Source organism: Amphiprion ocellaris, chromosome 3 (genome assembly GCF_022539595.1).
Source record: "Amphiprion ocellaris isolate individual 3 ecotype Okinawa chromosome 3, ASM2253959v1, whole genome shotgun sequence".
In the NCBI taxonomy this organism is placed as follows: Eukaryota; Metazoa; Chordata; class Actinopteri; family Pomacentridae; genus Amphiprion; species Amphiprion ocellaris.
Genome location: NC_072768.1, coordinates 35,506,555 through 35,607,513, shown reverse-complemented (window position 1 = coordinate 35,607,513; position 100,959 = coordinate 35,506,555). Strand labels below are relative to the sequence as shown.

The 100,959-nt window shown below is 35.6% G+C and overlaps 2 protein-coding genes and 1 long non-coding RNA gene across 4 annotated transcripts; all 3 read right to left on the bottom strand.

The window, feature by feature from the left end:
* Positions 1 to 4,769: 4,769 nt before the first annotated feature.
* Positions 4,770 to 6,819, bottom strand: LOC129348588 (uncharacterized). The gene is made up of 2 exons (XR_008601180.1): positions 6,552 to 6,819; positions 4,770 to 5,436 (listed from the first exon to the last, which is right to left on the bottom strand). It is a non-coding gene; the product is annotated as an uncharacterized LOC129348588 (long non-coding RNA).
* Positions 6,820 to 11,061: 4,242 nt separating this feature from the next.
* Positions 11,062 to 29,893, bottom strand: ano10b (anoctamin 10b). 2 transcript variants are annotated; one of them, XM_055009259.1, is made up of 16 exons: positions 29,786 to 29,893; positions 29,652 to 29,714; positions 27,567 to 27,802; positions 25,505 to 25,678; positions 24,671 to 24,808; positions 22,589 to 22,705; positions 22,276 to 22,392; positions 20,588 to 20,914; positions 19,709 to 19,891; positions 17,762 to 17,817; positions 17,595 to 17,669; positions 16,283 to 16,447; positions 15,069 to 15,260; positions 14,842 to 14,979; positions 12,441 to 12,557; positions 11,062 to 12,356 (listed from the first exon to the last, which is right to left on the bottom strand). In XM_055009259.1, the coding sequence occupies exons 3-16, from the start codon at positions 27,793 to 27,795 to the stop codon at positions 12,333 to 12,335; spliced, it is 2,052 nt and encodes a 683-aa protein (XP_054865234.1). In that variant the 5' UTR covers positions 27,796 to 27,802; positions 29,652 to 29,714; positions 29,786 to 29,893; the 3' UTR covers positions 11,062 to 12,332. The 2 variants fall into 2 exon arrangements, with proteins under 2 accessions (XP_054865234.1, XP_054865235.1); XM_055009260.1 differs by having other exon boundaries at positions 29,652 to 29,711; positions 29,786 to 29,882.
* Positions 29,894 to 32,057: 2,164 nt separating this feature from the next.
* fa2h (fatty acid 2-hydroxylase) lies at positions 32,058 to 91,584 on the bottom strand. The gene is made up of 7 exons (XM_023291818.3): positions 91,210 to 91,584; positions 49,340 to 49,465; positions 40,901 to 41,043; positions 39,119 to 39,219; positions 37,487 to 37,659; positions 35,188 to 35,440; positions 32,058 to 33,908 (listed from the first exon to the last, which is right to left on the bottom strand). Exons 1-7 carry the CDS (start codon positions 91,489 to 91,491, stop codon positions 33,841 to 33,843), a joined length of 1,146 nt encoding a protein of 381 aa, XP_023147586.2. The 5' UTR covers positions 91,492 to 91,584; the 3' UTR covers positions 32,058 to 33,840.
* Between the last annotated feature and the right edge of the window lie 9,375 nt (positions 91,585 to 100,959).

Here is a 100,959-nt window from a genome sequence, read left to right as displayed (position 1 = left end):
ACATTCTTCTTGTTTAATTGTATTTTTTAAATGTTTAATTCTGGAAAATATTTTATCTGTAATTTTGAATATTTGTATTTTAAAAATTTTGTTTCATTTCATAATGACATGTATTGTATATTGCTGAATTATCTCATTCCATATTTTGTCTGTTTAATATAATTTAATGTAATTTAATGTTTAACTCTATTAAACAGACAAAATATGGAATGAGATAATTCAGCAATATACAATACATGTCATTATGAAATGAAACAAAATTTTTAAAATACAAATATTCAAAATTACAGATAAAATATTTTCCAGAATTAAACATTTAAAAAATACAATTAAACAAGAAGAATGTTAAACATTTTAAAAAATGCAAAACATTTAATTGAATCATTAAACCATTAAAAAGACAAAACATTTAATTAGATTATTAAACCTTTAAAAAGACAAAACATTTAATGACAAAATTAAATGTTTAATTAGAAAATTACATCATAAAGGCAATAAAACTTCAAATAGGAATTAAACAGAAAATACAATGAAGCATTTAAAAAGAAAACTAAACATTAAAAGGTGGTATATGTATATATAATTTAATTGTATTTAATGTTTCACTCTATTAAACAGACAAAATATTGAATTAGATAATTCAACAAGATACAATACATGTCATTATGAAATGAAACAAAATTTTTAAAATACAAATATTCAAAATTACAGATAAAATATTTTCCAGAATTAAACATTTAAAAAATACAATTAAACAAGAAGAATGTTAAACATTTTAAAAAATGCAAAACATTTAATTGAATCATTAAACCATTAAAAAGACAAAACATTTAATTAGATTATTAAACCTTTAAAAAGACAAAACATTTAATGACAAAATTAAATGTTTAATTAGAAAATTACATCATAAAGGCAATAAAACTTCAAATAGGAATTAAACAGAAAATACAATGAAGCATTTAAAAAGAAAACTAAACATTAAAAGGTGGTATATGTATATATAATTTAATTGTATTTAATGTTTCACTCTATTAAACAGACAAAATATTGAATTAGATAATTCAACAAGATACAATACATGTCATTATGAAATTAAACAAAATTTTTAAAATACAAATATTCAAAATTACAGATAAAATATTTTCCAGAATTAAACATTTAAAAAATACAATTAAACAAGAAGAATGTTAAACATTTTAAAAAATGCAAAACATTTAATTGAATCATTAAACCATTAAAAAGACAAAACATTTAATTAGATTATTAAACCTTTAAAAAGACAAAACATTTAATTAAAAAATGAAATGTTTAATTAGAAATGAAATCTTAAATTTCTTAAATCTTTTTAATAATAAAACTTTTTAAAAGTTCTACTGTATTATTTTTTTCCTTTGATTTAATTGCTTTTTGTTATGTAGTTTATTTTTTTAATCTTCTTTTTCTGTCAAGATTTTAACCCCAACCTTAAAAATGAAATAAACCCTTAAATCACAATGAAAATACTTCTGTTGCCACAATCATGAGTTAGTCAATTATTCAGTTTATCAATTCAACTTTATTTGTTTAGCACCTTTTACACAGATGACAAAACTAAACAAGCAAAGAGAAAAAACTATGATAAAACTATGATTAAAACTCAAAAACATATTTTTAAAAAAAAGATTTAACTTGGTAATAAAATATGTTGTGTTCAGGGGATGGAGGGAGTTTATTGAAGTCTTCTTGGGTTCACATGGGAAATCATTTAACATATAAACTTGATATTCAGTCTAAGGAAACTGCAGAGCAACAGAAGAACCAACAATATCTCCTGTTTTCTCCTTTAATGAGTCGACTCTTCTTGTGCTTTCAGACCAAAGAACTACAGACTCTTCACAACCTGCTCAAACTCTTGGTACAGGACCTCACCACACGGGTCAAGAAGGTTTCTGTCTCATTTCTACTCTGAAGCTCACCTTCTCCTGCTCAAACTGCTGACAAATGTTTCTGCTGCTCTAAAGTCTGGTCTCCAGAACTTCCTAAAAACTCTCTAAGTCTCTTCTGCTGCAGGTTGCTTTGTAGAACTGTTCCAGAAAACCTCACTAAACCACATGGAGGGGCCTCAAGATAGTCGTCCAGATGAAACCATACAAAAACCAAACTAGCACAACCCAAACGCTAAAGTCTCCTGCAGCCTACCAGAGAACCTCTGAGAACAGAGAATCAGGACAGGAACTCTTACCTTCTGGACAACCAACCTTGGTTCTCAAACAAGAATACAGAATGTGTCTGACCAAAAACCTCTGAAGACTCACTACAGCCAAGATAAAGACACAACTCAGCTGCACTAAATCCACTAATCACTGCACACATCAGCACCATGTGCTAACTGTGGGTAAAGAACCACATTTACCAAGACAACTATCCAGTACAAAGCCCTAAAACACACCAAGAAACACATTAAAGATGATTTTACTGCTGGAAGCTGCAAGTCAACGCCTAAAGAACAAACTAAAGCAAGGGAGCCAAACCCAGTTCTGTGGTGAAGAGAAACAGAGGAAATGTTTGTCTGCAGCTAAATAAAGCAGGAAGACACTGAGCTGCTCAGGTGTTCCTGATAACACCAAGCTGCTCAGGTGTTCCTGATAACACCAAGCAGCCACCTGGACAGCCAATAGGAACACAGCTTACTGGAAGTCCAGAGGGCTGGGTTAGTGAAGGAAATTTCATTTAAAGTTGAAGCAGAAAGTTAACAAAGAAAGTTGAAAACCACCTTCTGATACCTGAAATCTCTGAGTTTTCACACAAAGAACACCTGAACATGTCAAACTGGCTTCATAGTAGAACCATCATTGTAAAAACGTCATAGTATGGTGTGTTGCTCAAAAAACATTATGACCTGGCTGTCAGGGGACAAACATGTAAGAAACATGAGAACAGAGAGAACCCAACCAGTAGGTCACAGTTTATCATCCCCCAGTCATCTCCTGAAGTCCATATGGTGAGAGACATCAGTATCTGGTTGTTAATTTACCAGAGGATGCTTATAATCATGCTGATGTGGTCTGTACTCTACAGTATTTTAGTGACTCAATAAATGCCTAAGTTGTTTTTTTTAAATGCTTTTCAGTTTTTAATAAACATTTAACAGCCTATATGTAATCAATAAATGGCCTTTGTCTATCTTAAGAAAAATTCACTCAGAACTCTGATATGTTAACAGCACTAAATAAATCAATAAATACATGCATACACACATAAATAAGTTAATACATTAACTGTGTTAAGATAAGATTTAGATTTTAAAAAAAGTTGTTTATGTTTTTGCAGAATCCAGTATTACTCACTGGTTGGTCGTTACATTTTATTAGTTTGATTTCACTGTTTAAAATGATGCCACCTCTTTTCAGACAGAACCTGTGATCATAAAACAATACAAAATTTTTAGTTCTGTGTTAATAAAGCACTTAAAGCTTTAAGTATGGCTAAATGCTTTTTTCAAAATTAAATATATCACTCCTTAGGTGGTAGTGGCCCCAAGTTCAGTAAAGTTGGAAAGATATTCACAGATTCGGACTTCCAGCATCAATAACTCATTAGATATAGGTTGTCAAAACATAAACGGTGCCTCTTTCCCATTGTTGCAAGGCAGACAATGTGCTACAAGCCCAGTTTTATCAAAAGTAGCTGTCTTTCAAGCTACAGGAATAACATTGGTGTCTATGGAGTGAACAGGGTCCGTCTGCAGTTTACAAAACCGCTGCAACAGTAAAGAGAGACAAATATTCAATAACTTCACTCTTATACATTGTAGTGTCACTAAAATCACTGCAGCCTTCAACTGGCTCCTGTTGACAAAGTGTTTTACAGAAATGTAAATGCTGTAATTTGATTCTTTTAATGAACCATGTAACTTGAATGGATGTGATGCTGGTGTGACCACAGTGCACACGTCTGATGTTGCTCACAGTGGTCCAAGGGACGCTCAGGGAGTTTGTGTGTTTGCTCACACTCAGGAAAAATTACAGGGAACATTGCTCTCCAGCATTGAGAGTGTTTTAGGAATTCATTCATTGTGTTGTGAACTTTGAAGGAGCAGAAACTTTACAGCTGCCAAAGATATGAGCTCCAATTCTGTGTGTTTTAGGAAATGAAGTTCATCAAATGAACACTTGATTTTTGCTGATAACTCTCATTAAATTACTGAAGAAATCTAACATAAAAACCTGTAAACTCTCAGGCAGCTTTTGTTAAAGTTTGTCTATAATTCTATCATCATGTTCTGGAACCAGGACTCTGCAGAAGTTCCTTCAATCAGATACTTGTGTGTTTCTATTTAAGGCCTCAGGTTTGAACGTACAGCAGAGGATTAGAAAGGAGTGATTTTAATATTTAAATCAGTGCAGTAAATGTTTGGAGTAAAAATGATTAAAATTTTGATTTAGATAGATTTGTGTCAAATAATATTGTAGAGTTTCACTTAAATATATCCAAATGAGTTCAGTGTACTTACATTTTATAGAATATTTGATTTCTTAATCTTAATACTATAGAGTCTGACCCTAAATATTATAATAATGATGTAAATCTAAATAATAAATAATATTGTAGTGCAGAGTCCTAAACTTTAATCAGCTAAACTTACATAATAAATATCACTGTACAATCTTAACCTGAACATTCATATTATTGAGGTAAATTTACATAAATCATGATATTCTAGAGTCTTAACTGGAATATTTCTAACATGAATCTTTTTGTATTGTGCTGATAAACAACAATAACCCGACTTTCAGATAATATTTATTCACTGTGTATTGGGTAGTACAGAAGTATTAGTACAGAATATTATTTCTTGTTTTATGTATGATAATTGGCAGTAAACATTCTAAGAAGTGGAAATTGTCAGGGTTGTAATAGTGCTGTTCTTGCACAATATTTGTCACTTAATTGCCCTCAGGATGCTGTCGTTGAGCTACCAGTTTTACAGAACAGGCAGATGTTGCAGCTAATGATGTTGTAATTCACAGAAACAAGGAAACAAGTCCATCATAATTTGAATGTTAACAGTCCAAAATAAAAAGGTCATATACAGCTTTCCTATTGGGTTAAAGAGCCAAAAAAAAAAACCATGAAAAAACACTTTGTAAAAGCGAGAGGTCGGTAGCAGCTTTCATTTTTTCTTACAACCCCCCCTCGCAAAATATCTGTTGTACCCCCTGTGCCCCCCGCCCCCCACTAAAATTAATCTAGATCCGCCCCTGTCTGACATGAAAGCTGGGATCGTTCTGCAGTTGCTGTCCTCAACGAGCAGCAGGTGGCGCTGTGAGCTCCTCCCCTTCACAAAGCACAGGAGGTCAGTCTAGTGACCTGCAGCATCCCACTGTCTGATTGGAGGAGACCCACATCACTCCATGTCCAGACGGCAGATGAATCAAAGTCTCTGCAGATCCCGTCCTGCTTACAGAGTGGGATGGAAATGAAAATGTTTCTTCACTGTCACACTAAAATAAATCACTGCATTTAGCCTCTAGTTCAGAAACATATTTTGGGTATTTTAAACTCACTTTTTGTCTCTCCCACAATGTTGATTACAATTACATGCAAACAGGAAATTATGCAAATTAGGCGATGACATCATTTAGCGACTTCTAGTGACTTTTAGGACAGCCAATAGCTACTTTCCTTACTGAGGAGTTGGCAACACTGGTCAAAACATAAACGATGCCTCTTTCCCACCGTTGTAAGGTAGACAATGTGCTACAAGCCCAGTTTTATCAACAGTAGCTGTCTTTCAAGCTGCACGAAAAACATTGATGTCTATGGAGTGAACAGGGACGGTGTGCAAATTGCAAAACTGCTGCAACAGCAAAGAGAGACACAAATATTCAATAGCTTCTCTCTGATACACTGTAGTGTCACCAAAATCACTGCAGCCTTCAACTGGCTCCTGTTGACACCAATGTTATTTCTGCAGCTTGAAAGACAGCTACTGTTGATAAAACTAGGCTTGTAGCACATTGTCTACCTTACAACGATGGAAAAGAGGCATCGTTTATAATGAGTTATTGATGGTGGAATTCTGAATCTGTGAATATCTTTCCGATTTTACTGAACTGTGGCCCCAAGGAGCCGTGGTGGGCGTCCTTTATTTTCATTTCTGAAAGGTGGCAACCCTACTGCTCTGTGACTTACTGCATTTTTGGGCGCATAAATCACACTTCCACCCATCTGTGCGTTTATAAAATTGTTACTCAACTACCCAGCTGCAGAACGTGCTGTCTGTATGACCTCATTACTGTGCTAGCGCGGCTAACACTGTATTAGCGCGGCTAGCGCTGTATTCGTGCGGCTAGCGCGGCTAACGCTGTGATAGCGCTGTGCTAGCGTTGTATTAGCGCGGCTAACGCTGTGATAGCGCCGTGCTAGCGTTGTATTAGCGCGGCTAGCGCTGTCTAGCGCTGTATTAGCGCTGCTAACGCTGTGCTAGCGCAGCTAACGGCATGCATTACAGCTAACTGACTCTCACAAAAACAAACCACATACAGGACAAAAAGGATTAATACACTCACTGAAGCGCCGTCGTTCATGCTAGTAGCCGTGGTTGACAACGGTGTTGTGAGGTGAACCGTCTACGTCACATGACCGGAGGAGCGTCACGTGATTGGCTGGGCATTGGTTCGATTTTGGCCAGGATCGATTGTTTACGCCTGAGTCCCCCAGATGTGAACAGCGAATTTTTTTACAGCGAATTTTTTAACATTGAATTTTTTGATGGCGAATTTTGAACGCTGAATTTTTTGATGGCGAATTTTGAACATCGAATTTTTTTGATGGCGAATTTTGAAGACATTGAATTTTTAACTGTTTTTTAGAATTCTGATGAGCTAAATTCAGGCATAAAAAATTCACATACGAAATTTTGATGCAAAAAAATTCAAAGTAAGAAATTCAGCAGCTTTTAAAATTCAGAATCTGATGAGTCTGATTTGCTTCCATATCCATAGACTCAACGTTTCTGATTTTAGAGCTCAGACATAATGGGAGTCAGTGAGAGTTTTGTTCGACACACTCTGAGCTCTGAGGTGATTTATGAAAAAACTATAAATCCTACAGCAATCAGACTCACATTGGCTGAAAGAGCACAGAAAAACCTACATTTTTATGTATAAATTGTTCATGTAGAGGAGAAATTGTGAGAAGAACATGACATTAATTGCACTTAAAAAAAATAGAATTTAAAGTGGGCGACATCACACTCTAGTCAAAGAAAACTCATGATTTTCAAAAAATTCACAAAACTTAAACTGCAAGTGCACTCCATTAAAGTACAGATGTACATATCAATGAACCTGCAAAATTCCAGGACTCTAGTTACATTATTTCTCAAGTTATGGCACTTTAAACATTGATCCACAGCATGATACTGCCACCACCATGCTCCAGAAAAGTCAACATGATTTTTCTTTAAGAATTTTTACCTCAAAAACTGTTACCTATGTGCCCAGATTTGACACATGATCAACTCAATCAATATTGATCTTTTTTTTTTTGAATTGTCAGATTGAAGATGGCCAGGCGTGGGGCATTTGTTGAATTAAGGCAGAACGACCCAACAATTTTTAAATCTATATGTTACTGTTTACTGTTATGCACTAAAATACCAACTTAGATTCCTTGTATGTGAAACCTACTTGGCTATTGAAGACCAGATGTACATATCAATGATCCAACAAAATTTCAGGATTCTAGCTGCATTATTTCTCAAGTTATGGCACTTCTTTAAGATATTTAACTCAAAAAATAATGTTACCTATGAGCCTAGATTTTACACATAGTCAACTCAATCAATATTCACCACTTTAGATAAAAATCTGTTAAAGATATTGAGGCGTGAACTTTTTGGTGAATTGAGCTGGTTACTTTTCTCCATTTAATACTGCACTGGATTTGAAATGTTGATTCCTTTCACCCACTAAAATTTCTGACAAAAACAACCGACCAGTTTCCTTCTGTGAGTTTATTCTGAGACAACAAACATCGTCGTGACCTGAAATCCTCAACCTTGGACCAGATATTCCACAAGTTTATCTTCATTAACACCACACAGCCTCTTTCACACTCTCAGCTCTATGATTAGCTGAGGAAGTCTCACCATCCACCTGCACATTTGCTGAATCAGTGCTTCTGCAGCTGCATGAGGAATAAAATATAACCGTGTCTGGTGCCTCCTGGTGGCCGGAAAGACGACTAACTCCATAAAAAAAACAATAACTTACATAAGAAACAATAAAACGCTGTTCAGCAAATGTGGAAGAAATGGTGAAGTTCCTCGTTTGCATCAATAATTCTATTAAATCAGGCAGCAGTGGAGAGCAAACGGTGCAATAAACACTCGTGTTACACTTACATTTTGCAAATAAAACCCACACAATACAAAAATAGCATATTTATAGTAGCAAAGCACATCGGTTCTTTGGTTGCTCCTCATTGCAAATCAAAACTTGGCACACTGTGTTTATCTCATGCTCCAAATGTCTTAAGTTCCTTAAAAAGCATATTATAGAAGAAGACAGCATCATCAGGAGATGAAATAAAGCACTTAAGCTCTTCCTATAATTTCTTTTTTGCAAGAAATTGAATTAGGCACCATAAATTTAACGCTGTGTAGATAATTTATACATAAATGTGTAAAGTACTCTGAGCTCTAAACTCACCTGGCACCACATTTCAAAATACAAACAGCAGGTTCAAGTGTCAGGATTCTAATACAAGCGGTTGTTCGCCATCAGTTGGAGAAAATTCATGACTTTTATGATATTAAAGCTGCAATAATCTCATTTTTATCCACTTGGGGGCAGCACAACATGCTGAAACACAACATTAAGACTCTGATTTACAAGCATGTAGCTAAAATAGCGTTGATCTTGGGTTGTATTTCTGGCAACTACATTTCAATTTCAAACTCCTTTTGTGTCTGTTTTAGCCTCCAAAGGAAATATTAGCTTCATGAGATTGGTAAAAGTGAACCAAACAGTAAAGTTACACACTGTAAAACCAAAACAATGACATAAAAGACACCAAAACAAGCCAAAAACACCAAAAACCATCACTTTTCCAACACATCTGTCTAAAAAAACTGTATTGTTTACTGTTTTTTCTGCTCTTTCACAAAAAAAATGGATTAACAGGCTTTTCTCAGGTGAATCAACATCTGATCCTCTGTAAACTGTACAATTAATCATCAAATTACAACAAACAAAGACAGACAATTAGCCAAAACACAATCCAAAATACTCAACAAACACTTAAAGGCAGGCGCTTTTCATTGATCGATTGCTTTGGTCTGGCTTTGCTCTTCATTAACTGGTGCAGCATAAACGAGGCATTTTTGATTACGTGAAAAGGAGCATCTTAACAGCTTTAATGAGTTAATTAGTCTTAAAATAATTTAATAAAGTGAGTTTTAATCTGATAACTCCCCAAAAAAGAGTGTATTTCTGGCTTTTGTTGGCATAAAAGCAGCGTTTTACCACATCTCACTAAAGTATTATAAAGAAAAGCAACATTTCCAACAGCCTAAAAAGCGCCATTTTACTCTGTCAGTGTCAGTGCATGTCTTGAAAGTTTTAGATTTTAATTAAAAAAAAAAACAGAAAATTTCCAGAAAACACCATTTTTATGGTGTTGTCTGGCTTGTGGTGGTGTTACAGGCCTGAAAATATCACTTTTTATGATGCTTTCACTGAAACGTCGCTCTAAAACTTCCAAAACGCCAGTACTCTGGTGACTTACAGCAATATTTGAATCCATGTCACTGGATTGTCGCCAGAAAGTGTAATTTTTGGCAGGATAAATAGCGTCATATCACTGCAGGTCTCATGTTTTGGTGGGTTTGATGAGCTAAAAAGTGCTGATTTTAATTAGATCACGATAAAAAGCGGCGCTTTACTGTAAATCACCATAACACTGGAGTTTTAGTGGCGTTGGAGAATGTAAAAAGCAGCATTTTAATCAGAGAACTATGAAAAGCAGCATTTTCTCCAGCTTTAGGCAACGGAAAAGGCGACATTTTAATACGGAGCACAAGAGTGGCGTAAACAGACTTTTTTTTGACAGCGTAAAAAGCATTGTTTTAGTGTAAGTCAATGGTGACGCTATTAAAAGCACTGCTACTAAAAAAAAACTACTATAAAAGTGAGATTTTTCCACATTTGACAGCATAAAAAGTAGCGTTTTATAGTCATTTGCGTAGTTTTTCCATCCAATGAATCTGTAATCAGTGAAGAAGAAGGGCAGGCCAGACTAATCAAGCACTGATGATCTATTTTGCATTTCTGGCAGCCTAGAAAAAAAATCACAATTTTGCACTTGGGTGTTATTCTGTTATCTATAGTACAATAAATATACTTATTGTACTATATTAATAGTATGTATATATATATATATATATATATATATATATATATATATATATATATATATATATATATATATATATATATATATATATATACTCGATGCTTTGGCAATACTGTTAACCTGATACCAATCAATAAAGCATATTGGACTGAACGTAACTGAATACAAGCAAGATATTGAGTTATTTAAAAATAAATTATAATAACGTTATAGTTTAAGGTTTTCTTTTTAGGGTTTTATTTTAAAAACTGCGTCCAAGGCCCATAAATTTCAAAATAATGGGCAATAATCATTCTGTATGTGTTATCGAACATTTATGATGCAGTTAAAGTCGGAGAAATGACAAAATTTTAAACCTGAGTGCTAAATAAATCCTCCCCCTTTAGGATTTTACATTAAGTTGGAGTCTGTGAGGATTTATTCACTGTCTTGCATACATATATATAAATACAGGGGGTCCTCGACTGAAGTAGGAGTTCTGTTCCTACGTATCGACACTAGTTGATATTTATCATAAGTCGGAACAAAGTAAACAACAAATGTAAACAAAGCCGTTACGTGCATCATGATGTCGATCAGTTCTTCGGAAAAGTCCTGAATACCAATGACTTTCATGGATCACTTTACAAGAACATAACAGAATATTGTAACAGACTGATGTTGTTGTTGATGTTGAGGTTTCAATGTTTATTGTTCAGTTCCAGATTTACCTAATTGTGAACGTGCCATCTTTAGGTAGCTCACCTCTGATTGGCTAAGAGTCAGCAGTAGTGTGTGGAGTGAGAGAGAACTATTAATGGTGGTTAATTCTGAAGCTAAGTTATGGGGTTTTTCTAGTCATTCTGGCGTTGGCTACGGCCCACAGTAGCCTGTGTGAAGGTTCAATAAACCAGCAGAGAACCAGATAAAGTCTCATTCATCACAATATATTAAACTGTTTTTATGGCTTGACTGATGTTCGTCGGTGCTTCGCCCTGCTCTGAGTGTTTTATTCTATCTAATTTCACTTCCATGGAGACGGCTTTCCTTTTTTTTTCAGCATCACAAGAATCTGAATTAGGCTTGGAGCCATAATGAAGGACAAAAAGTTAGTGAATGTAGCACAATCCAAGGTGGCGTACAACTGAAGAGTGGAAATAAAGCCGTCTTATGATGACGTAGCTGTCTGCGCCACTCGACAACTAGTTCCACGTAACCAGTTCCGACATAACGACGAAACGCCGTAAGTCGAGGACGTCGTAAACCGAGGACCTCTTCTATATATACAGTTTATATGTTGATTTTCTCAACATATATATTTTAAAGCAAAACTTAACATGGATGTCTTACCCCAGTTTACTCTATAGATATAAATGTCTATATAATTGTCCATACCTTCTGTATTTCTGTATTCTTCAGTTTTTTCTTGTTGTTTTTCTCCTGGTTATTTATTTTAATGCAACCATTCTGTCTCCTGTTCTGCTTACCGCTAAATTAACTCCACGATGATACTGTCTTCAATAATTATGAATCCTGAACATTAACTGCAGCTTATCAGAAACATTTGACCCTCCCAGTAGCAACACATACTTAATCCTGACTGTTCCTCGCTAATTACTGATTGTACATACTGTCAAAGAGCCTCCTTTATCATAAAACTGTCTTTTTAAAGGGTGTCTGTGCACCGACACATTCCCTTCGCTAATAGTGGAAAATAAAAACACTTTTGAAGCTGCTGTTTCACTTGGGCTCACAGTGTACGACAATAAAGTCGCTTCGTCTCTAAGTGTGTATATCGCTGAAGCGCCGTGCCAATTAGTGAGAGCAGCAGAAACACTTTCAAAGTATACAGCAGTAAATGTGCATCCTGGACCCTGCTGGAGATCCCACACTTTTATCCTTTCGGGTTTCTCGATTGCGATAAAGCACCACCTCAACGACTTGAAACTGAATTAGGACTCTTCAGACTGCAGCTTCTGGAAAAAAATAAAAAACAGAAAGTGTCACACAGATGAAGGAACATGAAAAACTGCTAATGAATGAAGTGAGATGAGTTTAACCTGCTGTCTCAGGGCCTGCATGGACGAGTACTCAATGTGCTCTCGCTTTTTTCGGATCCAGTCCGGTTCGTCTGGGATCAGAACCGCCATGATGACTTTGATTAAGATCAGCACGTGCTGCAAACACACAAGTAATTATTTTACAGGTACAGTTGCTGTAAAGAATTTACCCTCCTTGGAAATTTCCCTATTTTATTGCTTTTCAAAATTGAAAAGCAATAATTAGGCTTTTTCTTTTACAAAAACTTACAACATAAAGACTCTTTAATGTCAAAGTGAGAACAGATTTCTACAAACTAATGTTAATTAATTTTAAACATAAAATGTACAAATAGCACAATTAGTGAAATAAAGATGATCTGAGTGCAGTGAATGTGTCTCAGTGATTGTAGTATAAAGACTCCTGTATCTGGAAGGTCCAGTCACTGGTGAAACCTGGATAGAACTACACCATGAAGACACAAAACTTCCAGTAACTCTGTAGAAAAGGTTACTGAAAAGCAAAAAGTACGGGATGGATACAAAAAAAACATCAGGGTCACTGAATATCCCTTTAAGTAAAGTAAAATCCATCATTAAGACATGGAAGGAATATGACACGTAAATCTGCACAAGTCATCCCTGTGCAAGAGGGAAACTAGTAATGTAGTAGTGATGGAGGCCACCAAGACACATATGATTCCCTCTGTGGGAGTTACAAGCTTCAGCGGCTGAGATGGGAGAAACTGTTGTCTGTTCTTCACCAGTCAAAGCTTTATAGGAGACAAAGAGGAAGACACTGCTGAAAAAAAACTCCCATTAAATCTTGACTAGTGTTCACCAGAAGTCATGTAGGAGAATCTGAAGTCAACTGGAAGAAAATTCTTCTAGACTAGAAGCTATGGTTGGCGGACACCAAACATTTCAAGGCACATCATCACAAACACACCATCCTCACTGTGAAGCATGGTGGTGGCAGCATCATGATGTGAAGCATGGTGGTGGTAGCATCATGATGTTAAGCATGGTGGTGGCAGCATCATGATGTGAAGCATGGAGGTGATAGCATCATGATGTGAAGCATGGAGGTGATAGCATCATGATGTGAAGCATGGAGGTGATAGCATCATGATGTGAAGCATGGAGGTGGTAGCATCATGATGTGAAGCATGGAGGTGGTAGCATCATGATGTGAAGCATGGAGGTGGTAGCATCATGATGTGAAGCATGGTGGTGGCAGCATCATGATGTGAAGCATGGAGGTGATAGCATCATGATGTGAAGCATGGAGGTGGTAGCATCATGATGTGAAGCATGGAGGTGGTAGCATCATGATGTGAAGCATGGTGGTGGTAGCATCATGATGTTAAGCATGGTGGTGGCAGCATCATGATGTGAAGCATGGTGGTGGCAGCATCATGATGTGAAGAATGGTGGTGGTAGCATCATGATGTGAAGCATGGAGGTGATAGCATCATGATGTGAAGCATGGAGGTGATAGCATCATGATGTGAAGCATGGAGGTGATAGCATCATGATGTGAAGCATGGAGGTGATAGCATCATGATGTGAAGCATGGAGGTGATAGCATCATGATGTGAAGCATGGAGGTGGTAGCATCATGATTTGAAGCATGGTGGTGGTAGCATCATGATGTTAAGCATGGTGGTGGCAGCATCATGATGTGAAGCATGGTGGTGGCAGCATCATGATGTGAAGCATGGTGGTGGCAGCATCATGATGTGAAGCATGGAGGTGATAGCATCATGATGTGAAGCATGGAGGTGGTAGCATCATGATGTTAAGCATGGTGGTGGCAGCATCATGATGTGAAGCATGGTGGTGGCAGCATCATGATGTGGGAATGCCTTTTGGCAGCAGGCCCTGCAAAGCTTGTAAAGGTAGAGGGTAAAATGAACACAGGAAAGTTTAGAGAAATCCTGAAGAACAACCAGATGCAGTCCAAAAGAGAACTGAGACTTGGGAGAAGATCTGTTTTCGAGCAATATAATGAACCAAAAATTGTTTAAAGACAACAAAGGGATTATTCTGGAGGCCAAGTCAGAGTCCAGACCTCAATCCAACTGAGAATTTGTGGCTGGACTTGAAAAGGGCTGTTTGCTCATGATCCCAGTGGAACCTGCCAGAGTTTGAACAGATTTACAAAGAAAAATGAGGTGAAATTGAAGCAGCCAGATGTTCAGGCTGATTGAGGCCTAACTACACAGGTTCAGTGCTGTAACTGCAGCCAAGGTTGCACCTTCTAAATACTCCACATTAAGAGTCTTTTACAATAAATTAGCAAAAACAGCAAAATAAATTGACCATGATTCAACATTGAAAGGCAATGATGGGAAAACCTCCAAGGGGGGACGAACACTTTTTAAAGGCTGTGTAATTAGTTGTCCACTCTCCCTCGTACCTCCACCAGAACAGCCAACAGTAGAACGTTTGTGCTGCTCATCCCCCCCTCCTGAAACATCTCTTGTAACCGCGGCGACAGCAGCAGCAGCCAGCAGTTGGACACAACGGAGACAAAACTCAGGACCTCGAATGCAATCTGAAACACAATGACATGAACTGTTGGCTCTTAACCGGCTGAGTGTGACATGTTGTGTGCGTCTTATTTGCATTGTGTTTCCTGTTGACCTGCCAAACGCCCATGTTAGCCGCAGGCGGCGAGAAAGGTTTGCGGAAGAGTTTGCAGATCTTATAGGCGTCCGATCGGATCTCGGTCAGGTTGTTGAGGAGCAGCAGCACGGCGGTCAGAGGAAACACACAGGAGAAGAGACTCAAATACCCAAACTGCACCAGGAGCTCGATGTACTCCGCAAACAGGCCCTGAAGAAGAAACAGGAAGTTGTCATACATCCACACAGTGTGTCCGAGCCATCAGTAAGCTACAGCACACTATGTTTGTTTTTTTAAATGGTGAGCACTGATTGAGCTGACAATGTGTAAAATCTGGGCTCACAGGTAACATTAGTTTTTGAGTTAAATATTCTTAAAGAAGGTCAGGTTATGTTGGTTTTTGTAGAGCATGGTGGTAGCAGTATCATGCTGTGGATTAATGTTTGAAGTTGTATAACTTGAGAAATAACGTAGCTAGAGTCCTGAAATTTTGCAGGTCCATTGATATGTACATCTGGTCTTCAATGGGTCAACTCAGCTTTTATAGAGTAATACAAACAAGTTATATGATGGTGCAACTTTGGTCAAAAAATGTTCATGTTTATGTCTACTCCGATATTCCACCGACCATAAAACCTTTATTTTTGTCCCTAAGTAGAAGATTTTTTTTTATCCTATTGTTCTCAACAATAGGAGGTTTAAAAATGTAGAGTATGGTTCCAGTGAGAGATGTACTTCATGAGAAAAACATATTAAAAGTACATTTTTGCCTGTTCTACCAAAGCAGGGTTGTATCATTGAAGACGAGATGTGCATATCAGTGAACCTACAACATTTCAGGATTCTAGCTACATTATTTCACAAGGTATGGCACTTCAAACATTGCTCCACAGCATAATACTGCCACCACCATGCTCTGCAAAAACCAACATGAAGCCACCATCCTTAAGAATATTTACCTCAATAACAAATGTTTCCTATGAGCCCAGATTTTTACACGTTTTACTTCCTAATATTCATGTGTACATAAAAAAACCTGACAAATATGAGCTGGTCAGACACTTTTTACATTTTTAAGGAATATTTTCCTCATGTCTTGTTATTGCACAGCTTTGTGGAACAGTCACTTTGCATTTTACTGGCCATTCTGTATGTGACAATTAAAACTCTAAAATCTTGACTCTTTAATTGAATTAAACCCAGTTTTGGAGTGTATTTTTCTGGAAACTCACAGGGAAAGGAGGCAGGGTGCCCTGGTTCCTGAACTTTTCCTCCTGTGGGTCATCTTTGCTCTCGGTCCTGTGGGGGGCGCTGATGAACCGGTCCACCAGGAACGGTATGACCACTTCTGTCACCTGGTTTATCAGCTGGGTCACGATCAGCAGAGATGCCAGACGCTTCAGACAGACGGAGAAGGAAAAGAAACTCCTGATTTTTGGTCACATTTCAGGTTTACATTCACTCCAAATTACAGGAGGATTTCTACAAAGAACTGACACTCATTACGGCTAGTAGATAGTTGTTGAGTAGGACCTGGACGATAATTTACTCGGCCGATTATGGTAGCAGATATTTAGCATTTACCCACTACCAATATATTACATTAATTAAACAATGTGCTACTTTGTCTGTCTGATTGGTCACACATCAGGAGTAACAGCCAATAAACACTGGAAGCTACTGTTTACAGACAGGGACAGATTCCCGATTCCTGTCACCTTTATTACCAATAACTCAATATTGGCCTTGAAAAGACTTATCAGTCGACCTCTACCATCTAACTACATCCTCACACCACCATACAAGTTGTTTTGAGGTAAATTACTAAAATAAAATCTGCAAAATTGACACATGAAACTTCTATGCTTGCTGTAAAATCTCTCCTTCTAGAAACAACAGCAAAAAAAACTCCAAAAATACTTTCCTTAACTTCCTAAAAAAGCATTAAAATGGCCGAAAATTCAAGTTCGAGATGTTTAAAGCTTTATACATCTATCAAGTCTATGTCCTGCAGGTTCCCTAAGTTTAAAATGTAATTTGACTCACCAGATTTAAAGACTGCAGGTATAAGCCTTATACTGACATCTTTCACCTTCACGTCTGCTGTCTAAATGTTACTGTTCTCAAATTCCCTTCACTAACGGAAAAAACATCAACAACAACCTCCGGGAAGTCTTACTAAGGGTTTTGATGGTGCAGTCACGCAGCTGTTCTAGTTTTTGGGTAAGTTTTTCGTTTTAATGACAGTTTTTACACAAACACTGCTCAAAAATAGATCAAAAACATATAAAAAAGACTTTTCTTTACTGTTATATATGTGCTCACCAATGCTTGGTTTACCTCTGCCCAATACAACTGTGATTGGTTCAAAGAAATACAAACAGGTTACAGAGTTTGTTCCCTATCAGTTGAATGATAATGTGGTGCAATCGGCTCATGATGCTAACTCTCATTACCATTCTGTGCAGGACTAATACAAGTACAATGGTAAATCTTTGGAGCACCCCTTCAAAAACACAACACCTTTCAGAAACAGGACATTACCTTGCGAAGCAGAGGAACATCCTGCTTGAAGAAGGCAATGTGGAAGAGAACTGCGAAGTAGTTGAAGAAGGTGAACTGAAGGACGAGAGAGAAGAAGCTGGTAAAACAGAATGTTTTTAAGTTAAGACGATGAGTTAATGGTTCAAGAGGAGAGAAAAGGAACTAACCACCAAGACTTTGGCTGTCAGATGGTTCTGGAAGGCCGACTCCTCTCTGTGGTTCTCTATGAGGACACAAGATCATTTCATTTCCAGAAGTTTTGCAAACATCAGAAAACCATCCATCATCATCTAAGATAAGATAAGATAAAGTTCTTTATTTCTCCCCACGCCAGAGGAAATTTACATTGTTACAGCAGCTTATGTAACAGTAGACGTAGTGATAAGAATAAAATAATAATAGAACAATAGTAATAATATTGACAATATATACAAGGGTGAGAGATGAGGATAAAGTGGCTTAACAGAAAAAATACAAATAAAGTTTAAAAGTGCAAAGATGTGCAAATCTATACACCACTTAATCCTCACTAGGGTCATGGGAGGGCTGGAGTCTATCCCAGCTGACTCAGGTGAAGGCAGGGGACACCCTAGACAGGTCACCAGTCTGTCACAGGGCTACATACAGAGACAAACAATCACTCTCACATTCACACCTACAGGCAATTTAGAATGATCAATTAACCTCAGCATATTTTTGGACTGTGGGAGGAAGCCGGAGTACCCGGAGAAAACCCACGCATGCACAGGGAGAACATGCAAACTCCATGCAGAAAGATCCCGGGAAAGCCGGGACGCGAACCAGGGATCTTCTGGCTGCAAGGCGAAAGTGCTAACCACTACACCACTGTGCAGCCCACATCAGAAAACCTCTGTGAAATATCACTTGAATGTCAATTGATTTAAAACTGTACCACCTCTCTAATCAAATTACCTCCTAGTTGAACGGGAGGGTATTTGCACAAACTATTCAGATTTACTATTTAAATAACACAGACCCTGTAGTATATAGTCAGTTCATTAAAAGTAACTACACTACACATTTTATTTAGTTCTTTTTTAGGAACTGTTGAGTTTTTTCATATCATCTTGCTAACACCTTTTGTATTCATGCAGTCCCATATCAACACATTATCACCTCAGTTCTTCACTGTCAGGACTATGCATTCACTGTAGTCCTGATCAGGTTTACAGCAAACATACTGGACTCCATCTGAGCTACACAGATTTATCTTCATCTGACCAAAGAATGTGCTCCGAACATTCATTAGGCTTCCTTTCGTGTTCTTTAGTATAGTTTCATCTTGCAGTTTTGCCAATGAGAAAGCCAAAGTGTTTTCTTTTCTTTGGACGCCAACCATAGAGGTTGATGTCTTTCAAACTGTATAAGCCTCACAGAAACACTGATTACATTAATAACTTCTGTGCCAAGTCTAAAAGTCTTTTTAGAGCTAGATTGAGAAAGCAGTTCACTGTCTGTGAAGTCATTTTAGGAGGACAACCACTGTGGCCATGTTCAGTGGTACTCTGGCTCCGTCTAGACCTCCTGATTACTGCTGCAACTGTTTCCACTGATTTTTAGTTGGTCACTGATCTTTTTGAATGCTTACTTATCCATCAAGGTGAAGCCTAACAATCAGATTTTTAGGGGTTGTGTCGATTCTTTTCCGTGTGGAGCCATGATGAAAACATGCAGAGAGACACAATCAATAGGTCCAAAACTGAAAAGTTCTGCTGTCAACAGCTCAATTTAGAATTATGTTCAATCAGTTGGACTAGTCGGAAATCACCAATGAACTAAGTTTAGTTTAAATGATGACAAGTTTTCTAACTTGGGTATCAGTGATCACTGGGGTATTCACTTTTATTAGATGTAGTATCTGCTTTTAGTTTAATGTAGTCTTCTTGTTTTAGTTTTTCATTGTTAATAAGCTAAAATAATCTATTTGCCAACTTGGAAATAATGCGATTATTTAGTGGTGATACAAAGACATTTAAGTGATTTTGCACAGGGTTCAACTCATTTAGTTTTACCATGCACATACAATCCCAAATGACAGATATCTCCACTGGATTAGTTAATGACGTATACATCATCAGCCCCGTCTCACTCACCGTATTCAGTCAGAGATTGCGCCACCGTCTTGTAAACAGTTGCGAGTACGTTAGTATAGATGATGTGAAGCACTGAGGGCATGTAGAGTAAAGTCTGAGACAGCAGGGAGTCCCAGTCGTTGTGTAGATGTTGAACTTGAGCCTCCGCCCAGTAGAAACACATCATGCCCAGTACCACCAGTCCTGCAGGAGGACAATGAACTCTTTAGTCTTTATTTACTGCATCAGAAAAGCAACCAATCACTGCTGTATTATCTGTATTTTTACTCCGCCAAGGAACGCAGCAGAGTTATGTGATGATCGGCGTATGTTTGTCTGTCTGTCTGTCTGTCTGTCTGTCTGTCTGTCTGTCTGTCTGTCTGTCTGTCTGTCTGTGTGCAATATTACTCAAAAACGGACTAATGGATTTGGTGGAAATTTTCAGAGAAGGTCAGAAATGACACAAGGACCAAGTGATTCGATTTTGGCAGTGATGCAGCTTTTAGTCTGGATCCGAGGATTTGTTAAAATTTCTGTATCATTGCCAGATAGTGGCATGGCATCACTGTAACCATGACAACAAGTGAACACTACATCGGCTGCCTGCTGATGATCACATGATTGTGATCCTACTATAAATCCGCCACTGCGGACTTATTGGGACTATACAAGGAACAACTGATTAAATTGTGGGGGTGTTTCTGAGTCCCATCAATTCTTGCCACCAGCTACATATTTAGGTCACACAATTCGGTATAATGTACACTTGCAGAACACATGCCTGTGGTCACTACAAGGTCATTTTGTTAAAGATTTTATCCGTCGGAAATGATACAAGGACTGAGCAGCCTTGGCGGAGTACTGATTTCTCTGAGTGTTTTTCTTGTTAGTAGAGTTTACCTAGAAACAGGCCGACCACCGGCACCGACACCAGCGCCATCCGGAGGTCCCGCTGCCATTCAGGGAACAGCGGCTCCACCCGACCCGTCACGGGGTTGACTCCGAGGTCACCATGGAAACCAGGCCGGGGCTCGGCGAAGCGCTCGGCGAGATGCAGCGTCCCCCAGCGGTACGACAGCGAGGAGCTCCGGCGTTTCCACAGCTCCATCACCACCGTGGACCAGAGCATGCTGAAGACGGCCTGCAGCATGTGACCGCTCACCGGCGGCTCCGAGTCGCCTTCATGAGGGCCCGACACCGACTCCACCATCTCCTTCTGGACCTCACCTGTCATGGGAAGGAAGAACTTCAATTACACTGTAAAAATACTGCAAAAAAATAAAAATCTGTCACCAAAGTGCCAGAAAAAAACCTGGATGTTCCAACACTAGTGAGTGGAACACCACTGAATTAAACCCAGACTCTTCAATCCAGACAGAAAACATTCTGGACAATAGAAATTAATAAAAACGGCCTTGATAACATCTGGAAAACAAAAGGACGTTGCTTAATGAGTCCCTTCTACAACATCCTCAAAATGCCCCCAAAAATGAACATTGCAGCTACAATGTTCCACGTTTGTGAATTTATCTGTAACCGAAATTTTGTGGAACAAGTTTCATGGATTCTAAACTGTGTTCCCTCAACAAACTGTCCAAAACATCCTCGGAACATTGCAGCCAAATTGTTCCACTTTTGTTAGTCTGTTCCATCACAGGAACAGTTTATGGAGAACGTTCTGTCATCTGACGTCTCGACAAAATCTGGAAAACATTTTTTGAATGTTCTTCCTTTTTCTTCCTCGAATGTTCTTCCTCGAAATATTTTTCGAGAACATTCTTTCTTTATTATCATGGAACGTTGTGGGAATATTTTACAAAAAGAGCATTCCTTAATGTGTTCCCTCAGCAACATTCCCAAAATGTCCCCAGAACATTGCAGCCAGAATGTTCCACCTTTCTTAATATATCACATTACAGGAACATTTTATAAAGAATGTTCTGTCATCTGAGGACTCAACAGCATCTAGGAAACATTTTCTGAATGTTGAATTAAGATCATCGTTCCTTCCTGTGTGACCATTTTAAACAGAAATGAAGTTTTATCTCTGATCCACAGTCTCAATATCCACTTTTAGTTCACGTACAAGACATTACATTAATTTCAGTGTCGTATAAAGACAACAAAATGTCTAAATCCTTAAAAAATAGTTCATAAGAATGCCAAATATGAGCAATGTTTTGTTAAATTTTGAACATTAAACTTTTTTTTTAAAAGATTTACATACAGACATGGCAGAGAAATCAGAAAGCATTAAGGAACAGACTAATAGATTGTTGGTTTTTGGTCTGTTCACTGGATTTGTTGATGATAAATAAAAACTACAATAACACCAGTCTTATCCTAAAAACATCCTCATAACAGTGAAGCCACAACATTCCATCTTTCTTCATATATTGTCCTACAAAGAACATTGTGTCATCTGAAGTCTCGATAACATCTAAAGCTCTGTAAATCATCACAAATAAGACTAAGACAGCCATACAGACATCCTCAGACATCATCCTGATCATCAAAAGGTAGAAATGTGGAGAAGAGGACAGTAGTATAATATATATAAATAAAATGAAGTAAATCCACACACCTACCTGAGAAGTAAGTGATGGTCAGACCCAGCAGCGCCGGTGGGAGCAGAGACCAGGTGTAGAAATCCAGGAAGCTGAAGTAAAATGCCACGGAGCTTCCAAAATACTCGTTGACTGAATCTGAATAGATAAACACAAAGAGACGTCTGGTGTAAGAGATTTAAAGATGAGTTTTTCTGCCATTTTTGAGGACTTAGAGCCTCTGTAGCGTCAACCAGGTGAGCTACTTGCATCTCCCCATAAGGGATAAACGCATTAAAAACTCCTATAGTGACTTCTATCTGGGTGCATGTGTGTGTTTTGTGTTTCCACCGACCCAGAGGCTGAGCCAGCTGGTTCCCAGAGTACCAGGCTTCGCTCAGGTTCTTCAGTTTGTCCGGGTTGTGGAGAGGAAACGTGTCCACAATCACACCGAACGACCTGAGCTTCTGCCCTGCAACAACAACAACAACAACAACAACAACAACAGCATCCAGCGTTATCCAAGCAGCACTTAAACCGACTGAGCCATAAATAATCGATATACAGCTACTGAGGCTGATGCTGAGTCAAGAAAATTCACAGGAGGAACCGCTGAGCTCAGCAGGAATGTGGGGATGGAAATAAAACAAACCAGCAGAGAGACACACTGTTGAATTAGGATCAGTTCATTCCAAACCTCTGTCCTGCTGCTGGAAATACTCCATAGAAAACCAAATGTGTATCAATCCGCAGCTGAAAATAGTTCCTCACAAATGCAACATTTACCCCAGCTGGAATTTTTTGTTCACAAATGTTCTGAGAAAGTTCTAGTAATGTTTTTAGTGTGAAGAATGTTCTTCTTAAAGGCAGGATAACTAAAGACGTTCTACAAAGGTTTGGTGATAACCATTATGTCCTAATGTTCTCAAAACTGATCGCTACACTGAAAACGTTCTTAATTTGTTATCATGTAATGCTATGAAACATTTGGGGAATGTTTAATAGATTCTATAATGAGTTCTCTCAACAACATCCCCAAAACATCCTCAGAACATTGCAGCCAGAATGTTCCACCTTTGTAAATATATCACAGAACATCCAAGGTCTTGATAACATCTTGAAAACATTATTTTTTTTAATGTTGTATTGAGAACAACTTTACTTTGTTATCACTATGGAAGCATCTTATAGAAGAACATTCTATGATGTGTTCTCTCAAGAAAAACACAAATTGTTCTACCTTTAATATATCACATTACAGGAACATTAAAAACATTCTGGATAAAAAAAACTCTTCCTTTGTTCTCATGAACCATTGTGAGAATGTTTTAGAGAAGAACATTCAACTGCATGTTTCCTCAACAACATCCCCAAAACATCTTTAAAACCCTGCAGCTACAATGTTGCACTTTTGTTCATATATCGCAGAATGTCTCAAAAAGAACATTCTGTCATGTGAGGCCTCGATGACCTCTTGAAAACATTTTCTGATTGTTGCATTGAAAACACTTTTCCTTTAGTATCACTGCAGAAACGTCTGAAAAAAAGTTCTATAATATGTTCCCTTGAGAAAAAAGCAAAATGTTCCACCTTTAGTATGTCACATTACAGGAATATTATAAAACGTTCTGTATAAAAAACCTTCAGTCATCTGAGGCCTCTATAACATCTGGAAAACCTTTTATAATGTTAGTTTGAGAACGTTCTTGCTTTGTTATGATGGAGCATTGTGAGAATGTTTTATAGAAGAGTGTTCTACAGCATGTTCCCTCAACAATATCCCCAAAACATCCTCAAAACAGTGCGACCATAATGTTCTGTCTTTGTTAATATATCACAGGACATCTTATAAAGAACATTCTGTCATCTGAGGGGATCTTGACAATGTCTGAGAAACATTTGCTGAATGATGCATTGAGAACATCCTTCATTTGTTATCACTGTGGAAACCTCTTATAGAAGAACGATCTATATCTACTTTCAGGTCACATATAAACAGTAATATCACTTCATTGTCTTATAAAGGCTATATTGTCTTATAAAGGCTATGACGTGTATTAATTCACAGCTGAAAATAGTCCCAAATGCTAAATAATGACTAATGTCTGCAATAAATGCAGTTTTTGGAAGTTCTGAAAATGAAGATTTTCACACAGTCAGAGCAGGGCGTCAGAGAGCATTAAGAAACAGACCAGTACATTGTTGGTTTTTGGTCTTTTCCTGGGATCTGTTGATGATAAATCAAAGCTAGAATAAAACCAGCCTCATCCTTTAAAGTGTGATCTTCAGCTGCTGTGTCCATCTTTGTCCCGAGGCGTTTCAATCAAAGTAAACACTGTTGGATTGTTGCTCCAAAACTAAATGATTCACCAACACGTGTTCATGTCGTTTCTCTGAACTGATATGAGGTCTGTTATTCAGTGATTTTTATACTCACAGATGTTGTCTCGGTTATGCAGCGTGCAGCTGTCGGGGAGGCCAGGAATCCTCAGATCCCTCTGAGCCCGAAGACCGTCCAGCTCGTACTTCACCATGTACTGACGCTCAGCCAGCGTCAGAAACTCTTCCATGTTGTCTGTCATGAGACACACAGACACATAAACATGCAGAAACACTGATGGATCAATACAAATAAGAATAAACTATGTTTTTCTCAACAGAGCACCTGTTAAAATGTGGAGCTTGAAGATCAAATATGAAACAAAGTCACAGAAACATTAGTTATCGAATGTTCTGACATTTTTTTCTTGCATTAAAAACTATTATCTTGCCACAATGTGTTTAATATTGTGGGAAAACCAACACAAACATTTCAAAAGAGCTAGAAAACAGCATGCTAAAGCTGCAGCGATGCAATAAAGGCTAGCTGTTAGCCTTTTTAGCTTCTAAAACACCAGAATTTAATTTGCGCTCCCTCATAAAAAATAGACAAATTAGTACTGCTAATGCACTTTAATACCTGAAATTCCGCGTTTATTTCATGCAATGAAAATGTATATTATTTCTATGGCAACAGAGCTAACTGATCCCTTAGCTATAGATATTCCATTAAAAATCAGCCATTTCCAGCTAGAATAGTCATTTACCACATTAACAATGTCTAGACTGGATTTCTGATTAATTTAATGCTATTTTCAATGAAAAAAAATGTTTGTTTTTTTTCAAAAATAAGGACATTTCTAAGTGACCCCAAACTTTTGAACAGTAGTGTATACTAGTACACCATACACCAGTATATCAAAGTGTGTTTGTGAAAGCTCCACCACTGTACCTGAATCTTTAAAGTTGTCTCTGTCGCTGTAGGAAAAGGCCTCCATGTCCCCGTTGCGGTAAAGTTTACAAAGACCCAACTCCTCAGTGGCTCGGAGTAACGTACAGCGAGGAGCCGAGACCACGATGATGTCACCGCTGGCGTCTTCACCTGGGTGGGCCAATAATGCAGCCCCTGGGTGGAAAATGGAAGTTTTAAGAAGGCTTCATAGCATTGGTTTTGTTCAAAACGGTTAAAGTTACGTCAAAATTAGTGAAAATGGCCAAAGGTGTCCAACAAGGCTCAATCCTGGGGCCTAAATATTATTGTCTTCTTTGTAATGTACGTCTTTACGCAGATGACACCCTTTTTATTGCTTTCCACCTTTGAATCCTGATCAATTTAATTTGGCTTTATTGACAAGAAATGACCAAAAAAAGACCCTCTCAGGTCAAAGTGAAAACAATTTTCTCCAACTTAATGCCAAGTAATAAAAAAATACAAAATGTAAAATCAGGATTACATAAGAATTCCCTCTCTTTACTTTGTACAGGGACTGGAAATTACTCCACTGTTGTCTTTTAATGTTTAATGCTGCTATTGGATTACACTGCAGATGTCAGCTGTTTTTAATGAACTTGGAAAATCCAGTTTTACTCCCCGTGTAACCTAGAATATCCTGCAAAACAATGTAAAGCTCGACTAACTGTTCTTCTCAGGGCAACTGCAGTGTAAACGAGACCTTCATACCTGAACATTTAAATAGGTTGGATGAGTGATGTGAAAAATATGAATATATTCTTTAGCCTTCAGCATTTTTTCAGCAGCTGACATCCAGACAATAAGTGAGACTTTGTTTGTATGATTTATAAGTTAAAATGAGGAGTTTCATTTTATTAAATAATGTTAGGTGTCATCAGCAAAGAAATATTATTACTGTATGTCATTTAAACTCAAACTTTAACATTTAAACATTTAACATTTAAACTCATCTTTGCACTTTTAAACTTTATTTTTATTTTTTCTGTTAAGCCACTTTACCCTCATCTCTCACCCTTGTATATATTGTAAATAAAGCTGCTGTAACAATGTAAATTTCCCCTGGAGTGGGGAGAAATAAAGAACTTTATCTTATCTTTATCTTATCTTAAACGTCTGCTTTAGCTGAATTAAAACTAAGTTCAGTTGAGATAACTTAATGACTTGATAATTTAATTTTTATTCATGCTGAGATCAGGATGTATTGATATGTGTTTTTAAAGTACATATTCATAAAGTAGTTTGAATATTTGAAAGAGGTTAATCTACAAAGGCAGACATGAGGATACAGCTGCAGAAAACAAATATGTTTTTCTTTTTGACACAAGTTTTCTGTCCAAGTTAAATGTAAATTTACTTTAGAATCATTTCACTAAATTTGTTTGCTGTGTGGCGCAAAAATGCAAATGCAATCAAATGTTTAAGTGACATTTCCTGGCAGTGACTGATGTCTGAGCTCTCACCTCCATCTTTTGATTAGTCTGAAGATAAATAACATCTAGATGTTTATTAAAAAGACGGATTGTTCCATTAGACATTATCTGTAGAGTACAGCTGGTGTTAAATTAAAGCTTACAGGTGGATGGAAAACCAAAAAATCTGTGGATTTTTCTTAATTTAATCAGGAAGTGTTTCCAATAAACATTTGAAACTGATTTCCATTACATTTTTGTGGTATTTTGCAGTATTTGTTTGATGTCCATTGGATTTTTGTAGAATTTCTCAGTATTGGGTCTGATTTCTGGCAAATTTTAAAATATTTGTTTTGACATCTGTGGTATTTTGTTTTTCCATTGGATTTCCGTGGTATTTTTGCAATATTTTCTTGGATTTCCTTTGGATTTTTGTGATATTTTGCAGTATTTTGTTTGATTTCCATTGGCTTTTTGTAGAATTTTGCAGTATTCGGTCTGATTTCCAGCAAATTTTTAAATATTTGTTTTGATTTCTGTGGTATTTTGTTGGATTTCCATTGGATTTTTGTGGTATTTTGCAATCAAATGCTTTAATGACATTTCCAGGCAGTGACTCCTGTTTTTTTTACCTCCATCTTTCTGCGAAGCTCCGATCAGTCTGATGATCCATCTCTTCGTCTCCGGACCGACCTTCTCGCCGAGCTTCACCAACACCAGCGGCTCGACTCGATCGGAGACGCAGCAGGGACACCGGACTTTGGTCCAGTCCGGTCCGATGGAGGCGGCGCTCAGTTTGCTCGGAACCTTTTCTCTTCCTGCCGAGTCTCCAGCAGCTTCATCACCGCTGGCCTCACTCATGGTGAGACTGGAAACAAAAAGCAGCAGAACAGAACTTTAACTGGACGTCCATCAACCTCAAAGAACTGGACATGATTTGGTGAAAAATATTAAGAGAAATGTGAGTTTTCTTTTGTTTTAGAGCAGTTTCTCAGTCATCCCTTAGTTTAAACTGACATATTTCAACAACTGCTTTGTACAGCTTTGGAATGTTTTATTTCTCTGAACTTTCACAGAAATATTCTACAGATTTTGTTATATTTAGTGGATGGATTAGCAGGAAATGTGGTGCAGGAATTCAGAGTCCTCAGAATATGAATCGTGTTGACTTCACACCTGGTCTCAGCATCAGGCAGAAAAAAAAAAGTAATATTCCAGAATTATATTAACAAGTAGAATTATTTAACCAAAGAATGTGGATTTTTCTTAATTCAATCAGGAAGCGTCTCCAATTAAACATTTGAAAATGATTTCCATTGGATCTTTGTGACATTTTGTTGGATGACCTTTGGATATTTGCAGTATTTTTAAGAATTCGGTTTGATTTCCAGCAAATTTTAAATGATTTGTTTTCATTTCAGTGGTATTTTGTTAGATTTCCATTGGATTTTCATGGTATTTTGCAATATTTTGTTGGATTTCCATTAGATTTCTGCGGTATTTTGCAGTATTTTGTTTGATTTCCATTGGATCTCTGTGGTATTTTGCAATATTTTGTTCACATTATCGTTTTATTATCATGAAACATCTTCTAAATGTTAACATTAAAAATTATATTAACTTTGTATGAACATTACTAGAAATAAAAATATTCTTAAAATGTTATTTGAACATTTGATTAAAACAAGTTCTGTAGAGATTTATTAGAACTTGTCCGTAAAATTGCTGAAACGTTCCCTTCAGCCTCCAACATTAGCATGCTAACGCGCTAAGCTAAAAGGAACAAGTTAAACATTGTGCCTGCTTATCTGCAAGCTGTTAGCATGTTGACATTAATATTTACTGTAGATTAAAGCAGCTCTGGGCCTGAAGACAAACTCCTTTTATTTACTTTGTCTTTGCGCTGCAGAATCAAACTACAGTTTAATCTTTTACAGTCGATATGAAGCTTCAGTTTAAGTTTTAGCTTCACAATCAGAGCATCAGGTCAAAGGTTAATGATGCTAATAAAGCTAAACCCAGATAAAAACATGGAATTCAGCCTCTCTAAAGCCCTCACTTTCACTGATACACTCCTCTGATCAGACAGAATGGCCATAACTATCAAAATAAACAACAAAAAACCTGTCATTTTAGTGCTGATTTGCAGATGTAAAGATGCAAACATGTCACACTAAGGTGAAAGCTGTAAATATTTCAGCTGTTTAACGTCACAAGACTCTTATTTTTAAGCTTGTTTCTACTTGACAGTGGCGGTTAAAAGCAAACCACAGAGCAGCTACACTATCCTACCTCCTAAAAAACTGAAGAAATGCTTCCAATATGATCCTAAATTTGGTCACAAACACTCAGTTTGGTGTCGTAACTTCGCTATCAGCATTTTACAGCTTGATTAATGAGCAACCCTTTGAGAGGAACTCATTTCCCTGTTTAAAGTCGTGCAGTAGAGCCTTTATAATGCATCTCTTACATGTGTTCCTGCAGCCATTTCCATCTTTTATTCTGCATTTGCATCTTTTATTACAGTATAATGACAGTAGATTGTGTGAGTCTGAACTTCTTGCTGCAGCTTTCACACATTAAACTACACCAAACGTTTCAGTTTCACAGGAAGCTGTGTTTGTAAGCAGAAACAGAGAGGTCAGTAGAGGTCAGAGTGAAGCGTGGTCCTGTGGAGATAAAGTTGTTGAAGCAGGATGAGTCAGGAAATACAGCACCTGGCAGGGCGTAGAGGATGACGAGCTTCTCTGGTCCTACAGCTGGGCCCGGCACAACTCCTGCTGGAACACACAGAGGAACGTCAACATCTGGATCTGGAGGAACAAACCAGGAAGTAGTCGGTGACACTCACCAGCCTCAGTGGGCTTCCTCCAGCCTTCTGTCAGTTTGTGTTGAGGGTTGCAGGAATGCGGAGGAACTTCCAGACTGCAGGGTGTGGAGGCTGTTTGCTTCTGATCAGGCTCCTCCTACTGAAAACTGCCTGCTTGTCTGAGCTGCAGGGTCCTAATGCACCAACACCCATAGGAAACACCAACACTCATAGAAAACACCAAAATAAAACACCAACATCCATAGAAAACACCAACACCCATAGGAAACACCAACACTCATAGAAAACACCAAAATAAAACACCAACATCCATAGGAAACACCAACACTCATAGAAAACACCAACACTCATAGAAAACACCAAAATAAACACCAACATCGATAGAAAACACCAACATTCATAGAAAACACCAAAATAAAACACCAACATTAATATAAAACAACAAAACACCAACATTAATATAAAACACCAATATTAATATAACACACCAACACTAAAATAAAACTAACACCAATAGAAAACAATAATATAAAAGCTTATAGAGCTCCTTAATTGTGCCACTGTATAATCATTGAAGCTCACTTATTACTATTCGTTTTACTTGTTATTATCATAGATTGTTCTTTCATAATTTTTTGCTCCTAACTCGTCCTGCAGCTTTGAGAAAATCCATATAAGGAAAATATCAGAACATGTAGCTCAACTGGGAATGCTGTGCTATGACTTTTGGTAGCAATTCATCGTACGGTTTTTACGAATTTAGCAAAAAACTATAGTTAAAATCCCCATTGAAAAGAATGAGAAGTCCTCTGGACAAATACCAAAAACAGCCATCTGTGGAACCCTGTAGCTCTGGAATATTTTACTGTAGAAACTTAATTTTAGCTTCATCTAAATCTGTGATTTGATATCTTCTACAGTTTTTATGCAGTTAGTTTAGTTATACAAAAAATAATTTTTAATCCTGAATTTTTCTTCTGCTAGGGTTACTGACTTCACATGCGATGATGGTAAAAACTATAGAACTAACTGTGAATATCGGCAAAATAATGATCAGTTTAGCTGAATTAAATACAGTAAAACTGTATAATTTTATGGTCATGAATCATAAAAAAAAAAAAGAAAAAGTAAAAATTTTTTGGCCTTTTTTTAACAGTCAGCATAGCGGTTTATGGACAACGTGAATTAATACTCCTTATAGTAAATGTTATTATCCATAATAAAAAAACACAGGGGAAATCTATAAATTGTTTAAAAAAATTATGGTTGAAATCTGAAAAATGCTTTTTTCTTTTTTTTCCAGGGTCAACAGCAACAGTATTCCAAGTTGTATGAATTGATAAAGAGAAGATGTTTTCCACATTTTAGCTTCAATTTTCTTCCATAAAGTTTATTAAAAACGTGCAGCTGCAGAATCTACATGAGAATCTTTAAAGCAGTTTTCAGTCTGACATTAAAGAGTCTTTTTTGGTAAATTCTTGTCAAAAAAGTAAAGTCAAATTATACTGATCACGATTCAGTTCTTAAAAAAACCCAAATCTTCCACTACTTTTTTCACTAATTTTACTAGTTATCTATTAATTTAAAGTAAAGTAGTTTTCATTTTGACATGAAAGAGTCTTCTTTGGATAAATTCTTGTCAAAAAAGCCAAATTAAAGTGACCATGATTCAGTTCTGGACAAAAAAAAACTTCCAGTATTCTGAGTTGTATGAACTGATAACGAGAAGATGGTTTTTCCACATTTCAGCATCAATATTCTTCTATAAAGTTTATTAAAAACCTGCAGGAGCAGAATCCACATGAGTCTATTTTACAGGGTAGACACACAAGCAACTGAGTTGTATGAAGCATTAAAGAGAATATTTTTTTCCACATTTTAGTGCCGATATTCTTCAAAAAAAAAACTTAATACCTGCAGCAGCAGAATCCACATGAAAGTCTCTAAAGTGGTTTTCACTTTGACATTGAAGAGGTTTTTTGGTGGTAAATTGTCAAAAGAGCCAAATAAATTTAATGCTAAAAAGCAATAAAGGAGAAAACTTTCAAGGGGGGGGGGGGGGGGGGGTCAACACTTTTCTTAGGTTTTATATTTCAAAAAAAAGTAGCATAATTTAAAAGGAAAATTCAGTAATTTAACGCTGCATCTCCAAAGAGTTGTGGATCCTACATTTCCCATGATGCACTTTGTTGCCCCCTGGTGGCTGGAGGTTGTTCAAACTCCACATTGTTTCTGTAAAATCTAAAATCCTCCAGGTATCGCACACAAAAAACCACACAGGAGGAACCAAACATCAGAAATATACAGACATTTATTTACAAATACGTTTGCATTTGCATAGACATTTAAAATTCCAAAATATAGTTATTAGATATTTAAGTAAACAGATTTAGGAAACATTATTTTATTTCTTTATGTCATTTAGCACAAAGGAAAGTCGTCTCGTGTCGGAATCAAAGCTCACAAGCTGCTGTTTTTTTCATCTTTCATCACATAAATACACATAAATAAGATCGAAATATTCCAACAGCTGGAATCATTTTAGCCATGCAGCCGTCAACAATCACTTTATCACCTCGTCATCGTTAGTTTGGTCTCTGACATCATTACAAGCATCAAAAATATAGATTTTATTTGGTTCTTTCTGGAAAAAACATCTTTTATAATCAATGTATCAAAGTGTTGTTTTTATATCTGTAGACAAAATGACACATTTGGAATTTCACTCAACCCAGCAGCCCTGTTGGAACCTTTTTATATTAGAAATTTCATTATTATTTCTGAAAATGGAGTTTCCTCGTCTTCAAAACATAGATTTTTGCACATTATTTCAAACAGATGCGTGAGATTATATATACATGTTTATACGATGATGTAAATCTTAATTCAAGCTAGAAAATATAAAAGATTTCTCGCAGTAGGAATAGATTTTTCCTCTCTGTGCTCTAGTTAATCGTGTAAAAAGTAAGTTTTGTTCTGCTTTCGGGTGTTTTTCGAGGAGACGTTTTGTTTTTGAGGATCCGCCCGTCGCCGTGGAGACCTCCTGCTGTTGAGTCAGATGGTGAATCTTCATCCCGCGAGGATCTACGGAGGCCGAAAACAGCAACCGAGGATGGAGTGAAGCAGAGCAGAGGCTAAAATAAGCAAAATTTAGACGATGTTTTCCAGATTTTTGGGGCTTCCGAGATCCTCACAGCAGGAGGTCCGACGGTCCGGCTTCATACCTCTAACTCCGTCCCCTCCGTCACCATGACAACGCATCACTCTTTAAATCTAAATCCATCCTCGCACACCATCTCTCTACATAATCTGATCTCTTTCTGTACAAAGCATCTTTTACAAAATGATTTTTTTTTTTTTTTTTTTTACATTTTTGTTGTATGATTAAAGAGGGAAAAAAAAAAGAACAAATACAACAGCAGACTTTGCAAAAATATATCTCCACAGTGGGTTTGGTTTCTGGACAGTACATCAAACTACAAACTACAGTGTAATCTTGCCTCTGCAGCTTCTGAGGATAATTAATAAATTAAAAACTGAGAGAAACCGAAAGATTGAGTCGGTTGACAGCAGCAGCGTGGCAAAAAAACCCAAAACATAAGCTGTGATGTACAGATAAAGAGTTTTCCTGAGTTTTTCACACACAAACATCACTCTCACATCACTTTTTTCAACTTTCACTCTACTTTCCATCACTTGCTTTTCCATCTCGGACAGATTTTTGCATGCGTGTACAATTAAAATGTTATTTTTTAATCATTAAATGTGAGTTTTAATGATCTCAACAGGCTTCGTTGTCGGTTTCTTCCTCTGAGTGGCGAAATCTTGGCAGGTGAAGAGTGCAGCGGTAGTTTGCTGATTAAAAATGGCACAGAGAGGCCTTTTGGAGACGATCACAGTGAGCGGATAGTGCAGCAGACTGAGCCGGAAGGATTATTGCGCCGCTGGTTAACGTGTGATTAGCTGCAGCGGCCCAGGAGAGTCGTCCTGGTTTGGTCGGGAGGCGAACAGAGCGTGTGGGTTTCTAAGGAGGAGGTTGAAAAGTCCTACAGCCCTTCAGCAGAGCCGTTCGTACGTTAGAACTTCTCATCGGGAATCACTGTGTCGAAGGGGTGGTCCCAGAATGTGGTGGTGATTCCAAAACCTGCATGGAAAAACAGGAAAGTTAGACCAAAAACACTAAAAAAAAAAAGGGCTCCAGAAGGATGCTTTGGTGTTGCTCTAACTGGGGCTGCAAACCACAGTTTTTAAGTTTTATTTCCATCTACTGTTCTTCTCTATTATCTTAATATTTGACTGTTTTATCACGTTCATCATCCACTAAGGTCCAGATCTTAAAGCATAATTAATTATTGTTTTCCAGACTCAGGTTAATCTGTGGCTGCCTTCTATTTTAGCTGCTAGCAGATAGCTTAGCCTCAGCCACTGTGACAGAAGATAATTTCCTGGTTTGTTGTTCGGTTTTTGCTGCTTGAGAGACGTTTCTGAGACCACAGAGCAACGACAGACAGAGAGAGGAGGCTGCATTCAAGTTAGCAACAAGAAAAGCAGTCAGAGAGAGCAGTACTCCTCCAAGGCTGCTCAGTCGTTTTGTTTTGACAGATGAAATCTTGAAAAAGTTCATGGCAGAAATCACGGCAACATAGAATGTGGTCATTTAATAAAGATGTACCCACAAACAAAATGACCTTGTGCTGAGCACAGGCGTGTGTTCTGCATGTGTATGTTATGTACGGATACTGAATCATTCGATCTTAATATGTAGCATGCAGCAGGAATTGATGGGACTCAGAAACACCCCCACAATTTAATCAGTTGTTCCTTGTATCATTTCTGACAGATAAGTCCTGATAAGTCTTCAAGGGTTGATTTGTAGTAGGATCGAAATCATGTGATCGTAGTGTTCACTTGTTGTCATGGTTACAGTGACGCCATTCCGCTATCTGGCAACGACACAGAAATCTTTAATAAATCCATGGATCCAGACTATAAGCTGCATCACTGATAAAATCTAATCACTTGGTCCTTGTATCATTTCTGACCTTCCCTGAACATTTCAACCAAATCCATAAGTCTGTTTTTGTGTAATGTTGCTAACAGACAGATGGAAGGACAAACGTACACCGATCAGTCACATAACTCCACTGTTCCTTAATAATCAGTTAATAAAAATACCGATACCGATAATGGAGAGGGAGGTCCAACTCAAAAACACCTGAAGATATTGACTGCATTGCTCAAGGATGAAAAGCATAGCATTCAGTTACAGTAGCTAATGTAGTAGCTTCTGTCTGAGCAGCCAGCACGGTTAGGCGTTTAAGGAACATGGGTAAATTCTATTGTCGACATGTTCCGCGCCTGTGCTAGCAGTGAGAAAGTTAGCGTGGATTCCTGGATATGTTGTCACGTCTCTGAGTTCTAACCTGCTCTCTGGTGCTCAAAGTGGTGTTTGACGTGGTAGGCCTTCAGGCCGTACATGTACGATCCTCTCTTTGGCGATCCATAGTGCAGGTAGTAGTGGATCATGTCGTAGACCACGTAGCCGCAGAGGCCTCCGACGAACACCGAGACGCCGAGGATCTCCGGCAGCGTCTTGCAGAGGATCATGTAGAAACTTCCCACCACGATGGAGGCGATTCCGGGAGGGAAGACCAGCCGGGAGCCGTCAAATGGAGACTGGGGGGAAAAATGGCAAAAAGGACAAGTTTTTAACACTAAAAATCGGTGTCCTGTCCCATTTTTACTCACTGCGGCATAGTTTTCACTGCAATATAAAGTCCTGAACCTCTATGGAAACAGAACAACCATAAATTCACAACTCAGAAATGTCTTCAGTGCTGTAGGACAGTTTTACTGCCATAAATCATAAAAAAAAAGTAGAATTTCTTCTATTAATAATTTAAAAAACTGGAACCAGCATGTGTAACAAGTGTCCATAGGTGTTACCATTACTGGAAAAATAAACTACATACTACACATATTTTTACTACTTTCATTTTTAACTTCTTTCTGTGCTTAACTTCTGTACGCAACCTGCAGTTCAGCCGAAAAGTTTTTGTTTTGTTTTTTTGTTTTGTTTTTTTACAGAATCTGGTACAAATTCGACAGCTTTTTGATGGAACGGCAGATTACACACAATTTGTTCAAGACTGTTGGAAAGTTGAAAATACAAAGACTCTTTCCGTTTTTATGGTTTCCTCCTCAAATAAATGGTTTAATTTGGGAAATTTTCTTAAAGATAACACGTCTTTTCAAAATTTCTAAAGGTTTTAGGGTTCAGAAAGTTAAAGAGAAAGTTTTTCTACACTTCAAGTTTCAGTCATCAGTTAACGACAAGTCCATGTTGTGTTGGGGACAAATGAATGCCGGAATTTGAGGAATCTGAGTCAAATTGGGGATCTTCGATTGATTCTTCGAGGCTACAATTCTAATTTCAAAAGCCTTGAAGGAATCCACACGTTCCATTTTATCTGAAAATGAAGGCATTAAGACTCTGAACCCTCAAAAAACCACTAGTGTGTTTGGAAGGGATACATGCATGAAACTCGTTCGTATTCATGACTTTTCCGAAGAACTGATCGATATTGTGATGCATAGAATGTCGTTTAGATTTTTGACGGAGTTCTGACTTACAGCGAATATTGACTTATGTTGGAGTTCTGCTCCTACAGATCAACCCCCTGTATGTAGAGCCAGCCACCATTTTTTATTTTCCCCGTGTTTGTAACATCTGTCAAAATGCTTTACATGTTTGTTCCAGGTTTTCTCATTTTTTGCAAAATAAATAATCCAATAAATTCCACGTTCATATTCCTTTTTTAAATGATTTATTGTATTATAACTGTGTAATACTGTGCATACGACATTCTCTGAGTTCTCTCTACTTCTAGTCATGGTTGTTCTGTTTCCATTTTACATTACAGTGAAAAATTAGCCCACAGTGAAGTAAAAACATGATGGGAGTGAAAGAAAAAATACCCAGAAACCGCTTGGAGTTGAGAGGATTAATCAAACACAATGCATTTTTGTCATTTCTTCTGCCTCATATTTAACATGAAGAGCCCTCAGAGAGAACAGTACTCCACCAAGGCCGCTCAGTCCTTGGATCATTTCTGACGGATGAAATCTTTAATATAAAATGACCTGAGCACAGGCGTGTGTTCTGCATGTGTACGTTATGTATGGATACTGAATCACGTGACCTGAATATGTAGCGGACGGCAGGAATTGATGGGACTCAGAAACACCCCCACAATTTAATCAGTTGTTCCTTGTATCATTTCTGCTGGATAAGTCCTGATAAGTCCTCAGTGGTGGATTTGTAGTAGGATCACAATCATGTGATCGTCAGCAGGCAGCTGATGTAGTGTTCACTTGTTGTCATGGTTACAGTGACGCCGTGCCGCTATCTGGCAATGATACAGAAATCTTTAACAAATCCGTGGATCCAGACTATAAGCTGCACCACAAAATCTAATCCCTTGGTCCTTGTGTGATCGTCACGTAACTCCGCCGCTAACTAAAAATTCTCCATTAATCTTGCAGTTGCAACAGTTTTTCTCCGCTGTAGGTTTAATTTCACTCTGGGACACGAGTGCAGATAAAACTCCATGTATTCGATAACATCTGACTAAAACTAAAAAAAGACGTTTATTACGAGTCATATAAAATTATTGCTGGCGTGTGGGGCCATAAAGCAGCAACATAAAACTCCTCTCCTACCTTGTGGTGTTGTCCGTGCAGCAGGAAGTGCAGCATGATGAGGTAGTAGTTATGGGCCGGCGGCTTCATGTGGAAGACGAAGCGATGGATGCAGTATTCAATGAAGGACCACAGGAACCATCCCAACAGGAAGAGAGGCACGAACATGTACTTATGGACCGGGATGGACACGTCTGAGGACACAAACACAACATGCAATAACTACAGATATAACTACACTACTATTTATTTATTTTCCTAGTGCAATGCACATTTATATATTTTAAGCTCGTAATTTTCTACTTATGTTTATAGTTTTGGGATGTATTTTTCTGCTAATGTTTATGTCGATGTTTTATCCTTTTCCTCAGGGATCAATAAAGTACTTCAGATATCAACACGATGACAACAAACATGCTGCAGGATCACGTGTATGAAAAAGAGGATCAAGAAAAAGATGAAGCATGAATTCAGCTTCCATAAAACGTGTTTGTCTTAAATTTCACTTCTAAAAGGTCGTTCTTCCTTTGTCATCAGTTCAAATCTCAAAACGCAATAGTCTACATTTTAGTAGCTGAAAGAATTATATTTACAAAAAAATGTATTCATTAATGATTAATAAATTCTAAATTATAAAATTGTATATTAAATATTTAAAATATTCATATAAAATTATATTAAGCTATATAAAACTAATCTATAATTCAAAAAATAATATGAAATTAATTTAATAAAGAAAATTAATTAATTTTCTATCAAAAGTAAACGAATCAGCTAATTATTGCAGCCGTTTTATTTTATTTCTTTTTTTACATATAATAACTGTATTTGATTTTATAACTTATCTATATTAAATTACATTTAATTACATAAAATAAATACAAAATAAAATAAAATAATGATCTGTGAATTTATTTTCCATCAAAAGTAAATGAATCAACTAATTTTTGCAGCTGTTTAAAAAAAGGCAAACATAATTTACATATAATAACTGTACTTTATTTTCCATTTGTATTTTATTGATATGACATTATATTAAACAACAACAATAAACTATATTAAATTACATTTAACGATATAAAATAAATAAAATCTATCTGTAGTAATAATAATAATAATAATGATAATAATAATAATAATGCTTTTAATTGGTTAATCTGTTGATTTTCTTCTGAATCAGGTTCCAGCTCACATTATTAATATTTAACACGGCTACTTTATTTTGTAACCGCTTGTTTTCCACTTACATTAAATTACATTAAATACATATGAATTAATTATCAGTTATATTGAAGAAGTCTATTAAATTACATTAAATAACTGTATTAAATTATATTTAATGATATAACTACCCAATTGTTGCAACTGTTAAAATAAATCACTTATAATCTACATTTTTATGTGGATTTTGAACAAAACTGAAACATCAACACATTTTATATGGTTTGTTTTAAACAGTTTTAATGCAAATTTCAACCAAACAAAGCACAGAAAATTAAAATTAAATTAAAATCCTGCCTTAATGCAACTGTAAACTACTGGGAGGAAATTTTACCTTCTACATATGATAAATCTGATAAATCTGATTTGTTCTGCATGCAGTGGGCTGTGTTTTTATTGTGTTTTTATTGTGTTTTTGAACAGGTGTTTTACCTGAGGTCAGATCTATCCTGGTGGTGCCTTTTGCCAGTGTGGTGAAGCAATACCAGCTGAGATAAAACACGACAGGAAGCCAAACCACCGGGACCCAGTACCTGCACAGAAAAAACACACTCACTCCCTGTTCATGACAATAAACGAGATTTATGTCACATTTTGCTGCTATTTTCCGCTGCATCATGTTCAACAGGATGCAGCTCAGAGATAAGAGCAGAAGAGAAAAAAAAACACGTTCTCTGTTGTTGAAATCAATCTAAACCCAGCAGCTGCTCCAGTTACTCGACCTCCATAGCTGCTTCAAGGTGAATTTATAATGAAACAATATTTATTATTTAACCCTCTGACCCTAACATCTGTCTGCAGGTTTGAAAGACAATAAAAATTGCCAAAATGACATCATTTATCAGCCAGAAACTGTAAAAACACAAAGAATAGTCTGATTTTTTAGCCTGATCTCAGCTGAAACTTGCAATATTTCATTATTATTTATTTTCACTTTCAAACGCAAAAAAAGAAATGACAAATATTAAAGGATTTGTCAGTTGAACTGCAGGCAGTGTTTACATAGACTAGATATCTTGTCTTTAAACAAAAACAACAACAAAAAAAAACCACTCACCAAAATCCACCATTTATCAGCTAGAAAAAGTCATGTGTTTATTTTTCCGGTGGTCCTTGAACTACTCATCAGTGATGCGGGTCAGAAAACCAAATCTAAGACTAAAATCTTGATATTTTTGGCTAAACTCGGCTGAACTGCAGGCAGTGTTTACACAGATTAGATATCTTGTCTTTAAACAAACAAAAAAAACCACCAATTTGTTGTAGCTGTGTTATACTGCACAAAAGACATTCTCAATCCGTAATTTGACATAATCTGTCCTTAAAATCATGATATTTCATCAAAATCATTTTATTCTATATGTCTCATTTAAATATTTGCCAAAAATAAAGCATTTGGTCTGTCTGGATTCTGCAAAAAACTAAAAATTCTGCGTTCCCTGATTCAACTGGGAAGCTATTATGGATTCAGCTGTGTTCAATGGTTACGTGGCAAAAATTCAGAAACTTTTATGCTAAACTCGGTTGAACTGCAGGCAGTATACAAATATGGAAACAAACTAAATGTAAGTAATAAAATATCTATCTACATGTTAATTCCTTTTTTTTTTTGTATAAAATAAATTATCAAAGAATTCTACTTGCTACCAAAAGTCACGTGACAAAAATTCTGTGACTATTCGGCTGAACTGCAGGCAGTGTTTACACAGAGCAGAAAGGCGACAAGCATGAAAACTATTTAAAATATCTAGAATCACCATGTTTTCCCTCAGTATTAGCAACATTTGTGTTCACTTGGAAAAACATTTACAACATTGTACATCTTGATTCCATTTTTTTTCCAATGAAAATAAAATAAATAATCAAAGAAATTCAACTTTTTTTAAATGATTTATGACATTCTAGTTGTGGTTGTTCTGTTTCCTTAGAGGTGCAGGACTTTAAATTGCTGTAAAAATGAGCCGACAGCGAGAAAAAATGTACAAACTACTTGGAGTTCATAGGGTTAATTGTGCAACACTGTGTTTAGATTAAATGTGTGAGTCTTAATTTTTCACTTCAACCGCCTCGATAAAGTTGCAGTTACATGCTTTGTTTTGTTGAAGCTGCAGGAATACACAAAGATATCAAATGCAACATACTCAAATATTACACAAATATATCCTAGTTTAATATTTGAATCCTAAGAGAGAGACGAAGCGCCTCCTGTCCTACCAGGAGGTTTTGGTGCTGGCCTCCATGAAGGGGTTCCCAAACAGCCGGATGGGTCTGTCCACCGGCTGGTGAACCCAGGCGTCGTACTTCTCTCCCAGGTGACCCACCTGCCAGGCCAGCGGCTTCCTCCAGTCCACCAAATCCTGCAGATTACAACAACAGATTCAGTGAAACGCATCCTGGAGAAAACCTGGAGTGTTGGTTCAGTCCAGCAGGTGGCAGCAAAGAGTTAAAAACAGCCAGCTGGAAGCAGGAAGTGTCTGGATGTGGAGTTTATTTGTGAGTGCGTGAGCTTCTGCAGGTTCTCTCGCTGAGTTATTGCCACAGTTAAAGGTTTCCATCGAGCTCAAAGGCCAGAAGCTGCTTTTATAGGCTCTTTACAGACTCGTCATGGCCACAGCAGCACATGAGGCAGTCATGACTGATCTGGGGTCAGTTTTATAACATTAGCTGGACTGTTTCTGGGTAGGAAGCTGATCTCCAGTCAGATGATAGAAAACACGAGTTATACTGTTGTACTTCTCATGATTCGTATAATCTAACCCAGCTCTAAAAGATGCTCCTCGTCCATGTGACTGTTTTGTTTCTGAGGACTTTGGTTTCTGGCACAGACTGACACACTCACCTGATTTACAGGTGATCACAGGTGTGTCGATCACACCAAGGTTTGTTTAGGCTCAGAGAAATCCAGAGATGAGTCAGATTATCTTCACTTTCACGGCAAGAATCACCTAAAAAACTCTTATTGACAGTTTATCATGTGACGGTTATCAAACCCAGAGCTTTTATCATCTCTTTTTAGTCATTTCAAAGTTATAAATGCAGCTTAATCTGTTGTAGAAATATTATAAATACTCCTAGAGAGCAGTCAAGTGATTTAGCAGCAGCTGTGGTGTCGATTTGTCACGTTCAAGGTGGTTATTTTAGAAAAAGAGGATGCAAATCATTGAACCAGATATAAATAATCTGCCTATTTTCCCCCGTGCTTTCATTTTCTGCTCTCAAAACCGACATTATTCATGATTTTGGCTGGAAAGTTAATGGATTTCTAACTTTTCTAATTATTTAAACTGTAATTCTGCAAATTCAAGCCGCCCTCCTTGTGCTAAAGCGACACTTTTGACGATATTTATTGTGCTATTGCTCTGACACATGGTTTAAATCTAGTACACTGCGGATAATCACCAAAAACTGGCTTTGAAAATGATTTTATTGCAGATTAAATTACAATATCTGTGAGGAAAAACTTTGCAATATGATATTTAAACCTGCCTCAGTCAGAGATGAATGAGTGTTATGCTAGTGGTTGCTAACGTAAATGCTAGCTTGACTTTTTCTCCATCTTCAAACTCTTTCGGTTCAACTGAGACTCGGGAAATTCACGGACTTCTCACATTGAACACACGGCGAGAAAGTGAAACTAACAACATTTCTATTTAACACATAAGCTGACAAACCGTAGGAAATTCTGTCATGAAAACTTTCATGAGGAGAAAAGCTCAACATCAGCAGCTTTTTGAGTTTCAACCATTATTTTTGGTGGCACAAGAAAGTACTGCATTCACATTATTTGTGATTTTGGCTGAAAATGAATCAATCTGCAACTTTGCAAAAGTTTCGTATTCGGCAACACGTCTGGCTCTGAATTGAAACTGTGGTTTTGCAAATTCAAGCCACCCTCCTCGTGCTAAAGTGACACTTTTGACGGTATCTAATGTGCTAATGCTCCGTCACATGGTTTAAATCTAGTACACTGTGGATAATCAACCAAAACCTGACTTTAAAAATGATTATATTGCAGATTAAATGGCAAGGAAACGTCACATCTGGATATTTGGAACTACCTCAGTCGGTAGATGACGGTGTGTTATGCTAATGGTGGCTAATGTAGGTGCTAGCTAACAGCTGATTGGTCAGAGAGCAAACAGCGACAGTCTCTGCAGCTCACTGAATGCAGTTTCTTTTTTAGTTGGTCGATACTCTCTCGACTGACCAAATGTTCATTCGTCTAGCAGTCTCCGGTGTTACTTTCATGATGAGAAAAGCTCGACATCAGCAGCTGTCTGCATTTAAACCATTATTTTTAGCGGCACGAGGAAGAAACTATGTTGAACACAGTAATGGAGACTACAGGTTTAACCAATTTAATGATGCTTTCCTTGAAATCGACACCAAACCCAGCAAAACCATGTCAAAAAAGTCATGTGTGATGCTGCAGTTTGTTCAAAAAGTCAACAACCAACATCTAAAAACAGCAGCTCAAGTGTTCTTGTTGATATATTTTCTGAAATCATATGAATATGTGCAGCTGGTCTGCTCTCAGTCTGTTCAGTATAAAATAACCAGGTTTAAATGATTGATTCTGCAGCAAATAGTAGCTTTTTGTGTTGATTTATCAGTAATTTAGGCTAATAAGGCTACAGGTAGAATGAACTCTGCACTGGGGTCAGTTAAGTTAATCTAGAGATCTTAATTTTCAAAAAAACCCAACCGAATGGCTCAAGAGAAGGCACCTTTCCAAGTTTTCTTTGGTTGATTACAGCCCCAAATGTAGGCGTAGTTATGGCAGTATAATCTCCCATAATCACAGTCATATTTACATTGTAAAAACCAGTAGAACTGCACAGTAAAATACAGCAAAAACTGCATTCAGATCAGCTGCCGCCTCCTTAGAGATTCATTCTGACGCCAAACTTTCCATAATCGGTCGAGCAGGAAATTAGCTGCAGCTGCTTTTCAGTAAACCTGAACTCTGTCTGTTTTCAGACCCAAGAGAAACCTTTTCATCTTCACGAGGTCTTGTGAAAGAAAGAAAGAAAAAAAAAAGAAGTGAAATCATCTTGGTCACATGGCGAGATCAGCGCAGGAAAACATGTGATGGTATCTAGACATAAGGTGGAAGATGACACTGAAGTGCTATCATCAGCTACACAACAGATAAAGCTGAGAGAATTAGATTATAGTGTAACTTACTGATATCGAACAACGAGGAGTTCCAGATTAGATCTCAAAGATTGGATCTGAATGAACCCAGGCCCAATACTTTGCTCGCTTTGGTTCAATTTTGGGTAATTTTCCAGCATTTTCAATCAATAATTGTCAAATTATTTCTATGAAAATTTACAAAAAACTGAACAAACTTGGAATCAACATGTACAACACTTCTGAAAATGGTGACCCTACATATTAGATATATTTTACTACCTATGTTTTTAATTAGTATTTACATTTCTCTGTGTAAACACTGCCTGCAGTTGAGCTGAGTTTGGCATCAAAGTTCCTGATTTTTTTTGTCACGTGATCGTTGGACAACGATGAGTCACGAGAGACTTCTCAGTTGCACAGAGAAATGATGAATTTTGTGTTATTAGCAATTTTGATATACCCAATGTGCTATTTTTGAATAGACAAGAGAATTAGACTCTAGTGTAACTTACTGACACTGAACAATAAGGAGATCCCGATTAGATCTCAAAGATTGGATGTTCACAGATCCAGGCCCGATGCTTCGCTCGCTTCGATGCAAATTTTGAGTAATTTTCGAGCATTTTCAATCAATAATTGTCAAACTAATAACAAAATCTGAGCACAGTGGACATTTCTCCTGTGCTGTAAATGCTGTTTTAGTCAATGGAAGCACAATTTTCACTGCATAACTAGCTCCTAGCTTGATCCCAATGTGTTTTAAACACTTGAACTCTGGTTGGAGGTCAATAAGCACCACAGAAGTCTTTGTCATGGTGCCCCTTTAATAACTAAACTCCCACAATGCTCTCTGCTTGCCAAGAAGAACTGCCCATAGCCTGCTTGACCGAATCCTCCAGTTTCTACAGTACAGTAAGAGCTTAACAACAAGGTGCTACAGCTAATTTACAACAGACACGACTGTTCAAATGTTTGGGGTCACCCAGACAAATTAATGTTTTCCATGAAAACTCACACTTTTATTCATGTGCTAACATAACTGCACAAGGGTTTTCTAATCATCAATGAGCCTTTCAACACCATTAGCTAACACAATGTAGCATTAGAACACAGGAGTGATGGTTGCTGGAAATGTTCCTCTGTACCTCTATGGAGATATTCCATTAAAAAACAGCCGTTTCCAGCTAGAATAGTCATTTACCACATTAACAATGTCTACACTGGATTTATGATTCATTTAATGTTATATTCATTGAAAGGAAAACTGATTTTCTTTCAAAAATAAGGACATTGGGTTTATTTTCATAACTTTAATGTTCTTGTAAGTGTGAATTTTATCCAGGAAAATGGAGAAAATGATCCAGATTGAGACACGTTCGTTCGTGCAACCAATTTAGAATCGCCAGTTAACCCACCATGCATGGAAAACCATAGACAATCCACAGAGGAACAGCGAGAACATGCAGACCCCAGAGGAAAACCCCACGTTCAGACCTCAAAAGTACAAACCGCAGTACCAACTGCTTTTAGCTCACCACTAATATCCTGTTTATCTTGTATTGTTCTAGCACTTTCCATGACGTGTCTCAATAAACATGATTGTGATTTGTGATGAATTATCATCAGTTTTTTGGGTTATTTCATGTGTTAATTTCAAGGGAACGTTTGGTATAACAGAATCAGTCACATATGTTGTTAAAGTTCAACATGAAGACAACATGAAAGCAGTTTGTAACTTTACATATATAATAAGAATAAATAGACCTTGACGTACACAGTTTTTGTGCTCCTACCAATGAATCACATCACCATTTTGGCATGTCAAAATAGCAAAAATATTGAATCTTGGCTTGCCACATCAAATTCTACTGAAGCTAGAGGCCTTAAAAGTTGGTGAAATGTCGACAAAAGGCTGTATTTTCAGCAGGAAATACGTTGACATCCATATATACACAATTACAGGAAGTTTCTGGGGCCGTAATACCAACTTTGATTGACAATTTTGCACTTTTCCCCCATTTTCAAGAGTCAGTAATGAAAAATTTGGCTAATGCTGGAGCCATTTAATAATTTAGATCAGCTGGAAACTATTTTGTCTGTGTCCTCACCAAGTTTCATGGCTGTGGAAGTTTTATTTCTGGAGATATTGGACATTTAAAATGGCTTCACAGGTCGGAAACGTGTGAAATTCTCAAAATTTCTCACACTTACCACAAAAGTTGCTGAATTTTTACCACGTGAGCGTTGGATCTAGCTGAGTCAATAAGGGCTTCCCAGTTACACCGAGGACTGTCGAATTTTTTCTTTTTTGTAGAATTTTTTTTAGAGCAAAAGCTTTATTTTTGGCAAATTTTTAAATGAGGTGTAGAAAAAAATGTATATATACACACTAACAGGAACTTTCTGTGCCCCCATTACCAACTTCATTTGAGTATTTTGTACTTTTTCCCCCACATTTTCAAGACCCAATAATGAAAATTTTGGCCACTGCAGGAGCTATTTAATAATTTGCATGAAATTCTGTCAAATTTCATGGCTGTAGGTGGTTTAGTTCTGGACATATTGGACACTTAAAATGGCTTCCAAGGTTAGAAAATGTGTGAAATTCTCAAAATTTCAGCCACTTAGCACAAAAGTTGCTAAATTTTTACCACGTGGCTGTTGGACTCAGCTGAGGCAATGATGGCTTCCCAGTTGCATGGAGGATTGTAGAATTTTTTGCTTTTTGCAGAATTTGTATAGAGCTAAAGTTTTATTTTTGGCAAATTTTTAAACAAGACACATAGAAAAAAATATTTTAATAAAATATATGCTTAGATTTGGTTAATTTAAGCATGTCACAGTTTCAGCCACACAAAATTCAGCCACTTAAGCTATGCAAAATAATTCCTGATAAATGTTAATAACAGTAATTCAAAGTCAATATTTTCCCTGAAAATGTATCTGGCTGAACTCTGCTCACACAGGAAGACAGATAAAGATGCCAGTTTCAGTTGTTTTTTAATTACCAGGTGACAAAAGACAAAAGAAAGTCGACCACGTGCTCTTGTGAAGGCATACCTGGCATACCTGAGTGTGACACAACCCAGGTGAGATGTAGTGAAACGCAAACACACAAGGTGAATACAGGGGAGGAAAATACGAGCCTGCTTTACCAGTTCGTCTCTTGTTTTTAAATCAGCCCGAGTTACTCAAGCGCCTTGTGGATTTGAAATCAAACCACAGTGTGAAGGGAGTGTCCGAGGTGAAGGATTTATGTTACCTCGACAACCGGTCATACAAAAACAGAGCTGGAAATCGATTTTATAGCTGCGGAGGCTTTGTGGAGGTTAACAGGGTGCAGAAAAGGTGTGGTGTGAAAAGCTAACGGCATCTCATTGAGCCAGACGGACGGGTCGAATCTGTCATCAGCACGTTGTTGCCGTGCAAAGAGCTGGTATGTGGCCTGATGGTGGAAAAACACAGGAAGGATTTAAATTAATGAATGAGTCACTGTGCATGTGTGAGATTTCTACACTTACAGGAACGTATAAACACCTAAACCTACACTGAAGAATGGATGAGTCACAGGGACAAAATGACAAAACTAGAAGATTACTGAAGAAGTGTTTGTGCTTCGAAACATTTTTATTCACTGTAATATAAACATGTAATTGTTCTTTTTCTTAGTTTTTTTTCTTTTCTGCTGATTTTTATTGAATTCTCTTCCCCTGTATTTAACAATTTGTCTTAGAAGTTGTGTGCATACTAAAACTAGCACTGGTGAAGACTATTAACTGGGCATTTTTTGCTCCTGTCATTTTTACTCATTGTTGGATTGTTTTTCACCACAATATAAACATGCAATTGTTCTATTTCTTACTTTTTTGTCTTTTCTGCTGCCTTTTATCTAATTTTCATCCCCTTATAATTAACAATTTGTCCAAAAAATTGTGTACATTCAAATTTATACTAAGACTAGCATTGGTGAAGACTATTAACTGGGCGTTTTCTTTTGCTCCTGTCACATTTTAACTCACTGTGAGCTCATTTTTCACTGCGATATAAAGTCCTGCACCTCTGTGCAAACAGCACAACCATGGCTAGAAGTAGAGTGAAATTCATATCATATTCCATGCAATTTGACACACTTTCAATGCCATAAAACATAAAAGAATGGATGCATTACATATATTTTATTATTTATGTTTTAAATTAGTCTTTATATTTGTCTGCTCTGTGTAAACACTGCCTGCAGTTCAACCGAGTTTAGCAAACAGTTCCTGAATTTTTTCCATGTAACAGTTTGACACAGTTGAGTTAATAATGGCTTCTCATTTGCAGAAATGCAAAATTGTGTGTTTTTTGCAGAATCTGAATCAGACAAACGCTTCAGATATTAAAAATATTTTACTATTTGAATTTTCAATTTGTTTTTATATTTGTGCCCTCTGTGTCAACACTGCCTGCAGTTCAACTGAGTTTAGCAAAAGTTCCTGAATTTTTGTCACGTGACTGTTGAACACACCTGAGTCAATAAAGGCTTTCCAGTTGCACTAGAAAATGGAGAATTTTGTGTTTTTTTGCAGAATGTAGTTGGAGCAAATGCTTTATTTTGGCAAAATTTTAAATGAGACATGTAGAATAAATCAATTTTGATGAAATAAAACGATTTTAAGCTTTTCACAATCAATCTACATAAATGAGTAGTTCAGCGACTGCTGGGAATTTTACAATCTAGATTTAGTTGCACGGTTCAATCTGAGAGCACCACTGTGGGCGCTTTTTGGTTTTAAGCCAATTAAAAAAGTAGAGTTGCATAACTCTGAGAGGAATATTTGTTGGATTTGCAGCCAAATGGTGGAATTAAAGGTCACTAATATGTCCAACAGAGGTGTAATAGGAACAGAAAGAGACATTTAAATTAATAATAATTATTAAGTTATTGTTTTCATGATCGTGATAGGTCCAATGGCTACTCAGAATTTTGTGTTTTTTGCAGAATTTGGATCAACCACAAAGCAAATTTTTAAATGAGACGTGGAATAAATCAATTTTGATGAAATATGCTGATTTTAAGCTTGGATTTGGTCAATTTTCACAGTCGAACATCATGTTACAGATGAGTAGGATTGCCAGAAAGTTCAAAATCTAACAATTCTTTCAGTTTTACAGCTTCTAGCTCCGATAAATGTGTAATTTTGTCGATTCTTTAACAGAAAACACACCTGCCCTAATGGAATTCGGAGGTTCAGAGGTTTAAGGGGACAGTTTAGGATTTGGTTTAGATTAAACTTCCCAGAAACACTATTGTTGTTTTGTCTTCTTTCGTGTGTTTTTGCTGGTTTGCTCTGCCGGGTGAGAACCTCAGATTCTGCAAACAAACGTGGACGGTTTTGGATGGAGGCGGGTGAATAACCGCTCGGTCGACGGCTCTTCTTTAATCACCCAAACACGCTGGCATGTTTGCTGTCATTCCCGTCCACCGCACAGCGTAATCCAGTTTCAGCAGCTGGATGTGGAAACACAACACACCTTGTCCAGATCCACGGAGCTGCAGCGGCTGTATGGGGAGTTTTCGTCCTCGTCCTCGTCCAGCTTCATCTTTTCTGCCGTCTTTCCGTCCGTCTGGTCGCTGGTTTGCCTCCTCTCTCTCAGAGTCTGCAGGAAAAACAAGAAAAAACATGAGGATTGTGTTGATTGTGTAAGACAATAAAGCTGCAGTCATTCTGGTTTGCAAAAGTGAAACATAGATACACAATGTGTTCATATATTGCTCAACAAATAAGCATTAAGAAGCACAAACACAGAACAATTAGTGTTTATTTTCCAGCTGCTGAAAGAAACAAGTTATTCTAGTTATAGTGACACATTTTGCACCTCAATGTGGCTAAAAAAACACAAGGACCGCTCTCCCTGCCACCAATTATTCACCTTATTTATCACTAATCCATGTTTAGTTTGTAAACCTGCTGCACCAGATCATCTTTTCAGCGGTTAATGTCATGTTTTCTTGGTGAGAAATGGCACGAAAGTCAAGACCAGATTTTTTAACACCCTTAAACAACAGATCCACATGATCCACGTTAAAAACCACTCGGTGTACAAACGGTAACGAGTACCAGAGCATGACGGTGCAAAAAAACGGACTGTTTTCATGAATTAAACCAACAAAAGGATCCTCTGTCCGGCTGTAGATTCATTAGAGGACAATAAGGCATTTTGTATGGAGCTTTCTGTATAGATATATAGGAAATCAGTCAGTTAAACTCAAGAAAATCTATATTTTTTAAAGCATTTTTTATTAAGATATATGACAGAAATGTATAATTTATTTTTCTACCTACAAAATGCTGTAATTAAATGCTATAATTTGTATTTGTTTGTTGGTTTTTGTAATAGTTAAGGATGCAAAATGTGAAAAAATGACATAAACCTACTTTTACAAGCTGAATGTATTCATTAGGGATGCACAATATTTAATATTTACTGATATTTTCATTTTCATGTCATTTTTCTGCTGCAATATGTCACTTATTACCTCATATTATTGCCAGTTTTACGTTTAATGTTCCATTTTTGTCTTATTTTAGCAGTTTTTTTTATTTGAGTAACAAATCGTACTTAAATCTTTAATTAACTTTTTTAACTTTAAATCATTTTTTGACATTTTAATCATTACATTTCTTATGTTAAGTCATTTTGTTTATTCTGAGCAACAAGAACTGATTTCAGGACTAATAAAGTTGTATCATATCTTTTTATTTGGATATTTTCCAACTGATTTTTGGTCAGTGCTGACATATGCACATGTTTTTTCCATCATACTAAGAAGGGAGAACTTCAAGTGTCTCCTAAATATTATTATACCGACTCTTATTGTGAAAGTCCACGGACAGATGGTCTTCAAATGTACACATTAACTGGGCTAAATAAGGGTGAAAACCTTAATTTTATTTAACATTTTCAAACCAAACTCCTAACTTTTAGCCTGAGAGACATTATCTGTCTACAAATGTTAATTTTGGGTTGACATTTGAGATATTTCATCTTAAAACCTTTCCTGAAGATGCAGATGTTATTGTGCAGCCTTAATATTAATGCAAAAATAAACAAGAGAAGAGAAAATACATGATATAAGATGCAAAATTTGATGGTTTTGTCATGCAAATGAGGCTGAAGTTGGTCTGAGACAAAATATACAAAGCCTTAATGAATAAAAACGAGTTCAAGAGGCACAAACTGTGATGAACGGATGCAGATCTGCAGTGAAAGACTGAAAACGTATCAGTTAAAGGTAACACCACAACTGCAAAGTGAGGATTGATGCATTTTTTTTTGCAATAAAACCACAAACTACAGTAAAATACTTCCATATTTGACCTTTAGTTTGTGATAAACACACAATATACAAAGGCTTGTCACAATTATTTCAGCAACCTCGAAACTTTTTCATAAAAATGGATGAAACCATCAGAGAAATCAGATTTAAATCACTTTTTCCACATTTTCCATCATTTTTGCTCAGTTTATCTCGATGCAATTACACTTTAAAATCCAACCAACTGCATTTAGATGAGCATTTACTGGTGTTAATGTCGTAAAATTTAGTTGCAAAGTCGAACCCCAGAGCTCCATTTTTTTTAAGCCAAATTAAAGAGTAGAGCTGCACAACTTGAAGCCAAAAAGTTGCATTCAAAGACTCTAATACATCCAATAGTGGCATAAAGTGAACAGAAATTGTCAACTAAAGGGAAAGCTGCAATTGCAAAGTGAGTACTGATGCACTTTTTTTGCAACAAAACTACAAACTACAGTGAAATACTTCCCTATTTGACCTTCTGTTTGTGACTAAACACACATTAGACACAATTATTTGAGCAGAATTTGATCATTTTTAATAAAAATGCATAAAAATAGTTGGCTGGCATCTTAGGAAAAGTCAGAATTAAATCACTTTTTCCACATTTTCCATCATTTTTGCTCCAATTTAACTGTTTATCTCAATGCAATTAAGCTCTAAAATCTGACCGACTGTGTTTAAATGAGCATTTCCTGGCGTTAATGTCGAACCTCAGAGCTCTGTTTTGGTTTTAAGCCAAATCAAAGAGTATATCTGCACAACCTGAAGCCAAAAAGTTGCGCTCAAAGACTCTAATACGTCCGATAGTGGAATAAAGTGAACAGAAAGACGCATTTAAATCATTAATCACGATTTCTTCCATGATAATTATCATTTTAATGATGGTGAGAGCTTCTAAGTATCTAAATATAATTCACCGAGGCGTCTCTGAGGTACAGTTGGCTGCTGCTGCACATCCTACGAGTTCCGCAATGAAATATTTATCAGCTGGTCGGTTTCAGACGCGACGTCTCCTATGGTTTGTTGCTAACATCACGGCAGCAATCCAACACCTGCAGAGGCAACGTTACACCCCCCATTATCACATTGTACTACAACAAAAACAAAGGCGCCGTTAAAAGTGTCTCGTCCGTCCTGGAACAATAGAGCTGATGCTGTAACTGACGTCTGGTAATACGAGATCAATATTTCTTTAATCCCATTTTATTAATTTTTTTTTTTTTTTTACAGGAGCGATCTTACGTTACCTGTTAACATCTTAAATGTCACCAGAAAGAACACCATGCCATAATAATGCTAATATTAATGTGAATATTGCTCAGAATAGTTTTATTTATCAATTCATTTCATACACTGTGACCACTTGTTACCTTAAAATAGCCCTATTTCTCCTACTGTATGTAAAATTATGCACATTTTTCAATCTATTTTGGATGGAGTTTGTTCCGGTCATTTAAAAGAGCTTCTCTTCTATAAGTTCAGGTGGACTCGGTGTCGTCCGTCTCGCCATTTAATCCCACAGACACTTGATTAATTTGACATTAAGTCTCCGTGGAATCCGTTTATGACTGCAGCTGTATGTTTGAGGTTGTTAGAGCTGATTATATAATATTATATTACAATTATAAACACAGAGGCTATAAAACGGTGATGCTGGTAACAATCTTTGGAGGCTTGTTTATATATAGTTATTTTAAGTTTTTGAACAGGAAGCTACAGTCTTTATTAACATTTTGAAATCCAAAGAGCCATGTTACCTTTAAAAACAAACAAAAACGTTAAAAATTACACCAAAAATCCAAGGCAGAAACTGCAAAAATCATCAGATGATCAGTTTTCCAACCGTCCTTGAACTACTCATCTGTTGTAGAAAATGTAACCAAAACTTGGCTAAAAATTTCAATATTTCATCAAAATCTATTTATAAAATATTTATCTTTGTGTCTCATCTGAAAAAAATGCAAAAAATAATAACTTCTTTTATCTATACAGCAGAAAAGACCATCAGAGTTCCCACTTTCTGACTGTCTTTGAACTAATGTGTGATGTGCAAATTAACCGTCTGAAAAAATATTTTTTTAAAAATCGCCAAAAATAAACCAGCTTCTCTATTCAGATTCTGTAAGAAACAAAAACTTCTGCACTTTTGACTCAACTGATAAATCATGAGTGACTCCGTGGCCACCAACAGTCACATGACAAATGGAACCACAATCCAAATCTCGGCTAAAAATTTCACTGTTTCATTCAAATCAATTTATAAAATGTACATGTCTCATCTAAAAAAAATGAAAACTTTTTTATCTATTAAGCAGAAAATGCCAACATTTTGACATAGAATTTATTTTAAACAATTTTTATCTCATTTTATTTTTATTTTATTCTATTTTTCTTTTCTTTTAATTTCTTTTCTTTTCTTTTATTTCTCATTACTCGGGGTAACCACTGTGTTTCTGCTGTGTATATGACAATAAAGTTCTTGAATCTTAAATTTTTAAAAAATACCACCAGATTTCTAACTTTCTGTCTTTGAACTAACCGTGTGTGATGTGCAGTCGCGAAAATTCACCAAATCTGAGCTTAAAATCTAATTTCTTCAAAATGTGTTCTACATATCCCATTTTTAAAAAATCACCAAAAATAAACCGTCTGCTGTATTCAGATTCTGTAAAAGACAAAAAAATTCTGCTTTTTTTGACTCAACTGAAAAACCAAGAGTGACTCATTTGCCACCAACAGTCATATTACAAAAATTCTGTGACTACTCGGCTGAACTGCAGGCTGTGTATGCTTCATTTAAAAATTCCACAAAAATAAACCATTTGTAGTAAAAAAAAAAAAATGTAGAAAACAAAAAAATCTGCACTCATTGGCGCAACTGTTAAGCTATAAGTGACTCAGCTATGACCAACAGTCGTGTCACAAAAATTCTGGGACTATTCGGCTGAACTGCAGGCAGTGTTTACACGAAACAGATAGGCAACATGTATGAAAAGCGTAAATATTAAAATATCTATAATATGTAGAGCCAACACTCCCCCCCCAGATTACACCTGTGGGCACTTGGAAAAAACGTTGGATGTGTTGATTCCATTTTTTTTTTTCAATTAAAATAAAATAAAAATCAACAAATTTCAACTTTCTCATTTCTACTTTTATATGATAAAATGCCCTGAAACTGTCTGGGGTTCGAAGCCTTTCTCAAGTTTTAGATTTAGTATACATCTGAATGTTCACAATTTATCTTCATTAAATACTAGAGAAGAAAAATGGACAAAAAGCAACATAAAAGACAGAAAACTAAGAAAAAGATCAGCCACTCTTAGCAACACAAACCAGCAGTGAAAAATCTACTATCACCCACTTCTATTGAATTCTTTTTCTGGGCACACACACCAAAACAAGCAGCGATAGAGCTTTATAGTGGCGAACACACCCTCTGTATCAGCAGCAGCCATGGCCTACGTGAGTCAACGATATGTTTAATGAGTTCCACCTCGACACACTTTATACATATGACATCACAAAGGGGACACTCGAGGTCCACGGCATCAATGAACTTTGTAGGTGTGGTCCGTATTGGGAGAGTAAATATAATCCCAATATCGTCAGATTGGGAGGAGCGACCTGTATTTTTTATTTTTTTAAATTTAGCAATGCATAGCGGAGACGAGTGCAATGATCCTGAATACTGTTTGGAAGCAGCTCTGGTGGCCTGGATGAGGCAGAAAATACACCGACTGACCGGGAATAAAATAAATAAATAAATCAGCCACGTGGGATTACAAAGAAGCCCAACCACAAAGTAAAACCTCAAAATGCTCCAAATAAATGAGGCAAAATACAAACTACTGAGGCAGTACAACAAAAAAAAGGCATTTAAGATGACGTAATACTGCACTTCGATGGACTTAAATGACATTTGCTTGAATATTAATTCAGGTAAAACATCAATTGTTGTGCTGCTGATACCAGTTTGGACCAAAAAAATGTGTTTTTTTTTTGGCATTTGGTGGCATCTGTAAGAGGTTTTAGTCCGTGACAAATGAAAATAATGACTATTGAGAATTAAAACAGCATTTTCATTTTTTTAACCAGTTTTGTCAACTAGCATTTCATTTACCCAACCATAACAGACACTTTATGAAATGGTCAGAAATAACAGCAAAATGCATGGATTTCTGTCAAAAAACTGCATTTACCTGACAGATCATGCTTACTGTCCTGCATAGTGTCCAATAAAAGACCCATTTTAAAGCAGAAACAAATGGTAGGATTATTTTTTTCAGTCCTCAGTTGGTTTAAATCATATTTTTAATCTAGTAGTTTTCAGTGAAGATTATTAATCTAAACAGACAACTGTGACATGTGTAGGATTATCTTCTCCTCAGTTGGTTCAAATCTAATTTTTAACCTGATTTTATCCTACTCACAGTGTCAACCACATGTCACGGCAATATATTTAGATTTACAGAGTCCCACAAGGTGTGATTCTGGGCCCACTTATTTTAACCTGAACATCCTCCCCTAAAAGAGGAGTTAGCCAGCAACAAAGAGACAAATATTGAAAATTAAAACAGCATTTCAATATTTTTAACCTGTTTGGTCAGTTGAGGTTTTATTTACTCAATCATTATCGACATTCTAGATTATAAATTGGTCAGAAAAAACAGAAAAAATGCATAGATTACTGTCAAATAAATACCTTTGCCTTTACTGTCCTGCATGGTCACTCCTAAAATGCTTATTTTGAACCAGAAAAAAATGTGTAGGATTTTCTTTTCCAGTCCTCAGTTGGTTCAAATCTAATTTTAAATCAGATTTTATCTTGTTCACAGTGGTGATCACACGTCAATGGCAACATATTTAGATTTATGGAGTCCCACAAGGTTTGATTCTTGGCCCACTTATATTCAACCTGCACATGCTTCCTGGAAGTCATATCATAATAAAAATAAATGCATCCTCAACAGCTACAGTCCCACAAACTCACATTATCAGTGTTTAGGGAGAGTAAACAGCTGGATGCAAGCAGCAAGAAGGGAGTTATTGCTCTCTTTGATTATAAAGCTATGAGGCTAAAGTACAAATCCTGGTGTCAGATCATCGATAACTGAATCAATATTTTACAATCTCAAACCAGCAGCAAGAATTAGAAGTAAGAGGAATTCAGCATTATTAAATGGATTTTAAACTACTTTATTTCTGATCTCAAAGAACAACAAGAAACTTAATTTATAAATAAAAAACTTCCTAATATTTGCAAAGAGAAACCAACTTAGCCACTTTCACATCTAAACTAAACAAAAAAACAGCAAAAATGACAGCAAAAATCCTCAAATTTTCAATTTTCCAACAGTTCATGAACTACTCATCAAATCAAATCAAATCAAATCAAATCAAATCAAATCAAACTTTATTTATAGAGCACTTTTCATACAGTTAAAAATGCAACGCAAAGTGCTTTAAAACATTAAAAACAAGAAAACCCGTCCCTCCCTCCCTCCCTCCATATATACATATATACACACAACTGCAGAAGCACGCACACGTACACACGTCCACACACACATACATACACACACCCATACATACACAGACACACACGCCCACAGACACACACTCCCACCACTGACAGTAGGGAGACATGGCACTGACGATTGTGGAAAACGCCTCCAATTGGGGTCGTCCACACTGGGAGGAGTCGCAGGCCATGACCACTGGGGGCGCTGGCACCCTAACCCACAGACCCCCTGACCCCGACAGACAGGGGGACCCCCACACCGAGGTGGGGAGCCCCCCCAACCAGCTGGGCCGAGGGGACTCACCCCCAGTGGGAGACCACATACAACCCCCAGTGTGGAGGACCCCCCTGAGGAAACACTGGAGTTAAATAACTAAAAATTTAAAACTACAAGATAGAATAAAAGACCTATAACATAAGTAAAAAGGTGAAAGGTTAAAAAAAAAAAGTAAAACTACATACGAAAATAAATACAAAATGATAAGAACATAAAGATTTAAAAGGTTAGTTAAAAGCCTGATTAAAAAGGTGAGTCTTTAACCTTCTTTTAAAAATATCGACAGTCTCTGCAGTCCTGAGGTTCTCCGGCAGGCTGTTCCACAGGCGGGGGCCATCAATTACATGCTGTTCAGTTAGAAATTTTAACAAAATCTCAGCTTAAAAAAAGCTGTGATATTTCTTAAAATATGTATTTCATAGTGTTAAGATGTATTTTATGGTGTAAAGATGTACTTTCTAATAGTTTTAAGATGCATTTTATAGTATTAATACATATTTCATAGTGTTAAGACATATTTTATAGTGTTAAGATGTATTTATTATAGTATTAAGATGTATTTTATATAGTGGTGGGACGCGATTCATTTTTTAAAAATCTAATTAATTACAGGCTTTGTAATTAATTAATCGCAATTTAATTGCAGTTTTGTCAAATAGCAATATTTGACACAATAAGTAAAGTTTTTCAATTCAAATAAAATTGTGGTTGACAGTTGAATCAATGAATAGACATATACATGTTTATAATTTAAAATTTATTTAAAAAAAGGAAAATGGGACATATAGAAATAAGTGATTTTGATGACTTAAAGCCTGAATTTAGTTGTTTTTTTCCACTGTATGGCACATAAAATCAGCATAAGTAGTTCAAGGAGCTTCAGAAAGTTGAAAATCCAGAGATTCATTCTGTTTTCATCTTTTCTGGGTCTGATAAATGGTGTAATTTTGATGGTTCTTTTTATAGGAATATTAATCTTTATTTATGTAATTTTTTTTATAAACAAAAAGTTTATAATTAAGTTATTAAAAGAGATATTTTTGTTGTTTAGGTTATTCCTCCTTCAAGGAGGCAGAGGAGGAAGATTTTTAAAAGAAAAATTTCTGTCCAACAAGCTCAATCTGGTCTTCCTTCACTGTTCACCAGTGCCTGACTTCACTCAGTGCTTCCTGTGCTTCTTCTTCATGGCTACAAACAGACTTCAGGTTCATTACCGCCACCTACTGGGCTGGAGTGTTCATCAGAGTTACCGGTGTGCCAGAAATGAGGGAACTGAGGAGGGTGCAAATAATTGCGTTATTATTTTTAACCCGTTATTTTCGTGGCATTTAATTAATCGAAATTAACGCGTTAAAGTCCCAGCCCTAATTTTATAGTATCAAGACAGAATATATCGTATCAATACATATTTTATCGTATATGAAGATGCATTTTTTATAGTATTAACATCCATTTTATATTATTAAGACATATGTTTTATAGTATTAAGACAGATTTCATCTTATCAATACATATTTTATAGTGTTAAGATGTAATTTTATAGTGTTAATATGTATTCTATAGTGTTAAGACATTTTTTGAGTATTAAGACAGATTTTATAGTCATAATACATATTTCATAGTGTTAAGATGTATTTTTTTTATAGTGTTAAGACAGATTTTATCGTATTAAATGTCTCTCCAGTGCCTGATATTAACTTTGCCGTTGCACTTTTATCTCCTCTGGTACATTTTGTGGAGCTTATTTCTGCACTATAAATGTCCTACATTTGTATTTTTGGTCTATTACTGTTTAAAATTATTTTATTCTGTTTTTTATTGTGTGTTTTTAAAGGTCATTCTTGTATGTTTCTTTGCCAGTGTTTTGCATTAACCCCATGCACCGGACAAACCAGCTTAAAAGCCGCCTTTGGAAACAATAAATACTTTGCAGGTGACCATCTACAACAAACTGCTTCATGCCTCCAACACGCCTGTAGCTGCCACTAGTTCCTGAACTAGCTGCGGTTCAACCACAAGTGCTGCCTCGCCTACATATCAGATAAAGAACTTGTCTTTTCTACAAAGCACCGGACACTTTTTTGTGTTTTATGTCTGACTAAACTCAACTAGGATTCACTGTGATGCTGGTTTTAGTGGCTAATATGTAAAAAACTAACAAAAAAAACCACTAAATCCAGAATGAAACAGCTGCTGCCTGCTTAGTTTTTACACCATCAGATTAATAAACTGATTTAAATGATAAATATTCTCACTTATTTCCTGAAGCTGCGGTCGGAGCAACACAAATATGTGGGATTGTTAAATACAGACGAATGTGTTGCGCAACGGCCTGACGGAGCTCATCGAACCCGCTGCACAACTCCCAGGTTTATTCTCCAAGGAGCTGACAGTGGAAACAAACAAGTAAATAGGGACTGCATGGTTTGCATCAACTCATCACAACAGCAGAGGACGAGAACATTAGTTATGCTGCTTTAAACGAGCTTCAGACCACATATGTGAGCAGAAAACGTGCTAGATGTCATTCTACGTGTGTTAATACGCATTTTATCTAGTATTAAAATGTATTTTATAGTATTTAGATGTATTTTATGGTGTTAAGTAGACAGATATCATCAGTTATACTGCTTTAAATGAGCTTCAAACCACATATGTGAGCAGAAAACATGCTAGAGTTGTTCATTCTACGTGTGTTAATACGCATTTTATCTAGTATTAAGATGTACTTTACAGTGTTAAGATGTACGGTGTAATAGTTTTAAGATGTATTTTATAGTATTAATGCGTATTTTATAGTATTAAGATTTTTTTTTATAGAATTAAGATATATTTTATAGTGTTAATATATATTCAACAGTCTTAAAATGTATTTTTTAAATAGTATTAAGATGTATTTTATGGTGCTAAGAGATGCGTTTTAATAGTCTCAAGATGTATTTTGTATTATTAATACGTATTTTATAGTATTAATACGCATTTTATAGTCTTACAATGTATTTTTTTATAGTAAGATGTATTTTAAAGTGTTAAGATATATTTTATGGTGTTAAAATGTATGTTGTAATAGTTTTAAGATGTATTTTATAGTATTAATGCGTATTTTATAGTATTAATACGTATTTTATAGCGTTAAGATATATTCTTATAGTATTAAGGTGTATTTTATAGTGTTAAGACATATTTTTTATAGAATTAAGACAGATTTTATACTATTAATACGTATTTTATAATGTTAACATATTTTTTTATAGTATTAAGATGAATTCTTTATAGTATTAAGATGCATTTTATAGTACTAAAACAGATTTTATAGTATTAATACGTATTTTATAGTGTTAAGATGTATTTTTTATAGCCTTAAGATGTATTTTATAGTGTTAAGACAGATTTTATAGTATTAATACATACTATATAATGTTAATATGTATTTTATATAGCATTAAGGTGTATTTTCTAGTGTTAAGATGTATTTTATGGTGTTAAGTAGACAGATATCATTAGTTATGCTGCTTTAAATAAGCTTTAGACCACATATGTGAGCAGAAAACATGCTAGAGTTGTTCATTCTATGCTTCATAACAGCAGCTGTGGATTAGTTTCAGTGATAAAAATGGTAGAAAAGTGCAGTTTACATGCTATAGATGCATAACTGATGCATGTTAAGGCTCATAGTTTCTAGACACGACACTCCAAAACCCAACTTTTATTTAAAAGCTGCTTGCTTCTCTAGTCTTTAATGAGTAAAACTACAGATATTCGCCTGTGCATCCTGTGTGTTGATGCTGCGTGACTCTGCAAAAGAGAACGGAGCGTCGACAGGTTCTGGGAAGAGGAACATGAAGTTCAAAAGGCAACAGAACAGATGATCTTCTGCTCCTGAGGACAATCACAACGTTTGTTTGTCCTTTAAAACCGAGGTTTAATGACTTCATACTCCTTTAAAGTGTAAGAGTAAAAGCAGAAGTTTGAAAATCATCTGTTTGCCCATTTAATCTGCTGATTCTGGGAGGCTTTTATTTTAATTTGGTCTCCAAATGTTAGGAAAACGAGATAAAAATGAATATTGTGCATCATTCTGTTCTGCAGTGAATCCAGAGCGACTATTACTCCTTATTCCATCCACCAAGCAGGAAAAGCTAATAACTGTACAATTTTAAGTTGTATTTTATAGTATTAAGATGTATTTTTTATAGTATTAAGCCAGATTTTATAGTGTAAATATGCATTTAATAGTATGAAGATGTATTTTTTATGTATTAAGATGTATTTTATGGTGTTAAGATGTATTTTTAAATAGTTTTAAGATGTATTTTACAGCATTAATACGTGTTTTACAGTCTTAAGATGTATTTTTTATGGTAGTAAGAAGTATTTTATGGTGTTAAGATGTACTTTTCAATAGTTTTAAGACGTACTTTATAGTATTAATATGTATTTTATAGTGTTAAGACAGATTTTATTGTATTAAAATCTGTTTTATAGTGTTAAGATTTCATAGCTTAAATACATACTTTTTAAAGATGCATTTTTTATAGTATTGAGATGTATTTATCAGTATTAAGATGTATTTTTGAGAGTATTAGGACAGATTTTATAGTGCTAATACATATTTTACAGTCTTAAGATGTATTTCTAATAGTTTTAAGACGTATTTCATAGTATTGTTACATATTGTATAGTGTTAAGATGTATTTTTCATAGTATTAAGACATATTTTATAGTTTTAAGTGTTAACAGACAGATATCTGCATGCAGCTCTAGTAAATTAAATCATATTTTATTATTTGTATCCATATATGAAGACATTTATCAAATAAAACCTCCAAAACAAAAGAACTCTGATAGTTTAATGGATAAAAAACTGCTAAATTCTCCTGCCTGACGTTTAGTTTAGAGGTTTGAACACTTTTTGTAGCTGGAGTTGCCATTTTTAGACGACCCTTTGTCAGTTTATTTCCTATCTGCAGAGAAAACCTGGTTATTTGTCTGTTTTAAAGGCTCAAATGAGGATATATCTCAACCAATAATGACGTTTTTAAGGCGGGCTTTGTATGAAACACGTCCTCTTGTTATATCAACAACGAGATGAGCTGCAGGTGAACTTTTCCGCGTCGGCTTTTGCATTTGCATTGATTATTTTTAAACTGGAAATAGAGCATGCAAAGGTGATAAAAAAGCTCATTAGGGAAATCCAAAGCCGCGGTACAAGGTGTTCCTCATCAAACCACAACGCCAGAGTTCGGCTGAACTTGAGTGACCGGGAAGATTTAGGAAAACTTTCATTTAGAGTTATACAGCTTCACCTTTGACCAAAAGATCAGAAGATAAAAGTCCTGGCAGAAAACCAAAGCGAGATGCTGGGTTTGGGTGACAATAAAGAGTGAATATTGCACCGTTTGGCTTCTTTAAACAGTAAAAACACACATATTTAGTGCCGAGAGCCTTAAAAATGCTTCATAAAGTCCCTATATAAAGACTGCAGGTTATAATTTCCACTCTCTCATGTCGAATCGATCTTTAACTAGGATTTATTGGCGCAGATCTCAGTTTTATTTCCTAAACGTGATGAAGCTGGTCACGGGTTCAGAGGTTAATAAAGTCTCCAGGAGCCACGTATCTGCAACAAACAAACAAACGTGTTCCTCGACCTACTTCAAAGCACCACAGCCAGTTTCTGATTTGAATGTGCTGCAACACGAAGCGTGGATGTGGTGTTCTCTGTGGGTTTCCATGTTTACGCTGAGGAAATAAAATGTAGAGCATCACAGACGTCAAACACACAGAAAGACCACAGAACAGAGTCTAATAACACACTTTTTTAACTCTCCTCACACTGAAAAGTCACTCTGTCCAACATTATTCCATCCACCAAGGCAGGAAAAGCTAATAAATGCACAATTTTAAGATGTATTTTATGGTTTAATATACATTTTAAAGTGTTATGACATATTTTATAGTGGTAAAATGTATTTTTTGTAGTTTTAAGATGTATTTTACAGTATTAATACATATTTTATAGTGTTAAGACGTACTTTTTTAAAGTTTTAAGACAAAATTTATAGTTTTTAGATGCATTTTACAGTATTAATACGTATTTTATAGTGTTAAGACGCATTTTTATAGTATGAATACATATTCTATAGTACTAAGATGTACTTTTTTACAGTTCTAAGATGCACTTTATAGTATTGTATGTATTTGATAGTATTAAGACATATTTTACAGTTAAGACATACTACTTTATAATTTGAAGACATATTTATAGTTTTAAGATGTATTTTATAGCATTAATACATATTTTATAGAGTTAAGATGTACTTTTTTTTCAGTTTTAGGATGTATTTTATAGTTTTAAGATGTATTCTACAATTTTAAGACATTTTATAGCATTAATATACATTTTATAGTGTTAAGACATATGTTTTTATAGTTGTAAAATAATAGAAAGAATGCTCATTTATACAATTTTTTTCACTGCAACCTCAACTTAGTGCAAAGCAAATGCATAAAAATATTATTCATGTGAACGATCATTTGTAAATCAATGAAAATTTGTGAAATTTAGATTTCTTTGCTCTTAGAATTAACCACATTTCACTGAAACAACAGCCTACATGCGGCTTTTAACGGATTTACTTCACAGAGCCCAAAATAAGCAAAATAAGCAAAATAAATAACAAATATTCTCTATAACTGAGTTTATTTTGCGGAAGCAGTTGCATTAATAAAGCGTTAAAAACTCTTCTGTAACCTTTAAATAAGGAACATGTATGTTGTTTTCTCCTTTATCAATAAAATCTGGAAACCATCACGGTGACGTTGGCTAAATATGACAAACTGGAGCAGCAAAGAGGAACATGTGGACGGTGAGAGTTCCTCTTTACTTATCAACACCATCGGAGACAAAAGCTGTTAAAAAAACTGTTAAAAATGAACATAAAGCATGCTGGAGGTGGAAACGTGTGTTAATAATGTGAATTCAGTTAGTTAAATACATCATAAATAAGAACATCTCACTGTTGTGGTGCATAAATGTAGATATTTGTCTTAATACTGGCATTGAAATCCAAACTCAGAGGGTTGTTAGAGGGAATATTTATTAATTAACGATCAATTAAGTGTCTGAAATGGTATCGAGGACAACAAAAACCTGAGAAGTAGAATTGTAAAGATTAAACCTATAGTTTAACTGTTAAATTAATCAGTTTGAGTCATTTTCTAAGAGAAAAAAGTGAAAATTCTCTGATCGCAGCGACTTAAATTTGAGCATTCATTTCAGAATTCAGTATCTGAAATCAGAAAATTCTGACTTTTTTTATTTGAAAATTTCTCCAAATGAAGGAAAAGCAGAAATTATTTGAATTTATGGAGCTGGAATGAGAGAATTTCGACTTTTCTTTAAAAATGACTCAGATTGAATCAGTGTTTTGACTGTTTTTTCTCCTAAAACTTAGTCAAAAAGAAAGAAAACCATAAAGTATTTACATTTAAGAGTCTGGAATCCCAGAATTTGTACTTTTATTCTTTCTATTAATCTTTACAGATCTACTTCTCAAGTTTATTTGGTCCTAATTTGGACACTTAACAGATAATAATGAGTGTAAATGTGTTAAATCGGTCGTCATTTCTCTGATGGTCTCTCTGTGGTCTCAGTGTTTGGTACCAGGACTCTCAGCATCGCCTTTGTTTTCTGTCTCTCTCCTCTTTTTTCTGCTCCTCGTTTCTCTGAAATAAGACGATTCAGTCGCTCTGATGTTTTTGTCAACAGGCGTCTTTGAATTCTCAGTTTGAAGTGTTTCCATTCGATTGTAAGAAGCAGTTCTAAAACAACTATCTAAATAAACACTAGAGTTTTGATGAATTTCCAGCTAGGAAATTCATCTGCAACTAGTGAAATAGTTGTTTTGAGTAATTTTCAAAGAAAAGAAAGTGTAAATTCTCTGATTGCAGCTTCATAAATGTGAATACTTTCTGGTTTCTGTCCTGCTCTGTGACAATAAACTGAATATCTTTGTGCTGCATGAAATTGTTAATTTTTATTCAGTGTAAAAAGTACATTTTAGTGTCCAAATTGTAATCAAGAAAACCTTAAAAAGGACTGAGAAGTGAAATTGCAATGACTGATGGGATAGTTGTCTACCGGTGAATTAATCACAGAGTATTTTAATGATTGGTTTGAGTCATTTTTAAGAGAAAAGGGGCAAAGTTCTCAGATTATTGCAGCTTTAATTGGAATATTATCTGTTTATTTTTTAATTTTAAGTCATTTTCTAAGGAAAAGGTCCAAATCCTCTAATTCCAGCTTCTTAAATGTGAATATTATCAGATTTTTTTTACTCCTAAGTGACAATAAGTAACTCTAACTCTAAACCCTTTCATCTATAAATGAACAATTTATAGATAAAAATGTAGATATATTATTATATCCTCTTTTACCCAGTGTGAGTCTCATCGCTGTAGGATTTATAGTTTTTTCATAAATCACCTCAGAGCTCAGAGTGTCGACCAAAACTCTCATTGACTCCCATTATATCTGAGCTCTAAAATCATAAACGATGAGTCTCTTTAACCTGCCACCAAATCTGTATAAAACACAGTACAGACATGAAAATACATCAGAATGTTCAGAATAAGATTGTGCTTCACACGGTGAAAGAGTTTTTTCGATATGACTTGTAATTTTTGAGCTGTGAGCGTTTGTTTGAGGGTCTAATCCTCAGTCTGCCTGCTCTGCTCACTGCAACCAACCGGTGACTCACAGCTGATTGGCTGATTAATGTACTTTCAAAGTAAAAGCTCAAAGATCTTAAAAGGAACTTATGAAACATGCTGGCTCTTAGTCGTTCTAATATTTCATATTTCTATGCATTTTAGAAATTGATCTTACAAGTTGCCATCGTGTTTGGAGCACAAATCTTTGAATGTTGTTCCTCTGAATCCACGTTCTGAGATCTTTTACATTTTTTTTTTTTTTTTGCAGTTTAAGTTTTACGATTTTAGTTAAAAAACAACAATTTCCCTGTAGTTAGGGTGGGAGATGTCACTTTCTGGTTGTATTTATTTTTGATGTTCCCGACTTTGTCTTGCTGTCGACTCCAGACAAAGTTAATAAGAGTTAAATCCAGTTGAACAACATAAATCGCTAAAAACACATTAATCCTCCTAATTATTACACGTTTAAACATGGAAACTTTCTGCATCTTCAATCGAAAAACAGACTAAATTTAAACCTAAATTTCTTCTCAGAGCTTCACTTTCTCCTTCATGTGATTTGTTTTCTTGTCGTTCGCTTCCATTTCGTGCTCCGAGCTGCAATAAAAACCCAAATTGGTCTCATCCTGCCATAAAAAGCGCCTGTTTTCCGTTGAAGCTGCGTCTACGTGCTTCCATCGCCGCATTTTATTACTGTGTGTTTACGATCGCTGGCAGATTGTGGGGACTAAAGGTGGATGGATTGAGTGCAGGACGAAGGTCGAGCCTCCAGGTAGCTGCTACGTAAGCAGGCCAGCTCATGCTCGCTTGTCATTTTGTGATCAAAGGAGGGCGGTGGTTTCACCTTTTCCTCAAAAATCAAACAACGTCTCTGCCTGTAATGTGGGTTTTGGCTCGGATACAAACTCCGCTCCTGGATTTTGGTCTTAAATTGGCGCCAAAACCTGCCAAACCTGCATTTCTGTGTGACAATCGGTGACGAAGCAGCTTCCCTCCTGGATTTGGAGGCAGCAGGTGACCTTAGAGCAGGAAAAAGAAAAAACGCTTTCATAACCCTCCGGTCTCCAGTTACAGATGAGGGTCGACTGAGTCAACTTTTATTACGTCCATAAAGATACGATGCTTTTGTAAGAGTGACGAGGCTGCAGCATCCGCCACGTTTAGTCTCAAACACTTCATTCACTCGGGATCTTCGTGATTTTATGTTCAGGGGCTTCGAACCCAGAAAGCGGCTTCAGTTTCACTTGTTTCAAGTTTCTTATTCGCTGCTCTTGTTTCATGTCGGGTGTGTCCGAGCGCAGCGAGACTAAAGTATCCACGTGTTGTCGACAATAACAAGACGCAGCTCTGCTTAACACATCCCAACATCTAATGTGGTTTAGGTTATAAGAGCAACATGGGTTTCTTTCATTCTGAGTCATTTTTAGGAGAAAAATGTCCAAATTCTTTGATTACAGCTTCTTAAATGTAAACATTTTCTGGTTTTCTTTCATTTTGAGTCATTTTTAGGAGAAAAAAAGTCTAAATTTTTTGATTACAGCTCCTTAAATATGAATATTTTCTGGTTCTCTTTTATTTTGAGACATCTTTAGTAGAAAAAAAGTTCATATTCTCTGGATTGCAGGTCTTTAAATATGAATATTGTCTAGTTTTCTTTAATTTTGAGTAATTTTTAAGAGAAAAAAAGTCTGATTACAGCTTCTTAATTATGAATATTTTCTGGTTTTCTTTCTTTTCTGATAATTTTTAGGAGAAAGAAAAGTCTAAACTCTCTGATTCCAGCTCCTTAAATAGGAATATTTTCTGCTTTTCCTTCATTTTGAGTCATTTTTACAAGAAAAAAAAGTCAGAATTCTTTGACTACAGCTCCTTAAATATGAATGTTATCTGTTTTTCTTTCAGTTTGACTCATTTATAGGAGGAAAAAAGTACCAATTCTGTGATTCCAGCTCCTTAAATATGAATATTTTCCGGTTCTCTTTCATTTTGAGTCATTTTCAAAGAAAAAAAGTCCATATTCTCTGACTACAGCTCCTTAAATATGAGCATTTTCTGGGTTTTTTTTTTCCATTTTGAGTCATTTTTAGGAGAAAAAAAGTCCAAATTCTCTGATTACAGCTCCTTAAATATGAACTTTTTATACCTGCTAGTGGCTTTGGAGGTTCAGAGGGTTAACAGATGCTTTTATTTTTGGCTGTTTGTTTTAAATAAGACAAGTACATTTAAGTTATATGATTAAATCTAATTTAGATTTGGTTATTTTTCCCAACAGAACAGCACATTACGGATGAGTAGTTCAAGGACAGTTGGAAAGGAGTGCAGAATTGTTTTGTTTTTGACAAAACTGGTGTAAACTGCTTATTTGTGGCAAACTTTTAAACAAGACATGTAGAATAATAGTAATTTTAATTAAATATAGTGATTTTAAGAATAGATTTTGTTATTTTAACAAACAGAATGACACGTCATGGATGAGTAGTTCAAGGACTGTCAGAAAGTTGGAAATTTAAATTATTTTCTGTGTTTTTCCAGTTTCTAGCTCTGATAAATGGTGGAACTTTTTTATACCTACCAGTGGCTTTTGGGGCTGGGATCACATGCCTTTTGACCAAAACCAGTGGGTTTTGAGATTGAATGCAAAATAGTTTTAACTAAATATGGCATTTTAAAGGTTTTAATTTGGCTATTTTTCCCAGCAGAACGGCACATCATGAATGCATCATTCAAGGACTGTTGTAAAGATAAAAATCCACTGATTTTTTTTTTTGGTTTTGATCAGTTTCCGACTTAAATGGTGGAATTTTGGTTATTTTTCCCCGACAGAACGGCACATTATGGATGAGTAGTTCAAGAAATTTCAGAAAGTTGAAAATTCGGCAATTCTTTATGTGTTACAGTTTTAGAATCTTATAAATGGTGAAATTTTGGCAATTTTTAAAGGACACCGTGCCTTTTAAACCCACCAGTTGGTTTCGAGGTTCACAGGGTTAAAGCAACCTATATTCTAATAAATATAAAGCATATACACTACGTTCAAAAGTTATTATATTGCCTTTAAAAATCAGCTGTTTCCAGTTAGAATAGTCATTTACCCCAATAACAATGTCTAGACTGTATTTGTGATTCATTTAATGTTATCTGCATTGAAAAAAAAAAGCTTTTCTTTCAAAAATAAGGACATTTCTAACTGACCCCAAACTTTTGAACGGTGGTGTATATCTTTAAAGTTCATAAAATATAGTTTAAATACAGGCAAATACACTTAATTATAGTGCTATGAATCTATGGACGGACATAGCACAAGATATCTGGAGAATTTAGAGACTTTATACTGTGTTTGATTGCCAATAATGGAAAATATTCCCAAACCCAAACATCTCCAAAGTCCAGCAGCAGCTACTTCTATTACAGCTCCTTTAATAACGAGTTATAAAGCTGTAGATGATGCAGACGATGAGTCTCAGGATCCTCATCGACATGGCAACCATGAATCAGCCTTTATCTCCAGTGTTTCTTTATCTAAAATTACACTCGCACACAAAAACTGGGCTCTGTGACAGCTGCGAGTGTGGAATTGTGTGTTTGTGAGGGTGTGTCGCTGGTAGGAAATGTGGAAACAGCAGGTTGAAGTTCAACGGCGAGTTCGATGACACTGGAAACGCTAAAAACTGCTGCTGGCTCGCACACGTCACGCTTTCAGCACACATTTTACAGAAAATGTATGTTTTTCTAACCAAAAAGCGAGTTTATTTAGGTTTACAGATGTATTTAACACACACTGAAATCATTTACAGCAGGACTGGGTACAATAAGGAAGCCTGTTTATCTCATCAGGCTCAGAGTACAGCCTGTAACCAGCATCTACACCTGTCAATGTTTAGTCTTATCTGCACTAAAACAGCGATGGCAGCGCCGATAGACAAATACAGCCGGAAGCAGCAGGTTTAGTTCATTAAACAGCTCCGTTTTTAGCCAATAACCTCCGAAAAAAGCTCAATTTTGCTCATGACAAGCACTAAAAATCCAATCACGTTGCTGATTTCTTAGTTTCTGCTGTTCAGATTGGATAACGGTGACATCAGGAAGATCCTCACTGTGAGTAAAGGTTGAATTCTGTCACAGTAGATGAGGCACAGATTACTCCATCACACCGCCTGGGTTTAACCACCGACGCAATCTCACCTGCACCCACCTGTGATCCGTCTTATTACACAACGAAATGTTCCACCGCTCCCAAAGTAGCCACAGCAGTATTAGGAGGAATGTGGACAAACCCAGGAAACAGATGGAAAAAAGCCAAAGGGCTGCGTCCCTGCCTGGTTTTTAGTCATTTTAATTATCAATTAACAATTAAATCCTATTTATAGAGCACCAAATCATAACATAAGTCACCTGAGTGCACTTTATAGAGTAATGTCAAGAGCAAATGATGCAAAAAATAAAATAATTCCAACAATTTCCCCATTAGAGCAGAACTCCTGTAGCCATTTTGAGCCCATCTGGGGTCATTTTTTGTGTATAAATAATCATTGTATGTCTCTTTGTAGTCATTTTGCATCTGCTTGTTGTGATTATGTGTCGGTTTGTGGTCAATTTTGGTGTTTTTGTGTCAGTTTGCAGTAATTTTGTGGTCAATGTTGTGTTTTTGTAGTCTTTTTGTGTCAGTTTGTAGTGATTTTGTGTCAGTTTGTAGGTATTTTGTGTCCATTTGTGGTCAATTTTTGTGTCCATTTGTAGTCATTTTATGGTCAATTTTGTGTTTCTGTAATTGTTTTGTGTCAGTTTGTAGTCATTTTGTGGTGATTTTGTGTCAATTTTGGTGTTTTGTAGTTGTTTTGCGTCAGTTTGGAGTAATTTTGTGTCAGTTTGTGGTTAATTTTGGTGTTTTTGTGTCAGTTTGTAGTCATTTTATGGTCAATGTTGTGTTTTTGTAGTCCTTTTGTGTCAGTTTGTAGTGATTTTGTGTCACTTTGTGGTCGATTTTCGTGTTTTTGTGTCAGTTTGTAGGCATTTTGTGTCCATTTGTCATCAATTTTGGTAGTTTTGTGTTCGTTTCTAGTCATTTTATGGTCAATTTTGTGTTTCTGTAATTGTTTTGTGTCAGTTTGTAGACATTTTGTGTCAGTTTGTGGTTAATTTTGGTGTTTTTGTGTCATTTTGTAGTCATTTTATGGTCAATTTTCTGTTTTTGTAGTCGTTTGTAGTCATTTCATGGTCAATTTTTGTGTTTTTGTAGTCTTGTTGTGTCAGTTTGTAGCCATGTTGCATCTATTTGTGGTTATTACGTTCTTAATTGATACCAACTACGTAGTCACAAGATTGATTAGTCGATCGATACGCTCTCATTCAACCAAATTCTCGTTGCTCTGACAATTTCAGATGGTAATTTTGAGGAGAAAGTGCTAAAACGCTCTAATCTACATCTCATTTAAAAATTGCCAAAAATAAACCATTTACTCTAACACAATTGTGTAAAAAAAATTAAAATTCTGCGCTCCGTGACGCAACTGTGAAGTCATCAGTGACTCTTCTATGACCAATGGTCATGTGACAAAAATTCATGGAATTTCGGCTGAACTGCAGACAGTGTTTCAAAAATATAAGCAGTAAAATATCTATAATATGAGGAGTCACCATTGATTTGCATTATTGGTAGCACCTGTGAACACTTTTACATGTTGTACATGTTTTTATAGTTTTCCAGCATTAATCAACCATTTCTGGCAACGTAACGAACAAAACTACTTGTAAACGGTAGTCCAAACCCCTTACAGACTGTTATTTGTAACTTATTTAACTGATTCTTGACTCAAAATTGGCTCCAAACTGATAAATATCATCTCTGGCAAAATTTTAAATGAGACACATGAGCAATTTTGATTAAATATAACATTTCAAACTTTAGATTTGGTTAATTTCTTTGACAGAATGGCACGAGCAGTTCAAGGACCACCAGGAAGTTGAAAATCCAAAGATTTTCTCAGTTTTTTTTTCAGTTTCTGCTTCTGACAAATAATAATAATTTTGGAGTTTTTTTAAAAAGTCACCATGCCTCACAACTCCACTGACAGATTTTGAGGTTCAGACAGCTAAAGTAAAGTACATTCTGATTAATAAAAGGTATCTATACAGCTTATAAAATTGTAAATGCTCTGTTTGCATTCATTTTTTTCTACTAAACCTGTCCGTGATCATGCAGCTCAAAGTAAAATTATCTCCAGACAAGTTGCATCACGTTTCCTGACTTCTGGCATCAACTTATGTTTCAGTTGCTGTGACACCCTTAATTACAACATGAATTTACATGTTCTGAGCCTCATTAAACAACTAAACATCTTCGAGATCAGAGTGTACAGAGATATTAAGTGAAGATTTGACAATTTGTTTGGTAAAAATCTCTATTATGCTTCAGCAAATAAACCAAAATCAACCCTATGAAGCAGAAAAACCACCAGCAGGTCTGAAAGGCATGTTAACTTTCAAAATAAAAGACCAAAATTACATTTATCATAGCCAGAAACTGCAGAAACAGAAAAGATCAGCACATTTCCAACTTTCCAACTGTCCTTTAACTAATCATGCAGAAAAATGAACCAAATCTGAGCTTAAAATCATAATATTGCTTCAAAATTACTTTTTTCTTTTATTCGACATGAGACGTCGAATAAAAGAAAATAAGTCTTTTGTTGTAACCAGATTCTGTTAAAAAAAAATAATAATTCACTCCTTGGTGCAACTGTGAAGCTATTAATGATTCAGCTGTGACCAACAGTCATGTGACAAAAATTCTGGGATTTTCAGATTAACTGCAGGCAGTGTTAATACAAAAAGTATAGAAATATAGTAGATTATGTAGCGTCATCACTTTTTCCAGTGTTTAAAAAATGTTTACGCTTTTTTCAACCGTTGTAAAAATACATAATCAAAGAAATTTTACTTTTTTAAAATTTTTTGTGCGATTTGTGGCATTTTGTTTATGTTTTGCTGGAGAAAATAAAATTTTGAGTTTTCTCTACTTCTAGTCGTGGTTGTTCTGTTTCCACAGAGGTGCAGGACTTTATATTGCAGTGAAAATTGAGCTAACAATGAAGAAAATGTGACAGGTTTACAGTTATTTAAAAACAACATTTGCTTATTTTTTAAATTCTTTTGATTTTGGTGCGGGCTGCACAGTGGCGTAGTGGTTAGCACTTTCGCCTTGCAGCTAGAAGATCCCTGGTTCACGTCCCGGCTTTCCCGGGATCTTTCTGCATGGAGTTTGCATGTTCTCCCTGTGCATGCGTGGGTTTTCTCCGGGTACTCCGGCTTCCTCCCACAGTCCAAAAATATGCTGAGGTTAATTGATTACTCTAAATTGCCCGTAGGTGTGAATGTGAGAGTGATTGTTTGTCTTTGTATGTAGCCCTGTGACAGACTGGTGACCTGTCTAGGGTGTCCCCTGCCTTCACCTGAGTCAGCTGGGATAGGCTCCACCCCCCATGACCCTAGTGAGGATTAAGCGGTGTATAGATAATGGATGGATGGATGGATGATTTTGGTGCTGGTAATTTTCCTTTTGGCGCTGTCTAAAATGTCAATAAGTTTCTTTTTTGCAGGAAAAACCTTGGACTAATGTCTTACGTCTCAGGAATGTGTCACAAATTCATCTTCTGCTCTGAGAAAAAATATTTTCCTGACAAATTATCTCAAGGAAAACAGTGAATAACAGAAAGTAAACACAGGGTTTTGTAGCTCAGCGATCATTTTTCTCCCTCTAAAGCCTGACAAATGCAGATTTGACGATCTGACGTGCAAACTCCCTGAACAAACCCTTCTGCCATCACCGTCTTTCCTAACGACAGACTGTAAACAACTCCTCGGCTGTATGGTGAGAACATTACACAAGGTTTAACTGTATGTATCTGTGTTTTTAACGCTGAGGAAGCTTCTGCACGTGGAGAAACTTAATTCAACATGGAAGGGGGGGTGATTAGAGGCTGCAGCAGGCGGATGAAGGCGATGACGTGAATGTGTGCAGAAAAAACAGCTCAGAGAACCAGTCGGACAGGAATGACCAAGATTCCTCCTTCTGTCTGGCTGTTGTGGGTTTCTGAGTGTGCCAGAATCAGAGGCAGTGTGTAGCCAGTTTGTGCACCAGTGTCGTGTTACTTCAACACACTGACTGGCGACCTGAGTGCCGTGTAAACACACCGCTCTGCAACATATGCTGCAGAGAAAGGCTCTTTAATCTGATCTAAAAGACTCAATCAAGCCCGAGCGTAAAGGTGCATTTACTAATTAATTAATCGTATTTAAGGAGCTCTGGCCAGTAGGAGTCAAATGCAGATAAACTGTGCAATTCCCAGGTTTCTCAGGCAAAAAGTGGATCACAATGAGGCAGATTACAAGGGAGGAGTTCCGTTCCTACGGATCAACGTAAGTCGATTGTAAGTCGGAACTCCAGCGAAAATGTAAACAAAACCGTTCCGTGCATCATGATATCAATCAGTTCTTCAGAAAAGTCATGAATACCAACGACTTTCATGCATGTATGAATCATTTTACAAGAAGATAACAGGATATGTTGCACTTTTTTTACAACTTGATTTAAAATTCTGATGTTCGTCAGTGTTTCGCCCTGTTCCGAGCATTTTATGTTATCTAATTTCACCTCCATGGAGATGTCTTTCCTTTTCTTTGAAGCTTTGCCATCAGAAGAGTCTGACTTAGGCTTGGGAGCCATAATGACAGCAAAAAGTTAGCGAATGTAGCACAATCCAAGGTGGCGCACAACCGGTGAATGTAAACAAAGCCGTCGTACAGCGCCACATGACAACGTATACGTCCGTTCCGCTCACCAACTAGTTCCACGTAACCAGTTCCAACGTAACGACGAAACGCCATAAACCGAGGACCCTCTGTATTTAGTGATTAAACCAAAAAAGTAGAGATTTAGACACTGAAGACAGAAAATATCAACTTTCAGCAGTGCTGGTGGGTGTAGCTTGAAAATTCATCATGATAAAATGCTTCTTTTCAATCAATATGATAATTACGGATCATTTCTAACTGCATAGTTTTTTAAAAAGACCATAAGAAGAAAGATTCACTTCAGATTTCACCATTATTGCCCATTTATTAAGGTTCACGGGTAATAATTTTAATGTAATTACGTCAAATTCAAGCTTTATTTGCAGTATTCGCTGTCCGTATTAGGGATAGACTGATTACTAGCATAGCTGATTATCGTGGCTAATATTTTGCATTTTTCCGATTATCGTTATTGGTATTTATATTGGCAGATTATTGATCAATTAAATGCTCTACTTCAGGTCTGATGCAGCCTCCGCTCTCTGTCTGTTTCACTCTGTGGTCTCAGAAATGTCTCTCAGGCAGAAACTGTAAAAACTGAAGCTTGAACTAACTAACGTTATCACTACGAGGTTTGTTGTGCCTTTCAGCTTGCAGCTAACGCTATCCGGAGCACCGTAACATCTTTCCAAAGTCAAATTAGTTTCTCTCACAGTGGCTAATGCTATGCTAGCGGATAGCGGCTAAGTTAGAAGGCAGCCACAGATTAAATGCAAACAGAGTCTGGAAAACACTAATTAATAATGATTTAAGATATAGACCTTAGGGCTGTCACATGCTGTTAAAACATTACATTTGATGTATAACAGCTCCAAACAGTGATTATCAGTTTATCTTGATGATCAATAATCGGCATATTTAAGTGAAACTATTCAATATTCTAACAGTTTCTTGGGTCTACTGCTGGCACAAATCCAGCTAAAAGCAGTAGCTGTGATGTGAATTGCCGATATATTTTAGAGGGAAGCAAAAGAAAGTCCTGCTTTGCTCTGTACAGAGAGAGTTTTCTTCCTGAAGGGGGCGGGACTAATAGCAACACTGAAAGCCCATTTAGAAAAGAGACAAAACCAGGAATAATACAGTCAAAATCAGGATTGAATTTGAGACAAGGACCGAAATAAATCGGGGACAAGCTGTTGCCTAGAAAGTGCATATAGTTTTTATTATATCATTATTTTAGCCTTATTGTACTTTTGTAATTCTTGTCTCGTTTCTTCAAGCCTCTTCTGTATTTAACTGATGTAACGTGTAATTTGACCCAATGAGGGATCAATAAATTCTTGTCTTATCTTTACGACTTGGTCAGTCAGTGGTGTCCAGAGTTCAGACCAGACGAAGTGAAATGGTGTTTAGTCTTGATGCTGCTGCAACCAGTTGTTCCCAGTGTTCATATTTTCAAGAAGTAAGCTTATTTTTTCACTGCTTGTAAGTATTCAGTGTTATTATAAAGTCTGGTCTGAACTGCCTTTACATTTAATAAACTTGTCTGCACTTTTATTTAGTTTATTTAAGGTAATTTAGAGCATTTTTCCTCATCTGTTGTCGTTTTTTTTTAGCTGTTTTTGTCAATTAGTTTCAATTACTCAATAAATCTGTGTTCACTTTATTTAACTTGTTTGCATAATTTATGATTTATTAATTAAATTCTTATTTTATGTTTGATTTAACTTAGTTTTTTTTGGTTTAAATAACCCCTGTGTATGATAAGGTGCCATATAAATAAACTTGCTAGCTTGAAATGAACTATACTTGCAGTATTTTGAGGTGAAAAAAAACTGAAAAATAAGCTTAATTTGGTCAGAAAAAAAGGGTCAAAATATAGGAACTTTAATAAAGATTGCTTCTTGTTATTAACCTTACGCGTTTTAACTCAAAAATACCAAAACAGAAGAACAAATCCAACCTTCTGTGGTGCTAAAAGCTGCAGCAAGAGAAACCATTTTTCATAAACTATCTAATTCTTATTCATATTTGTAGGAATTATGATGAAAAAAAGCTAAATTTAGTGTTTTTATCTGAATGTTTTGACCATAAAAAGGTGAAAAAAGTGAGCTCAGTTGCACAGATTTTGCTAACTTTAGCCTAATTGCATGTTTGAAATGTTAATCTTCTCAGTCTGTAGCTTTAATTGCATGTACAAGCTGATACTTTGCTGGGTAACATAATACGACGGGGTTGTTATGGCAACACGCCGGGCCAATGGGGGGTTAATGCAGGAACTATCTCCCCTGGTATCCACATGCTGATTTATTTCTTCCCCCTGAGCTCCTATGTCAGCTGAGGCTTTCCTCCAGACTTGAGTGAAGACGCTAAGCGGTGGTTCCACATCTGTGACAGACGGCTGCTGAACCTCCTCCAGGCGGTCCGTCTTTTCTTTAGGTGTGTCTTTTCTGTTTCTTCCACACCTTCCAACTGTTTGTTTTCCTGCAACAGCACACCTGAGTGTGTGTCGGCATCTTCCCCCCTCGAGCTACGATCCAACCCGTCGCATCCACCGAGTCTGAATGCAAACAGCCACACCAAGAAAAAGTCGCTGTGAAAGCAGTTTTTCAGACAAACACGCATCAACGAACCCCCAAAACCTGTTAGAGTTGTTAAAAAATGCCAATATGACACTATTTATCAGAGCCAGAAGCTGTAAAGACACAAAAATATGTTGTATTTTTAACTTTCAGACAGTCCTTGAATTAATCAGTTTGAAAAAACATTCAAACCTATGTGCAAAATCATAATATCCACAATTTTACGCTTGTCTTGTTAAAAAAATCATTAAAAATATACAGTTTCCTTTATTCAAATTCTGTAAAAAAAACTAAAAAAATTGTGCTCCTTGTTGCAACTGTGAAGTCATGAATGACTCAGCTGAAGCAGTCACATAAAAATTTTGTAAATTTTCATGTAGATATTTTACTACTTGAAGAAATATTTCACTCTGAGACTAAAATCATGATATCCACAATATTCTACGTCTTGTTTAAAAAAATCGTTAAAAATATACAATTTCCTTGATTCAAATTCTGTAAAAAACCTAAAAATTTTGTGCTCCTTGTTGCAACTGTGAAGCCATGAATGACTCAGCTGCAACCAACGGTTGCATAGTAAAAATTTAGCAAAAGTTCACCTGAACTCGGCTGAACTGCAAGCTGTGCTGACATTGTGCAGATTGGAGACAAGAATGGAAACCAATCACAAATACTAGTAAAATATCTGTAGTATGTAGAGTAACCATGATTTTTTTCTAGTATTGGTAACACCATTTATCAGAGTCAGAAACTGTAAAAACTGAAAAAAAATTGTGGGTTTTTAACTTTCAGACAGTCCTTGAATGCATCATATGTGACATAATGTTCAGTCAGAAAATATAACTCAGATGTTAAAATCCTGATATTTACAATATTCTTCATGTCTCATTCAAAAAAAATATAAAAATAATGGTTTGCTTTATTCAAAGCCTGAAAAAAATTTGTGTTCCTTGTTGCAATTATGAAGTCATTACTGACTCAGCTGCAACTCATAATGACACGACAAAAATTCAGAAACTATTCAGCTGAACTCGGCTGAACTGCAGGCTGTGTTTACTCAGAACACAAGTATTTGGAAACAAATTACTAATATAAATAGTAAATTATCTATATGAGATGGATATAGAGTCACTATTATTTTTTTCTAGTATTGTTAACACCATTTATCACAGCCATAAACTGGAAAAACACAAAAATATATTGGACTTTTCAATTTCGGCCGGAAGAATTATTCAGATCTAAGCTTAACATCATAAAATCCACAATATTCTACGTGTCCCGTTTAAAAATTTTTTAAAAATATACAGCTTCCTTTATTCAAATTCTGCAAAAAAATAAAAATTCTGCACTCCTTGGTGCAATTGTGAAGTCATGAGTGACTGACCTGCAACAAACAGTCACGTGATAAAAATTCAGGAAATATTCAGCTGAACTGCAGGCTGAGTTTACACAGAGTAGAGGTATGGAAACAAATTACAAATATAAGTAGTAAAATGTGTGTAGTATGTAAAGTCACCCTGTATGTTTTTCAATAATTGAACATATGTAGGCACTTCCAGAAAATGTTAGACATGTTGATTACTGGAATTTTCCATTTTTGCAATAAATAATTAAAGAAATTCAACTTTTTAACAAAAATTCTGGCTTTATAATTGTGTTGACTGCAGAAAAGACATTTCTGAGTTCTCTCTAGTTATTCATGGTTGTTCTGGTTCTATAGAGGTGCAAAAAAAGCAAAGAAACTGCTTGGGATATTCACATTAATAACACTGTATTGTTTGCTTTTCCATTTTGTTGTAAAAACTAATTATCTCCTTTGTTTATTCACTGAAAGCACATTTAAATTGAAAATCAATGGTAAAAAGAACAGTTTAGCTCTTGCTAAGACATTGTAAACACAAATTAGCAGAAGTTTAATGAAGTGTTACTTAATGTTTTGGCTTCTGGGAAACATCCTAAACCCCCAACAGACCAGCAGGTGTGAAAAAAACACAGCGGCGAAATGAATCCTGGGTAAGGATGACTAAACAAGCAGTCGCCTCTGGGTTTATCTCCATACAAACAATGACAGAAACTATTAATGACACTTTATCGCTCCTCCACAATCAGCTCCGTCCTCTCCGACCGTCCGGCCAGTTCCCCTCCACCTCGCCCTCCCTCTCTTTCCCAGGTGTTACCGTGGCGATGAGCGGAGCCACCTGTGGCCTGCACCTTAGCGCTAATTGCCTTGTCTGCAGTTGCCACGGCAGCGAGGGTAAACAGTGCGCCGGGTAATGTGTCACCACGGCGACAAACCGAGAGTAGCGCTTAAAGAGTCATAAAAGCGGCGGTTCACCTGAACGGGACAAACTGGTGACGCAGAGTTCAGAGAGCCGGAGACGCTCCGATACGTGTTCGCTCTGATGGAGCTTCTCGTTAGCGCCGAGTCCAAGTCTGTAATTAGCTGCAGGGGCAAAAACTTCAACTCTCTGACCCCAGAAACCCACCAGAGGGCTTCAAAGGCATGCTATCTTTAAATAAAATCACCTAAATTACACCATTTATCAGAGATAGAAACTGTACAGACAGGAACAATCTGTGGATTTTCAACTTTCCAACAGTCCTTGAACTACTCATGCTGTGATGGAAACTGAAATTCACAATATTTCTCTCTTTAAAACTAAAAATCACCAAAAATAAACCATTTATACTAACAAAATTCTGTAAAAACTAAAAAAAATCTGCACTTTTCAGCACAACCAAGAACCCACAGTGACTCAACTGTGAGCAACAGTAATGAGAAAAAAAATCCGTGTTTTTCAGCTGAACTGCAGGCAGTGTTTACACAGAGCACAGCAGAGATGGGTATGGAAATAAATATAAAAATGTAAGTTGTTAAATATCTGTTGTATCTAGTGTCACCATTTTTTCCAATGTTAAAAAAATGTAGAATATTTAATTTTATTTATTTTCTTATTTTGTTTGTTTTGTCCTATTTTTAATTCTTTTATCCTTTATGAAAATGTATTTATCTGTTTTTTCTTATTTATTCATTCATTTATTTATTCAAATAAATGTATTCATTTTTCTTTCTACATTTATTTATTTTTAAATGTATTTATTTTTTTAAATATATTTATTTAATTTATTTAAATGTACTTAAATTTAAACTTTATTCATTTAAAGTTATTTATTAAAAATATATGTATATTTATATACTAAAATGTATATATTAAATTAATTAATGTATATATTTAATCACTTAAATGTACTTATTTTATTTATATATATATATATATATATATATATATATATATATATATATATATATATATATATATATATATATATACACACACACATTTATTTATTTCTGAAATGCATTTATTTTTTAAATGTATTTGTGTCTTGTCTTTAAACATACGTATTTATTCATTTAAATTTAATTATTTAAATTTACTTGTTTAAATTTACATATGTATTTATTTAAATTTACTGATGTAAATGTACGTTGTTTTTTCCCCAACTTTGTAAAATAAATAATGGCAGAAATTCAACTTTTATTTTTTTTATTTTTGTGTGATTTGTGGCATTATGGTTTTGTTTTGCTGCACAAATTTACTACTACTTCTAGCCCTGATTGTTCTGTTTCCACAGAGCTGCTGGACTTTCTGCTGCAGAGAAAATGAAAATATGACAGAAGCAATAAAAAGAAAAAATGCCCAGAAACTGCTTAGGGGTTCAGACGGTTAATAAACAACCTCATTTTACTGCTTTATGGCAGTTAGCTAGTGTTAATATTGAACTTGACGCTGCACTAAAAGTCTGTTCTTCTTCTTCTTCTACCCTCTAAATTCAGGACAATCCGATCATTGAGCACAGAAAGATCCACGCTGATGAAAGTCTGCATTCCTGAGCTGCAGCCGTCCGACCGGCTGGCCCTCCAGCATTCCATCCTCAGAAACTATCAGCGCCAACATCACGGCCTCCGTCCTGCTCTCTGCTCCACTCTCTGCCTTCATTCTGCACATTTCCTCGCTGTCTGCTGCGCTAAACGTTCCATACGTTTAAATCCAGCTGAGCCTCCGTTGTTCATTCATTCGCTCATTTGTGACTCAACAATACGTCCACTATCTCCTGCGCTTCATGACCGCTCTTCCTGTGCCTTAATGCGGCCGAAGCTGCTGAATTCGTTTACATTTTAAGTCGGAGACGAGGCAAAGAATGCGACAGAGTGTTGCTGCATCCCAGACATGCAGCGTCGGTTCGATTCCTTCAGGACAAAGAGGCTCGAATGCAGAGCAAACAAAGGTGCACCTACAGTGACACTGATTAGGAGGATAAGCAGGTTTCTCTTTACTTAACCTACAAAACCACAACGTGCCTTCAACACTCCGACCCACGGAAGATAACGTCTACAGGGAGATCACACATGATGACTTCTTTTACTTTTCAGGTCAATTTTGACTAAACAGAATTTATCACTGTGGTGCTTCCAAGAACCCAGTATGTTCATCTATTTTATTTCTTATATTGTTTATTTATTTTGTTTGTCTTATTCTCTTTTACTCTTGATTTAACTATATCTCTTTATTTAAATATATTTTTAATGTATTTATTTTTTAAAAATGTATTTATTTATTTGTATTTATTTATTCAAATGTATTTCTAATGTATTTATTTAATTTTTAAATTTATTTATTTATTTATTTACTTATTTAGCTGTATTTATTTATTTAAATTTATTTTATTGTATTCATTTATTCATGAAATTCCTTAATTTATTTACTTATTTAACTGTAATTATTTGTCCATTTATTTATTTTTAAAATGTACTTATTTGATTTATTTCCAATAGATTTATGTATTTATTTATTTACATGCATTTGTTTAAATGTATTTTTAAATGCATCTATTTAATTAAAAATTTATTTGATTTATTTCAATGTATTTTTTTATATGTATTTATTTAAGTGTATTTTTTAAATGTATTTACTTATTTTTTAAAACGTATTTTTACTATTTGTTTGAATTCATTTATTTATTGACAGTACTTATTTGTTCATTTAATGGACCTATTTATTATAAAATGTACTTATTTGATTTATTTCAATGTATTTACCTATTTACTTTCAATGTACTTATGCATTTATTTATTTACATGTATTTACTTAAATGTATTTTTAAAATTTATTGATTTATTTTTTAATATGTATTAATATTATCTATTTGAATTTATTTAAAAATATGGATTTATTTATTTAACTGTATTTATTTGTTCATTTAAATGTATTCATTTATTTTTTAAAATGCATTTATTTTATTTTTTCAAATTTACTTATTTGAATGTAATTATTTATTTATTGCCTATTTAAATGTGGTTATTTAAATGTTCTTATTTATTTATTTATTTATTTACATGTATCTATTTAAACGTTTTTTTTATTATTTACTATTTATTTTCTATTGTAATAGAACAATAATTGTATATTTAGTTCAAATATGTGCATATAGTGTGTTTTCAGTCTAAAATAATCTGGTTTGAATGACGTAAAATGCTGAAAATACTCACTTTTTAAGGTGATTGAGACGAAATTTATCAGTTAAAGTTAGTTTACCTGGAGATAACATGCAGATTTTTCCCAACACAACCAATTGATTGGCTAAAAAATTTCAGTAAACCAAGACTTTCTTTGGTTTACTCCAGAAATAACTGCACAGGATATTAAAACAGTTGAATTATGTGGCACCAGATCTGAGAAAATAACTCAAAATGCTTTAAATTTTTGGAGCAGCAAACATCAGAGAAAATAAAAAGAGAACAAAGATGTGAAATAAAACAGAAACTAGCAAATTAAAGTGTAGAAAGAGAGAAATGAATATACAATTTGTTATACACGCTGTCATTTCTAAAAAAGTCTCACTAAAACCCACTGAGTTTAGCGAAATATAACATGATATGTACTAAAATAAAGTGTATGGCACTTTTTTCTGTTTGTCATCACACTGAATACTGATTGAATGTTTATTTAAAGGACAAACTGCAGCAGATCTCGGCTTCATTTTCACTGTTTTTAAACTCTGGTGCTAAATGGGAGACAATCAGCATCGAATACGAACCAGTTGGATTGTTGACGGTGTAAACAGCAGCTCTGTTTGATTGTAAACTGCCCTCCAACACACATTACAAGCTGCAGCCTTTTCTTAAATTCAGCTCTGCTAGATTCTCCTCTTCTGCAGCAGATCAGGCTTTTCCTGCATAAAGGAGATTTTATTGGACCCTAAAGGGCTTTGAGAGGAAAAACATCCGCGGCAAAATGCTAAAAAGTGAGAAAAAGTCAATGTTTTGTTGATTTTGGAGCCATTTACTCAAAAACAATAGACATTTTTGCTCACAAATAGTCTAAAATGACCAGAAAATTGTATTTTTAGCATAAAGAGCCACTAAATAACCAATATGAGCTGAAGAATCTCAGAAACTACAAACCTCTGATTTGCAATAATAACATCAATCTGATGACGATTCACCACAATGCAGAGATTTAACAACTGATGACATTTTAAATCTGGACTGAAACTCGAGAACCACTGAACTATTATGTGCTGTAACTCTAGATATCTGATGCAAAACAGGTTCATTTCTACAACATTTAACATTAAAATAAAAGCCCTATAGTTGACCTTTCTGCTAGATGAAAACCAAGAACAAACAGAGAGTGACTCAAACTCACATCCTGTTTCTGCAAACTCTATTTAAAGACATCAGGCCAATGATTAAAGAGCAAAACGAGGAGCCGGTTTAATGTTTGCAGGGAGGTCAAGGTGTTGGAGACTGAAAATTAGAAAAAGAAAGACAAAGCTGGAGGAGGAATTCCATGAAGCTGATGTTTCACTAACAGCCAGAACGTCCCGGTGACTCAGAAATGTGCCTCATGACCTCCATCGTCACATTTAGTTTCACACTCGGCATCAGTCAACACGACGTTTATCGCCTTTTAGATTAAATAAAATCATCAGAACATGATCCCAGTGACACATTTTCATCATGTTTTCTGATAAAAAAAACACCAAATGACCTCAGCGCTGACTCATTTATAACAAGGTTTGGTGAAAAGGAGGAAATATTGACGCTCAAAGACAAAAACCACCAACGGCTCAAACTGTGACCAGAAAGAACCTGAGAAATTTAACATCCTCCCACAACATGCAAACACTCACACTAATAAATACAAATCTAACAGCTGACAGACAGAAAAATAGAGTCTAAGGTGCTTTATTAGCAGCTTGAAGCTTTGCACTTACAAAAAACTAAATTGCAATTTAAAAAAAGTGAAAATCTGGCAGGAAAGGTGTCGGAAACGTTCAAAAACTGTGAAAATAACTAAAAAAGGATGTTGTAAGTTTATTTACATACAGGAAAACTGAGTCATTTTATGGTCACGCGTTGTAAAAGAACAAATATGTTTTTGTAAAAGACGGAAATTTTTAATGTAAACATTATTTACAATTTTGGCCTTTTCCATTTTTTTTTTACATTTAAAGCGTAAATTATTACTTTTTCACTGCGATTTGACTAGTAATTGACCTGTAATTGAACAAAAGAAGGAAAATTTGTCAAATTACAATCTCAAAATAAAATACATAAAATAATCAAATAATATATTTCATATAACCGAATAAAATATTGTGTTATAAATATTGTGTAATATTCTACAGTCACACATTGAATAAAGACAGATTATCATTTATACAAATTACAGATTTTTTTTTACCTGTGGCCTGTTTCTTTAGTTTTTTTTAACAGCAAATATCTGTAAAATGACAGATTCTTTTGCTGATTTAAATACAGTAAAAATTATGCTTGGATTAAATAAGATAATTAATTGTGGACATTATTTACATGTGGCCAGTTTTTTTTTCCAGTTAACATGCAAATTAATACTTTTTTTTCTCTGGATTTACAAAACTTTTTCTTTCTTTTGCTAATTTAAATACTGAAAAATAAAATAAAAAAATGTTTTAATTAAACAAAATAATTAATTATGGATATTATTTAAAATCTTTGGCCTCTTTTTGTATTTTGTTTTTATATTTAACATGTAAATTATTGCTCTTTCTGCAATTTAATTACTTCTTACCTGAAAAGCTGTAAAAAAAAAAAACTAAAAAAAAGCAACATTTGTTTGTCTGCAGTGCAGGGTGGGTGAGGGTTTTGTTTCTGCAGTGAGTTAAACTTTCTGAGATGCAACCAGCAGCATAAAGAAGAGGACAGAAAGTGGGCAGTTATGGAAATATCAACTATGTCGGGAACAGATTTATGCAAAAGCCGCTCCTGCAGCCAGGAGAGCTGAAGCTGGGCGTGGATTCATTCAGGAGTTTCCCACAGATTCTCCTGTTTGCCGTCCTGCTGAGGTGACAACAACCAGTTTCTGCTTCTATTCTGATCTCACACACACCTCCTGAATCATTTATTAACACGTCAGACCTCCAAACACACACCTGGTCCACTGGATCACCTGCTCTGCTGCTTCACCTCCTCCACGCTGGAAACCCTCCCTCCAGTAATCAACACGAGTCATTCAGCTTCTCAGTAAAGAGATTAAACCTCCCGTTAGACCCGATCTACGTCTGGAATAAACTCATCAAACCCAGATCCTGTCACGGCTGACAGATAATAAGCCGACAGGAGCAGCTTCATCTCCTCAGGGCGACCCTTTAAAACCCAAACACAGCGAGACGAGAGACGTTTCCAGCACGCTGCAGACGTCTAGCAGCAACTTAAAGACGTCAATGTATACGTGCAATACTGGTATAGTGTTTAGCAGCACAGAATGGGGAAATATTTCACATTTTTAGCACATTTTCCATATATACTGAGCCTGGAAACATGTTTCTGCAACTGCATCTTGCAGATCTGCACATTTTGCAAAAATATGAGTCATTATATTTTCATAAATGTTCAGCAACATCAGTTAAACCACTGTTTTTTCAAGCTATCTCACTGTTTTCATAGGTTTTATACCTGAATATAATATATTTTTAAAAATATTTTTATAATTGCACATTTCTTTCTGCACTTTTTTGAATAGAAAAAGTGTCGTCTGTTTTATTGCAATGTACTAGCTTTTAGATTGAGAAGAATCTGGAAATATTTGACATTTTTAGCAACTTTTCTTTACATATTGAGGCTGGAAACATACTTACACAACTGCAGCCTGTAAATCTGCCCATTTTTCACCATTATGAGTCACTATATTTCTGTAAATGTTCAGCAACATCTGTTAAACTACTGTTTTTAAACTGTTCTTAATATACTAAATAAGCTGTAATCTCACTCTTTTCATAGGTTTTACATGTGTACATAATATTGTTTAATATATTTTTATAGTTGCACAATTTTGTCTGCACTTTTTTAAATAAAAACTGTCATCTGATTGTTTTGTTGCAATTTACTGGCTTTTAGATTGAACAGAATCTGGAAATATTTCACATTTTTAGCTACTTTTCTTTATATATTGAGCCTGGAAACACGTTTATACAACTGCAGCCTGTAAATCTGCACATTTTTTCACCACTATGAGTCATCATATTTTCATAAATGTTAAACAACATCAGTTAACTTTATTTGTCCCCAGGGGGCAATTAGTGTTCTTAATACACCAAATAAGCTGTAACCTCACTGTTTTTATAGGTTTTACACCTGTACATACTTTTTAAAATTATATTTATATAATTACACATTTCTTTCTGCACCTTTTTGGATAAAAAAACTGTTGTCTGATTATTTTAATGCAGTTTACCAGCTGTTAGATTGAACAGAATCTGGAAATATCTGCATGTTTTTGCATCGTCTTCTTATATACTGAGCCTCCACCGTCTGTTTACGCAACTGCAGCTCATAATTATGCACATTTTGCACCACTATGAGTCATTATATTTCTGTAAATGTTCAACATCAGTTAAACTGCTGTTTTTATAGTTTTCTTTAAGATATCTCACTGTTTTCATAGGTTCCACATTTGCAAATACAGTTATAACTACACTTTTCTATTCAATAATTGCATATTTTTCACTGTACTTCTTCAAAAAACCATGAATATATATGTGCAAAATTGTTATATTCACCACCAGAGCATCTACCAGCAATTTACTCTGATAGATTCAAAGGAATATATTGTAAATCTACACATTTTGCACAAGTCATTATATGTCTGTAAACGTTCAACAGCATCAGTTAAACGACTATTATTAGTGTGTTTTTAAGCTCTCACTGTTTTCATAGGATGTACATACTGTTTTTTATTTATATTTTTGCATATGCACATTTCTTAATGCAATTTTTTAATTAAAAAACTGTTGTTTGATTGTTTTATGCATGAATGCATGTATTATACTAATCTTCAGATAGTAAATCAGCTGTTTTTATAGGTTTTACACAGCTGTTTATATTGTGTTAAATTAACTATCCTCACAATAATATGCTTTAATCTCACTGCTCTCACGAGTTTTACATTTTTATGGACTACTTTTTTCTCTATTTTTATATTTACATATTTCTTGCTTGCAAATATGCTAATTTTGCACAAATAGAAGTCATTATATATATCTGAAAATGTTCAGCAACATGAGTTAAACTGCTGTTTTTATTATGTTCCTAATACACCAAATAAGATGTTTCGATGTTTTAATTCTTTTTTTAAATTAAGTCGCTGTTAGATTCAACAGGAACTAGAAATATCTGCATGTTTTTGCAGCTTTTTCACACTAAATAAGCTGTAATTTTGCTATTTTTATAGGTTTTACACCTGTACATTGCATTTTTATACTATGTTTTTATATTTGCACATTTCTCGCTGAAGTTTTTGAATTAAAAAACTGTCATCTGATTGTATTAATGCACCGACAGGACTGTTACAGATGATAATAGAGCACATGCATTGATTCCTTCCATTAAAAACATGAATAAATATGTTCAATATTCTCATTTCCACATCCACAGAACAATCTGAACTAGAACTTATGGATTTTTTTGGTTTATTTTAATTTTTCTACTGATATTTCTTAAATGTTTGCACCGTCCTCTTTGCTGCTGTAACAAATCAAAGCTCCATACTGTGGGATTAATAAATTATCGTATTAAAGAAGCAAACAATAAGTTTCCACTGCAGGCCTGACGCTGCTTTCTGTTTCTGTTTAGGTGCAACAAATACTAAATATTGGACACAATTCCAGTCTGTTCAGGGTGTTTTATATTATGTTATGAGGTGAATTTTACATTAAAATGTCCCTTTCTGTGATCTCCAAGTTAAACAAATCAACAGTCTTCTCTGTAGGGCTCCAACTAATAATTACTGACATTTTCGTTTCATTAATTAGTTATTTTGGCAGTAAAATATCAGAAAACAGTGAAAAAAATCCTTCTTCTTGTAACCGCGACACAAAAATATTCAGTTTACCAGAAAATATTCACATTTAAGAAGCTGTAATCAGAGAATTTTAGCTTCTTTTCAGTGAAACCGATTAATCAAAAGCCAAAATAATGGCTGATTATTACTTGTCCAGTGATTAATTATTGCAGCTCTACTCTGAATACAAGATTTAATGTGGTGATTTTCACGTATTTAAGCTGATAAGTTGATTTGATTACTAATTTGGTTTAACTGATAGGTTCAGTCATTTTTCAAGCCAAAAATAAAGGAAAAATTGCCAAATATCTGCAGATTTGCTGCTTTTCTGTTGTCCTGTCATCATTTTAAATTGAGTATTTTTTGGATTTTTGGTCAAAAATAACAAAACTTTTGAAGACATCAGCTGCAGCTCAGTGAGATTTCTGGGAAAATATTGAGTTTATGGTCATAAGAGTAAAAAAAAACAGATATTATTCAAGTTTAAGGAGCTGGAATCAGAGAATATTGACTTTTCTTTCTCTAAAAAATGACTCAAACTATCTAATCTATGAGCAAGATAGCGATTAATTTAATAGTTGACAAGTAGTAGATTATTTAAGGGGTTTTCTGTGCTAAAATAGGTTCTATAATTGCGTTGTTTATAGGCATCCCAATAAAAAGTTCCTGCAGCGGAAAACAGCTCAATGCTTCACAGTTTTTCTGCAGCACCGGGTCATTTTTCACTCTTAAAAAATGAATTTTGAGCTTGAACAAACACTGAATCTATTGTCAAACGCCGACTTAAATTCAGGTTTATTTTGGAGTCAACTGATGCTTAAATTGAGGATTTTTCTTTACATAAATAAAGATAATTTCCCCAGAAATCAACGCAGCAAAGATGTAAACTGGTGCAAAGATTCAGCAGTTAAGGGAAAAGCTAAGGGAAACTTAACTTATAGCACTGATCAACTGATTCTCTCTTTTTTTTTTGACATGTTAATGACGTAAAACCACGTTAGACACTTTAGATGCAGCCTGACACCTTCTCTCAAATTTGTAAAGCTTTATTCTGTTTATAAAAATGCACTAAAGGGAGATTTGACTGGATTTTCCTGCATTAGACCAGGTCCAGATGTGAAAACACTGTTTACTAACTGGTCACATCTGGACTAGATTTGCATACAGACGCTAAAATGTATTAAAAACACAGTATTTTATTTATAAAAGTGCACAAAATTGAGATTTCGTTGCATTTGTTTGCATTTAGACCACATTAGACCAGGTCTGGATAAATAGTGTGCAGTGGTTTTACAGCTGGACCTGGTCTAATGTGGTCCACGTGACAAAAAAAAAAGCAGTAAAATCTCTATTTTTTATTGCTTTTCCGCAAATATAATTGAGGTTTTATACAATGGTTACTGGGTTTAATGATCTATTTATAGTGGGTTAAGATATAAAACTGGTCTACATGTAAAACATATAATGAAATCTTCATTTTTTTTTTACTTTTACTCTGTTTTAAAGACCTTTTAGCCTCTGTAGGACACTCTAGTCCAGATTTCAGCAGCTTAAATGTTATGAATTTAGATCTGGACCTGGTCTAATGTGGTCTACATGCAAAGAAAAGCAGAAAAATGTCCAGTTTTTTGCTTTTTCTTGAATATAATTAAGGTTTCACAAATTAGAGACTGTGTTTAAACATCTATACATAGTAGTTTTAGACATCAAGCTCCAAAAAAGCAGTGAAATCTCCATTTTTATTGCATTGTTGCAAATATAATTAAGGTTTTATACACTGGAGACTGTGTTTAACCATCTATTTATAATGGGTTTAGATTTGAAGCTGGTCTACATGCAAAAAATGCAATGAAACCACCATTTTTTGCACTTTCACTATGTTTCAAAGCCATTTTTAGCCTCAGTCTAATCCAGGTCACACCTGTCTATATACTGTGGTTTTACACCTGGACCTTATCAAATGTGGCCTACATGCAAAAAAAAGCACTGAATTGTCCCATTTATTGCCTTTCCATCAATATAACAAAGACTTTACAAACTAGAGACCCATCTGTGTTTAACTATTTAAGTGTTAAAGCCATCTATATATAGTGTTATAGACACTAAACTAGTCTAACGCTAAAAATGAGTTCCACAATACAAAAAAATGTAATCAAATTTTCATTTTTAGCACTTTTACTGTGTTTTAAAGATATTTAGCCTCAGTCTAATCCAGATATGATCTGTCCATATAATGTGGTTTTACACCTGGACCTTATCAAATGTGCTCTACATACAACTAAAGCAGTGAAATCAACAGTTATTTTTTGCTTATTCATGAATAGAAACTAGTCTAACATTAACTAAAAGCAAAAAAATGGAATTAAATCTTAATTTTTTGCATTTTTGCATATATCAAACTACTTTTTACAGATGATCTACATGTGGAAAAAACTATTTCTCCTTCCAATATTGAAATTCAACCTTCACCCATGTTTCCAGGGACAATATTTAACATTTAACACACAAGTTATCTCAGTAAATAGTGTAATTTTATTGGAGAAGCCACAGCCTTATCTGGAGGACATTATTTCTACAGCTCTGGAGCCTCAAGGTGAGTTAAATAAACAATAAAAGTTTTTATTTAATGATTAAAATAATTAGAAACTAATATTAGATATAGTTTTGAACTCCTCCAGAGCAGGTGCGGCTCCAGGTGTGTCCCTCCTCCGCCCCTCCGGAGCGGTCAGCTAGCTTAGCCCGGCAGGTGTGTCCCTCCCTCGGCCCTCACCTGAGCCTCCTCGGCGCCGCTGTCCCGGTCCAGCTCCCCGATGTAGTACTGCTCCATCCACCGCCGGGCGTTCTCCGAGTGCCGGTGCGGGGGTCCCTCCATCTCCCGGCTCACGTCCTTCCCGGAGCGGCTGCGTATCAGCGCCTCGCCGCCCGGGTGCATCCGGAGGAAGGCGGTCACGTCGTAGACCCGGGTCCCCAGCAGCACCCAGCAGGAGTCTGGGGTGCTGTGCCGGGCCACCTCCCGCTCCGTGAAGAACCGGGGCGACGTGGACGGAGACATATTCCCGAAAGACTACGGAGGAACGGAGCGACAAGCGGAGAGAGACTCCTCGGAGCTCCGGTGCCTGAATGCGGGACTCAAAGTTTGAACTTTGCCGTTGACACCCGGAGACTAAAAGTCCGGAGAGGGGGGCGGAGCCTGCAGGGGCGTTCAGGGGCTCGGAAAAAAGACAACACACGAGGAAATCACTGTTACAGGAGCTTCAATTAGCTCCCAAACCTCTTAAGAACTCAACAGCACACACTCATTATGTGCGTTTTCTTCATATATAGCTCATTTTAGCTATTTTCCAACTCTGTTATACGGGAAAACTTTATATTTACATAAGACTATCACAATTCCCCGATTTCTAGGTGTGCAATGAACGCACCGTCTCATCCACCTGTCGCAGTGACAAGAAGTCTGAGCTGCAGAACAGAAACTAACTTTATTTACTCTAAAGACTCAGATCAATCTTTGTCAACGCGGATAATTCACATTAACGTCCGTTTAAAGGCGACATTCCTGCTTTATTGTTTGTTTAAAGATTCTGTCGTGTCGTCCGTCATCACTTCCTGATCAATAAAATGAGTCAAGCCCATCACTGCACTGTAAAAAACACAGCAGGTGAGAAGTAAAAATACTGTAAAACAACGGGGAAAATCTAATTAAATACAGTTGTTTTACAGAGAATAATTAGTTCCAAATTAACAGTTACTAAAATTAAAAAACACTTTCTACCCTTGTTGTTACATGGCATCTTGCTTGTTTATTTAGTGTTTGTTTTTGGGTTGTTTTTGCTTTTTATTGTCAAATGAACAATATCTCAATATGTATAAATAATGAAATTATTCATAAGATATGGATATAATATATCTAAAATTAAATACTGTAATATTACAGCAGCTGGTGCACTAAAAATAGTAATAATAATAATAATAATAATAATAATAATAATAATAATAATAATAATAATAATAATAATAATAATAATAATAATAATGTTATTGTTATTTATTAGCATTTGCAGTATCATATATAATAATAATGATGATAATAATAATAATAATAATAATAATAATAATAATAATAATAGTTGGCCAAAAAAGGCATTAAATAATGAAAAAATATGTCATTATTATTGTTGTTTTGTTTATTATTATTATTTTGATCATTATCATTATCAAGCATAACAACAATGGGCCAAAATAGCATTAAATAATGAAAAAATATATTACTATTATTATTGTTTTCGTTGTTGTTGTTATTTTCGTTATTGTTATTAGTAGTAGTAGTAGTAGTATTGCTAATATTATTAGTAGTCTTATTAGTAGTATTATTAATTATGATAATATTGGGCCAAAGAGGGCATTAAATAATTTAAAAATCTATTATTATTGTTGTGTTGTTATAATGATAATTGTTATTATTGCTATTATCGTTATTATAACTATTAGTAGTAGTAGTAGTAGTAGTGGTATCATCATAATTACTATTATTATTGTTATTATTATATGAATTGCTAATAATAATAATAATAATAATAATAATAATAATAATAATAATAATAATAATAATAATAATAATAATAATAATAATAATAATAATAATAATAATAATAATAATAATAATAATAATAATAATTTATTGGACCAACAAAGGCAAAACAAGACAACATGATGAATTTGCAAACATATTTTATTCTAAATGTATCTTCAATCTTTTCATGTAAAAAAAAAACACCATATAATATAATATAATTTTTAAAATTGTATGTTTAATCACTGTTACTGGTCCTTAATGTTATTTTACATTAGAGAATTATTTTTTCTATTTTTGTCATTTAATTTATATTTTGTTTATTTCAAAAACGTGGGGAAATATGCAAAATGGAAAAATTACAAGAAATTACAGATATTTATTTGGATTTATTTCATTTTGTTTGTCTGGATCTATTCACCTGTCATTAAAAATATATATAATATGGTTGATCAAAAACACTGTGATGCTATTTTACTGTCTGTTCTGTTCACTAAAGGAAGAATGTTTCTCTGTCACATCCAGTGTTTTATTACAGTAATATTTTAATATTTGCAGCAGCAACATTATTGTGTTTATAGCTGCTTCCTCATGCTACACAAACTTCAAAACATAACAAATGGAAGCAAAGAAGCCATGAAAACAAAGTTTATGTTTAATCCAGATAAGACATTTTTTGGTTGTGGAGAGAATTTTCTGTGCTTTTTGTCAGAATCACAGGCAGCAGAGAGCCATGTGTGTCGCATTTTATATAAATTTTACCCTGAAATAACTTCAAAATAAAGCAGTTATCTAAAATGCAACTGCAGCTAAAGTTACAATGCAGTAAAACACATTTTTAAAGCAGTTTGTCAACATTTAGCATCACAACATGGATTTTCTGCTTCTTTTGTAACAGCTTCATTCATCATATTCAAAACCGAAACCTTCATGTAAAGCAGCATGGAGAATTTACTCGATAAAGTAAATATTGGAGACAGGAGGCGTGTTTTGACTCAAGTTTTATCTTCAGCAAACAGATGAGCTCAGCTGCTGCCTTCAGAGGGTGTCGGAAATTCTACCTTTTCACAGTACGGCCCAAAATAAAGCAAAATAATGCACAAAATACCAAAAAAGATGTGCACATTTCCTATATTGTGCAAGATTGCAAGGTTTTATGATAGAAATAGGAGCATAAAAGTGTTTTAACAGCTAATTAAAATGATACAACCTGCAGATTTTAACCTAAATACGACGCTGAGACATAAAACTGAGCTTTCAGACAGTCTGTTCACCAATCTGTATGTGTTGTTTAAGGATTTTCACCATAAAAACCACTTCTGAAGCGGCATTGAGGACTTAATTAGACTAAATCGGATAAATTACATGCAGCCTGAAGGCACCATGTGAGGCAGAACTTGTCCAACGGCGCCACCTTGTGTTTGTTGGGAGGATGTGAAGCCAAAACAAGGATGGAGGACAATTAAAGTCAAAAGGTTTAAAACTTCTGCAGAGGCTTCGTTAGGATCTTGACACGTTGGAGATTAAGCTCAGTTCAGTGAGTTTAGATCTTATAATAATAATAATAATAATAATAATAATAATAATAATAATAATAATAATAATAATAATAATAATAATAATAATAATAATAATAATAATAATAATAATAATAACTTTATTCATGCATCTATTAGAATTTTTTTTTAAAAAACAAACAAGCCGAGAAAGAAGACACACAGGAAAACGATATTACAACAGAAAGAAAAAAGACAAAAAGTAGAGAAATAGAGTTAAACACAGGAGAAAAAATAAAATGCAAAATATAGAATTTCAAAATAAATAAATTAACGAGCACCAATTGATGCAAATAAAATAATAAAAGCACCAAAAAAGACATAATACAGACTTTAAAAACTATTATTAAGGGTTTCATGAGACACTGGTGGATCATTCCATCTCAGATCATCAGATTCTTGGAACAATTTCTGCTCATCCACCTCTGATTTTCCTGAAATTTCAACAGAATAAAATATGGATATTTATAAAGATTAATTTTGGATTTTTTCTATCTTTCATCTAAAATAGTTTCTGGGATGTTGCCGTTTAAACAGCCTTAAATTAAACATATATGTATAGAAAAACTACAAAGCTAAAATGCCACAGAAGTCATTTTTAAGATGCATAGTTAATAATGAAAAAGCAGAGATGTTTGAGCAGAAGATTTGAGATGAAATAACTGATTTGAAGTCAAAAGATTCCTCCATGGTGTCAAAGGTGGCTCTTCTAGGAGTGTAGAAAACAGCAGGGGGCAGAAAAACACCAGCATATTCAGCATCCTGCACAATGTTGGAGACAAAAGCGTGTTTTCCTTTATTTGTCTCTGTAGTTTCCAGTCAATTTAACAATTTACATGATACTAAAGTGAAAAAGTTGCACTGAAAACTCAAAAAAAAAGACCAAAAATTGTCTCAACCAGTGGTGATATTTGGTTTCAAGCCATTAATGTTTGATTAAAAAAAGTCCCACATCTGCAGTCATGCATTAAACCATTTCAAAATAAGATCAAGTAGCCACACAGTAGTAGGAATGAGAGGCAAATAATTAACTCACTGAGGTAAGAATAGAACGCTGTTGATTGGGTTTTTAAGGAAACCTTTTAAAAAGAAGAAAGAGGGTCAAGGCAGTAGTTGGTTTTCTTCTGTCATAAACACAGAAAGCAGATTTGATTATAATTCTGATTATAATTAGTCATTTATTTTGGTTTGTTGCATTGTGGGACTTTATCTCCTGCATCTCAAGGATCCGGATTACAGAGTAGTAATAACCAATAAAGTATATTAATCTCAGTAGTTCACAACATTTTTTGTCACAAGGCACAAGTTTACATACAGTTAAAGCTGTAAATTCTCATAAATTAGTCAGATTCCACGACACAAGGCTTGAAAATCACTGGTATAGCTCACTTACATTCACTGTGGAGCATAAAAAGACAGTGATAGTACGTTGTTTATGTTAATTTCACTCTGAAATAACTTAAAATGGTGTGATTATCTGGTTAAAGTCCACAGAATTTTGTACTGAGCTCCAGTGTTGGAATATCTCAGCAGCACCTCAATTTGTGTGAACTACTTAAAACTTAGAAAGTGAGAATTAGTATAAGATGTGGACAAAACTGAGTAAAAGATGGCAGTCAAAGAGGCGTGTACATAGAGAGACTAACACTTATGTTAACAAAATGCTTTTCCTTTGAATTGAAAGTTTTTAACCCTCCTGTTGCCTTCATTTACCGGCAACAACAAATATTGTTTGCTTGTCCGGAAAAAAAACAAAAATTCAGCAAAAAAATTCCCCAGATTTCTGAAAATTTGCAAAACCTTCAGGAAGAAAATTCCAATAATTCCTTAAAAGTTTCCCTTAAAAGTTTTATGGGAAAAAAAATCCTCCAAATGAGGCAAGAAAATTCTTGTAAATATTTTCAAAAAATGTATAAAAATCTTCCAAAAAAATTCCTAAACATATCAGTAAAACTTCTAATATTTTCTTTAAGAACATTCACCAAAAAAATCAACCAAAATCCAGCGACTTTCGTTGGATTTTGGTTGATTTTTTTGTGAATGTTCTTAAAGAAACATTTTTAATATTTCTTTTTTCCACCAAAAAATGTTCAAAGATTTCCCAAAAATGTGGACATTAGAAATTTCACTGTGAAAATATATATATTTTGCCCCACATTTTCAAACTTTAAAATGGCTCAGTTTTGACCTGCAGGACAATATGAAGGTTAAACAGAGCTGCAGGTTCATTAGTTGTAGTTTCACAGCTGGATTCTTCTCATCTATGGTCACATCAAGGTTTTTCCAGCTTTTTATCATCAGGTTCCACGAATTTTATGTCATTTCAGACACTTTTTGAGCTATTTTTGATCTTTTTTTGTCAATTTGTATATCTATTGAGTCATTTAGGACGTTGTTGAATTTAAAGCATCCAGCTGTTGATAAGCTTATAATAAGCTGCAGCAAGACACATAAATAAAGGAAGACATCTATTGTATATGAAACAGGAAACAGAGGAGGACGGCTATGATGACGCTTCCTATGGGATGTTCTTGTTTTTACTGTATTTGACTGACGAGTCGAGACAATGCTTTGAGCAGTTTGCACTCAGTCCTTCTCCAGTTTCTAAACTAGAAACCACATCAGAGTGACTGTTTCTCATCTATTGTTGTTGAATGTCAGCAGTGAGTAACACTGTACTGATTGATGATGTGTAACTGACCAACGGATCGCTTTGTTTGGCCTGATGCCGCCTCCCTCCTCACCTTAACACATTCTTTAGTTGTGTTTTCTCTTTACATCATCATCTTTATTCCTTCTTGATAATCTTTTTCTGTCATGCCCCATTCTTCATCTGTATCCTCTGTTTGGCTTAACAATGTATAAAACCATATATCTTCCCCTTTTTTCTGAAATTACAGCTGTTTCTAAATATACTCTGCATAACAAATAAATTCAGATCCAGTGAAGACAGATGGTTTCAGGGACGAGGGAAGGAAGATATCTATGCAAAACTGGAAATTGACGAGGGTCCCTACACCACCACTTATCAGGTACTTGTAATGCAGTCTGGTAATCTCTCTAGGAGGTTTAACAACCCTTCACACCTTGAGTTAGGTGAGTTTTGGGTTGTTAATGGACTTTTAGTGACAAAATATCTGGAAAACGCCAAGCCTTCCCATGTGATGTCCTTGCTGTTGACTGTATTTGAATGACGAGTCGTGACAGAGGATGACGTTTTGAGCGGCTTGCGCTCAACCCATCTCCTGTTTCTGAACTGGAAACCACATCAGAGCGGCTGTTTCTCATCTATTGTCGCCTCCCATCAGCAGTGAGTAAAACCGGACTGATTGACGATATGTAACGCATCGATGCATCGCTTTGTTCGCTCGCATGGCTTCACACTGCATGACGCCTGCTTCCCCTCCTCGCCCCTACAGCTCCACCGTTAGTCACCCGCTTCCCTTTCGTCCTTTTCCCTCCTTTTTAGAGCTTCTTCCATCATCTCCCACGTACTTCCTCCGTCCTCTCAGGTTGCCCAATTTCCCCCCAAATTACAGCTGCTTCTAAATATACCCAGAATAACAAAGCAGCCGTCAGCAATAGGCCGTGCAACCTGAACCCACAGGTGTGTCCTTGCTGTGGTGATGTCACACGTGGGCGGAGCTTCAGGTCATCAGTGTGTATAAGAGAGAAGAACCTCACATAGAGATGATTATTATTTCTACTGCAGAGCTTCAGCACTGATCCATGGCTACTGTTGTTCCAGTGAGTATCAACAAAGTCTGTTTTTTATTCTGCATGTGGATCAAAACCTCAGAAATATTTAGCATTTTGAGTGTTTTAAGTGTTCCAATCCTGCAAAAGTCTTCAATCTTTCAACTTTTAAACTCTTCTCTTTTAAACTCTGCTGGATTTGATCTGAGGCGTTCATTTCTCTGTACATGACGGCTCAGGTCAGCTTTTGTTTGTGTGTCGTGTTGTGTGTACGAGGGAAACAGCTGTTGTGAGGCGAAGCTACACGATCGTGTGTCGGTGCTGTAAATGGATCTGCTCAGCTGAGTTCTCCCTGTGAGACGGATCCTCGGTGTGTTGGCGGGGTTCGGGTTTCTGATGGGGAGGGTGATTAAGTCTGCAACAGGAAGGCAGCAGCTAATTAAAACAGTGTGTGTGTGTGTGTGTGTGTGTGTGTGTGTGTGTGTGTGTGTGTGTGTGTGTGTCTTTGTGTGTGCGGTTGTGTGTCAGAGTCCAACAACTGAAGTGTGAAGTGTCGCCGCTCACATGGCCTCATTCTGTTCCTGCAGCTTCAGCAGCGTCCATTATGCTCCAGTAGATTAACAGTAATAGCCAGCTGCAATTAGATAGTTATCAGCATTTCCCATGATGCATCGCTGGGCGAATCATTTGTTAGGTAACAAAGTGTGGAGCGTAAAAAACAGGGCAGCACAAATACATCATGAGGCAGAAATGTGTTGATTTAGTTGGTAGATTGTGATAAATTACTGCAGAAATACAGCTGAATTCTAACAGGAGTGTTGCGTTTTTTCCAAAATATGGTTTATTTGTTGCAGCCAAAAACAAAAATGACATCAGCTTGATTGAGGCAGTCCAGAATATTATTAACTTCACACTAACACCCTAAGACAGGCCATTTTTACTTGTAAAACTGTATATAATTGTAAAACATTGAATTACTATTTGTAAAATGCAGATTTTTCCTGTGGACTTTATGTAAAGTTTTGGCCTGTTCTTATTGTTTGTTTGCATTTGTTTTTTGTTTTTTTTACAGTGAATATGTAAATTCATACTTTTTCTGTGACTTTGCAAGACGTTGTCTGTATTTTACCAAAACAGGGAAGGTCTGTGAAGTAAAACACAATAATTTAGCATTTTTTAATTCTTAATGTACATACTGTTTATTTAAAGTGATGGCAAATATCCATAAAATATTGATATTATTTTCTAATTTAGACAGTAAAAAAAGTATAATTTTAGAGTCAATTTTTCTTTTACAATGTCAGACTAAAATTCCACATTTTTTTTACTGTGTCTAAATCAGAAAATACTATTGATATTTTCCATTTTTATATATAATTTATAAGAATACCTTTTTTTTAATGTCCACATTATGTACAGTTTTGTCCTTTTCTTTATGGTTAACATTTTTATAGATATTTGCAGTTATTTTTGCAGATTTTACAGTGTTTGAGCATTATATTATCAACATATTTCTCTCTCATACTCTTGTCACCTGTAAGTTACAACAATTTATTCATATAAACAACATTCCAGACATTCGCCAAAAATAACAATCCCAGCAAACGTAAGAGTTTCCTAAAGGTTCCCTGAAGGTTTCTCTTTCCTGGTTAATATTTATGATGCAGCAGTGAGATCTACTAACTCTGCTAACATATGGAACTGCACGTATCACTAAAACAATAATTCTAGCAACAATAATTATGAATAATAACCTGCTAAATCAATTTGTTTATCTAATCGGTGCCAACAGAACCTCTTGACTCCCAGTTTGTTTTAGGACAGATTAAGATTTTACTGATCGCTTTAAAGAGCCTTCATAGCTTTAGTACTTTATGGATTTTATGGATGCACTTTAAAATCCTTGGGCAGAAGACTTTTGCAGGTTCCAAAGTTTACAGTTAAAACCTGTTAAAGACTTTCATTTTTTCCAGCTCGTGGATTTATTTTATTTATTTTTTCTAACAAACTGCTCCGTCTCTGTCTTTCGCTCCCAGTTTGCGTCCTGCTATGCCAGCGTCCAGCCGCTGCAGCTGTTCGGTAAAGGAGCCAGAGGTGGACACTACCTGTCGCTGCTGACCAATCGGGGCCCTCACTGCTCCCCGAGGCCCCGCCTCACCTGCCACGCCCCCAAGATGACGCTGCGGCAGATCTGTCGCATGTTGAAGGTGATGAAGCAGGTCAGGAAGAGGGAGGCTGCTGCTGCCGCCAGGTGACAACAACAACAACACAACAACGACACAACAACAACGACACATAATAACACAACAACACATAATAACACAACAAGACAACAACAACACAAAGCCTGCACTGCATTTACCTGTAGGAAGGCAGCAAACCAGGGGAAATCTCCAAAATAAAAGTTTTAAAAATTATTTAGCATTTCTAAAATATCAATATACATGAATTTTATTTCAAATAACAGCAAATATGTGTAATTTTTAGGAGTAGAAGACACCTCAATAGCCACCGGAAAGCTGGAAATCCAATAACTGTTTTCAGTTTTTATAGTTTCTGGCTAGTAAATGGGGTTGTTTTGTGAATTTTCTAAAATAATAAGATGCTTTTAAAACTTCTGGGTTTCATGGAGTCCAAAGATGTCTCTGTAAATTCAGTGAGTTTAAACTGTCGACTGTTGGTCCACAACAATCTGAAG

Bases quoted from the DNA above. Each gene is read 5' to 3' on its own strand.
- fa2h (XM_023291818.3), bottom strand. From the start codon at position 91,491: ATGTCTCCGTCCACGTCGCCCCGGTTCTTCACGGAGCGGGAGGTGGCC. The intron at 37,660-39,118 runs GTAAAACACCTG...TTGTGTCCTCAG, and splicing joins CAGGATAGATCTGACCTCAG to ACGTGTCCATCCCGGTCCAT. The intron at 35,441-37,486 runs GTAGGAGAGGAG...TTTTCCCCCCAG, and splicing joins TGCACGGACAACACCACAAG to TCTCCATTTGACGGCTCCCG.
- ano10b (XM_055009259.1), bottom strand. From the start codon at position 27,795: ATGAGTGAGGCCAGCGGTGATGAAGCTGCTGGAGACTCGGCAGGAAGA. The intron at 20,915-22,275 runs GTAGGTGTGTGG...TTCCCATGACAG, and splicing joins GACCATCACTTACTTCTCAG to GTGAGGTCCAGAAGGAGATG. The intron at 17,818-19,708 runs GTGAGTGAGACG...GTGTCCTCATAG, and splicing joins GCAATCTCTGACTGAATACG to AGAACCACAGAGAGGAGTCG.